General features: G+C 40.1%; 1 protein-coding gene across 6 annotated transcripts; it reads left to right on the plus strand.

Moving 5' to 3' along the window:
• Positions 1 to 11065: 11065 nt before the first annotated feature.
• NOX4 (NADPH oxidase 4) lies at positions 11066 to 121513 on the plus strand. 6 transcript variants are annotated; one of them, XM_040544285.1, is made up of 18 exons: positions 11066 to 11107; positions 11968 to 12063; positions 25838 to 25948; positions 26966 to 27050; positions 27711 to 27808; positions 29837 to 29864; positions 33066 to 33138; positions 37608 to 37688; positions 42152 to 42380; positions 44382 to 44546; positions 44696 to 44758; positions 61852 to 61912; positions 84396 to 84477; positions 108602 to 108721; positions 112225 to 112333; positions 112871 to 112939; positions 115023 to 115123; positions 120166 to 121513. In XM_040544285.1, exons 2-18 carry the CDS (start codon positions 12055 to 12057, stop codon positions 120284 to 120286), a joined length of 1605 nt encoding a protein of 534 aa, XP_040400219.1. In that variant the 5' UTR covers positions 11066 to 11107; positions 11968 to 12054; the 3' UTR covers positions 120287 to 121513. The 6 variants fall into 6 exon arrangements, with proteins under 6 accessions (XP_040400219.1, XP_040400220.1, XP_040400218.1 ...); XM_040544286.1 differs by having other exon boundaries at positions 25842 to 25948; XM_040544282.1 differs by lacking the exon at positions 11066 to 11107 and adding an exon at positions 11309 to 11367.
• Positions 121514 to 121896: the final 383 nt, after the last annotated feature.

Here is a 121896-nt window from a genome sequence, read left to right on the forward strand (position 1 = left end):
ACATGGTGAACTAATTTAAGGAGCAGCTGTTTTCAGCAAGTTGTGTTAGCTTGTTAATGTGCGACTCAGCAGCAGTGCAAGGAGATGGGACTGCAACTGGAAATTTATACTTTCTATTTATGCTCCTCCACTTGTGGCAGACTCAAGATATGACTTGTGCTCTTCTTCCTTCTCACAGCCTGAATTTTGAACCATTTATTGCATTGGATGAGAGATTCAATGGCATATCCTTACTCCAGCCAACTACAAAACCTGGTGGTAGGGAAATACAGCTTCAAATCTCCTTGGACTGAGGACAAAATGTCTAGGTTCAACATCATATGCCACCCAGGATAAGCAACAGACCCTCAGTGATCTTAGATACATTTATTTGTTTTCCTACTCGCTCCCAGCAGCTCCTGCCACCACGTTTTGTCTTCTTGGAGTAAATTGACCATGCTTGCAGAAAGCTCCTCATGAAGGACCTGCTTCCAACAAAGAGCTGAACTTTTCACAGAAATCAACTGCTATCAACAGGTCCAGTTGCTCTGTCCCTGGAAGTTTTAAGTGAGTAGCTAAAGTCCCCAGGTTCCCTCAAACACTGTGTCTTCACAGAAGATTCATCCAGGACAGTCTGGATGACAGGTAGATCTACTTGCAGAGAAACCTGATGAGACTATGTCTGTGATTTCCTTTACCAATGTGTAGTAAGTAAGGAAAGGAGAGACACATTGGGTAGAAAATTAAAGCGAGCACCAACCAGCTAATACAAACAATTTTCTGCTGAACAAGCTCTTTCCTATTCTAAGTATTAATTCTGGTCAAATAACATCTTATAAATTTACATATTTAAACATGCCCTTACTGCAGTGTTCCTGCACTCTTGTTGTAGGCGATGGATAATGTTATCAGATGAAAAACTCTGGCACTGCACTGAAGAATGTATTTCCTTTGGGGAGCAATTTAATTAAAGAAAAAATGTTTTGTTTTGCTTTGTTTTGTTTTGTTTCCACAAGGGATTGACCCTGTCTTGTTTGTTTATTTCCTTTTGCCTCTGATGTCAGTCAGTTACCTTTAACTGGCAGGAAAATGTGAACGCGTTTCGTTCCTGGCAAGCATATTTCACCTTCCCCTAGTCTCTCTTAATCAACCAGCAAACTTTTCTTTCTACTAAATTATTGAAAAATGTTGCTGTTTACTGACCTTTGGATTTTAAACATCTTTATAAAATTTTCCACTCCAAATTCTTGAAAATTAATTAATATTAACTATTTACTTGATACCGCAGTTCACATTTTTGGCTTCCAAAGTAGATGATGATAACTGAAATTCCACTGAGGGTACAAGGCAATAAAAAGACAATCCAAAAATCTGCTCAAGAATACTCAGCGTATCATTCATCATTTAAATGATGTGATATGCTTCAAATTGTGTATGTGAGAGAAAACCTTTTGCTTTTTAATAACAGTTACAGAGTGAAACTGCTTTTAGGCAATGAATTATCATGCAAGGAGAAATTGCTGCTCTAAGTCCAAAACCCTGGTATAATTGAAAATAGATGTTATTCATCTATTCCAGTTTATAAAGTGTTCATAATACTTTACACACACACACAAAATAAAAGGATGAATAATGATAGAAGAATTCTTACTTGGGGGAACAAAAGCATTTTTTTCAAGCTAGTTATATTTTATATATTTTCCCTGAGATGAAAATTTGAATTACTGGACAATTTTGAATGTACATGACTGAGGAAACAATGACATTATTATCTACACTATTCCTTAATTTTTTTTAATCACCGGAGCTAGACTTGCAGAAAGAAAAATATGTTTAAAGAAAATATGCATGAAGAAACCAAGCACTTACTGATAAAAACAGTCATTGTAAAAGCTGTTTGTTCATGAAGAATGTACAGCTGTATTTTCCTAGAAAGGGCTCCAGTAACAGAAAAGATTGTCTTTGTATGTACTTTGTGTTTTTTTTCAAGCAATTCTCCAGCTACAAATCTTGACACTCTTACTCAAGATGTCCCAGCTTTTCAGTTTCTTTGATTTGTTTCTTCTGTTTTCAGCTTGCAATACTCTTACATGCAAATGTAAGCTTAGCTCATCTTTATCACTCGCAGGTCAAGAGGTGATCCTGCCATTCTACGCTGAGGCTGTACCTGGAGTGCTGGGTCCAGTGCTAGGCTACCTGGTACAAGAGAGATCTGGCCTGCAGAGAGTCCAACAAAGGGCCATCAAGATGATGAAGGGACTGGAGCACCTCTCCTATGAGGAGAGGCTGAGAGAGCTGGGGCTGTTCATCCTGGAAAAGAGGAGGCTCAGGGGGGTCTTATCCATGTCTATAAACACCTTAAACGGAGGGTGCAAAGAGGACGGAGCCAGGCTCTGTTCAGTGGTGCCCAGTGCCAGGACAAGAGGCAATAGGCACAAACTGGCACACAGGAGGTTCCCTCTGACCACCAGGCAGCAATTCTGTGCTGGGCGGGTGTTGGAGCCCTGGCACAGGCTGCCCAGAGAGGCTGTGGAGTCTCCTCCTTGGAGATCTCCAAAAGCCGCCTGGACATGGTCCTGGGCAGCCTGTTCTGGGTTTCCCTGCTTGAGCAGGGGTTGGACCAGGTGGACACAGAGGTCCCTTCCCACCTTAACCATTCAGTGATTCTGTGAAATCAGTATCTAGCAAAATCTGCCCTGTAATAAATTCAGCTTTGGCTCACTTGCCTTTTGGCACAGTTATGTTCCCCTTTGCTGGGGATTTCTCTTTTCTACAACCTTTTTTGATGGACCTCAGTGGCTTCTTATACTTCTCATAAGTGAAGGAATGGAGGGAAGTGAGTCTGGTTGCAGTCCTTAGATTCAGTGAGGCTTAACATAATCCACAATGGCACTGTTCTCAGAGGGAAGCCTTTGGCAAACATATTTTGGACTTACAATACAGAAAGGTGACTGCAGCAAGTTTTTCAGAGGCAGCATGTAAATAAGGAAAATGAGACCACTGCAGCCATAAAGCATGGTTGGGGAGTACTAAATGGTTGTGGAAATAGCTCACTTTCTGAGTAGGTGTGACTGCCATGCAAAAGCATTTCTCAGCTATGGAACTGGTCTCACATAAACTCAGCCCCCACCTTTCATGATGCTGCTGGGTTGTTTGGTTCAAGAACCCTCAGCAGAAGCAGTATTTCATTAATTTGCAGGGGTTTGTATAATACTTGTGGCTTGAGAGGAATTAAGAATTAACTGCAATGTAAGTCCTTATTATACAATGAGACCTTCATCTTCTCCCAGAGGAGGGCCTAGTAGGAAAGCCCAAAATAGTTTCAGATAACAAAGACTTGTCCTAACTTTTGATCTAGATACATTGCAAAAGAATGAAATAGTCTGGAAAAAAAAAAAAAGTTATAGCGTCAGTTACATGCTTGTCTATATATGTGAGTAATTCATAAACCTCTAGATTTTCAATAACACTTAAATGTCTTATTAATCTTTAAACACTTTTAAAATGAAAACTCCCAAGCCAGCAGCATTTTGTGTTAGGGTCTGTCATGTATTGGCCATCTCAGAAATCTGGCTCTGCCTGTTCAGAGTACGGAGGGAAGGACAAGGAGAAATGCTGGCCATGTTTTGTTCCCACTTAAACTGGCACAATTCCATGAACTTCAGTAATGTTGCTTCTCATTTACTCCTGTGCAAGATTTTGATTCAACAAAGCACTTACATATGTGCTGAAAGCCCTCACTGAGCAACAAAATGCCTTTACTTTACTTACGGTAAGCAAAGTTACACTGGACCTCAGTGGATCCGCTTTTTTTTTTTTTTTTTTTTTTTTTTAAGTTAAATGTGCACTTAAAACCTTTACTGAATGAGAGCCTAATTTAATAAAAGATGGGATTCTGTTCTATCCCTTATAATCTTCTCCATACCATTCAGAGTCTTTTTTCCATAAACTATCCGGCCTGATGCTGTTTATCTTGTCTTATCGCTAAATGCAACGTAATCCGCACAAGGCTCCAAGTGGCGTTGGGCTTCATCAAACCGAACAGAGGTTGGAGATGCTCTTACGTGGTGAGATTGGCTCTTTATGTTGTATGAAGCATGGAATATGAGTTACTCTCTTTTGTGAACCAACGTTTAATTTATAGTGCTGTTAATTGGCAAGTAAGAATATTAAGTACTTTCGCAAAAATAGTTGAATTCTGGAATACAGCTCCAAAACTGTGACAATAATAGGATTATTCTCAAGAAAGTTCAAAAGGATTTTAATTAAAAGAGAGAGAAATGTTATGTTCAACATTACATTGAAAATAAAACTGAAGATATTTTATTGAAAATAAAGCAATAGCAGTTCTGACCCAGGGAACTGATAACTGAAAATGGAACAAGTGGTCAAGTGGGACAGTGTCTGACACTTTGAGTGCTGGGTGGCAGGTCCCTGGACGCTGTCATATGACTGTGAAATTTCTGTGTTTGGACGGGAAGATATTTTCTGAAACTGGATCATTTAACAACCTTCCACTTATTTTGGAAGACATTATGCAGACCTTTTCATAAAACAAAAGAACACTAATATTTAACAAGTTCTTTTTTCCCCCTCTCCTCTTGTTGGAAATCTGTTCCAGCACTTAGCTGCACCTCTTCTGGTTTCCAGGCTAAATTTAATCATCAGGGGATAAATATTTACTCATGTATTGGTATTTCCCTTTATTTAAAGAGTGGTAGAGTGCTTTCCCTCATTAGTGTTTACTCTTTCACTGCCAGCTGTAGCAGTGCACTGCTGCTTTGGCTGGCTGAATCCCATACCACCTTTTTTCTCCAGGCTAAGCAGACCTTACCCTTTCACCATGTTTGCATTACTCAACTCCTTGGCAAGTGCAGATGTAAGTGTGGCAACCTGCCTTAAATCTGTACTGGCTTGGCACATCCCAAATATTATGTTGGATTTTTTTTTTCCCTTTTTTTCTAAACTTTCAGCTGCATGTGGGCATTTGGAGATGCTTGTGTCTCCAGCAATAGCATGTATCACACTTCAGATTCCCTATCTGTACAGGCAGCAAGACTCATCTTGAAGGCAGCCTAAAGGCATCTTTCAGAAGGCAAACCTTAGGAGTCTTTTAAGATAATTAGGGGAGAAACATCCGAATTGCCCTTTTCTGCATTCCCATGTGAATTTCTTTCTCCAACACGGAGACAGCTGTGAACTTCCATTGAAGCAGTCTACACTAGTGATTCAAGCAAGTTTTACAGACACAAACGTAATCCTAGATTAAATAAAAGCAATAAAACTGGGCTAGACAATTTTGCAAGAGGATTCTGAGGTGTGACAATGTGAACAAAGAATGAGCTCTTGTTTTGGTGGGAACTTCAAGTGTCTGGGATATCTGACCAAAATTTGGTCCCTTTTTATTTTGCTATTTTAAAGTGTTTTTCTGATTTTACTTTTTGGATCACGGATAAAAGTCAGCTTTAGTCCTCAGAGCTCCTTTGTTAGTTCCATGCCCTCCTTTGCCCTTGCCATTCCAATCTTTTTCCTGCCCCGCTAACTTTGTAGTAAGAGGGCAGACACCAGTTTGGCAGAGTTAATGGAGAAGAACACGCCCATCTCTCAGATCTGCAGTTCTGGTGCTTTTAACTTCATACTATTACAAGGAAAAAGTTTTTCCAAGAATTGGGCAATTATGAATGTTTAGTCCACATTGATATTTATGATGCTTGCATAAGTATGTTGTTGCATTTTGTACTGTAGTCTTTAGGAGTTTCTGTAAACTTTGTTCTGTAAACTGTAAGAGGTGTAGCTTGTACTGTAATTGTTTAAAATTTTTCAGTTAACTGGGACTGACGTGTTCTCGATGAGCCCCCTGGGAAACTTGGATAGTGCAGATTATTTGGCACTGATCTTTCTGTCTTGGCACTGGATCAGGATGCCCTGGCACAATGTAAGCGTGCACTATGCCACCTTGGATGCAGACATGTAAAAGAATGTTTGATGTTTTGTCTTGAGTATTGCTGTGCACTCTCAACCAGCTTTCCCCTTCCACTTGAGAAGTGGCTGTGCTGATATGACTTCTTGCCCAGATTTTACTTATTTCTTGGATTGTTCCAAGACTCAGTTATTAATAATTCCATTAAATCTTTGGCTTCTCTTCAAAGAACATCATTTTTTTATTAAGTGCATATCACAAGGGATTGTTATTCAGTGGTGGTGTGTTAGTATGATTGTTCAATAACTTTTTTTTTTTTTTTTTTCCACACCAGCTCTGTTCAATAGCTTTTATTAATGGTTTGGAAGCATTAGTAATCTTCAGTGCAGTGCTGTAACTAAATTGGCAAATGCAGTAACTTGGCATATAAGCACAGAAATATCCTGTGAAGTATTAAGATACTAGTACTCCTACATATAATATTAGTGAGGCTGATTTTGGACTGTTATATAAAAAGTTGGGTTTCCCCCTTCAGAAAGGAAGATGAAATGTCTTCTGAAATACCTTCAACTCTGGAAACCTTGTCTCAGAGGGAAGAATTAAGAACTGAATGCTCGGTCTATTTAGTTTGGGAGGAAACATAAAAAGGCGACATGATAATGTTATATGAAACTGAAGAGAAAAGGGATTTCTGAGGGTGGACTTGTTTTGGTGTAACATCAAAATACACAATACCGCCTGTGCTCCCATAATGGTTTTAGTCTTGTTAGGTCTAAAATATAGAAACATAGACTCACAGAATCCTAGAATCATTAAGGTTGGAAAAGACCTCCAAGATCATCTGGTCCAACCACCCCCCTACCACCACTATCACCCACCAAACCATGTCCCTAAAAGAAAGAGAGAGAAAAAAAAAAAAAAAAGAAGAAGAATTAATAAAGAGATCATTTAGCGTGGTAGGTTGTATTTATTTCACTCCTTAAGAGTTTTAAAATAAGGCTAGCTATTTTTCTAAAAAGAACTGCTCAACTCAAACTGAGTTGGTTGGTCAAATACAGAAATAATCTCTAGAATGCCTGTTTGGGGGAATACAATAATTCCTTTAACCTCTAAAATCAATGCAAGATATGTTTTTAACCTCAGCACTGTTCTCAGGCCTGGTTCCCACTCCTACTGAAATCAAGGAAAGTCTCAATATTTGGTGTAAGGTGAATCGAACCTAAAGCCTTTCAAAAAGGTATAAGATGCTGTGTATTCATTATCCCTAGATACGGGGTTCAGTTCTGAAGCAAGTGTTTGAGAAGGTCTTCCAAACAGTTGGAAAAATAAATGTAACTGACATTTCTCTCAAACTGTTGCGGAATGCACTCCAGCTGTATTTATTATACACATTTTCCTTGTGTGCTATGTGCTTGCATTCTTTCATGATGAACGATGTTGCCGTGTGTTGGAGTTGTCATGCTATCTTTCTTGTTTGAATCAGGAATGTGTAGGAGGTTATTTGAGGACAAAATACTGTAGGACCTCCCGTCGTATTTTGAACTTAATGCTTGTAGCGGGGAGCTGAGCGGTGTCTGAGTGGCTTGGTCGAGGGGAGACTTTCAACTGAAGCAAAGCATGGCCTGCTAATGCTACCAGTACACTCGTGCCTTGCTGCTGCTTTTGCTGTGTCTATGGGAATTGAGGATCACGCCTCCATCTACCGTTGTCTGATTCCTTGTTTCAAGTCTTTGTACATAGGTTTTGCTTTCTGACAGGTAAGGCAAAGTGCGGGCCTGGGCCATACCTAACGCTCCCAGACACCGTGGCAGCTGTAAATAATGTATTGCCGTGAATCACTGTAGCTTCAATGAAATTAATAAACTTGGCTGTCATCCAAACCTGGAGAAGCATTTCACCCTAGGGAGGCCTCCGAGTCAGTCAGGGAACATACAAGAAAGTTGATCTTGTGGTATGCAGCAAATGTAAAGATCCAGTTTCAAAAAAGGAAAGAAATGACACAACATGTAATGCCATAAAAAACACATGCTGTTGCACAGGATATTACTCAGATGGCACAGACCTTAATAGTGACATGCATTTTGATCGCTATTTTACACTTTTGTTGTGCCTACACATTAGAGTAACAGGAAACAGATAAACACAAACAGCATGTAGCCTAAATTTAATAAGAAAGTTCTACAAAATACAAGTTGTTTATGGGGTAACCTGTCCATTTGTCTTCTCACGTGATTTCAGTTTTCTCCTGAACATTTTTAATTTGCTCAGTATTTTGTCTTCCAGTGGAAAATAGAACCAGTGTCCCAAATCTCCTCTTCCTCAATGATCATCTCCCTTCCTTAGATGCATGCTGTTACCACTTGGCCAGCCTCCCTTTCTGATTTTCCTTCTGCTCCCCCCCATGCTTTCCTGGCTGCACAGTGGCTCACCTGGAGGTTGCTCCCTTCCTTGACCCTGGTGAAGTGCAGTGGTTAGGAAACCTTCCTGGAATGGGAATGCAATGGCTTCAGTTCTTTGTGCTCCAGTTCTCCCACAGCTGAGCAAGTTCTTTAGCTGTTAGGCTGAAACCACTTTTCCTGTGCTCTGTGGTGAAACCAGTAAAACATTTCCCTCTCTTCCCGTGAGCCCAGTATTAAGGATAAATACTGGGCAGAGTGGGTCAGTCCCCTTTGGCAGAATTCAGGGCTTGCGTGCCTTAATCTAGATTGCAACAGAGCCAGTGTGGTCCCCAGATCTCTCTGCAGACTTGATGGACACAGAGTTGTCCTTGCAATGCGGGCAGTCACTGCAGGAGCTTGCAGGATGATCATGATATGCTGAAAGATGGAGATAACTGGAAGTTTAGGTGATTAGATTCTGGATCACTCTCAGGTACTTGAGGAAAATTCAGGCACCAAAAGCCTTTTAAGTCATATCTGTGATATGCAATACATCTCTAATACAACACATCTCTAATCCTACAACACTTCAGCAAACCAGTGTAAAGTAGCTGGATAAGCTCTGGGAGTGTAGATTTGAGTGTTGCAGATGTTGATGGGATGTAGACTTGAAGGTGAATGTGGAGTCAGGGTGACTGCTGATGCAGGAGAAACAACCTCGAAAGAAAAGTAGGTGCTCAGTCCTTAAGAGGGACTGCCTGCTTTGACAGCGGTGTGTCCAGCTGGTAGGACAAAGCAAAAGATTGTTCTAACTGGAGAATGGATGTTAAGGAAGACAAGAAGAGATGAGCTGGTGCTCAAATGACCTTTAAGAGTCATATAACTTTTGCAGTTACTCAAGTTATATCTACAGCCATTTCTGAGTACTCCTTCCAAAAAGTTTAAAACACATGCTCAGATATCTCTGGGGTTGTTTAAAACAAAGAAAGAAGACAGAAACTTCCAGAAACACCTGAGAAGGCATGTTGATTCAGCCACTTGCAAACAGTCTTTTCTGTGGAGGAAGAACAAAGTTGTCCTAAGGTCAGCCCTGCTCTCTGTCAGACTGTTCTTAGGACACCAGTTCAAAACCTTTGGCTGTTCCTAGGGAGAAAGAGAGGCAGACATTTTCTGCAAAAGCACATTCCTCGCTGTGTACCTAGAAATGCTGTAGGATCCAATGCCGACAGGAGCATGAGTCATGTACTCCACGTGCGGTGTGGTGCTCGTAAGTGGGCAGTGAAGTACAGTTGCTGGAGTGTGAGTCATCAGCTTCATGCGAGTGGGCAGTCAAATCCTGCATGAGCTGATTTTCCAGAGACATTTCTAACGGTATTTTGAAGTATAGCATATGGCATAGGCATATTATTTTGGTTTTGTTTGTGCTTGCTCAGGCTTGAGCTTTAGCCAAGGCCCCATGTTATTAGGCATGACATATCCTACAAGTTTTATTTTCTGTCATTCTGGCTTTGACATGCTTGCCTAGGGAAGTTTCATCATCTGGTTCTCTGTAAGCAGCTTCCATTTGTCTTTATGTTCCAAGAGAAATGAGGAACTGAGTGGAAATAGCAAACAAGATACATAAACTATGGTATTTCATTTGCAGTTAGCGCTGCTTTGGCATCAAACTATGGTTCTGGTGAGCTTTAAATTTCCAGATACGTATTTTCTCTTTCACCAACTCTCCTTTTAGGGTCATTTGATGATGCAAAATAACTGCTCTCCTCTGTCCTGCTTTTCCAAAACTTCACCTTCTGCAGCTGCAGAAATCCTGCCACTTTCTGAGACTGGGCTTCTACCACAGCCAAAATACCCCCAGCTGATTTTCACAGGAACCACATCCTATTCATACTCCTTAGGGGCACACATAGGTCAGGCACTCTCTCCGTCTTTATAGGGACTGGAAAAGGATGGTGCTTTGCTTCCTCCCAGTTTTAGCTGGACCCTTGTTATCTGGATCATAAGGAACAGACAACATGGCAACTTTCCCAGTTGTTAGAGGAAGACGGCCAGCTCAAGTTGGACTGCACGAGACTTCTGTGGGCTGCTCCTTGGACTTGGCATCTCCTGAAGAAACAGGCTTGCCCTGCTGTCAGCTGTCACCACCGCCATCTCAAGGAGCAGCCCTGTGCACCACAATGCCTGCTGCGGAGTGGAAGGTCCCCTGGTGACTCACAAGGGGTGTTGTGTTTGAAAGCTGCTGGTAGCAACGCCTTTTTAAAGCTTTCATGTTAAAATCAGTATCCAGTGTGACCTCCATTCAAAGAAACCTTAGCCAAACCAAAATCTGATGACCACCACAGAAAGCACACCGGTAGCAAGGTGGAGGAGTGAGAACCTGGGCACCCGTCCTTGGGCCTGGGGTGTGATTGTGCCCCAGCCTTGGAGGTGTTCAAGGCCACGTTGGATGGGGCTTTGGGCACCCTGGTGTGGTGGGAAGTGTCCCTGCACATGGCAGGGGGGTGGAACTGGATGGTGTTTTTAGGGTCCCTCCGGACCCAAGCCCTTCTGTGCTCCACACAGCCGGGACGAAGCAAGCTGAGGGGGCTCGGTGCCGGGACCTGTATCCCACCTCTTCCCCGGCCACCTGAGGGAGCAGGATGGAAATGACACCAGCAGGATCTGCCCAGGGACCCCAAGGGCGGCCCTAAGAGCGGCTCCTCGGGCGGCCTCTTTGTTTTCCCCCTGAACCCTCCCAGGGGGGCGGCCGCCGCCGAGCTCCCCTGAGGGACCCGGGGCTGACCGCGGACAAAGGGGCGGCGGGACCGTGTAGGGGCCGTGTAAGGGCCGTGTAAGATCGCAGCGCACGCCCCGGCGGCCGGAAGACAGGGCGGGTGGTGAGGGGTGGGGAGAGGGGAGGACCGGCTGAGCCCGGCTGAAAAGGAGGGCTCACCCTCCCGTCGCACCCCTAAACCTCGTTCCCGGGTCGTGCCGGTGCTTTTTGTGGTGGGCAGATCCCCTGCACCCCGCCCCCCCACACACACTTGAGGCACCATGGCGGTGTCCTGGAGGAGCTGGCTGGCCAACGAGGGGAGCAAGCACCTCTTTTTGGTAGGGCTGCCGGGCGCCTCTGGGGAGAAGGGGTGAAACGAAGAGAAAAGGGGTGAAAAAGGGGTGAGCCGAGGAGAAAGGGGGGGTGCCTGGAGCCGTCCCGGTGCCGGGGGTGCTTTGGGGGATGGCGGCGGGAGGCGTGCGGCTGCCGCTGGGCTGCACACGTGGGGACGTTTGTATTTGGGACAATGCCACTGCTGGCCGCCTTCGGGGGGAGAATTTGGGGAAGAAGGGGGGTCGGGGGGTGTGGGGTGGCACTCTTCCTCCCTTTGTCTCGCTTTGTTGCCGGTTTGTGTTCCCAGGGTCCCGAACGGCGGTGGCCGGCTGGAGGCAGGGGGTAGTGGTGCTGCAGGGGCTGTGCCGGCGGTGGCTGGTGCTCACTCACCGAGCTGCACCTCTGTGGCTTCTAGGGGCAGTGAAACTTCCCACCTATCACTTCAAGGGTGCTGCTTTTAAAATATTTCTGTTAAATGTGAATTTTGTTGTCTCATTCCACTTAAAACTCTTTATGAAACTATGTGCATATAACTTGCAAATGAAATGAAAACTGGAAAGTTTGTATGTATAACTTCCACTGACAATCTCTTGTTTCTCTTTTAGTTTTTCTGGCTCTCTCTCAATGTGTGGCTCTTCTGGAAAACCTTCCTGCTCTATTATCGAGGGCTCCAGTACTATTATTTGCATCAGATGTTAGGGGTGAGTGACCTGGCCGTTCCATTTTGCTCTGGAAGTTGGGATGCTGGGAGAAGGGAAAGGGGACAGAATGCATTTGCTAATCAAGGATGACGCAAACTGCCTGCAAAAGTGGGGAAAGATCAGGTAGGAAATTACTGGGAGGCTGCTGACAGTTATTTAGGAGTAGAAGGTTGACAGTGTTGAAAAAGAGTCACTGAAGTGTGGGACTTTCCCCTCCTTTCCTCCCTTCCCACGTCCCCAGCTGCAGGCGGTCTCACAGGACACAAACGTGCTCTGCAGACCGGAGCTCAACTTTTGTCATCAAAACATTAGCCAGGCTTATGGGCTTATGCTCCTTTTAGTCTTAATTTGCTGAAGGAACTCATGATAAGTTTTAGTTCTTTTCAATCTCAAGTTGTCATCCTCCTGAATTCTATGTTCTGTGTAAATCTTCGTCGTTATATGTAATTTTAGTTTTATTTTCTGAAAACAGTCTTGGAATCTGAATGATTTAATGAAGACTTGGCTATTTTGATCTGGCAAGGGTAACATCCACAACTACCAGAACAACCCAAAAAGATAACTTTGGGAAGTGAGATATGGGCCTGTACCATATCCAGTTACATGGTCACAGTTGCTTGAAATGACTTCTGATCAAAGGGACAGATTAAGTGATAACAATTTTATGAAAAATTCTATAAGGTTGCTCAGAATTTTAGAATCCAAGTACAAATGAAGGAATAAGGTGATGCTTTGTGACACTATGCCGTGCTTGGGAATGGATTTAAATGGGCAAATTGACATGGGGCTGAAGCACAGATGATGCACATCCTAACCTGCCGTAGAACTTCCAGGTTTTATCTTTGGTAGATCCAGGGTATATTTTTTCATATGCTGGATAGCAATGCCATAGCTAACCAGTTCCATAAGTTTTTGTGAAACTTGCTTGAAAGTGAGTTGACTAGATTGTACTTGTCTCTCTCTCTTTTTTTTTCTCCTTCTGGCTGACTCAGTTGTGTTCCAAGAAGTGAATCTTAGCAAAGTGCAAAAACACAGGAATTAAAATACTTAAATAGTTCATGATTATGATGTTTCATGGGGAAAAAACATGAAAACATGTTTAATTTTATGATAATGTCCAATGGCTTTGCAGCCCACTGCATCCATTTGAGAAGAGATTTTGTTCCTGGCAGGGCAAGTCAGTTGTTTATAAAGTGAATGTTCTTGGGTCAACATGTTGGGCCAGATTGTCAGCTGATATCAATCAGCAAAGTTCCTTTCAATTCAGAAGACTCGTCTGCCTTGTACCAGCTCATCGTCTGGCCATTTTTTGGTTTTCTTCCGCTTCAAAATGAAAAACACACAAAGTAGTGTAATGCAGTTGGATCTGGGTATTCAGAACCTGTGAGATGATTCAAGCGACAGATTCATTGTCTTGGTTAGGAATTGAGGACCAGAAGGCCATGTGTTTGAGTTAGTCTAACACAACATCTTTAACTGTGGAAATTTAGACATTTTTTAAAATAAGGAGGAAAGTGAAGTCTAAAAGATACTTTTAGTCAAAGCTTCGAAAGTAATTTTAAAACTTTGAAAACAGTAAAGACTAAAACATTTTCAAAACTCACTTACTTACAGTTTGTCTAAGTACAAGTTTTGGATGCCAAAGTTAGGTTTCTCCTTTCTTTTTAATATATTTATTTGTGTGCATAAATCATACAGATTGCGCTCAATTTTTACAAGCCTTGCAAAACAATTTTAGCCTCTTCAGGAAACAGAGAGTAAGCACAGCCATACTACAGCTGCTTTTAAAAATCCATGTGGATTTTTGCACCTCTACATTGGTTTGCATAGCCACTGGCCATTTTCTGGCCTGTCTCCATAACTAGCCTGAGTTCTGTTCCATACATTGGTGAGTGGCTTGCAGTGTCTCTGTGAGCTATTTCTTGATATTTAAAATTTCTGACATCTAGATGAAAATTCATCAATTGTAATTCAACAGTTGTTGTGTTTTCTGTTTGTTTGTTTTAGTCTTAACAGGTTGAACTTGTTTAACAAATACTTTCCTGAAAATTAGTTTCTTTTTCCAACCAGGCAACAACTAATGGCAGAAAGGAATGGCTTTTTTTTTTTTTTTAATTAAAAAAAAGTCTCGTGTTTCTCAGTGAGGTCTATTAAAGACTTTTTTTTTCTCTTTTTGTATTCTGTGTTAATGTAAAATCTTAAGAATTTCCTCACTTGCAGCAATAAAAGATTTACAACCACTAATTTATTGTTTAGCAAGTAACAGGACAGAGAAAAAGAAGAGTTGACATAGGAAACGAGATTGTGATAATAAAATGAAATCTTGGACTGAATATCCAGAATATATTCGACTCTGCTATGTTTTCATGTCATTTCTTTTCATTCATATGTGAAGAAGAATGAGGTTATTCTTTCCTCAGTGGTCACTGAAATGGTTCACTTTCCATCAGCCTTCTACAGACGGAAGCTTGTTTTTGTTCCTTGCCAATTGTATCCTCTGCAAACTTAAACAAGATACTTAGCACGGGATTTTAAAATTATTTTACAATTATTTTAACAATTTAAAAAATATTGTTATCTAAACTCAGATACATCTCTGAATCTTTCTGATGCTTAATTCTATATCTGCAAAAAGGCAACAATAACACAGTGGTGTCCAGGGAGCATGAAGAGAATAAATAAGTCAGAGACAGTGAAGTGGTTAGGAAGAGCACATCATTCTACACCACAAAATTTAGTGGGTAAATTTATGTTGTCAAACATTACCGCTTTGCTCAGTTTGAATCTTGCTGAGGAGGCCATGAACTCTTCGTTGTGGAATTTCCATCCCTGAAGGTTTTCAAAGGATCATAGAATTATTTAGGATGGAAAAGACCTTCAGGATCATCAGGTCCAACCATCAATCCTACGTACTGAGTCCCATCACTAAAGCATGTCCCTTCATGCTGCAAAATTGACTGGGCAAAAGCACTGGGCAAACTTAGTCTGAGTTTGGTGTTGAACGTACTTGAAGCCGGAGGTTGGAAAAGAGACTTCCCAAGGCCCCATCCAACCTGAACAATTCTGTGAGTATATGATTCTTGCAGAATAAGTTAAACAAGAACCTGGTAGATGTAAAACCCTTCCAAGTACTTCTGCCTTGATGAGCTGTCTTTTCCGATACTTAATTACTTGTAGCACTGCAGATCATAGTTTTACTCCATGAATATATTCGTTGCTGCTGGTTCAGGAACATGATACAGATAAAGAAACTCAAATTTTCATAATTTAGGAAGTGTAAACTTTTGGCATTAAGTAGCCTAAAGAAGAGGAGGATGGGTAGGAACACAACAGGCTCTGATTACTTAAGAGTATGGGAAAGTGGAAAGGCATATTCTCATCCCTGTGTTTATGATAGATACAACAAGACATAGTAGATGTGAATTACAGAAAGGAAAATCCATAGATAACCTGATTTGAGTCCAGAATTTTCATTGTTGGAGGTTCTGTTTGCTCAGTCAGGTAAATTGTCCAGATGATTTATTTCCCTGCAGACTTCCAGATTTATCCCTTCACATAATCTTGGCTTTTTTCTCTTTCTTCTTTTTTTTTTTCTTTTTTTTTCCCAACAAGCTTGCTTGCATCTGACCAACAAATTTAGTCCCGTGTTCAGTATTGGCCTTAGTGTAGAACTCAAACCTTGCTTTTAACAGCATTAAACAAAGTATCTTTTTCTTGGTGCTTGACTTCAGCATTGGACTCATTTTGTCATAGCATAAAAGGTCTTTCTTTCCCTTTTCACTCACTAGTCCTTGATCAAGTAAATCTAATGTAGTTAAATGGACATTAATACATGAGATAAGCTTCTGGGTTTCACACCGAAGTGGAGAAAATGCATTCTCAGAAAGGGTCTTCTTGGGAAAGGATTGAATAACTGAAAATGGGACTGAAAAGGAAAGTGCTTTCTCACTTTATCTATACAGTTGCTACCTTCTTACTGTGCTGGCTGTACTGTGCATTACATTTATGTCATCTTTATTTACTACCTGGAATACATTCTGGATGTTCTAGCATCAAATGGAAATTTGTCTCTGCTAATTTATTATGACAGTAAAGATTTTGGTAATTTTGCCAAATTCTGCTTTCGTTGATCCTTATGCATTGGCCGTGCAGCGTGTTTCCCCTACACATGTAAACGTTGAAGGGAACTGTGTATCTTGACCCTTTATATTCTTTAATATTAGTGTGTTTCTGCTATTTGTTTTGTAACTAGTCTATTTGGGATTTGTTCTTCAAGGTGCTACATGTAGCAAAAATGTTTACTAATAGAGTTAGGTTACTATGGAAGCTATATAGGTGTGTATGTAAACAGGATTTCCTTGTGAAGACCGAGGCCATTAATCCACAAGACCTTCTCTTGATAGTCCCCTTGAACTATAAACAGATATTTTCTCATGTTCTCTTTGCCTCATTCATGATTTTTTGTTTGCTAAAACATTTTTCTTTCATCCCTCTGTCCTTCCTGGACATTCCACAGATCAGCATTATTGCTAAGATTAGTTTCAGTTATAAACCAATGTGTTTATAATTTTTTTTTTTTTTTTTTTTTTCGACGTACAGTTCTTGTATTTACTTGGTTTTTGTGGTCATTGTTTGTGTTGTTTTTTTTAAGGTCAAGTGGCAGTTGTCCTGTGAAGGACATCTAAATTGTTACCATTTATGAAAGAACTTCCACCTTTGAAGAACTTCTTGCGAAACTTTTAATAATGGGAGTATAGTAGAGGTACCTCTTAAAGGAGTGCTGAAATTTTTACCACTGTATATGTTAAAAATACCATGTCCTGTTGACATCACTGCTCCTACTTCCAAGATGATCATGGTGCAATACTCTGTAGAACAGAGCGTAATTATGACCAAAATGTTTATTTGGTTGAACGTAGGTTTCCTGTAGTAGGCCAACAGTGGCAGGTCTTAAAATAGCTTCATTACATTCCAGAAGACTGTTTTTACAGACCATATTATCCACTGTGTTATGGTAGGGGGAAATCATTCAGCGTAAAGGGAGCCTTAGTAGCAGGTATAAGATCACTTCTGTGTGACTGTGACTCAGATATGGCAATAAGTAACTTACTGCTATGGCCCTGTGTTGCAGTGTGTTGTGGCCCTCCTGGGGGGCTCGAGTATTCTTAATCTCTTGATTTCATGACTGACCTTCAGTAGTTGAGATCTTGCTGCATCTCACACGATCAACTGTTCAAGCTGTTGTTGCTAATTAACACACAAAATGCTGTCACACTTTGATATTGCTGCAGAAGGGTGAGTCAAACACTCAGTCTGGAAGATAACTTGTAATCTCTTCCAGGCCTTGTGTGTGTCATTCTGCCTGGCACAAAAAGAAACCTGTAATTTAGCAACACTGACAAAAAGTATTTTTTATTAGATTTCCTGGGGTCAGGATTATAACAGATTAAATTAACTGATTAATAAATACGAACATTTGGTCTGAAATCTAAGTGAATGCACTATTTTTGGAGATTATCAGAGAAGTTGGAAGCTAATACAAAATTCCAGTTTAAGACAGTTACTTTCTTCAGATTGTGTGACTGATTTAAGCATAATGAGGAGTACATCTAGCACAAAGGGACTGTATATGAAATGAGAACATGACCTAAATATGTGAACAGAAAGAGAAGGAAAGTCATTAAGGAATACCTGATAGGTGAGGTTCAAGTGAAGGGTGGTAATACTGATTCTCATTAGTGCAGGGAAAATAAACCGTATTACATAAAAGAATTAAAAATATTGTTGCCATCCACTCCTGATGTTTCTCCCTTTCTACAATGTCAGATCCAAGTTCTGATTCATAAATACATGGGAAAAGACTGAACTTGAGACTTGAGTTGACATAGAGAATTGTGTTTTTTTTTTTTAAAGAACTGCTAGTTTTTTGTTTATTTGTAATATATTTTTCTTTACGGGTGTGATTCAGATACGTTACAGTACTTAATCTTAAAGTAATTTTAAAGGATTGCAGTACAACAGGATGTGATTTAACATAGTCCTGCCTTGAAACCTTCCATCTCATGAAGAAGACCAAGTCAACCTTTTTTAGAAGTTTTCACATGTTCCAGTAGATTTCTGCTACTCTTACATTTTCCTTTCATTCAGCTGCTTTTTTTTTCTTTCCTTTTTTTTTTTTTTTTTCTAAATCTCCAGCTAGATTTGGCATGCCTAGGGGGTAATATAGCTATCCTGTAGAATTCAGATCTGTCCTTCATCTTAGATTATCTGTGCTCTGTTTTTCAAAACAAGGAGTACTCTGTGAAGAAAAGGAAGTCAGGTGAAATGGGGGCACATTGTGCAGCACAGTTTATCCCACCTATGAAAATAAATATTTTTAGCAGCTCTGGTACTGATTTGGGGAGGTGGTCTTCAGAATCTGTCTTTAGAACAGCATGTTGCTTATGGGTCTTCCCACAGTCATTGAAGTTGTTCTGAATCCTAGAATCATAGAATATTCCGAATTTGAAAGGACTCACAGGCATCATCAAGTTCAACTCATAGAAGATTGAGGAAGTTCAAAGAAGGGCCTAGAGAAAGAGAGAGAGACAGTATCAGGTATGATGTCCCTTCTCCATCATGACTTGGTTAGGATTGTTGCATGTAAACAGTGAAGGTATGAGAATGAGAGAAATGTCACGTTTAGGTATGGAAGGATTTGTGATGGTCTGCCTTTTTTTTTTTCTCACAAGGTAGTCTTAAAAGGTGAGACAGGGTAATATATGCTGAAGTCTTCCTGAATTCTCCTCTCCAATGCATTTTGCAACCACGTATTGAATACTGGATTTTTCTGCACAGCAGTTGCAGCTTATGTTCACTGTTTTTATAGCTAACAAACTGGGGCAATTCTGAGGTATGCAGCAAATTATTTTAGCCCTCAACCAAATACTCAAAGTTTTTGCCTAGCTATGGAGAAGCACATTTTCATAACTTTGCTACTGGCAACGCTCAGAACATGTGATGAGAATTGACTCTTTGCTTCTCTGTTCTACTTAGCATGTTGTGTTAGCATGCAGTGATATCTGGAGTACATGCACTATATATCTCTGGAGCCCTTTGCTGCTGTGTAGGAGGAAAAGTCTGTGATTGCTTTATACTTGTCTGCAGAATAAACCTTGCCTAGTTTTTGGGGTACCAGCTTCACGTTTATAGTGAGTCCAGTTCTGTACTATGGGTGCCGCAGGTTTCCTCTGTGAATTTGATCAATCCTCTACTTTTTCTATGCTTCTTCACCCCTCCATGAAATGGGATAACAGTATGTGTTGTACTGGGTATGCAGAGTACAGAAGGAGGTTGTCAACTGCTTAGATTTGGTATCAGTGAAATTAGATGAAGGAGAGTGTCCAGTAGAGTTTTTGGGAATGTGTTTTATTTCTCTTTTTGATCCTAAAGCAATTTCATATGCTACTAATATGAAATAACACTTTTTTTTTCCTTGACACAACGATAATCTTAGGAAGAAGAGAGGATTATATTTCTCTTACTTCTGAGCTAGTTAACGAGGCTATATATTCCCTTCTAGAAGCAATGAGTTGCCTGGGAGCAAAATACCTTCTTTTATTCTATTGTTGATTAACAATTCAGCAATGCACTATGTTAATTTGTTTCTATGCCACCCAGGTAATGCAAAGGAAATCAAGAAAGAGACCACTTGGAAACCATTTGGAAATAATTAGTTTCATGGGGATATTTTAAGCCTTTGGATATATATTAAGAGTAAACTTAGTACTCTGTTATTCTTCTGGGTCTTGCATGAATTGTGATTCTAAGAATTTCTAACTGTATTTCTTTACCATTGTTTTCAAATTGTTCATGAGCTTGCTTCAGCAAACATTGGTTCATTTAAGCTTTACTCTGAAGAAATAAAATTGGACATTCATGAAACTATTCCAATCACACTTTCCTAGAAGTGCACTGCATTACTGGGAAAATTCGTTTCCTGCTTTTTTCTTTTCTCCCACTGTGCGTATGTTGATAGCATTTAATTAGAATTAATGTTAGGGCATTGTTCCATAGGAATGGCGTTATGAATATGTGCTATTTGTTAAATAGTGGCATGGAAAAACACAAAAGGAGGTTAGTAGGGTGTCTTCTTTGACAGCCTCACTACAGCATATTGTATTTCAGTAGAGGGTGGGTAATATTCCTTCTCCCTTTGCTGCACCCTCCATTGTCTGTCTGTATACTTATAAGATGCATGTCGTGAGTTGTTCATACAAAATATGAGTTTTATATTACTGGTGAAATCAAAGTGTGACTCCAGTAACTTGAAACAATAGCTTTTTCTTCAAAAACTGGATTTATATGGCAAGTAATGCAAAACTAATGATGGACAAGCCAGGCTAGATTTAAAAACAAACAAACAAACAAACAAACAAAAATGTATCTTCTCAGAAAACTTAGTTTTAAGAAGTTCTCTAGCCACATTTCATGCTGTAGTCTCCTTGTATTTGTGGAAGGACTTGAAAAGCTGGAACCAAGTTTTTCCTTAATCTTTTTCTACTTACAGCTGCTTCAACATTTTTGTACCAGTTAGATCATGTCATTTTCCTTATTTCTTACAAGAAGTCATTTTATTCATTTAATATTATATGCTTTAAAAGTAACTCTACTTCAGAATATTCCAAATTAGACTATTTGGTTGAAGTTTTCCAAATAGAATAGTTGTGCCTGATAAAGGAAGTCTTGGATAACTGATACCTTGCCTGGTTTATGTTTAAACTTGAAGACAACATAAATTTTTGAGAAGCTCTTGATGTATCATGTAGGTCACAGAATCATAGAATATCCTGAGTTGGAAGGGACCCATAATGATCATGGAGTACAACTCCTGGCTATACACAGCACCATCCAAAAATCAGGCCTTATGTCTGAGAGCATTGTTCAAAACCTTGAACTCCAGCAGCCTCAGTGCTGTGACCACTGCCCTGAGGAGCCTGTCCCAGTGCCTGAACACCCTCTTGGTGAAGAACCTTTCCCTAACACCCAGCCTGACCCTCCCCTGTCCCAGCTCCATGCCGTTCCCTCGGGTCCTGTCGCTGTCCCCAGAGAGCAGAGCTCAGCGCCTGCCCCTCCGCTCCCCTCGTGAGGGAGCTGCAGGCCGCCATGAGGCCTCCCCTCAGCCTGCTCTGCTCTGGGCTGAACAAACCAAGGGGCCTCAGCTGATCCTCATATGTCTTCACCTCCGGACCCATCAGCATCTTTGTAGCCCTTTGCACACTCTACTAGATTTATGTCCTTTTCATACTGTGGCACCCAGAACTGCACACAGTATTCAAGGTGAGGCTGCACCAGCACTGAGCAGAGCAAGACAATCCCTCCCTTGCCCACCTAGCAATGCTGTGCTGGATGTACTCCAGGGTTGGCCCTTTTGGCTGCCAGGGCACACCGCTAGCTCATGTTCAACTTGCTGGCAACCAGAACCATCACATACCTTTCTGCGGGGCTCCTCTCCAGCCTCTTGTCCCCCAGACTGTATATACAGCCAGGGTTGCCCCTTCCCTGGTGCAGAATCCAGCACTTGCTCTTGTTAAACTTCATACAATTGGTGATTGCCCAGCACTATCATTTGTCTAGATCTCTCTGCAAGGCTTCTCCACCCTCAATGGAGTTAACAGCTCTTCCATATTTAGTGTGGTCTGCAAGCTTATAAGTATACTTTCAAGTCCTGTGTCCAAGTTATTTCATAGAATCATAGAATCACAGAACAGTTTCAGTTGGAAGCAACCTTAAAGATCATCTAGTTCCAAGCCGACCCCTGCCATGGGCAGGGACACCTCCCACTAAATTAGGTTTATGAAAATACTAAAAAGAAATGGCCCTAAAATGGAGCCTTGCAGAACCCCACTATAGTGACTGGATCATATAATACATGACCATATGAAATAGTAGTGATTAGGTTGTGTAATAGAAATTACTATCAATTTCTAATTGCTTTACTTTAGAGTATCACTTTTTTTTTTTTTTGGGCTTTTGGGCATTTATCAAGAGCTACAAGAATTTTTAAGTTTACTTCTGAGTTTTGTATAAATGTTCTATATTCTTGTTTTTCAAACCATGCTCATTTAATCACTGAAATTCTGCAGCACATCAGCAAGCTTTAATAAAGCTGCTTATATGCTTCTAATGACCATGCTTTGAATTTATTGCTTTTATGAGGTGTATAGCTCATTTTTCATTTCCCTTTAGAGGAAGAATAATTAATGGAAATAGAGATAGTTTTGTATATGCAAGTGGCACGTTATAGAGACATTTTACTTGTTATTAAGTTTAATGATTTCAAGGGTACTGCAATTTTCTCTAATAGTCCAAAAATATTTATTGGTGTTCTAAAGTCACTTTAAGCTAATGTATGCAAAGATAGAGGAATATTTATTGTGGTTGTTCGTACCATTTTTTTAAAATCATACTTTGAAGTGGAAAGTGAGATTCAGCATTGAGTAAAACCTCAGTTGCTGAGGTTGTAGTCATTGTAGCTGGTGCTCAGTTCTAGTCACTTGGGCTCTGGACCAGCCTGGGGAGTCCAGAGGAGGAAAGAGAGGATGACCTGAAGTCTAAAGAACATGGTGTATGGGGGAAGAATAACTGGGAAGAAGATTGTTTAGCCTGTAGCAGCGCGCATTTGCAGCCCAGAAGGCAGGCTGCCTCAAATGAGAAGTGGCCAGCAGGTCAAGGGAGGTGATTGTCCCCCTCAGCTCTGCCCTTGTGAGGCCCCACTTGGAGTACTGCGTCCAGGTCTGGGGCCCTCAGCACAAGAAGGATCTGGTGCTGTTGCAGAGGGTCCAGAGGAGGGCCACGAAGATGATCAGATGGCTGGAGCACCTCTCCTAGGAAGACAGGATGACAGAGCTGGGGATGTTCAGCCCGGAGAAGAAAAAGCTCTGGGGGAACCTCATTGTGGCCTTTCAGTACTTAAAGGGGAATTTTGGAGAGCGACTCTTTGCTCAATCAGATATTGTCAGGACAAGAGGGTTTTAAACTAAAAGAGGGGAGATTTAGATTAGAGATTAGGAGGAAATTCTTCACTCAGAGGGTGGTGAAGCACTGCAACAGGCTGCCCAGAGAAGCTGTGGATGCCCCATCCGTGGAGGTGTTCAAGGCCAGGCTGGACAGGGCTTTGAGCAACCTGGTGTGGTGGGAGGTGTCCCTGCTCATGGCAGGGGGTTGGAGCTGGGTGGGCTTTAAGGTCCCTTCCACCCAAACCATTCTGTGATTCTAGGAGGGAAAACCGAAGAGTCGATTAGAAGCCCTCAGATATTTGAAGAGTTGCTGCTGGAGGGTAGAACACAGACTTTTATCATAGAAACGGAGTGAAGTTACAGATGAAATAGAAGCAAGGGAGGTTTTATGCAAAGGAAAAAAAAAAAGGACTAACAATTTATTGGAAGAAATAGTAGAGGAGGGGTAGAGTGTAGGAATGGACTAGATGACATGGTCCATTCTAGTCTTATTTTCTTTAACTCAGCAGGTTGGAGATGCCTATGTTATAAACGTCTCAGTGTAATTTCTGTAGGATTTACTCACTGGGTATTTGCCAGAGATCACGCTCTATGTGGCAGACGGCAAGGTAGAACACGTTTTCTAGGGTAACTGCTTCTATTCCTCACGACCAGCTTTAAGAGGAGTGCCCTTATGACTACTTTGTTTTGTGGAAGCTGGTAATGTCTGGTGAGACAGTCCCTAGCACTCAGTTTCAATTAAATAACATAAAGCAGCCAGAAGAGGAAAGGGATTTAGGTGGAGAGCTTGATTCTTCAGTTAGGTTGAACATCTTTTACCTTCTGTTTACCTAGTGATCTTGTGCCCTACAAAGAAGACACTACAGAAGATACTACACTGTAGAAGATACTACAAAGAAGAGAGGGTACAGGGGTTACTAATTGTGAGAGCAGGCACAAAGCTGCTTTCCCTTCCTATGGAATAACCAACAATTTATATACAACATAGTCCTTCACGGTGTGGTGTTTTTTTATATTTTATTATACTGAGAAGCTCCTGTCATGCCCTTGTGCTTGTGATCTTGCTAGACATGTTGAATGCCTGTTACTTTTCTTTGTTTTACTAGTTTGTGTTTTATCCATTTCTGTAACACATAGATAAGTCTGTAAAAAAAGCATGTAATAAGCACTAGGAATTTTCAAATAAAAAGGCTTTTCTAATAATTTTGTAAAAAATTATATTTCCAAGTAAATTTTTAAAAATTGTTTCTCTGATTTTTTTCTTCTTGATAAGATGCAAATGCAATCTGATTATTTTTTTTTACTGAGAAATAATAGGTGCCCTCTTTTTGACATGAAGTTCCATAATAGAAAATTGATAAATCTTTAATAACTATTGATTATATGATGTGTATATGTTCAAAACACCTTTTCAGGATTTGAGTTATCTTACGGAATTATGCTGTTTTCTTATTAATTTCTTCAGGAATTGAAAAAGTTGTGTTTTAGAGAACATCGTAAGACATACCATTCTAGAAATCTGTTGACATTCTAAAAGCATCTTTTATAAAAGCTAATAAAGTGGTAATTCAGCCTAATAGCTGGGAGAACAATGGCATCTTGCTAACTTCTTTAAAATTCATAAATGAATGAGGGACTATAATAAGCTGAAAAAATACAGGGTTATGACACTAATGCATGCTTTGTTCATTTATTTGACAAGTGTTTTTGTTCTAATTATGTAAGTTCCAAATATACCAGTAAAAGCATTAGTGAAATTAGATTTCAATAATTTTCCCAGATAGTGAGAATCTTAACTAGAGAACCTGCTTTCTTTGGGTCCAAATATCACGTTGAATAGTGTGAATGGATGAGGAGTTCAGTGATGATACCTAACGGTCCTTGAAATAATATTACCATTTCAGTTTAAACAAATCAATATTTTTTTTACATGCTTTTCTGGCTTGCTAACCGGAAAATCATTACACTTCTCTTGTATGGCTCTCTAGGTTCTTTATAGTATTTATCCCTCTTTCCTACTCTAATGATATCTTTTGAAGCTTTTGGGTGATTTCTCAGTGGACATTTCTGTTGTCTCAGATATCCTAGAATCATAGAATGTTCCGAGTTGGAAGGGACCCATAAGGATCATTGCTGCATGCGGTTGTGAGCACCGATGAGGGTATTAGCTCTTTCAAAAGAAAGCTGTCAGTTGCTGACATTATGGCTGTTACTTCTGAGCTGGTGCAGTTCAACTGAACTTGGATTTTATATCAGTTTCAGTTCTTTATGAATTGACCTAATGATGAAATTCTGTCTGTTTTATTCTCCTTTTATGCAGCTAAGAAAAAGGTGTTATGAATGGTAGGTAGGTGCTATAGAGCACTCATGGCACTGCATCAAAATGCAAACACTGAAAACCAGGGAACAAAACCTTCTCCTTCGTTTCTTTCCAGAAATGATAGCCACACACCTCTTTGTTCCTTTTAGGGTCTGGTTTTAGTAATTCTTTTAGGGTCTTCAAGGCCAATCCTTTCCCCCAAACAAAATTATTTTTTTAAAATTATCATTATTATTTTTTGATGCAGAGGCGGGAGCTGTTTCCCCTCAGAGAACAGGGTAGCATGCCAGGCATACAGTTGTATATGTAAAAACATTGCGAAACTCCACTATTCTGATCATTCAAGAGAACATGGGAGCTGTTTAAGCAGGAATAGAAAGCAGTTTTAATACTGATGCCTGAACTGTTACGAGCATTTTTTTCTCCTTATTATCTAACTCTTGCTGTATTTGTTCAGCTAGGATTGTGTGTTAGCAGAGCTTCAGCATCTGTCCTCAATCTCAACTGCTGCCTGGTCCTTCTACCAATGTGCCGTGTTCTCTTGGCCTTCCTCCGAGGGTCTCAGAAGGTAAGCACTGTCCTCAGAATGCAGCAGGTAAGAAGAAAAAGGCCCTGGTTTATGTTGAATCTAATAATAATAGACAAAAACTGTTACATCGCTGTTTATTATACAGTATATGCTGTCATGGTGCAGGTAATACAAAAATTCATGACAGTTTTAAAGACATTTATTTGGCTGGCATTGTCTGGTTTGATTGGACTTTTAATGTAGGTTTCTTGAGGTCATTTTTGAGGGGCTTACTGGGCTTACTGAGAACTTTGACCAGATGAGGTCTGCTCCTTCTTTCCCAACTCTAATGTTAAAGCCATCTGTGTCCCCTCTACTGTTTCACTGTAGTATTCAAGAGTGAAATGAGCTTCACCTCTGCATGACCTGAAGTGTCCCACTGGAGATGATGAAACTCTAAATAAAAATACCCAAGCTGATATATAAGTTATCATGGGAGAAAAATAAAAGTTCAGGCAAATCCAGGAGGGCTTGTTTTCTATATCCGTATTCAGTAAACAGTAGTTGAGCTTGTTTGTGATTCACCAGTTACTCTGACAGAAATATAAGTAATGCTTTTTGGGAAATAAGTGTTTTCTAGATGGTTGCAAACCCACCAGTTCTATTTATTGTGTGACAATAACAATAAGATTGGGTGCCTGTAGATGCAAATATATATGCAATTATACATAGATCATAGGTGTACATAGATCTCTTTTCCTCTGTTCTGCTCACTTAAGAAGTCAGTGACTCCTAGAACAATTAGTGCAAGAATTTGTGAATTTTAAGGCCAGAATAGACATTATTTTATGGGCTCTTAAAATCTTTGTAATAGGTAGTAACTGCAATTTCATCATGAAGATCTCAAAATTGCCTTGTGCTTATAGTCCTGTATTTTTTAGATTGGAGTACTGTTCTTACAAGGTTATTAAACCTAGTAAAAGCTGAATTTGCTGTTAAATTGCCGCATTTGCTGGTAGCATTTTTTTTCTTTGCTTTGTTTTAGAAGAGAGATTGCTTGAATTCTTCTCTTATTAGGTTGCCAGCAGGAAAACCAGAAGGCTGATAGACAAAAGTAAAACTTTCCATGTGACATGTGGTGTAACAATATGCATCTTTTCAGGTAAGATTTTATCGTGCTGAGCAGCACCTTGTTTGGGAAACACATTAAACAAAGCAGTATTTTGTGGTTTTTCTTTTACAGTACGTTTGGGGGTAGTCTTGCTCTGTGCTTCCCTGCCTCAAATTGTGAATGCTTTCTCAGCTGTGTGTGGGTTTTGTCTTATTTTTCCTTTAAACACATAAGCTTACATTCTGGGGCTGAGGCTTTCCTTAAAATTCCAGTTTCTGAAAGGAAGAGGCAGGTATATGAAATCAGGTCAAAATCTGCCAAGTGATTCTAGTTGTGCCTCAGGAATTTGAGTGAAGAGGCAGGGTGCTACAGATTTTATTGCAATGGAGGCAAATACCCTGTTCAATGAAGAAGAAACGTTCTTTGGTGGACACCTTTGAATGTTGTCTCCCAGCTGAAGCATGACGGTACAGAAATGATTGCTTGTAGTGTAAAAAAAAAAAAAAAAATCGTAAAATGCATGCAATTTTCTGCTAGGAATATCTATTATCTGATTTACTTTAGTAAAAATATTCCATAGGCCATGATGCATCCCATGCAGGTGATGGGATTATTACTTGGCATTTGAGTAGCCACTTTTCTTTTGTTCAGGGCAACATATGCCTCTTTTTTATGGATCTCAGTTTTTCTATTTTTTTTTTTTTTTTTTAGTCTTACATGTTGCTGCTCATCTGGTGAATGCTCTTAACTTCTCTGAGAACTACAATGAAGACTTTCTGGCAATAAATGCAGCACACTATCGTGGTGAGGTGAGCCAACCATCCTTTTATATTCTGATTTTCATTATAGAATTTAAATATTTGAGTATTTGTATATCCAATTCTACTGTATGATCCAACCTGTGATCTACACAGCACTGTGGGTTTTCTATGGTGAAAATACACTGTCATATAGATTACTGTGGATTTTATTCCCTCCTTGGACAAAGCATGTATTAAGGATCTTGCTAAACCAGCAGGATTCACACCTATTTGACTATGAGGTAGAAAATACCGCCATCAAGTCCTTTCACGTTGCTCTTTTTTCTCCTCATTGTCTCCTGCTTCTCTCTGTTCCTTGAGTGGACCTAGTTGAGAGGCTTCTGCTGTTGGGGAGAACCCATTCTGCATTTCCAGCATAGCATTGCGGATATAATGCTGTGTGATATATATATATATATATATATATATATATATATATATATGCTGGGAATTGGAGGACAGTGAGACTTGAGACTAATTTGCACTTTTAAACTGCAATGGGAACTGTAGTATATATGCTAAGAGTGGAATTAGTTGTCTACATCAACTGGGCAGCAAGCTGATTTCTACTTACGAAATACTTTGTTTGTGTGACTTGTCTGCCTGTGATACAGAACTTTTGAAGGAATACCAGGGCCCTAGTTCTTCCTGCAGGTGCTTGCTTCTGCATTTGGCACTGGAGAGATATTTGCAGATTTCAGGATTGAGACCAGATTCCAGAACTTTCTTCCTTGGGCTACGATCAGGTTCTGTCTTGTTTATATTCATTCTAGTCTCAAGTCCACATTTCTTTTCTACCAGCTTCATTGGGAAAGATTTAGAATGATCCCATCCCAGCTGCATCCTTTCCTGGAAAAGGAGGGCTTGAGTCAGCCCTGGCCTGGAAGGACCAACAACCAAGGTCTTCTACTCCCTGGTGAATGACCTAATCACAGAGCTATTCTATGGGAGACAGACATACCAACACCAACTATTGTGCTGAAGTTCTGGATTGAACTCAAGTGTCTGCATGTGTTAGGAGTGGTCTAGTTAGACGTATTCTCATCAGGAAGGTTGCAGGGGTTTCCTCAGGCAAGAACATGCCAGGGAGTGCATGGCAGCCTGTACTATGCAGACCTAAGAATTTTTCAACAGCAAATGGACATAGCAAGTTTTTAGTACCTCTGCGATGAAAACCTCCTGGATTTTAGGTACTCTAATAGCTCTTTAATCTCTCAGATTGAATTCTGCTTAAACCTGTTTTGGTAACTGTTGTGAGCAGTCTGGATGCTACTGTCATCTTCCGTTCATGGCTGGAAGAGTGTTTACATTTGGATGCAAAGAGGTCAGGGAGAAAACGCTTAGTTTTTCCTGATCTGTGTGAAAATCTCTCATCTCCCCTCCCTGTCCCTGGGTTTTACTGCAAGTTTTTTGTTTTTGTTTTTGTTTTTAAAAAAAAAGCTTTTCTCCACAGTGAAGACAAAAATCTCATGAGGCTTAGGACTTGGAGTGAAGCACTTTTCTATGACGACGACAAATCTCCTCTTCCCCTCCTCAAAGATGTTCTCTACTTCCATCTTTTCAATTGCAGTGAAGGACGCAGGAACATCTGGCCCTATATTGTCAGCTTCTTTGAGTTCAGTCCTGCTTCACTGGAGTCCACTGCAAATCTCTTAGTGATGTAATTGGCAGTAAAATGCTCTTTCATTTAACTTTCAAATCTCTCACTCTTCTGCTCTCTGTCTTCCCAAAGGTATGAGGTAACTGAGTAAAGTTAGGCTTTCAACAAATAATTATCTGTAAAATCATCCAAATCCCAGTTTTTCATAAAAGATCAGAATTGTCTTCACTGAAGGAATGCAAGGGCAAAAGGTTTAGTTTATGTTGAATTGCGGTCAGTGTAAACTTCTATCAAATCCATTCCTGCATCCCGAATTAGAGACTACTTATGCTATCAAGTGTGTGAGCTTTATGAGCTACTTATTATTATTATTATTACATTATTCATATGGATGTAAATCATTTATGTTGACTCTTTTTCCTCTGATTGCTTTTCAGGACCCAAGGAAACTGCTTTTTGCTACTGGTAAGTCTGTTGCAAAACTGACTGAGAAAGTTTGCTGCTTCTTGTCATCACTCTCCAGACAAAACATTTTGATCCTTTGTTTGCATGCCATTTGTTATATCTCAGCTAGGTTGAGATGTGTTATTTGTGTTAATATAACCTGGGTTTGCTTATCCAATAGTCAGGAGGGAGGAGTTACATAAGCCCCTGTAGTAGGATGAGCAACATCTTCAAAGCTGTTGTTGTACAGATGAGTCAGTGGAAAATCGTTAGTTTCAAACAGAGATTCTGCATAATATTAAAAGCAAATTCCTAAATGATTCAATTTCTAGAAAAAGGAACATAACTAAAGAGCTGTCTTCTTGCTTCAGCTGGATTATTGAAGGGTTGTTTTGACTTCAGAGAAATCTAAACTGTTACCCAGGAATCAAGCGCTTATAAAGAGTAAATAAGCAAAGACATTTTTGGTGCAGGAATTTAGAAGGGAGCAGTGTTTGGGTGTGGATGGGTTGCTGTACTGAGCTGTGGTGCTTTACAAGCAGATAAAGGTCTTTCCTTCGTGATGTCATCTCTTTCACTCTTATTTAGACCAAATGCAGAACTACTGACTTGGTAACATTTAGAGCAAGACCCAAAGGAATCTGTCTGAACAGCAATGAATTTGGGTTGCTGAATTGGGTTGTAGATCTGTCAATCCAAATCAGTTTACTAGAATTAGCCATCTCTGGGAAGGTGCTTTCCAAAACCCCTAGGTGAGGTTTAGAACGGTTAAGAGCAGAGGAAGTGAGAAAGTGAAATACTAGAAATTAGTGTATGAGTGAACTGCGAACTGGAAATAGATTGAATACTTGGTGTCTTTAGTGAATCGGTGTCTTGAAAGAGGGTCACTCGTGGAGGAGGGACTACAAGATGGAGAGGGAGTATCAGAACAAGCAGCCAGCATTATATTTAGTATCTTAGATGAAGGAGAAAGACTTAGGGTGAAAGAAAAACCAGTGCAGAGGCTCCGTTAAATATTGTCCTAGCTTCTGGGTACACCTTGAGACTTAGGCAGTTGAGCAGAGGACCTGCAAGGTAGAACTCTTTATCCACTGACTGTTAAGAAAATACTGCATTTTCAAGAGTTTGAGCACAGTGTTGCAAAAAGCAGTGGTTCCAAGTTATCTTCAATTTAAAATGACCAGATCACTCCCCATCCTTACAACTGGTAATTGATATTGATTATTTGTACTGTGAGAGTGCCCAGAAAGGGACCAAAATTTTGCTACACTGGGAGTTGTACAAAAAGCAAAAATAGGATCTCACTTCCCAAACAATTCAGAACTAGATTTATTGACTTTTTTTTTTTTTTTTTTTTCACCGTGAAGAGAAGGAATAAGGAGGAGTTGGGAGGATTTACGGTGTGCTGGGTTTTCAGATCAGTCCAGGAAAGAAACCTCCTTGCCTGAGGGTGTGAGGGTAACTGTGGGAGGAACAAGTATTCAAGATTATAGTTAGTGGAGGAAAATACTTTTTGCTCTCCTCCCTGTCCCTTTCTCTAAAAATGCATTGATGAATTGGGGCAAGGTTGTAAGTGATTTAATGTGTTCAGTTTGATGGAGAAGAGAGCTGAAGAACTGTATGTAAAAGGTAACCTTCTGTGGCTTGAGTGACAAAGTAGGAGTCTGGAACAAGCCCCGTGTTACAAGTGGATTAGAAGTATTTGTCAGAGGGGAGATTGATTGCACGCTGCACATCCAACTAGATTAAAACAGAAGAAATGAAGGAGGCATCAGAAATAATGCACATTTTTAATTGCAACTGCTTTTAATTTTAACTTTTCCACGAAGGGATGAAATTATGTAGTCCATGAAAAAAACTTCCACTGATGTAGGACCAGGATTTTTTCCTACAGTTTGTAAAACTGAGGAGTGATTTGGGCTGCGTCAGATTTTGGGTAACAAACTTCCCAGCAAGTGGGTGATGAGAAGTTATGAAAAGATAAGATTGAAAAATGTCTCTTTATCACTAAAAAGTCTAAAATCACAAGTAATTATTTTTAGAAAATTAACTTGTTCTTATCTATGGTATATGATCATGAAAAAGATAATGAACCCTTAAAATCTGTGGTTTCACTGTTTCCTTCTAGGAAAGCAGGTTGAGACATTTATATTCTAACACTAAAATGGCACTTACTTACCTTTGTGTTTAGTGATTGGAATAGTTGACTTTGCTTAAACCTGAACACATGGTTTTTAGGGTGACCCAGGGGCTATGCTTAAAAACTTTTAAGAGCTTACATTCTTCAAGAAGTAAAATGTTCTGATGTAATGCTTCATGGCTCTTAGGTTCTTAGATTTTAATTCAGATTCTTGCTTCCTGGGATGGCAGTTTTGAAGATAAGGTGCTTATCATTAAAGTGGTAACTCTGGTCAGGATTTGTCCGATCTATCTTCAGGTTGATGGTTTACTCTACTTTTGGGGTAGGATTCTGCTTTAGGATGAGATGAATCATGCCCTAGAAATACTTGTTTTTCTTCTCTGACTTAAAAAGGAGCCCGGGAGAGACTAGTTCTGATATGGCAGTCCATGTTTGAGCAGATGAGTCCAATCCTTAATGTTTTTAACCTTCTCAAATGCTGGCTGTAGATCATTCTCACAGACCTTGCTCTGCAGGCAACAATTTCAAGCATGATACAATGCCATAGAGAGTAATTTCAGGCTCTTTCTCATTCCAGGATGAAATGGGTTGGCAAACAATTGCAGTGACAGCTTGCATAGAAATTGATTTGCTTGAAATTCTGTCCCTGACCAGGTTTATAATTGTAGTGTTCAACAGAGTTTAGGGTTTGGAATAAAAAAGAAATATAGAAACTTGTACAGTCAGTCTTACAAATGAAGAGACAGGATTAATACTTAGTTACCTGCTTGGAGACAAATATTATGAGCAAAGGATTACAGGAGCAAAGACTAATGGGAAATTTGTGATGCGTGGTGAAATGCAAGGAAAAGGGCATTTTTCCCTTTGCAAGATGGAAAATAAGACAACAACTCTTCTTTGCTCTTCTTTTGTACTGTGCTCAACAGTAGCTTGCTACATGAATTGTCTGCAAGAAATAAGTACACGTAAAATTTGACTGAATCTTGATTTGTATTTCAGATAATTTCTACTTTCTTAAAAGGTTATGGGAGACAAGTATGCCTCCCCACAGTTCAAATGTAAGTTATCTCATGTTTTTTTAGTTCCAGGTCTGACTGGAGTCTTTATGGTGCTAGTATTATTCCTAATGTGTACAGCTTCTACGTATGCCATCAGGTAAGATATAAACTGATCATTATGCTGAAAAATGTCATTTAAGTAATCATATTCTCGTACTGATTAGAGGGAATGAAGTGCAAGTGCAATATGAGGCAAGAAGTATTTAAATGAATGTTAAAATAAGTTTTCTTGCCTTTTTTTTAACTAGTTTGCAGGTAAATTAGCACAGTGATTTTTCTATTCCCAAAATTATTCTGATTCAATTGCCTTCAGAGAAAAGCATTTTTTTTAAGGGACATTCTGAGTTAAAACTGTAGACCTTTAAAAATTTGAATAGTTCCTTTTTCTTGTTTAGCTGGTACAAGGAAGCAATAACTAAGCATATGGAAAGTTCTGTCCAATGTATAAATTAGGTCCGCTGGAAGAAAAACAAGATGATATTTTTATCTTGATTATTTTCACCAATTATTTGTAACAACAAATTAAAAAAACAGCAACAACAAAACCAAACAAAAAGAAAAGTAAAAACAATTAAAAACAAAACAAAACAAAAAAAACACGAGCAAATCTAACCAAAACAGAACTGTGCTGCTTAACTTGAATGTTGCTTTTTTAAAGCTCTGCTTCTGGTTATCAAATATGTTCTTTTTAATGTAAATGATGCTTTTGAAGCTGCAGTGTGTTATTGGCTCAGAGTAACTGCTGGGATTTCTAGAGGCTTGGTCCTCCGGTGGGTTCACATTCTGCACCAACATTGCTGAACATACATTGTAGTACATTTAAGTGACCAGTACCTTGCAGGATCTAGCCCAATGTGGTAGCCTTTTATAGGCTTCTGGCACTGAAGCAGTCTTTGGTGAATTCAAAGACTGATTGTATGAATATATCATCTTAATTCAGCAAACACTGCATGATATTTTAATTCAGTATCGTAAAATTTAAAAGATGCTCCACTGCTGTGAGCTAGATGTGTTAATTTGAACTTTGTTGAACTAATCTGTCTTCTCTGAGAAGCGGTGTTATAAGGTGTTGGTCAAAGAAAGCAGTTCAGCAAATACTTGTGCAGCTTCCCAGACAAGGGGACTTCCAGAACTGAGATTTCTGTGAGGAACTGGAGGCTACAGAAATACAGGATAAGACTGCTACGCAAGATGTCAGGCTTGGTCGCACATCACATAGTTCACACAGATGCCTCTACTTGCAAAAGAAAGCCAATTTTGGGAAGATGGAAAAATGAAACAATTACTTCACACTGCAGCAGTGAGCCAGAACAAAGTCCTATTTTCTCCAAGGCCATGATAAATTAGAGAAAAAAAAAAAAAAAAAGAACAGCATTTATTAATGATTGGGAAACTTAGGAAAAAATATATGTAGTTGTAAACATATTCTTGGAAATAATAATTTTATGGTTCACGCAAAAAAGCTTTCCATCTGTCCAAGTTACATGCTTGTTATTTCCTTCTTCAATTACTGTAACTGCTTTCTTGTCTTTCTGCCACCTAGCCAGCAGAATCAAAACCCTGAACAGATCATCTGCATCTCCTATTACTATAGCAGTAATTCTTACTTAGAAATTTTATCCTGGCTTCTCCCTCAGGCATATGGCTCAAGCTTGTCTTTGTAGTCTGTTTTACAAAGAAAACAAGCTTCCATGTGCATCTGTCTGTCTCTTCTCAGTCTCCTCAGTTACCTAGTAATGGCTAAACTCATGCTATGGTTTTAGGAAAATTAACTGTAAACATTCATTGCTTATCCAAAACTTTTCTTTTTTTTTTAAGTATTTCTGAGTGTATTATACTATCTTGGATTTCAGCCCTAGTCCACTCTTGCGCACTAAACTGCTTAATCATTTCGTCCTTCACATGTACGTTCTGAAATTTTTCTGTGCATGATTTTCATTCCATTTTCATGTATTTACCTGTTCAGTAAACTGTATGAATAATATTAGGAGGATTGAATTAGCTGCTAATGGTTTAAAGGGGGAAAGCGAGTGTCATTTGAAAAAAAAATCCAAAGTTTTTACCATGTCATACCTGAGAATCAGACCACCATTTTTTTTCAGTATTTGTTGGAAACGTTATGAAGTTACCAGAAAATTGAATAAATCATGTGCATAAATGTTGACATTTCAGGTAACTTTCAAATAAATATTGCTCAAGAGCATTTCCATTTAATATAATTGCTGGTAATTTTGGAAATCATGTATTTAAAGAAGCATTGAAATATAAGTGGCTCCAATGCAGTCTCTTTTTATAATCAAATATGCCAGTATTCAGTTCCATCTTCTAAACTACCACATATATCTTCTTTTTCAAAACTATATGTAACAGGATTAAAAACACTTTTCCAGAACTGTGTGGTTTACTGTATCCCTTTAAAAGCATGGCAGACTTCTTCTACATTTCAAGTTAACTCTTGCAGACCTTCACCTGCCAAATTCTAAAGTAGGTTAACTAAAATTAAAATTAAATATTCAATTTGATCTCCAATTTTCAGGAAGTTGGGTTGCTAGGAAAAACATCCCTTCTTTAATTAGTATCTATTTTAAGCCCTAAGAAGAATGTATGTAAAATGATCAATGTTCTGACGAGTTACAAAAATATAATAGTTTTACAACGTAGATTTATTGAACGTGTTAGAATACTGTGTATATCTGTAGGACACATTTTAAAAAGGATACAATTAAGAAAAATATAAAGATTAAAATGTGCCTCCCAGTAAGAGATTCAAGGATCTTGATACCTTTAGTTTAAGGAGGTGAGGCTGAGAGGACTTGATTACATTTGGGGAACTTGACACATGTAAAGAACCAGCATGTTATTATGGAGGTATCTGCAAGAAAGCTGAAGAAAGGGTGAAATGCCCATGTCTGGAAGCTGACATTTAGACGTATTCAGACAGAATATGTATATTTTAATCAGTGATAACAATAAGTTAATGACAAGTGTTGAAAACTTGTCAGAAGTTGGAATAGACTGTCCAACTGTCCATCTCTGAAATTTTGAAAACTTGGTCCATTCTGAAAACAGTGCTCAAGATTCAATGAAAATGAGTTTGGTGTGTAGCTTCTGATATTGTAGCAAGATGCCAAATTAAACAAGAGCCCTAAGACCTGTTTGCGGTCTGGGCATAAAGGATATTCTCCCTGCTTTCATCTTACTGATGCTCACTCTCACAGCTCCTTCGAGATACTGATGAAAAACTACATGGAAATGCCTACCAGGGTGCGGATAGTTAGAAATAGTTTGAGAAGTCTCAAGGAAGAAAAAGTTAGTATGATGCTCAATGGCGGAAGAATGTTGGGATGAAGGAAGGTTTTTTTTCTAAGCACTTTGCAGCTGCTGGGTTGCTTAGAACTGCCCTTATTTGGGTTTTCTTCTTGGTTTCCCTCAGACAGATTATCAAATTGTTTTTTTTCTGCCTTGAAAAAGGACACAAATCCTGTATTGATAGAAACAAATCAAGTGTACGTTTCAGATGTATCAAAACAAGTGTAGCTAACTGTTTATGTAAAAGACTGTAGGAGGGAAAAAAATCTGAAAAAAGAAAGTTATGTCTGAAGAGTAGCTTCTTAAACAATATTCTCAGAGTTAAGGTTGCTTTTTATTAAATAGTTATTTTGGCTTGAGTGGGGGTAGGTTTTTTTTTTGTTGTTTTGGAAGGGACTCCTACCATGCTGTGTAGTGGGAGAGATGTTTGTGTGCTATGAAGTAGAGTATTTTCTTAACCATTTGGTTGTGGGTTTTTTTGGTGACTATTTTTCTTAAGAAAAAGTGAACAGGCTTAACACAGAACAATTCCAGATGGATATTTTCTTTGGTCTTGGTTCTTTTTAAATTTCCTAACAAATTACCAATGAAGGGAAGTCCTCTTTCCCCTTCACCTGTCCTGATCCTCATAGTGGTAATGTTCTTGTTCGTCCCAAGGCCATCAGTCCCAGAGCCTCACCATATGCAGCCCTCCAGCCCCCCAAAATCCCTTTGCCTGTCCTCTTTTTGCCTTTTTGCTCTAGTTTCCTTTTCTCCTGTACCTCCTTCCACTCCATACCCTCAGAAGTTTCCTTTCCCACCAGCCTTTCTGCTGCTACCTCTTAGTATTCAGTTGGGGCACATTAAACACTGCAGCCCTGTGTTAGAGCAAGGAGAACACAAGGAGGCACTCACTGTGAAGAGGTTGACTTCTGAGCCCAGAGGCTGAAGAACTGTTCTGGCTGTAAGGATCTGGTCGAGACTTTGTAGGGCCTAGGAAAGCAGGGAAGTTTCCTAATTTGGGAAGAGGTCTTCAGCTGGTTCTGAATTTCCGTGTCCTGCGCTTTCTTAGCTTTTTACTTCTGTGCCAGTCACCTGTTCTTCTCAACATTTAGCTGTTTGCAAATACAGTGTCTCTGTAGGAGTACAAACTGGGCTTTGACTATTCTGTATGACTCCGTGCTGAATAATGATGTCCTGTGTGCACAGATCTGCTTTTAATTAGCAGTGATTCTGTCTTGAGTGCAATAGCATTGAACCATGGTTTATTCTTTTCAGGGTTTCAAACTATGACATCTTCTGGTATACACACAACCTTTTCTTTGTCTTCTATATGCTGCTGATGCTGCATGTTTCGGGGTAAGTACATGAAAAACACTGTCCCTTTTACTGAAGCACAGCATAAAGACCTGTTCCCTTGACTGTTGCCTTTCCTGAGATTGCTTGTGCACAAAGGGCCAACCTCTTGTCCAGATGCTATGTCATCTTCAGTTCTTCAGCAGGTTATTATTTAAATAAAGTTCAGACTGTAGCTTGAAGAATCATGTGTTACTACAGCCAGGTAGCACAAATTTCTTCACTTTCAAGTTTATTTATTGTCCATTTTACCATTTTCTTGTGGGAAATCAGGATAACATTATTGCTTCTTTCTGCCCTCTCTCACCTGGCTGCTGAGAGGAGGATGTGAAGTTACACATCCCTTTCTCTTTCCTCTCTGCCTTCCACCTTCCATTTTGACTCCTAAGGAGGCAGAAGGAACGGCCTCTCAGTAATTATTTCTCATTCCTATATTACAAAATTTACTAGTTTTTCATCTTATTTTCACAAACATCAGATGTTGATGTGCCATCAAGCTGATTCCTTTTGTTCAGGTCTGTGTCTGGCACAAACAAGCCCAGCTCTACTGCAAGGCAAAGCAGGTTCCACAAGTTACACTGTGTGAAAATCTGGTCCATTAACATCGACAGAGCTTCCTCTGTGGATATAAGCACAGAGATCGGTATAGGGAAGGGGTGTTGGAACAAGGTTAATTTCATGTCATCAAGTATCTACTGCAGCATGGAGTGCTGGAATGTCTGCACAGCGCTGAGTACTGCTGTTTAAACAGTGAAAGGTAATTAGGCCTAGCCAGATCACAGTAGGACTGTGTTGTTGAACAAAATAAATGCAGCTTGAGATCTGGTGAACTGAAATAATGAGTTGAAAACGCTGAAACTCCTGGATGCAATTCCAGTTTTCTGTTTTTTTTTTGTTTTTGTTTTTGTTTTTCCCCTTTTTCATTTTTTACTGTGCTATAGCTCTTGTTCATAGCTGAAGAAAATGGATTTAACCTCTTCTTCCCTTCCTGGGGCAGGATGAACTTTCACTACATTATTCCTGACAGGTGTTTGTCTTATTTCTTCTTGAAAACATCTGGTGATTGAGATCTTCTAACCTCCCTAGGCAATGTTTCAGTGATTAACTTCTGAGCATTTTTGTGTCCGTTTTAAATCATCTTTACTGTCTTATCCTTTGCCCATTGTCTTCTCAACCATGCTGCTACTTCATGAAGGAAGAAGTCTAGTTGGAGAAATCTGCAAACCAAGGCTGCAGGAATATAGCAGATACTAAACAGGCATCTCCTTGTACATATCCTCCTTAATATTGAAATGGAAAACCTTTCAGTACGCATCGAAAAGAACTGAGTGGCAGATAAAAGTGAGAGAAAGATGAGTCATGAAAAGTGGGAGTCAGTTCAAGTTTAACTTGCCTAAATTTAGGTCTCTGCATGTTCTCTAAATGTCTGTCTCCCATTATAGTCAAATGAGTTCTAAGAAATATAGTCAATGGAGCCTGAAGAATGCTTCAGCTAACCTGCTGCTACAAAGATCTACATTCAGGTGAGCTGGATTGATTTTTTTGGGCTCCATTGGTTATATTGATTGGAAGATCTCTTCTGATAATACGGAAATTTAAGCTCCCACGTGTAGGTGCCCAGCTGACTCCTACATGGCAAGTCTAAGAGATTTGCAGGTGCATAGTCAGTTACTCTATGCAGCAAGTCATTTCCTGTGACTGGATGGTGTAGACAGGTTGGATGAGGATTTACCTGTGTTGTAGTCTCTCCTTTTGAGTATTTTCACAGTATTCTTGTATTCTTGCTTTGTTTCAAAGTACTATGGGTATATTCTTGCAGTATCCTCTTTTTCTGGGTAGCGAAGCACTTCGCAGCCATATATAAAGTGACATGATTCATCTGTCATGTGTTATTGGTTTGTTCTTTCATCCTTACCCTAAGAGAGAGGGGAATCTTTCAGAGAATTATCCTTAAAGACTTTCCTTCCTCTTGTACTCCTTCCAACATGACTTTCAAGTATTTTAGTGGCTTAAGGCTTGCTGCATATCTACATTAACTTAACTCTATTTTAAGCCTGTAATAGCAACAACAAAAAATAGTTTATGTAAAATAAAAGCTTGATGTTTCTATTACCAGTGCAAGGAGCTATAAAACATACAAAGCATTTCGAGTCAAACCCTTGATGGTTTTACTTGGGTATTACTGTGATGTTTAATGGGTTATTCTGGTTAATCGGAGCTGAGAATAAGGTCTGTGTGCTGTCACCAGAGTTATCCAAGGATTGATCTTTGGAAGGGAGAAAATTCTGAAGATTCCACCCAGACATTGACCTTTAGCAGAGTGAGGACCCCTTAAGCAACTCACCTTGATTTGAGCAGCACAAGTTGGATGAGAGAATAGGAGCAGTGTAATTACCTATAAAAACCTCTAGAGCCATTGACATCTAGCTTGTCATCATAAAAATCTAAAGCAATAGTAATATAAGGTTTTGAACTGTAGCCAGAAGTGAACGTTGTCTCTGTTTTAAGGGTGGAAAATCGGGGCAGAGTTTGATGTATGCCCATGTGAATAGCCTACATGCTGTGTAGCTCAGCCTGTCAGCTGCTTCCACGTCTCATCCTTCCTTTCTCTCCCCTTTTTATTTGCTAAAGATGTCTTTCTCCTACATAGTGACATCCACACTGAGTTTTTATAGATTCAAATATTGTACCAAATAAATATATGAGGATATATCTTAGGCTCCTAAGAGTTGTGTAGAACTTGACCTTTCTGGGTACTGACCTTGGGTGTGTGGGACCACTTGCATTTCCTTGACATCTTCAGAAATGGAAATCGTTGCAGCTGCTGTTAACAGGCAGCTTTGTTATCCCAGTTTGCCACTCAGCTAGCGTGTTTGTAATAGTTTAAACAAGCTAGAGATCATTAGAGGAGATGCACATGTTTGCAGTTCAGTTATTTGTGTCACAAGAAAAACTTTGAATCCTCTTTTGGGGATGTTCAGAGGCCACATAAGCCGTGCGAGTAGCTGGCAGGCATGTGCATGAGGTTGATTGGAAAAATATCGCATGTGCTGTGATTTCCAGCTAAATCCATGAGGCACCATAATGTTTATGGAGCAGGGAGCTAGCATAATGCTTGGGTTATCTGTCACTTTGCAAGTATGCAATGACCAACAGCGATGGCAGATGCAAGCGATAGGCATGATTGGGCAATAAATACAGGCAGAAGCATGGGTGTAAGCATGCGAATGCTTCCCAAGTGATTCTCCCAGGGTTGGACGTGAAGTTGAGAGTGAGCAGGTTTAAATTCCAAGCTGTACGTTACTCACTGGACCATGCGGGAACCATGTTATAGCTGTCAGGGCTGCATTTCAGCAGGGAAGGTTGCCAGTAGCCTGTCAGAGCCCATTTAAGCTGGGAATGTTGCAAATATCCTACTTCCTTTTGTTCTTGTGAATTAGACTGTTACCATTGCTGCTGTGTGTGTATGTTGGGGAGAGGAGAGGGAAACGTGTTCTTACGTTTGATTGTGTGCTTGAGATAATCCTTCACCACGTGTCCTGTTGCTCATCAGACATTGTGCCAATGGGCCTTATTTCCCACCGAGCACCATCCTATCTGGCTGTCATTTAGTTCCTGTGTTATTTTTTTTTAAATAATCTTTCTTGTGGTTTACCTGTTAACAAATCTATATTTGGAGGCAAATAGTACTTGGGAAGAATTCCATTACTATTATTATCGGTTCTTGCCCTCTTTCAATGACTCATGCATGTGTTGAAATATCGCAGAGTGTCACAGGTTTCCATTTCTTTCTTGATAGTTTCTAGCTGCTGCTGCAAAATTTCCACTTCATTTTAGTATACGTTTAATTTCATCTTAAAAAACAAGCATGGAGCTCACAAAATAATTTGCAGCATAAGGTAGGTTCCTTGGTTATTGTGCAGGACTTTCTTTTTTCCTTCTTTCCTTTTGACAAGATAGTATTCAAAGGAGCAGCAGTGCTTGCAAATTAGACTGTTGTATGCAAACCTGATAAACAGCAAGTAGTGGGAACATTCCTGTAGTTTATGATTTGGCAACTTAATCAACTTAAGATTCTTCTGCTACTGATTACCTTAAAAATCAGGGCTTCCTGACTGTAAGGAGAATGAGTGAAAACAGCCTGGGTGTGAATGAACTGGAAATGTGATTATTTATTTTTTCTTCAAGGCTCCCACAATATCTCCCTCTTTCCAGCAATATTAAGCTTGAGGCTGTTCAGTGGGGAAGGGGCAAGTGAGCTGGAAAAGTTGAACCTTGCCTTTAGTGACAGAAGGCTCTGCAGTTGCAAAGCCTCAATCTGACTGAAAGTCCTGAAAGCAAACTGAATAAAAATCCTTACAGAAGTTGAGCCTTAAGACTGCTTTCTAAAATCCTCTCCAGATGAAAAGAAGTGGCTTGGTTTCAGCCGTTACTTCAGCGTCTTTGTTATTTTTCTTTTCCTGCAGCGGAGTGCTCAAGTACCAAACCAACTTAGAGGAACACCCTCCTGGTTGCTTTAATCCTAACAAAACACTCCGAGAGAATATGACAGTGCCAAAGGCTTTTGAAGAGCCGTTTCCTAACCATACTACTGAACCTTTCCCAGAGGACTTATCAGTACCAGAAACCTTTATACAAAATAACTTTATGAGAATTTGTTCCGAGGAACCCAAGTTCCAGTCACACTTCCCAGAGGTCTGTATGATTCGACGTTTCAGGTATTACAAGCTATGCCAAGACTTTCAGTCAGCCATAACCACTAATTATTGCTTTCCCTGACCAGATGTTTTAATAATGGAAAATATTATTAAAACCTTTTCAGGCATTCAGAGATTTGGTGGGGAAAAACAATCTCTATTAAACGTTGTATTGCATTATAATGTGCCTAGAATAGGGTGGAAAAATATCAAGAGATTGGCTGTAATGTTCTTTTTTTGTACAACATGGTAAGAGATGTATTGGTCTTCCTATAAATGTGACTTCAAATTACAATGTAGTACTTCAGAGCAAACATTTATATAGCATAGTCATTAGGCCCTTTTGTATGCATTGTATGGCATTAATAAATTGAAATAATCAAACTCCATTTGTTCTCTTTTTCGCCGTGCGGATTCAAGTCCTAATGTGCATTTCTGGGATGCAGTTGGTTGTGGTCTGGCTTTGTGTAGCTTGTTGTTTGCAGAGAATAATACTACATGCAGTATGGGTAAATGAATATGATGACAGTGGGGATAGAAAATCCTTTTTGTTTTCCTTTTTTTTTCCTTTTGTTTCTATATGTTTTGTGCAAAACAGCTTTTTCTTCATCCAAATTTGCTCATTTCTTTCAAGAAAAGATGAGCAGGGCTGTACTGGCAAGTAGGCTGAGGAGGTTTGGGAATGCTGCGTTCACAAAGCCCACCATTCAAGGTGGCCTCGTAACAGACCTCACAGGAGTTTCTCTTTATTATTATCATTATTTTCTGTGAAGCACATATGTTCCTTACTAGCTGCAGGGGGAACCCATTTTACTATTGATCATGTATTCATAATAAGAAGCAGTCAAGGCTACGCTAAAGTCTTCCAACAAAGTCCTTTGGATTTGTATTTCGTTGTGGTAATACTCCTGAATTACGTGGAAATGTGTATCTGGCTCCATATGGCCCAGGTGGTGTTTTCCCTGGGGCTTAAGATGCCTATTCTAGAGTGATCTTTGGGAAAAAAAAAAAAAAGAGCCATGGAAAGAAATGGCCACTCTGTTTTCCTGGCAGCTTGTAACTTCATCTGAGAACTTTGATGTATTTGACAGGCTTTTTAATCACTTAGAAATACCAGGTCTGAAAAACCAGCTCCTCAGTGTTCTTAGGTCCTGTGAGCTACTCAAGTTCTCAAGGCCAGAGGTGCTTGTGGAAATTAAATACTAATTGCAAGAGATGCTGATGGGTAGCTTCTTGATTTGAGAACGGTTGAATGACTGAGCAGATGTGGAATTGATAGTTAGCCCTGCCATAAGCTCTTGATAATTGACTCTGGGGATGGGATCTTGGCGAACAGCCGCAAATGTCTCCATCTGAGCTGGTCACCCCGGGCTCCCTATATAGTCTGTGCAGAGACATAGGCACTTGCAAGGCCCCATTTGCCTACTATACACATCTTCCACAGGGCCGAATGAACTGTGCTTCAAAAGTGCCCTTTTCTCTCTCTTGTCTTGTTTAATACAAGCATAAATCCTATAGCACAAGGATTGCTTCTTCATTAATGTTTTTGCCTATACTCGAGATGATAAAAAGAAGGTAATAGTCAGATAATACTGCAAATCAGACGGTGTTCTTCCTCAAAGGTTAATCAGTTTTATAGTACTCTGGTCTGCTAGATTTTGAAACAGGGTATGTACTGTGTCACTCCCTGCTGAAACCAGTTGCAATCCAACTACATAAAACCAGAGTAACATGGTCGCAAATGAGGTCATTAGCATTTCGTTCCTGATTAGTTTTATGATTGAAATCATTTGTGCCTGTGGAAGATGCTGCCAGTTAGACTGACTAAGCCCCTATAACACGCTTGGATTTCTGCATGTGGAAGGGTGTGGAGATTACTTGTGATCAAATGCTGTTCCGCAGTAGATGAGAAACGAGGTTCTGCAGGCATTCATGTAGTCTTGAAATTAGAAAACACAAAATGAAAAGCCCTTGAGGTAACTTTGCTGTTCTCCCGTAGACCTGGTTTTGGATTTCTGGACCTCTCTGCTTGTACTGCGTAGAACGGCTGTACCGCTACATCCGCAGCAATAAGCCGGTCACAATAACTTCAGTGATAAGCCATCCCTCCAATGTCCTTGAAGTAAGGATGATCAAAGATGACTTTCAAGCAAGGCCTGGCCAGGTGAGTTAATGTGCATCTGATAAAAAATCACTGTTGCTCACATAGCATTGTCTTCAGGGATGAATTTCATGTTCTATGTGGTAACCCATCGCTGAATGTTTTGGATGTCTTTTCTATCTCTTACTCTTTTCTGGTCCATTTTATTTCAGTATGTTATTCTACACTGTCCAAGAGTGTCTGGACTGGAAAGCCATCCATTCACCCTTACAATGGTAAGAAATAAGAGTTTTTTCTGTACTTTCACATTTATTTATATTTGGTAAGCAAATGGTATTTATTGCTTTCAAGGTGAAAATTCCCTTCAGAGGAGTTTTTATGTTTCATTTATGAGGGTACCAATGAATATGAAATGGCATGGTTATTATGTATGACAGTACTGAATACATATTTAATTTTCTCCACTATTGAGAAAATGATAATGGGAACTTTTTTCAAAGTCTTCCATAAGTGGAAAACAATAAAAAATAAATAAATAAAATCCATGTGATTTTGATCATTCAGTTTCATAAATGAGGTTTTAACCATCTGTTTGTAGACCTTAGTATGTAATGAGCACAAACTCTAATGAATTTTCTGTTTTTTTTTCCTATGAAGTGAAATGAAAAGAGATTCTTGCAACTGCCTTTTCCAGAGCTAGAAAAACATCAAGTTTTTCTCTTAAAAAAAAAAAGTTTTAAAGATAGTCTTTATTTTTATATTAAGAGATATATCAGTGACTTAAAATGATATATGAGTGAAGTCGTATAATGGGATTATTACTTTTACAGCTCAATTTATCTAGAATGGGAAGTGGACCCTATGGAGATATACTGGAATAAGTTGAAATTGTAAATAAATAAATAAATAAATACACCTGAAGTTCTCCAGGAGTGAACAGTGCAGAGGCCTAGGAAATTCTATGGCCATATTACAATACTGCACTGGCTATGTTGTTATAAAAAGCAATCTAAGTCTGAATATTAGTGACAGCGTTGTCCTTTCATTGGCAATAAACAACTAGGTCCTGTCCACTTTCAATTCTTTGGTTTTGTTTATTTTTGTTCTGTTTTGATTTGATATATCTGAATGCCAAGCAGGCAGGCAAGTACTGTCACAGGTGAACCCACACTGATTTCCAAAAAAATAGATTTTGTGCTGTAAATCTGGCAGTGAATCTCACTTAGGGAAAGCAGCTTCTGTATAGATTGGCCAAGCAATAGTGACACTTACATAGCCTGATATTTGCAGAGTTTTTCTGGCTATTCACATAAGTAGTAGAAAGCAGAGGTGTGTGCTATTTATCTGTTGTTAACTCCAGTAGGCAATTTTTAAGGCACTCTACAGAGTCCCTAAAGATAACTAAATATGCAATGCTGGAAAATGATGTGCATTGCAGTACTGATGGAACGGTAGCTGGATTTTTGTGCAGAATGAGTCAATTGGTATTTATTTATATTTATGATTTGTTTAGCAATCAGAAGATAAATTTAAAGCACTCAGCATAAACCTCAGATTGCTCTTTACACTCATTTGGCGCTAGCATAGCTATGTTTAATAAAGCTGCGCCTGTTCTATACCACTGGACACATCTCATTTAAATGCTAATGTCAAAACATCTTGTTCCTATTTTCTGACTGTCCAACTCAGTGGAAATTTAAATAATTGTTATAATTTGATTATTAGTAATAATTGCACAGTTTGGAAAATACGGGGCTCTTACGAAGACTAATTCTTCTTACATTAGGACACTGCTAAAGCAATGGATGGTATGATATTGACTTACAGAAATAATGTCATCAAAGTATTGGGCCTGGTTCAGTAGTCTTTTTTTCTGGCAAAACTTCTTGGTTTTGATTTTTTTTTTTTTTTTTTTGTCATAAAAAAATACTGCTGACATGGAGCTACTGGCTTAGATCACAGGATTAAGTTAAATAGGGTGTTGTATTAAAGTTGGACTCTTTGCACGAGTTGGGGATTTCATCTGCTATTTAAAATGGCATAGTATAATATTGCATGTTATAAAAAATGATTTTTGAACAAAAAATGTAGATCTTGGAGCTATGGAAAACATCTCTTGTTCTGAGTTTTCTGAGTGAATATAAATAACTCATTTATATTCAGATATGACGCAGTTTCTTCCAGTTAGATATACAACTAGTTGATAAATTATAGTTGGTGTAATTTTTACACTTATATTAAATAAGTAACATTAGAATTGGCAATTTTCACTCCATTTCCACAGTGCATTATAATTTAAATATATAATACTGTACCTGGCACTTTCTGTTCATGCTCAATGCTTTATACTTTAAAGTGCAGCAATATCTGTCAGCATCACAGTATATTGTTCAAGATTGCGTACATGTTTTAACTATTATAAGATATGAAATTACTGCTAGGTTAGTGAGTCTCACTTTTATTGCCACAAACATATTTCAGTGGAACGTCAACTGTGCTGGAGAAAACGCTATTATTGGGTAAATGGCTGTTTTATAGCATCATAAGGATTTGAAATGCCTGGGTTTATGGCAGTCTTCTTGCCCAGCTTAAGGAAGGGACAGTCGTTTCCATATGTCTTTCTAGGTCACAGAATATGCCTTGGGCTGCTGTCCTGCTTAGAAAGCTATTTTTTTCTTGGTGTAATACCATGCCAGACATGGGACTGTGCTTGCAGAGTGTGTAGGCAATATCTTAAATATGGTATATTTTCCCCTGATCCCATCTGACCTACTTGTCGTTACCAAGCAAGTTGGAAAACTACTACTGCTTCTTTTATTCAGTGAAGGTAGTCCTAGGATTATTTTCTCAGCTGGGGCTGGAGCATGGGGCTCGGAGATGTAGCGACTGCAGTGTGAGGGAGCGTGGGGCTTCAGGTCCTGGAGCACAGTGCAGCGATGGCTGCAGCAGACCTATGGGAAGGCTGAAGCTTTCTTCCCTGGCACCATTGTCCTGCTTAGGTTTTATGTGATGTCCTATATAAGCTGCTAAAACATCTCATCGTGCCCGGAGCGTGCTTAAAAGAGAAATGACCAGTTCAAGCATATCACTATACTCTAAGCGCGGACTGTAAGCAAAGTGGAAAGGAAGGGGTGAGGCGGCACAAAGGAGTCGTGCAGATGTTTTACTAGTCCCTTCCCTTCTCGGGGTTATGTAATATTTACAGTTTAGCTCAGTTTCTTACATAACGCTGGGGTGGAGGAAAACACAGGGAGGCTGTGTAAAGGGCCTGAACCTACTCCCATCGTACTCTGGCAAAGCTCCCATGGATTTCAGTCAGAGCCAGAGGGAGCTCTGAATCTCAACCAAGTGAATGTAAAGAGGTAGGCATTGTTCAGAAATGTGTGCAGTGGCATTTGTTTTCTTTTCCTTTTTGTCAATTGAAAGCGTTTCTCACCCTGCAGATGGAAGGAATGAGGAGAAGCAATTGGTGCAAAATGCATACAGGAATTTGGAGGAACAAAACTCGTGTTCCTCTGAACTCAGAGCTGCCAGTCAGGCCTCCTTGCTAACCTGTGACCTGACTCTGCTGTTCAAAGGCTTCGTGTGATGGAATCATAGAGTGGTTTGGAGGCCATCTGGTCCAAACCCTCTTCTCAGGCAGGGACACCCAGAGCAAGTTGCCCAGAACCATGTCCAGGGGGCCTTTGAAGCTTCTCTGGGCAACCTGTTCCTGCGCTCTTCAACCTGCGTAGTAAAGAAGTGGCCCCTGATATCCAGATGGAACCTCTTATGTTTCATTTTGTGCCACTGCCTCTTGTTCTGGCACTGGGCACCACCGAAAAGAGCCCGGCTCCATCCTCTGTACTCTCCCTTCAGATATTTAGAGAGGTTGATGTGATTCCCCCCCGAGCCTCCTCTTCTCCAGGCTGAACAGCCCCAGCTCTCTCAGCCTCTCCTCACAGAAGAGGTGCTCCAGGTCCTTCATCATCTTGGTGGCCCTACGTTGGACTCTCTCCAGTAGCTCCTTGGCCATCTTGTACTGGGGAGCCCAGAACTGGACCCAGTACTCCAGGGGTGGCCTCACCAGTGCTGAGCAGAGGGGAAAGCTCACCTCCCTCAACCTGCTGGCAATGTCACTCATCCACTCTAAAGTTCAGCACTCAGAGATCCCATTTTTCTCATGATCATTGTGGAAGCTGGTATGTTTGAGCTCTATTTTTGAAGCATGCTTCCACCTGTTTTTATTCACCTGTGTTTATTCCTTGACTTTGTTATCCATTGAAAAAGCTTTGAATGGTAACAATAGGATGACCCAACTCCTTGCAGGTGAACTGCTGGCCAATTCTAGGTATCACTGTGAGCTGCTCTTCTCATATTGTCTTCATTGCTCCATCTAATTTGATTTCACTTTAACAAAACACTTTCTTTTAAACATTTACTTTTTCCATCAGTTTCCTTGTTACTACACACAACTGTTACTGTTCTCTGTATAACTGTGTGTAAAATTTGTATGCCCTTGTGTCTTTACTTATTTTAGTTCGGATATTATTGCATCTTACAATTGAATCTGAACAGAATATAGTCAGCCCCAAGATATTTCAGTCCATAATGGAGAGAAATATTTTCAGTAAATCAATCTTTTACCTACTCAGGGGTTTTCAAAGGAACAAATTATTTTTACGTGCTTCTATTTGATGAACTCTTTTGAGGAGATTTGGTTTTCAGACCAAGTGTAGAATATGGTCTGAAGGTCAGACCACTTAAGAGATTGGATCTATCCCCTAGATAAGAGGAATCTAAAGAAACATCTTCTCTTTAGTGCTTTGCTTCCAGACTGACATTTCTTGACATTATTTCTGTGGAAAAGTGCAGAACTCATCTGCTGTTGAATACAGTTTAAATATTATCATCTGTGGCATTCTTTAAAGCCCATGGAAAAGAAAACATGCGTCAGTAATGGTACCAACATCTAGTAGTCAGATGGTCCTTCACTGCAGTTCAAGTATCCAAAACATTACTTCCACTTTCTCTAGTATACCAGGGTCAGAAATAATCCACACTTCTTTCCAAAGCTAAATCAAATTGAGTTTCTGGAGTTTCTCCTTTTTTGCTGTTGTTGATGTTTTACATCTCAGATAGCATTCGGTTCCTCCGACTTCATTATGGTTTCTCTTCATTTTAATCTGTATTAATAAGAAGAGACTAAGGCTTGTAGTTTATGGTACCAACTGATTTTCTTTCCACTCCCGTCTTACATTTTCCACTTAGTATTGAGTTCCCTCTCTTTCCAGACACTTAACCACACTCCTGATTATTTGCAGCAGCAAGAAACCGTTTATGGCTGCATGCTTCCTTTTCTTTTTTGCTAATGAATGACTTCAGAAGTAGGTTCCCACTTAGAATATATATTAGTGTCTTAGCAGAAAAGGTGACTTCTCTTGTACGTTTTTGGAATAGCTTCTTGCATTGGCATGTAGTAATTGGCAGTAAGCCCCATGGAAATAGCCTTGTGTTTTGCAGATGTTCAGTGCTTCAGAAGATGTGCTAGGTCCTTTCATGTGGTCTCTACGACAGAGTCGGTGCAAGCCCCAAACTCTCACAAGCTGCAATTCTGACATCTTGTCTGCTAAGACTCATGTCTATTCCCAGCACCTCATAAAGCTCAGGAACCATAGCAATGTTGATTTGCTTGTGGCAAAAGAAGGTAGGAAACAATTACATCACTTCAGATGGAACTCAGATTGTGACCAACCATGAAATAATGACAACACCAAGAGCTGAATTCTTCTAAATCTGGAGGTGGCTGACATCTGAGGTTTGGTGAAAGTTGCTCTGTGACAAACATCTTCAAATGCAGGATCAAATAATCCTGTGTTCCAAATTTGTGATGGTTTTAATAGCCACAATCTACTGCCATGCTTCCATTTCTTCTTGGAACTGCAATCTATGTTGCACAAAGGTGGGAGATACTTTATTGCTATAGTGGTGTGAATTCAGAGCCCCTTTCAAGAATAGCTTAAAGGTTAAAATCCTTCCTTACGGTGCATGCAGAGAACGGTGCTAACATTTCAAAACTGTTCTTTCAGTGGATACTATCTCTAAACCAGAAGTACCGCCTCTGAGGAGGAAAGAAAACTTAGTCCAGATGGTACATTGAGTAGTGAACCGAGTCTTTCATCAAAGCTTCTTTACTGCTGCTTTTTATGGTGGCAGCTATGCAAGAAAGCCTAGCAAGAGCTGCAGTGATTGAATGACTCAGTTTGCAGTGTGCTCTTTGTTGAACTGCTATAAAAAGACTTCATTAAATTTTGTTTTATGGCAACAACATAGATCTACTATTTGGAATACTGTTGTGTTGTGGGTGTTTTTTGTTTTTTTCAGCTAAAATGATTGTCTCATTTCTGACAATTGCATGTGTGTATACTAAATTAAAATATACAAATACTAAAATTTAAAAGTCTTTTCAGGTGTTTTGACACCTCACCATAACAAGAGTGAAGTATTACCTTAGCACCCAAGAAACAAGAAGTCAGTTTTATGCATTGCATGTAGACATTGAGACAACACCTCCTCTAGAATGGCACTGTCAGTGTACAGGACAGACAAAGGGGAGTGCTTTTGGCTTGTCCATTCTTCTGTGGTGTGAGGGAGAGAGACCCTTTCAAGAGACATTCAGGACAGAAGCCAAAGTTAAGTCCTCTGAATCAATTGCATTGACTAGAGAAGGTGCTAGAGTGCATGCTGGAGATGCTGTGCATGCTGGAGGGGAGGGAGACTTTAGGAGTTTCTGGGAACTCAATTCTGCACTGTGAGATTTTCTAGTGATCACTTTCTAGTGATTTCAGTGACCTGACCACAATTTCTTTCTTCACTGAAGTCACTCAGGCAACTAATCCATATTGAATTTCTCTGAAATTCAGGACATCATTTTGTTGGAAGCAATAAAACAGTAAATCTTAGTCCACTAAGTTCAGGCAGAGAAAAGGATCACCTGGTCTATGTAGGTCAACCTTGACTGCCTGACTTCACGTAGAGATTTCATTCCTTTCACCATTGTTTCTCCTGACAAGCACCATTGATAGGATGCCTCTTCCCCTCCTGCAGTTCCCCTTTACGCATCCAGAATCCCTTTTGGAAACAGCTGAAAAGCCACCCATTATTAAGAAAACAGTTAACTTAAAGATGTTCATCTGCATTGTAAGAAGTTAACCCTCTCTGTAGAGGAAAAGTATGACCTCTTTTGTCCTGAGAGCAGTGGAACCTTACATAAGTTAGGTGAATGCCTCTGTACTTCACTTGCCTCTAGAAAGCTGTCCAGGACCTCATTTGTCATTGAAAGAGATATATATCCTGAGCTTGATGTCTTTTCAAATGGTACTGTTTTAGCATTGGATAAATAAAAACAAATAAAAACATACGTCTATCCCAAGTTAATCTTGGTGATACTCAGAAACTTGCCTAAACTTTTGCAGAGCTTTCTTTGCATCTGTGTTCAAAATGTACTCTGCGTATCCTCTCCGATGAGTAGTTCACAAGACAGAATTAACAGAAGAAGATGGCATGGAAGTGGCACGTACAAAACAAAAAATCAAACCAGAGCACTCAACACAAAGATCCCACACTCCAGGTCTTTATGAAATATCTGCTCTATATTAACGTGAGCGGCTGCTGCTTCAGATCCTGCAGAGAGGATCACCTACCAGCAGCAGGTAGATTTCTATTTCAAACAAGAAGTTTGAAATAGAACAGAGCCCTGTTATAATGTGCTCTGATCTCTCCCACGTCAGTGCTGCATAACAAATCTGCTTTTAAATCCAACTGAAGTAGAATCTGGTAGAGTGGTAATGAAAAGATTCAAGAAGTTCTGTCCTTTTGCTGGTTCTCTGTCTTTCTGCAGGGATGGTTAATTGGAAGCAGATCGCATGAGGAGGGTATGTAATGCAACATCTTTCTTCCTTTGCTTCCACCATACAGTTCAGTATGAGTAAGAAACGAAAAACTACTCAGGGTTTGAATTCTTCGCTCATGTGCATGGATGGCCAAGTCCTTGCTATGACGTTTACTACACCAGACAAGACTGGGGGAGGGAGACAGTTTGTGTGTGTGTTTTTAGTCAGTCACAGCTGAATTCAGAGGAAGGGAGAGGGTAAGTTTGCATATGCAGATTTACAGAAAAAAAATCCAAATATATATTACTGAGGAAGAGAACACTGTTTGATTCATATCCAAATTAAAACTGTAATAATTACTGAACGCCAGGCAGAGAAACTCCTAAGTCCATTAATCATCTCAGAATAATTAGGAGAATTAGCTGAAAGAGGTTTCTGTATGTACATGACAAATTATAGTATTGAACCTATAAGTCTTTAAGCTATTGCTTATTTGTACATTTTCTACCTGTAAGTTTTATTTATTTATTTATTTATCTTTTCCCGGTGAATGACTTGTCCTTATTCCCTCCCTATCTCTGTTTAAATCCAGGTACCAAATGAATTTGGTCATGATGGAATTACAAGCTAATAGCTGTGATGTGTGCATTTACAGTTGAGGGCTGTTAGAAGGTCTCAGCAAATAGTACATGAATATAAACAACACTGTTACAACAAGTAACATAGTTGATTTTTATAAGAGAAAACCAGTGTTTTGTAGAGCCAAGATTGTCTTTATCCCTGGGTAATCTAGAATTCATCAGTGAGGGTACTAGCAGCTTATGGAGTTGATGAAGACACACATGCGTTGTACCATAAACTGTTCACCGCAGGAAAAGCCTAGGAGCAAGATTCTGAATAGCTCCATCAAAAAAACTGGGAAGTTATTGGAAGTTTGCCTGAGTAAAAAGTATGTAAGGACATCAAGAGCTAAGTTCATACTGACAGATAAATACAATAAAAACAGTCTAACATGATGACATTCTAGTAAGCTTTGTTAAATATCTTATGCAAATGGTTATGAAACTTGGCTTTATAAGATGATTTACGGTGTGTTTAGGGGGATGCAGATATTGTGAAGTATCTTGCTGGCAAACTGAAGAAATCCCTAGAGCATGTCTGCTCTTCTTAGAAGTAGAAAATCTAGCAGCTGTTTGACAAAGAATTTAAGTAAAACAAAAATAGAATAGATTAATCTTTCAGATGCCTTTAAGTACTTCCTTAGACTTGTTTGTTTGGTTTGTTTGGCTTTAGGCTTAATAGTTTTGGGGTCTGTATAAAAACCCTAAGTAAACCTCCATTTTCATTTAAATCTGATTCTTTTGGATTGAGGGAACAAAGAAATTGTTACATCCAAGTTCACTAAATCCTATGCCTTCCTTCTGCAGATGCATTAAACAGAAGGTGTCAGATCCCTCTCAGGAGCAGTTTTATTTTTTGATATTGTAAAAGTAAATTTACAAGGTATAACAAGTCTCTACTGACTTTAGCAGAGAAGTTTTTCTCCCATCAGAGGCAGTGCTTCTAGGTTAGTTTCTAGGCTAGGTTATAGAGAGGTCTAGGAAGTGAAGGAGAAACCTCAAGATGAAAAAGAGAAACAGAACTTTTAAGCATTAGTACAGTTAATACATGGACAAAGTATTAAAGGAAATGGAACACCCTCTCTCTTAAAATCAAGATCCAGCTCACAGTATCTGCTTAGGGATGATGGAAGGAGCCTGTGGTGCCATTCCATTTCCCTGCTCGTGCATTTGTCAACTCAGGGCACTGTTGCTTGGCACTAGGTCCGGATGCCCTTGGAGGACTCAAAGAGGCAATCATGGGCAGAAACACTGCTCTGCTGCCTTTTGCTCTGTCAGGGACAAATGCCTGCAGTAAAGTTGTGGTTTGTTTTACCCACTAGCTAGCAACTTGAAATGCTTAAATTATATGGGCTGAATGTTGCTAGGATTGATATATTTTTACTATATTATAGGAAGTGTAATGCATCTGTTGGGGATGAAGGGGTAGTCTGCAAGATTTTTACCTTGGTTAAGCTGCAGAGTGTAAGTGTTGCTTAGTAGTGCATCTATAGCAGCAACAATTTATGGGGTGAGGCTGTTGCAAGCTTACAGTAAAACAAAGTCTTTGCCTATTATTTAATTATTATGAACATCAATTTCTGAAATGCAATACGAAATATGTTAGGTATCTCAGACCTCTGACAAGTCTTTTCCAGAGTCTCTGTTTGAATCTCCACTTCCTCTTTGGACATTTCACAGCCACAGGGGCTGATCACCTCTGAAATCTGGCATTGGCTATGCAAAAATAGAGCTATTTAAAAGTAACGTATTTTATTTACAATTACTGGTCTATTTACAGTCTTAAGGCATTTACTGCAGTAAAAAGTCATGTTTTTCCTTGGCCCAAGGGTGAAATCAAGGAACAAATGCTCATAGATTGAGATTTAAAAAAATGTTTTGAATACTGAGAGTAATTTAACAACTGAAGACTGCCGGGAGTGAAGTAGCAAATGCTCAACTCTGGACTCGCAGGAATTAGAGGGTGTGGGTTTGTGGTTTACATTACAGAAGAAGTTAGACCCCAGATGACCAGAATGATTCTTCTTGGCACTGCAGCTGGCCACTGATGCATCCTGAGCATCCCACAGTGTTGCGGTGTGTTTTTTCCACTAGCCAGCCTGCAGGTGTCTGGGGTTGGACAGCAAGGAGTATAAGGGAATGGAAAGCAAAAGGGAAAAGTGCTTGGGATATGTTTCTGCAGCTGGGCTGCTTGCAAGGAGTCGGCTCCGCAATGGGAGGGCTCTGGCTGAAGCAGGGAGTATTCATTGGTGGTCTTGCCTCGATCACCCAGACACTCTTGATACTTAAATCACGTTCCATAGTTAGGATTTCACCACGTTTGGAGATGTTATGATGTCTGCTGATGTCTGCCAGTAAGGTTAGTTGCAGGGCCAAGTCTCTAACAGCGAGAGCTGTTAGACAGAATCTGATCTGTAAAGTAACCCTAAGCAGAAAAATAAACAGAGCCATTTTAGACAATCTCCTAGCCTCTGAGACAGAGATGTGTTTAAAAGAGAAACGCTGCACGTGAACTTGATTTCCCTTGAAATTTGCTTTGTATGGGATTCATTAGTTAAAAGAGGGGTAGCCCAGTGTAGCAGAGTTCACCTCCTATGAGTCAGACTGAAGTCTAGCTACTATTTTTTGGCTACCTTTATATAGTATGCCTGTGTTTGTCATCACTCCTCTTCATTTTGTAATGTCAGGATGAATCATTCCAGGAATGTTTATATCAGTTCTGTATGAATCCAGACAAGCTACAGCTTACTGAGCTCCTGAGGTTCACGTTTTCTTGTAAGTTGACAAGTTCTGCCTCTTTCATGTCTTTTATGTGCTTTCCTTGATCTGTGCAAGGGCTTGTCTGAGTCAGGAGCAAGGATGGGCTGAAGGAGCAGGGGGCTGCAGCACAGCTGGTTTTCCCTGACAGGCAGGCAGAGATGTGGAAGCAGAGCAGGGGCTCAGCAGTGTTTGCAGTGCCTGCCAGGATATCTGCAAACTCCATATTAGAATCATAACACTTTTTTCCTGCAAAGTGAAAGCCTCCTTTGAAGGGCTTTCCCTTTATTTGAACAAATTCTGCAGTGATCTTCATAGTTCCTGACACTGGAGAAGATGAGGTTTTTCTTTGCTCTTCTAGCTGTGGCACAGATTTTAAAATTTTTGGGCAAAATTCAGGCCACCAGTGCTACAGCACTGAAGAAGGAAGTTGATGTTTGCTGTGGTGCATCAGTTTGAGAGTAGTATCTCCAGCATTGCCCAGCCTGTAGATAAATGTGCAGCTGTGCAGGAACTTGTAAGGAACTTTATTCACACGGCTGCATGGAAGTACATAGCTTGGATCTCTCCTCTTCTTCCTTCCCTTCCCCTCCTCTCCTCTCCCCTTCCCTCTTCTCCTTTTTCCTGATCATAGATATTCTGCAGTGTTATTCTGGTGTGTCCATGACAGCACTGTAATAAAAAAATAAATCTCTTCACAATTCATATGGACAAAGGTAGAAAAGAGCTAGAAAGTTTCAGGAATTATTGTTTCTTTTTTGTTCGTAGCTTGCTGTTGACTCTCCTATGCCCCAAGGTCTAAAAAAGTGTTTTAAAATACTCTAGTCTTTTTTAATATCATAAATATTCAATAAGATGTGTTCTGTTTATTGTTGTGGACAGGATTCTTGACTGAGAATGGATACCAGTGGTGGTGAATATTTGGGGTGTTCTAAGCTGGAAACATAGATGCCGACAACATAGTTTTCATTTGCTATATGTCGTGCTCTCATATGCACAGATTTCTCCATTGCTCATCACCTCCAGGAGATTTTTATACCAATATAAAGTGGGTGTAAAGTATTGCCACTATGATCTCATAGTAATTAGTTCGCTCACTTTATATTCACATAAAAGCAAGGCACAGAGGACAGCAGAGAATTGTGTTCAGTCTGTAAAGCTGATAAAATACATTTCAAGTATGTATTAATCTAGTACTGAGTTAAACATTCATTACTTAAATTATTAAGATTATTAATTAAAATTATCATCTATATTTTATCTCAGTATAGACATAAATAGTAGAGTTACAACCACTGGTAAGTGTAATTCATTTGCTGATTTATAAGCATAAAGTTCTCCAGGGACTGTTGCTAATTCCCTATGTGATAATTTGCATTTGTATTACAGTTAGCTTGGGAGAAAAAAAGGAAGAAAATATATTTAAAGGTGTTTTTTGGTCAAGATAAAAAATAATCTGTATTCCATATGTGACTTTCATACGTACAAAATACTATTTTCACTGCTCTGAATGTGAAAATACATGCAAAAAAAATACAATAAAAATATATATTATAAACTTTCTCTCTTGTGATTAACAGCTCTGCGAAAATCTACCAACTTCCTTATGCTAAAAGCATAGCTTGTTTTCTCCAGGGGTGTAAATCTGCACAGCTCTATTAAATTTAACAGAATTCCTTTGGTCTTCATTATTTTTGGAGGCTGGCCAAATGCTGGTGTAGATAACCTGATTAGCATAGACGTTCCTACCTGTAAAATCTTTCACTTTTTGAAGATACAGATAGCTTGAGGTTAGAATAAAATTAACAAAGCTTCACATAATTATACCTATCTGCTACAGTTAATTTGTGTATTGTGTCATTTTAATCAAATGAGTGCATCAAATGAGGTTGATTACAGTGCAGAAAGTGCGCCATGCAGTGCTCTCCAAAGTGCAGAAAGAACTACTGAAAAACTTGTGACATTTTGTTTAATAGTGTCCAGTGTTCATTCTTACTACAGACTATTTTCCTGTTTGGAAAACATTGTTTATTTAAGGAAAATAAACTATGAGACAGGTGTTTTTTAATTTTGATTGTTTATTTTTTATTTATTATTTCAGTATTGGCTAATCTTAACAACCTTCTCTTGGTGAGCTGGGAAATAAGGAGAAAATAAGGGGCTGCATGCAACTCTTGCCACAATATCGTTAGTAGTCACTGGCTTGTTTTTAGGACTCTTCAGACTAAAAGGAGCTGGGGGAAATCCAAGCACTATTTGCCAAAACACATTTTAAGAACAATTTCACTGTTTTTGTTGACAGCTGCAGAGAGGACGTCATGCATTTTGCTGAGGCCACCTTGATAGCCTTTATTTGACCAGGGCTTGTGTACTTATTCTCTTGATTTCAAATTCAAGGGGGTACTTCAGCTTGTGCCTGGCTTTTACTTTATTAAACATAAATAGATGTCAGTTTAAATGCATGTATGAGCTGAAAGTAATAAGGATCTTGAAGCAGTGTTTAGCTGTGCAATGTTTTTAAGATGAAATATTGCAAATCAAATGGAAGAGGTGATCAGAGACTTAGGTATGTGAAATGGGCATAATAATTCTCAAGGTTTTTGACGCTGATCCTTACAGAGAGATTGGTGAAACGTGGACTAAATGAATAGATGGGGAGTTAAGCTGAAAACAAGTCCTGCTCCTGGCACCCCAGGGAATATACCCAGGTACATGGTAGGAGCTGACAGCTGGAAAGCAGGAGAGAAGAACCCGGGGGTACTGGTGGATGCCGAGTTGAACGTGAGCCAGCAATGTGCCCTTGCACCAAACAAGGCCTGCCTGAGTTAGGCAGAGCATTGCCAGCAGGACAAGGGAGTTGATCCTTGCCCTCTGCTCAGCACTGCTGAGGCACAGCTGGAGCTCTGTGTCCACTTCTGGGCTCCCCAGTACAAGAGAGACATGGACATACTGGAGCACAAACATGAAGATGATCAAGGGACTGGAGCATCTCTCCTATAAGGAGAGGCTGAAAGAGCTGGGGCTCCCTGACTGGGGGGTAAAGAAAGCAGAGACAGACTCAGTGTACAGAGACAGAATGAGACAGTGGGCACAAACCGAAATACAGGAGGTTCCATCTGGACATAAGAATACTTTTAATGTGAGGGAGGTTGAACACCGGCACATGGGGCCCAGAAGGGCTGTGGAGGCTCCTTCCTTGGAGATAATCAGCACACGACTGAACATTGCCCTGGACAATTGTCTCTCACTGACCATGCTTGAGGAGGGGGATTGAACTAGCCAGTCTCCAGAGGTGCTTCTAGTCTCAGCTATTCTATGATTCTGTGATTCCATGAAGAAAATTAAATATATAAGACAATGTTTTCCTTGCACTTCATTTCACATTCTCAATGGCCTGTCAATAACACATGAAAGTTAACTTGATCTTATCATTCAACTTCTGAAAAGCTGCCTGAATATTTTTCTTAATCTTCTTTAACAGTCTGGAAAAAGCTACAGTTGGGAGACTTACTGTGTTTATGAAGATGAGAGACATAAAATAAGTGTTCTGTGCATAAAATTGTAGATAAAAACTTAAAAGTTCAAATTACAGGTTTGTAGCAAAGTCTTAAGCTGTATGGGGCCTCTGCAGATCATCAGGCCTAACCTTCTGGTGCAAGGGCCTTAGGTTAGGTTATCCAGGGATCTGTGAGACTGAATTAGCAAGAGAAATTCTTCCATTTCTCTGGGCTACCTATTCCAATGCTTAATTGTTCTCACAATATTTTAATTATATACAGAATGAGTTTCTCCTGAAAGAGTTTTGTCCCTTGTCCTGTCATCACACATGGTGGTGAAGAGAGCATCTCCATCTTTATAGCTTTATTTTAGGTGTTGGAAGGCAGCGATCGCTCTGAGGATTGCTCTGAGCCTTCATTTTTTGGGCTAGACACACATATTCTTGGACCTCTGTGTATGTCAGGTTCTCCAACCTAATCATCGTGGTGGCCCTCTGCTGGACCATCTCCAATTTTTCTTTCTCTTGGACATGGGGAATTTCACACTGTGTTGCCTTGGTGATGGGTGTTTCCTCTGGTAAGATTTAGTAGCACAATAAGATTTTTCCAGAACTCTCTGAGGAACTCTCATAACCAGTTATAAGTATCAAAATAGGCTTCCTAGAGGCTAAAGGGAAATAAATCTCTCTTTTTTTATTGGATAATTTTTCAAAGTAGTGCAGAAAAGAGTTAGTCCTAAGGGTAGTGTAAAGGATAATAGGTTTGAACCTATTTCGGCTCGAGTCAAGGGGTATCATGCCATTAACTGTAATGGCAGGAGGGAATGACAGGCAGTTTTATAGAAGATGTGCTGACCTGGGATTTTTCATGGTTGGACTAAGAAAATCACTTAGTCTCCTGTGAAACTCAGGGAACCATAGGACAACCGAGTCTGAAAAATAAACTGCTAAAGGCTGTTACAGAGATCCCCAAGAGAACAGATGTTTTTGCAGCTAGAATACTTCTTTCTAGCAGAGAGGCAGCATATCTACTTTCACGTTGAGAATTGCTCTATATATTTTTGTTCTGGAGGACAGTGTAACCAGCCACAAAGAACATAGGCCTTGTTATATGGAGTCTTCCTGAATCCCTCCCGTAATGCCTTATTTTTGAAGGCTAAGACTGGCTGAAATAAGTATCTGTACCAACATTTTGTAGGAAACTTGAAACATGACAAGGAATTACACGAGTCTGTGTAGTAATCAGTACTCTTAACATGAATGCTCTTCTCCTTCATAAAAATGGAGTGACTAGCTGGGACATTGTAATCCTAGGTTTGCCAAGATGTAGTGAATACTAAACTTTTATCTGTTTCTTTACGGCTAAATAAGGAGGGATAGGAATAGATCCTCAGCCCTGAGGCCAGTGGTTTCACACTCTGCAAGAGATTATCTTGAGAAAGCTCGTGGGAATGGTCCAGACCAGAGCCAAGAAATGTTCTCTCAAGCATGGTGGATGATTGAGGCTTCGGTTCGCTCCTGGAGCCTCCTTTATTTAAAATGTAGTTGTGTTCCTAGAATCTCAGCCCTCTCTTCAGCATTTGTATTTGTCTGTAGGAGAAAAATAGAAACAGAAATGTAATTGGTTGGTTGTTGGATTCCTGATGGACTTTAGATCAGTCATTAAAAGGTTCTAAGAAAGGCGTCAAAATGCAGCACTAATATTTTTTTGTCAAAGGGAAACCAATTTGCGTTGGTTTATAGAAGGAAAGTGACGAGTCTTTGTTCAAGGAGTAGCTGCTTGTCCTGTTTATGTGTGAAACCATTCAGTGTACCTGCAAAAGTTGTCTAGCCAGTGAGGTAGAAGTCTCCTGGGGTCTAATAAGGAATGAAGCTGAGAAGGCTCTTCAGACCTTTGACATGGCTTGACTGGAGGGTTTTAGGTATCATGGTGTGGATAAGACTGTAAATAACAATTCATTTGTTGATAGTCATAAATAAGTAGCACCAAGGTGAGGGCATAGGTGCAGAGTGAGAGAAAAGTGGCAGCAAAGAGGTTTCATGGTATGCCATGCAATCTGGTGTTTTGCCTTTGTGAACTCTAAGCTCTTGGGAAGGGCAGCAAAATCTCGGTATTTAGAAGAAAACAACAGTTGTGTGAGAATGATCACATAACTTGGAATTATGAGCCCTGACACTCAAGAAGCAGAAGTGTCTTAAAGGAAAGATGTTTCTTTAAATGGTTTAGGGATGATGGGGCAGTTCCTGATTTTGAATGATTTTTGAATGAATTTTAAATGAAGGGTTGGTAGGAGGGGGAAGTACCTCTGTACTGCTGCATCCTCCGTTGATACCATTGTTGAGTAATGCTTGGTGAAGTGGTCCTTCCAAATCGCACCCCCAGATGAACCCATCCCAAACTCCCTTTACCAGAAGAAAGAGTTAAAAGCAAGTGGAGACTAGCCATGCTTGGCTTCATGAACAGAACTGATGCTAGACTTGCTTTCTAAAGGGTATAGCTGCTGGTATGGCTCCTCAGGATTGACCTGTTTACACCAGGTTCTGTCTTAACAACTGTATTTTGAATGCATTTTGTTACTTTCTTGTTACTCAGAAGTGGTCCTTAATATATTTAATATTTTTAGTGCCCTACAGATACCAAAGCAACGTTTGGGGTCCACCTTAAAGTAGTAGGAGACTGGACAGGTATGTAGAAAAACAATTCCTTTTCAGAGACAAGTATCTTTACTTGATCTTACTGGCTTCAGCACGATTTTACCTTGATTGCAACATACTCTCACTAGAGATCATTTATGCTTGTTTTCTCAAAGTTGTTCTTATTAGATTCTTGATGCAACCTCTTTTTTACTTAGTTGTGCATTTCTTGAGATAGCATGTTTCTCCAACTACTAACAGATGTTCTGATCACAACTAAATACTTTGCAGTGTTCCTCGGTTTCTGCCTGTTTTTCTTGTTTCTTGGTAGCCCGCTGCTGCTGTACAATGCCTCAGTGCACAGTAGAGACTGCAGAAATGCTGAAATGTGCAGCTCTCAGATAAGAGGATTTTAATGCCAGCAGTTTGGATGGCTGCCAGGTTAATTAACGCCCACGGTACAGTGAGATTATAGGTTGCTTTCATGTTCTTCCATGTTCTTCCATTGGTCTCTGAATGTCCTCCAGACCACGGGTGTAAACCAGGACTCCCTGCAGAGCAAAATGGTAATTTCCTGCTCCCTGTCACAGTTCTATGCTCAAGTGATAGTTGTCATCATTGCTTGGCAGCTGACTTTCTTCTTGCTTAGCATAGCATTTCCTTGTAAGGAAAATAAATACACAACACCATCTTGTTCGTTTCTTAGGAAGAAATGTTTTCCATGTTAATTTGTGTCAGCTCATGTTTTTGTGGAACAGAGTCAAGCAAGCTTGTCACGCTAAAAGGAATTAGAGCAATTTCAAGGAGAGTAAGTCCATGAACGTCCAAGTTCAACTTGCTGGTCCAAGTCCATACTTGGTTGTGGAAGTCTCTGAAACTTTAATAGGCAAGGGTTGAGAGGGTAATGCCATGTGCAAGTATAATCCATAATTACCCCGATTTTCTGTTCTTCCATAAAATGTAGGATGTTGGTGAGAAAGAGGCAGGATATGGGCCTAATTAGCCCATGTTCTGCCCCAGTATGCTGTTATTACACACCATTCCTACCGGGGAGATTACAGTAGGCTACTGGAACAAGTAGGGTGGAGAAATGCTAAATGGGTTTTCCAAATGAAGTGGCATCTTTGAATGTTTTTTGCCTCTATGGTGTGAATTGCTCTTTAACAGTATTTAAATGTCTTTCTTCTAACTCAGTATCTATATTCTCTGTTGTGAAGTAGGTCTGCCTAGGTAGGATTGTATAAGGTTGAGGACACTGTTATGTTACAGGGACCATTCGCTATAGTTTAGCTACACAAGGACATCTCTTCCTGGGTCAAACACACTTGGAAAACAGGCTGTTTACCCAGCCATTTACCCTGCGTATGTATCATGGAGCCCTCTTCTCACTCATTCCCTTAAGCTCTGTGACAGTTAATGGTCTCTAATCCTCTGACTGTTTGAGGAGGATACTGAGGAAGGATTATTATATTTGCCACATTCCTTATAATCTTTCTTAAGCATGCTCTAATGGCCTCTCCTGGAGACATGATATTGGTCTGGGGGAGTTTTTATGCAGCATGCTGTCATTTAAGCTCCTCTCACAACCTATTCTCTCAGCCTTTATCCTATTTATTCAGATTCTCTTTTGTATCACATTTTCACATTCCTGACAGTTTATGCCTGACACCAAAGAGAGTTAGCAATTTATTTCAGAGAACTCAATTACAAGCCTAAATTAAAGGGACGCAAGAACGTGCAGACACGCTGTGAAATGCAGAGAACTGGTTTGCTTGAGATGTTGCTCCTCTCGCTGGTTTTAGCTTCTGCTGCCTGCACCTGGGAGATGTCGAGGAGGAACAATTTCCTGCCATTAGCTGTAAGGACTTGAGCTGAGGATACAAACTGCTGGCAAACCAATTCTGCAAGTTATGTTTCAGGTCAAGTCTCTGACACTGAATCTCATGTTTTGAAAATTGAATAGAATACCTTGTGGCCTTAGTGACTTTGTTTTATAGGTTGGGAAAGCAACTGCACGTCAAGAAGAAAGATAAGAGGTAATCGAATTGTCAACTACTGATAAGAAGTTGCTGTTAAGGGAAAATCATTTATTGTCCATATCCCAATGCATAAAATTGTAGATATCCAATAGCTTGCAAGAAGTGGCTTCTGAAAGAAAGCAGCCACTTTAGAATTATTCTTTTTTTCACAGGAACAGATATTTAGTAGATTTTCAGGTAGTATAACTATTTGCTTTTAAAAGCAATAATTTGAATATTCCAAAATGTGGGACAGAAGTAGGGAAGAGAGGAAGAAACCTCAGAAATGACAGCTCTGAGACTTTTGCAAAACTAAGAGTAATCCAGACCCCTAAGTGATGTATTTCTTGCTTCATCGAAATCAAATGGTGCTCTCTGAGCTTAGAAGAGCTGAGAACCTGCCCTTCTCAAGAGCAGATTTCGATAAAGGCACAATATTTCATCCCACTATGTAGGCAGCAGCATTCTTGAGATAAATTTCCAATACAGATCTGAGCTGTTTCATTTCTCATCTGTGTTATGGTGGTATTAGTAACTGAATTGTGCTTAGCTTTCATGTTCATTACAGAAAACAGAGACACACAGGCACTGGTATTCCTGTAACATGCATTTAGATGCCTATGTAGGTACTTTCACCTGAACTCCTTCCCTTTGTAGACTTCTGACCTATTGCTGTGTCTTTTTTAGGATAAGACAGGCCAGGCCCCAAGCATGCCTTTTTCTCTTCTTTGATTGTAAAGAGAGCCTAGATATGCATCTCTACTTTAGAGGTAATTAGTTAATCGAAGGTTAGTTGTGATTTTTTCCCACCTACAGGTTCCTGACATGATTTTTACAACTTTTACCATGTGCAACAGGTATTGTACGTAGCGGTACAGCTCCTACAAACCCACTAAAGAATGTTTCATAATAATGTAATTATTACTGTTACAGATCCATGATTACTTAAGTCAGCGCCTGTTGTATTAACAAAACATGTTATGACATTGTGGTGGCTTATGCTATTAACAAAATTATCTAGTACTGCAGAGGTAAAACCTGTGGCTGTGGACGGCTCAGGTAGCCCATTAGGACTTAGGCACTCAATTTACAGTGGGTTTCCAGTGGCTGATCTCCAGTAATTGCAAACCTGAAGCCGTGCAGCTTGGGCTAGCTCTCCCTCTGAGCTACGCCAGCGTGTCTTACTGTGCAGCTGCCTGGCAGTTACTGCTGCTGAGCTGGTGGATGGAAGCCTAAACTCCAAAGGATCATTGATGGCCCTGCAGGGGCTTGTGTGTGGATCAGACCTGTGAGGTCCACAGATGAGATAAACAGCTGATTTTGCTATTAAACTGCCCTTAAAAACCTTTTTTGTTCTTCTTCTCTCACGTCTCTGCTGTCACCTTTTTCTCCTTTAGCTTTGAAAAATTAGCTGGCTTGATATTTACAGAAGGATTTCTTGAAAGTTGTTTTTTCCCCGCTTACTGTCTTGTTTGTCCTCGGTGTTGTCACCTATCAGGCTTGTGATTTCTCCATCCTTGCTGCTGCCTCAAGTACCAGTGCTTGTTTAGTTTGAAATTGACATTCCATCTGGCATCTCCGGAGGGAAAAAGAGAAACCATGGACCATGCCTGATGTGTCCAGCCGCTCAGTGGCAGTGGAAAAAACAAAGCCGTGTATCAAGACAATGTGTCTCATTCACTAGACAAACTTCAGGGTGCTAGACAGAAAGTAATATTGATGATGTTGAAACAACAGACTTCTGAAGCCATGCAGCATGTTTTTGTGGAAAACAAGTAGACAGCACTCAGAGGTGTTGAGGTGAACTGCGTGCTTTAAGGCCATAAAACACTGCTGTTATGCTGCAGGGTGTTGCTGGTACAAATTGATGGGGGATTGTGTTTAAAACACTGCTGCTGCTCTGTGCTCTACAGTATTTTTTATCTTGTAGTGACATCAGCCTGCTCTTCAGTTGTGTATGATTTTTTGCAAGGCTTGTCTACCACTCTGAGCAGCATGATATTTACTATGAGGGTACCATACTTGCACTTTAATACCACCCATTAAATCTGAGACTTTTGTCCCGTAGGTTGCTAAATATTGTGGCAACCAGAGGTGCTGAACTAGAACCAGAACAGGCATATTTTAGCATACTGATGCGTTTCTATAGAAAACACTCGGTCACATCAGAAAATACATCTTTGCTTGGTTCTTCGTGCTGGAGATGAGGATATGTGTGGTCAGGAGGTCCTTGGGGTACTGACTGTCTTATTTTGAATGTGATGTGGTTTGATAGGAATTTTTGCCAGATATTGTCATAGCCTTTTTTCTGGAAGGTTCAGATCTGGAGCAGGAAGTTTCAGGAAAAAAACATTTTTCAGTTAAAAACAACAAAACTATTTTAACAGAACATGGCAAATGTATGAAAACATGGCTCTTGTTTAACTCCCTGTGGACTAAAACCTGAGACAGCAGAGTACACAACACAAACTTTTTGCTTTTAAACAGACATAATTTTTAATGCAGTTGTTTGACGTTCTGGAGATGGAGTAAGGATTTTTTGAATGCTCTCCAGAAGAAAATAAACAGGCCTTTTAAGTGGCCGAAGGAGGCATGACCTAAACTGTCTGGCCAAAGAGGGTTTGTCAAATCTTTCAGGCCTATCTTCATGACCCTGTCAAGTTTTTGCCGCTCCTAATATAGAGAAGATCTGAAGCTTCCCAAGGCTCACTGTGCATTGCTGCACTTAGCTGGGATTTAGCAGCAGGTATAGGAGCTAGCAAAGAAACAATATTTTATTTTCAGTAACCCAGGGGATGGTTTTAGAGATATTGAAGTAGTGGATCATTCAGTGGGTATCAACTGTATTCTCAGTGGATCTTGATTCAGACTGGAGGAGTGTGAAGCAGAAGATGACAAGGAGTAATATGACTACAAAGTATGCCTGCAGGATGTGACAGGGCTGTCCCAGGATCACGATAATTACCACCAAGTTTCTCTAAAGCTATCTAGTCACTTACAATGAGCTGTTGCTCAACTCTTTCTATTACCTCAAACTCTGTCTGATTTGGGCCTCTTTCATTCCATAGTAACATGGATTTTGTTGTGTTTAGTTATTCCATGAAAATTCCTGGCAGTAAAGGTGTTAATGATGTGGTGCTGGTGGTTGTTCCAGCAAAATCCAAATGTGGTTTTGGAAGCCGATGGCAGGGACTGAATAGATGTTATTTTTCTGCTGCTAAACTTCACGACTACTGATTCTTATCTTCTCAGTAAATCTTACTTATGCTTCTGAGGAAGGTATCAGAATTGAGTGCTAAAAAGGTTTAATTGTGTTTCTTTTTATATAATTTGACATTAGTAATAAAAACAATACTGTTACATTACTGCAAGATTAAAATACCTTAATATAATTAGTCAGAGCATGCCATAAGGAATACTAACTTTGTTCTTCATCACTATTAACATTGTTTCTTTTTTTTTTTTTTTTTAATTTATGACTGCAAACAAGCACATTAAAGGCAGGATTAAGAGAATGGAGAAAAAGGAGGATAACAGAGTTAGTTCACTGGCTTGACGCTGAAAACCCCTTTCCTCTGAGTAAAGAATTAATGCTGAGGGTGAACACGTCTGAATTTTTGACTTCAGACCTGGATTGTTTGACATTAGTTGAACTCCAGCTGACTTAGTACCAAAAGCAGTATAACTTGAGTCAACTCTGAGTTGAGCAGTTCATGAGTTTTACCTCTGCAGGGGAAAAAATCAAAATTGTTAGGCCAGAAGTTTCCCTTGAAGGAAAACTTCTCCTGCTTTATTCAAGCATCCTGTTATGTGTAGTCTGCCTTTTTGTATATCTTAGCCTGTAATGTAATGATTATACAGAATGACTTGTCTGAATGATATAAGTTATTTTTATGTTTTGACATAATATACACAGGATGCCTGGATATTGCTGTAGTTAGGAGCTGATCCAAAAATACAAAGTTTGAATGTTTCCTTGCCATGCTTCAGATGTTTTAAGTACCCTTACGCACTACAGGAATGAAGGCTGGGAAGCATGCTAGTGTGTAGCAGCTGCTGGCATCTAAATGAATGTAGTGAAAACAGATAAAAACCTACTCTCTACCTAAAAATAGAGTCACAAAATAGAAAGGCTCCAGGACGTGTGGAGCCCATTTGAGTGGGCTTCCAGGCAAATTTCTGTTTTTGTAATCACTATTTATATGTTGTCTTTGACTAGTTAAGAAGACAAAGTTGCCGTTCTGGAGTTGCCCGTTCCCTGTTTTTCTGCTAATCTTTGTCCTGATGCCTAGGGAAGTCCCTTTCTTGTGGCAATTTCTGTGCAGAGGAACATGGCTGCTTCATGCAGTTAATAAGCAAAGTCTAGCTGGACTTTCTGGTTCCTTTGTATGAGCACATTTAACAAGTGTGTAATGGTTTCCAGAGAGATGGGAAGAGTTCACAACAAAATGCCAGCTCTACATCCATGCCTGCACTTCCCTGGGGGCAGTAATCTGCTCACTTGGACACCACTCAAGTTTTGCTGAGGAATCCCTTCCAAAACAACTTGTTTTGTTCCCAGTTCAGTGAAACTTCTCCCTCGGACAGAAGAAAAATGCAGACACAATTCAGGCTTGAAATTGTGAGTTATCACAATTGTTAGTAACAAGTGTTATTTAAAATATCTTAAAGGTAGATTTGAAGGGTTCCTTCTTGGGATCCTTTCTTAACAGATTATGAAAGTGCTGTAGTGAAATAGGAAAAAAGTATTTCAGATTGGGAGCATAAAAAGAATAGGAATGACTGCTGTAGGAACTGTTGATGTTTATAGACTTTGTGATCAGAAGGGACGGTTACTTATATGTGCTCCCAACTCCTGCATGATGTTTTAGAATTTTATAGAGTAATTTCTGTGCAGAAGCTCATATAAGCCAGAAATAAAACTTGGCATTGAATTAGTCAACAGATTTTTTTCAGCTTCAACCTTTGGATATCCATAGGACCTTCCTGTGCACAAAGTTCAGCTCTGTGATGGTTCCCGAAATTGAGTGTTCTGTCTTTTTTTAAAAATTATTTTATTTATTTCCGTCCTTCATTCCAGGGCAAGAACCACCACGACTGGAAAATATGTCTTTGTTGTTGCCCCTTTTGGTGCAAATACAGAAAATGAGCATTGTACCTTTGAGCTGTCCATTTAGTCAATCTGTTGTGCAAGGTTCAAGTTTTGAGACCTTGGATTCATTTGGCTCTTTTCTTTCTACACCCTCCCCACTTTTAACAGTTCTTTTAAATACAGAATTAGTCTCACCGTTCAGTAGCATTGTCGTTATTCATGTGGGCTGTGGTATGATTTGAAGTGTAGCACTCCACTGCCATAAAGACTGACAGCAGTGGTGGTTATTCAGATGACTTCCTTCAGGCTATTGAGATGACTTCCTATCACGCTGCCCTGTATTCCTTGGCCTCTCTTACCTGTCTGCTTATTTCTGCTGGTGCCTTGGCTAACACTTGGATGAGAAGAGAGAGGGAACATCATTTGTTCTGAATTTGTTCTATGCTTAGTACAGGACAGTTGTGGTGCCCAATAAAAAACTCTGATACTCCGATACGCTTTTGGCCAGCTGTGTGTCCTCACCCAAAACTTCAGACCACACTGAAACAGCAAATACCAGTTCCAAAATCTTCTGTTCCAAACTGCATTAAAATCAGTGCTGGTCTTCAGATGAGGCAAATTCTGCATCAGTTCCCTACAGCCCCTGGCAACCCAGCTTTCCATTCACAGGCTGCACACACTTTCCTGTTGCTCCATCCAGACCTTTGACTTTGTATATTAATTTTCTCTAATGCATCAAGCACTAGCCGGAGAATTTGTGTTTTGTTTTGTTTCTTTTTCCTTTCTTTCTATGAGGCAATGCAGCCAGTCTGCAAACCAACACTTTTTGAGGAGCATCTTGCAAGCACAGCTCTTCTCTGTTCCAGCCCTCCCCAGGAGATTTGTCATAAAGATTATTAAAAAAACAGTCACCAACCAACTATATAATTATCAGCTGCAGAAATCAGATTCTTGTGGAAACAAGTGAGTGTGTGACAGCCTCAGAAATGTTACTTACCCCTCTTCCTTTAAGGAAAGAGCAACCACACCTCAGAATATGATCTGAAAGCATCATGTCATGACGCTGGGCCAACAGCAGGTTTCCATGCTTGTCACAATAGATATTTTGGCTTCTGCTATAAACAGAGTAGAAAAGTTGACTTTACAAGGTTTATGGCTACACATTTTATATGAGCTTAAACCACACACAAAAACACGTGCTCAGCAGAGCTCTGTACTGGGCTGTGAACCTCAAGTTGTGTGAATCTCTGTGTGCCTCAAGTGGGTACCTCTGTGGGGACACATTCGTAATGGGAATGGAGTAAGACTGCTAGTGCAATCCATTTGTTAACAAAAGGGCATCCTTTTGTGAGTGTCAGTCCACTAAATTCATTTGTAACTAAAACCTGACTTTTATCAGGCTTTGAAATCCCGAAGGAAGGCAAGGCAGAAATGTTGTAAATACTCTATTATAGAGTATGAGAAGCTGCAAGGTAAATTTCTAGTGCTTCTGAATCATGAATGAAATTTGAAATGGCACATTACATGCTGAACGTGGCATTTCGTAATGAGACAAACGACTCAATTATCTAATTAGTAACTAATGTGCTTCAAGGAGAACCTGTAGGAGGGAATTCACTTAGCCAAAATGTGAATGGGATTGCAATGTTGTGCATTGGGATGTGCAGCACAGAGTATGTCGTGACAGTAATAAATGGTGTGTTGGTATGAAGTGCAGCAGCTGATAGGCAGGGTGCAGCTTGTATTTTGTTTCACTGACATTATAACCCACATTTCTGCAGCTCAGCTGAGGTCTTGTTCTTCCTCTTTTTCTTTATTTAAACTACATCTTGCTAAGAATGGAGATAAAGTGTCAGAGCTTGCTTAAAAAAGATATCATGATGCTTTTTATTTATATAGTTTGTGACATTTGTACCAGATTAGTCCAACGTACACGATAACAGAATAATATTGCATGAGAGGCAAGTTTTGTAGGGAGAGGTAATATCTTTTATTAGATAATGAGAAACAGCCAGAAAAAAAAAAAAAAAAAAAAAAAAAAAAAAAACAGGCAGGCTTTCAGGCATGCAGAGCCTTCAGCAGGTTTTACAAACGGGCAGCAAATTCAAAGCAATGAGCAGGGAATGAAATAATATTCCCCGTTACTTCTTAAAGCTATTTTTTTTCTTGAGAAATACACACATTAGAATGGCTTGGTAAATTAATAGATGTCCTCCTTCCCCCTGCAGTTTTTTAAAAGTTGATTTACCTTTTCCATGCGAAGCACTATTTGTTTTTCCAAGAATTCATCTTGCCAAAAATACTGTCTGAAAGCCAAAAATATCACTTGTAAATGCTGTCCCCATTGCCTGTTAGGATTTGTATGTCTCCAGCTTTCTTTATCTTCTTCTGGCAGGGTTCCAGATGTAGAGTGTATTTGCAGTAAGATGCTATGGTCTCTCCCCTGGAGAGGGAAAGCACTTCCGTCATGGCAGATACAATCCTGGGCAACTCTAACTGGAAAAAGAGATGAACACATGAGAAAACTACACTGGTTGCTGTGACTTGCATGAAGTACTAAATTTTATTTGTATAGACATGCACACATACTTCCTTCTACTTTCAGCATTTGGATTTTTACTACATTTTAATGTTTGTTTTTCTCTTAAAATCTCAATATGCTATCTTTAATAAGTTTGGATTTAAAATCCTTGACCATCTCTAGAGAGTAAAATTTGGACAGTGCTTTGTGCAAAGCATCGTTGTGTTTGTAGCAATTTGAGGGGAGCCTTTCTGTATGTAGAAGCTGATAAACAATGGATGGCTGCTTGGATCTGTGACTTGCCAGAAACCAGAAAAAATTAAGTTGTGCTGTATTAATGAGTATGAGAGAAAGCTTCTCTGCTGGGGGAGAGAGTCCGGGACTGTGAATCCAAATAGGCATGGTTTTGTTCTATGGGTGTTGGACAAGGGGATCTCACTCCGGAGGAGAGTTTCCAGAGGGCTGTTGACAGATTTTTTAGTGTTGAAAAGGAGATTGTGGGAGAGGAGGAGTTTTGGTGATTATTAGCAGGTGGAGTTTTGCTGAAGTGGCTGCTGTGGTGATTTTAATGGGCCGTTGCTGATAGCTAGCACACCTAGAGCCTCTGAGAAGCCTCCTCGTGTACCAGGAAATGCCGATACATCAGTGGCAATTTGTGCTCGTCATTGCAAGAAGCAAGTTGTAGGACCATTCCTTCCCATCAGTTTAACATTCCCTTATTCACTGTGGGCTTTGTAAGTGCTGTTTCCTCAAGGAAAATGCCAGGGACACCCACACATGGTTTCAAAGCGGAAGTTGAGATGCTTTACTGTGCTCTGCCAAGTGGCTGGTGCCAGCCTGACAGCACAGGGCTTTGCCTCCAGGATTTCACTTGCACTGTGTTAGCTGACTGTCTCCTGAGCTTAGCTGTGATGGGTTTAAAAAGAGAAAAATATATCACTAGAGGTAGAAGTTTTTATAACTTCTGTTATTTGATGTTTGCATTTTTTTGTAATGGGTTGAAGAGATTATGCTAATTGTGCCCCATTATTAATGAGCATGGCAAATGAAATTTTCTCAGTGTAGTTTCTAAATAAAGTAGCATTTCATTAATCCAAAAACTAGTTTAACAATAATACTTCTTTAAAAGCCTCCCATACCTCTCAAGACGTGCCACCATGTGCCATTTCTGCATGCAGAGGGCTTTATTGCTTCCGTGCCATTTTGTATTGCTGGAGTTGTGATGGTGCATCCATGCATTGCCATGTGCAGGTCGTGGCTGGTAACTAAAGGAATCAAACGCTCAGATATCTAAGGACATCTCATAGCTAGAAGAATTGGCAAAATCACTTTTTCAGGAAAGTACAAGTAAAAAAGTTTCCTTACAGTGATAAGAGAAACTGTGTGATCTAAATCATATTAAACCTCTGGTTCTTTGTTCTGGAAAATATTTATCAATGTAGTATTTATTACACAGTAACATTTTCAAGATTTTCTTTTCCATTCTGTTGACCTGAAATACTAAAATATTTAGTAATAGACTTTTTTGCCATGTAAAAACATGTTTATTTAGTATTTCATGACATTCATAACATGATATTTGAAAGGTGGAGACAACAAAGCAATAGAAAATCCTGCAGCAGATTTTAAGAATCTGCACTATAGCTAGTACTGCAAATATATGTATTTTTAAGAACTTATTAAGAGTAAAATAAAAGTACTCAGACTAGGTTATATGCAGCAGTTTATCTTCAAGGAGTGGGCTGGCTTAAGTGCTCAAGAATGGCTTCTCTAATTCAGATATAAGAAGAAATAACAGAATTGCTCACCACAGGGTGAAATTAAACTAAACTTTTGGTACATTTCTTGATATCCTGTGTGCATTAGGTTTTATCACCTATCCAAAAGAAAAGAGAAAAACAGTATCTAATGGCTCATTTCATTTGCCAGTCATTCAAATGACTTCCTGCTAAGGTTTTGATATTGCCCTTTGAGAGATGTTATAAGATTGAAGCCTCCAATGTGATTAGATCTTTGGAAGAATTCTGCATTTCTTCCCAGTGGATCATCCCCAGTTGACTAGCAAAATTTATATAGAAAATAGGATCCAGCTGAGCTCTGATCACTTTATCCTGTGTTATGCTTCAGTGCAAGAAAAGAACTTGCATGTCTTGTCTGAGAGAGACAGGCAGCTGAAAACACAGGAGAAATGATTTTTGTATATAAATGGAGTCCCTCAGTACCTCGTTTCATCTTTTCTTGGACGAAGAGCCTTGTTACTGTTATTTGCAGCATTTTGGTTTAACTAAGTGGTCAGCTAGACAGGGATTGAAGGTATTTCCACCCCAAGGAAGTGCATCAGTGCCGGTGTGTCCAAGCACGTATCTGGATATTCTGCGAATTTCAGCTTGGCTGGCCCTCGGCACAGGCTGCGAGAACAAGGTGGCACCTTTAGGGTAGGTATTCCCACAGTTTAGCTGTGAAGAAGTGGAAGTTGGTGTCTGTATTTCACAGATGCTGGGCTGAGGTCAAAGCAGTTCGATATGCTTAATGACCTTACTAAAAGGGGTTAAGCCTCAGCGATTGGCAACATCATTCTCAGCTGTGTTTTGAGGGAAGAGGGTACAGGACAAGGGCTGGGCAATCTCAGGGTTACCTCACATTACAATGCAGGGAGTGAGCAAGCATTAACAAGGAAACTATTTTTGCAAACTCTTTCTTCTTCATCATTTTCCCTTCCCTACCCCAACTAAGAGAAACCAATGTTTAGCCAGCACAGCTGGCACAAAGCCTATGGCAGGGGTCTGGGGGTGTCTTGGTTCTGGGAACAGTTGCTTCCTAACCTGCTGTGTCCCTTCCTTATGAAGACAGACATGGCTTAGCAGTTTTATCCAAAGGTGTCAATTAATGGCAACAGCACAAAATATTGATATTCAGGGTAAAAACGCATCTTTTCCACACCCCCCCCCCCAATACCCAGACTTGCTGATGCAACAGTAAGTGAACTTCAGTGTGATTTTTAAGAAGATTTTTTAAGAGACAGCAAAAAGAACTGGAAGGTACTTAGCAGTGATGTCTGTATAGGGGCACCTTCAGCTAGGCCAAAATCTTCTAGGGCTTCCCTCCTGTTCTAGTGTAATGGAGTAGAAGTGCTTTGTACAAGACTGGCCTGCTTTGTGCTTTGGGTATGCAAAGCATTTTGTGCATCAGTCCCACCCCCCCCACTCCCCCCCCCAAAAAAAAAACAGTAGCTGAAGATAAAATATAATCTTACCTACCTTAAATCGCCCCTTATGTTGCACAGGGAATGGCTTCATTAGGTCTTGAATCTAAGTCTCGTAGTATCCACTTGTTCCCTCCAAAATCTTGTGTCCTATCTCCTTCTATTTGGGAGGGAGTAAAGAAGATGGAGCCAGACTCCTCTCATTGAAAGGCCAAGAATCAATGGAAGCGAACTGAAATACAGGAAATTCTTTTTAAATGTAAGAAAAAAAAAATCCACTGTGAGGGTGCTCAAACACAGGAAAAGGTTCCTCGGAGAGGGTGTGGAGTCTCCATCCTTGGAGATACTCAATTCCCAACGGAACAGGACCGTGAGCAACCTGCTCTCATTCCCCCTGAGCAGCAGGTTGGACTAGGCGATCTCCAGAGGTGCCTCCCATCCTCTATCATTCTGTGATGCTGCAAAGTTATTATACACTGATATATCTGCATATTTGAGTGTAATAATGAAGCTGTCTGTAGTAGTAAGTGGGTAAAATTATCCCATACTTATGGTCTAAACTGAGACCAAATATATAGAGACAGAATCCGAAGAAGTTCCCAGTGACTGGTGGTGTTTCTGTTACAGTGGTTGCAAAATTTTAGCCTTGGAAGGGATTAATTCCATTATTTTGTGGCTGACATTTAAATAAGTTTAATTAAGAGTGCTTGTAGTTTGTTCAAATGAATACATATAAAATATATTACTCTTACAGAACTGGCTAAAAATACCAGTACACATATGCGTGTGGTGCATACTGATGTTTGATAGATTTGGTGATGCACACAGTGGATGGAGATGGTGTGACTGTAACCAGCCCAAGAATGATGCTCTGGAGTCATGACAGTTATTTGCATGAAGACATCAGCTCAGTGCTCAGCAGCAGTAAAGAAAAGAAAATCATGAGGAGAAAAGTAGAGAATAAAGCAGAGCAGATCACTGTGCAGCTGTGTACCTCTGTGGTGCTCCCAAGCCTTGAATCCCGTATGCAGGTCTTGGCCCTCTTGCTGCAAACAGGATACATTAGAACTGGACAAGGTTCACGAAGATGTTCAAAACATGAAAAGGCTTCTAAATGGGGATCAACTCAGTATGAGAGGACTTTTTAGTCTGGAAAAGAATTTGGGAAAATGTAACAGTGAAGTACCAAATCATGCTGGAAGTGGGTAGGGGCTGACCACAGTTTCTGCCAGTAGCAGAACTTTTGGCCATCAAATGCAGACACTGGTTCAGAGCAAACATAAGATGAAGGCTCTTTATTCAGGAGGTGAGAAGCACCTTGGGATTCCTTGACAGAGGATGGGGGAGAGACAAGGAGGTTTACATGGAGAACTGAACAAGTACTTCAGGGAGAAGTCAAAGAAGACAAAGAGAAGAGAAGACAAGCCATGTAAAGCTCAGGGGATGACCTGTGGTAGAAACGGTTGGAGGCTGGGAAAGTGAAAGCAGAATGGACTTAACCCCATGCTGATTCTTCCATAGGTGTAGCATGTGAAGCAAGGTATCAGGGTAGGGGGCCCTTGATCTGAACCAATACAGCTGTTCTGATGAACCATGCCTTTCCTCAGCTTTTTACCTGCTGCAGTGGTATTGCTGTGATTGCACAGCTGGGTGGTAGCTCCATTTCAGTGTTAAAATCCTGCGTAGCTTTTTAAAGCTTGGGCTTTTGCTAGTTTCTGTATCAGATTGCAAAGTACAAAGAGAGAACCAGTTGAGTCCCCCCTGCCCATACATAATTTTGCGAGTCTTTTTTGTGAAGGTAAGGGTATTTTAGATCAAGTGTCATGACTACATTTAAGCCAAGAAGGGGTAGACCTGGTGCCTTACCAGTTCTCGTGGCACGTTGTGAAAGAGGAAAGTGCATCCCTAGTGAAAAGAAAGGTAGTTGAGCTTCCCTGTATTGACTCCTGTGGAGTCCAAAGAGCAAAGTACAGCACTTTGTGGCTAAAGGAAGCAATTGGAGAACTCAGTGCTTACAAAATTCAGTGTAAATAACATTTCTTTCGTAGCATGTATTTATAAAGATATTTTAAGGTTACCTTTATTATTATTAATAAGCCCTGTTTTATGATGAAAGAAACAGTCTTCAAATATAATACATCCATGAAAAAAGAAGTCTCTTGATCGAGATACTGGTTTTTAACCTTGGAGGTCTAGCTAATTCCCAGCTGTGACAGGGAGCTGCTGTGTAACCTCCAGAAGGATTTCTGACAGCACTGAGCACTGAGACTGCTTAAGGTTGGTGTCGTGTCCACTTCTCTTCACGGGCTGGCAGTTCAGGTTAGGCATACACAGCATAGGCTAAATATGCTCCTGAGCATCTCCTCTGCTGTTGAAACAAAGCAAGTGATGCTTTTTTCTTCCCATCATTCACCTTTCAACCTTTTGAGGTTCCTTGAACAAGAGCTGCCTTTTACTCTGTTGGCTGATACATGGGGATGCACGCACAGTAATTGTGCAGTATGTGCGATTGTAATGGAAATGAAGAAGGTCTCATGAGAAATAAATCTGTCCAAGCTAATTTTGGCATATTAGGTGAGGCATTTTGAAGACATAAGAAAGCACCTGCAGGGAAAGGATGAGCAGATAAGCTGGAATCAGAGAGGGAGAATGATTTCCAGCTGGTAAGCACACAGCTGGAGAAAGGAGGAGCCGACTGCTTTTTTAGGAAGTAAATGCAGATTAGGAAGGAAAGCTGAGTGTGCAGAGACTTTATTTTTCAAATAAAGGAGGGCTATTCTGCAGGGCCAGAGTGACTAGAAGGTTTGCTGCTGCCCTGTGATGATTAGTTGATTTCCTTATTTTATTCCCTCAATTTAAATAAACTAAAATCTTGCTAAAGGTAATGCTGAATAGAGGGAGGATGTCTGTTTATTCACCTAGCTTAAAAAATAAAGAGACCACTCTCCTTTCTGTGAAAGCTTCTCTATTTGCCTTAAATAAATATAATCTGCAAGCTTTTTTTATATAATATTCAACTTTCTGGGTTTTCACTAGCATTTAATTTTTTGAGTAGCTCTGTAAATGGTGGGCTCTAATCAGTCTTCCAGATGACTAATCAGGAGGGCAGGAAATGGTAGTGCAGAAACAGGAGAAATAAACTGCGGGCTTAATGGAATGAGAATCACAGAAGTTTGTTGGTCAAAAAGACAGGCCTTTTGTATCAGCAAAATCTGTATGTTTTAGGGAAATTCTGAGGTTTATGATGAAACCTTTTGGAACCTTTAACATTACCTCATCATTTTAATCTGATGGAAGATATCTGTAGCACAGGCTTTTGACAAGAGGAGAGAAGTGACACTTCCTTTACTTGAGAAACTTTGGCCATTAGTAAGTCACAGGTCCAAGTAAAATATTGGACATTTCAGTTTTATGCCATCTTGTTGCTCAGCATGTTTTTTATAGCCCATCACTGGCAAAGGCATCTTCCTAAATAATTTTTCTTTTTTTTTTTTCAACGCACTGAGGAAGTACTTATGACAGCGTTTCCAAATTTACAGAGCTTGGGAACAAAGCAGATTAGTGGGTCTCAAATCCTTTATAATGCTGCTGACAGTTTTCAAAAAGCTGGCTTTTTTTTTTTTTATTATTATTGCAAGGTGCTGAGGAGCTATTGATAACACAGCGGGTCCTCCAGACCAATCTGCATTTTGCATAAAACCAGGCAGATGTTTTTAGGCAGAAATTATGGGGCTTGCAAATGCACATCTAGTGAAGGATGAAACTGAGGTTTGTGTCTCCAATGAAAGCAGAAGTGCTAAGGTTAATTACTGAAACATGATTGCAAAATATTCAAAGGCATATGTATAGCAATATGGATAGACCTTTTAGTAGACAAATAGGCTTCTGGATCACAATGTTCTGTTCTCTATAATTGATGAGGCTATTTTGTTCTTCCATTCCCATATTGCTTTCTAATCACATTTCTGTTTATTCTTATTAACTTTGATTTTAAAGAATAATCCATAAAACCAATATTAAAAATCCTTATCCCATAAAAAGCAATTACTGTCAGTTTTTCAGTGTTCCTAATTGAGTTAATTGTATGGAATTCAACATGTTTTTTATTAGAGTTTCAGAGTGGTCTAAAGCTGCTGGGTAAAAGGTGTTTGGGATAAACAGACAGTAATATCTCAGACTTCATTTATGTACTGCTATGGCCCCATACTTAAAGACCCATCAAACTCCAAAAGAGCAGGAATTTGATTTTTCAAGACCATTGGCACTCAGTAGAGTGACTTTGCTATTTTTTTTCTGTGAAGTATTTTTTAATAAGAAAAGGAGCAAGGAAACAAGATGTGCAAGACCTGACTTTTAAAGTCAAACCTGATAAAATTGCAGTGAGTATTACTTGGGAAGTTATTTTGGCATCATCTTGTAAGTGTGAAAGGAGTTAGAGCTTCAGAGGCATGACATCTTGGAAAAACAAGGCCACTGCTCCCTGTGAGATAGTATCTACGACTACAGAATGTAATGTCTGATATCTATGTCTACAATAGTAATGCATTTTAATTCACAGAGACCTTCCATACAAATTATTTTTCTTTGCTTTGAGAGTCTCAAATGCTAAAATATCATAACATTTCCCTTCATCTCTCTTTCCACCTCTCTAACAGGGTATGCTAGAAAAAAAGGAAACTTGATTTCGTAACCAGTTTGAGTGGATTTCAGACCACGCACCCATTATTGCTCACATTTGTCTGACGTTATTGTTTGCTCTCCGTATTAAACATAACACCCATTCTTACTTAACAATGGCATACATCTAAATATTTAAAAGGGAAAATTTCACTTGAAATGCATTCTTCTGTCCTTGAAAGTTGGTAAACTGTTATGTCAAAACATACTTTATAAAGATATATTTCCCGTCTGCACGCCTACCTGGGCAACCTGCTCTAGGGAACCTGCTTTGCCGGGGGTTTGGACCCAATGATCTCAAGGTCCCTTCCAACCCCTACAATTCTGTAATTCTGTAGTATTATTACTTATATTATTATTAGTGTGCATTTATACTGAGATTCAAGAGTTGACTTGTGAATATTTTGAGCTCAGATGGGAAAGGAGGAACAAAGAGTGAAAAAGTGAAGAAGAATTATATGAGAGAGGAAGAAGAGATGTATATCAGAGGACAGATTAAATTTCTTAAGCTCTTCATGACAAACTTTCTCTCCTCCTTTATAGTCCACAACCTTCATAGGGCATAGGATTGTGTCACAGCATCCAGTCCTACTCATCACAGTTAACTATGCTACACATTTAGCTAAACATATATGATCCCAGTGAGGTGGCGTAAACTTAACTGAGGACTTCTTGCTAAGCAAAGATCTAGAAGAAACTGTAGACCTAAAATGAAAGCTAGAAAGAAGTGGAGACACTCAGCATATTGACAAGATAAGTCTGAGCATAAGACGGGACTATGAAACCATTCTTGATGTTCAACATTCTTGATGAGAATATTGACCCGTGGGTAGACATATGGAGGACTTGGTGAGAATGACATGTACAGTGTCACACTGAGCAGAGTGGCAAAAAAATCAATGGCATAATTGATCCCAGAACACTGTAAAAAATCATTAGAACAATAGCTATTACAGACAAACTAATGCAAAATACATCCATCGAATGAGAGAGAAGGTGGTTGCAGATTTTCAGAAGTTTTTACAACACAGTGAAGTAAATCTTAATGTTTTCTTAACAAATGAGACCAGCACCTAGCCAAAAAAAAAACACACCACATTTTGGGTACTAAACTGTAGGGAGTGAAGGAAAAGACTCGATTTTGGGAGACGTTCCAACATCCCAAATTATGGAAAGGAAAAATAAGAACAGGAAGTACAGCATGTCTCTCTAAAGTGATCTGAGTAACGATAAGACTGTCTGAAACTTGGTTTATTTCTCTTGATCAAATAGTGATTGGAAATAAAAGTAGTCTAAAAATGCTTTTCTTAGATTGTTCATCTGTTGTAGTATGGATTAGAAGAAAAGATCATCTTTAAAGTTACTTGAAAGCCTCCAGAGGAGGGCAACAAAGCTGGTAGAAGGGCAGGAAGGCATGTGCTGTGAGGAGAAGGCCGAGGAGCCTTGGGGTGCCCAGTGTGGAGAGGAGGGGGCTGCAAGGAGGCCTCACTGCACCCGGCAGCTCCCTGAGGAGGGAAGCGCTGAGGGAGGTGCCGCTCTCTGCTCCCTGGGACCGATGGTAGAACACAAGGGAATGGCACAGAGCTGCACCAGGGGAGGGTCAGCCTGGGCATGAGGGAAAATTCCTGTGCCATGAGGGTGGTCAGACTCTAAGACAGGCTGCCTAGTGAGGTGGTTGGTGCCCCGTGCCTGTCAGTGTTCAGGAGGCATTTGGACAGTGCCCTCATTAATGTGCTTTAATTTTGGTTAGCCCTAAAGTGGTCAAGCAGTTGGACTAGATGATCTTTGAAGGTCCCTTGCAACTGAACGATTCTATCTTCATTTCCACCACCACCTCCTGTGTCTGGGAACGTATCATCGTGATTTTTTATTTTGCAAATTGAAAAGCTGACTCTTATAGAGCTTTAGGCTTCCACATATGTAGAAGCACCAGAAGTACCTATGTCTTGTCAGTAGCTACCAAAGCTCTCCTCACCTTGCTGGGTAGTCCTTAAAGGTGATACTGCCATTTGCACCAGTTTGACTTCTGTACTGTACATGTGTGCAATATGGGAATATCATAGACCTGAAGGGTGAATCACGTACATAAGGGTGCTGTGGGATAAATTAATCCTACAAGCTTCTGTTCAGCGTGCTATTTCTCTTGAGAGCATTTACAGGAGATGGAGGCTACATGTACTGGAGGAAGTTGTAGGATGTCTGTGAGATGAGGTAGAACACTACCATATAGTGTAAATGTTGCCGTGGAAAAGCGAGTAAAGTCATATGGTGGAAAGAAAACACATCTGCCTGGGAAATTTGCCACAGTGAAGGGAAAAAAAAAACACACAACAAAACAACAGTTGACTTTAACTAGAACACGATCCAGTAGGGGAGCTGTTTAGGCCAGTTTCAGATGCCTTGGCTGCTTTCACTCCAGTTCTAGCCAGCCCTGTCACATTACTATTCAAAATATTTTCAAGATCGCAGCTTGTTGAATTGAATAGTGGAATGAATCCGGCTGGCCTGGATCAAGGAGAAAGGGCAGCAGCATAGGAAAAAAAGTCAGGGAATAGACATTGGAGGTAGACTATGGCTCTCAGCCTGGGTGCTGTCTGTCTCAGGCAGGCAACGGCACGGGACACATCTGTACCCTTGGCAAAGTGTATTTTGTCTCTCCTAAAGAGTAGTAAGCCCTTTGCAACATCTGCCAAAACAGTTTCACACACTTAAATGTAATGTGGTGTCTCCCAGTGCTTTCCACTGCTATAGCACCTGGCTATGTGCCCTGAAAAATGCATAAATCAGACACCCAGAAGACATTGTATTAATCAAATCCTTAATTGTGGTGACTTGCACTATGTTCTGGAGGTCAAAACCCTTAAGTCATAGAGGGAAGTCCTGTAGTTCAGTGTTTGCCATTGAAAACTTACTCTTCCTCCTCCACCAGGTGTATTCAAAGGCTGTTCATAGGAAGCCTATTTATAAAGGGTACCTAGACTGGCACCAGTAACTTGACTTGTGTTAAGAAGCATGAAAAATACACTAAGATTCCTGAGATGGTAGTGGTGGAAGTTAATGTGCTTGCTCTGACACACACACAGTTAGATATTTTGCAGTAGTTACAGCTTCATGAAGTCTTTCAGTTCTTGTCCTGTGGCTTTTGAAGATCATAACGTGTAATCTGTAAGGGTGACAGGGCATGCCTGCATGCAGCACATTGCCATGTGCCAGACAACGGGAAAAAAACAAATCTCTGTGTCTTCCTAAAAGTTCAAAAAGAGCTAAAAAGTAGTTGTAATGGCAAGACAATAAGCAGGCCCTTCTTTGAGAAATGCCAAGTGAATTTAGTTTCCATCTTTACAGCATTGCATTTACCATTGTCCACCACATCCAGTCTCTGTCCCAGTTAGGTGCAGGGAAAGCTAACAGCTTGCATTCTGAAGATGTGGTAAGAATTTTGTAGGTACAGGTGTTTTCAAAATTGCATTTGAAGAGGTGTGGGATGAAGATACTAAGTATTAGTATCCTTGTTTCCTCACTGGTGGATCCTGGAGTTTTCTGTGGGATGTTTGCAAAACATCTTAGCCAGCTGATGAAAGACAAGATCAGACCATCAGAGATGCTTGACCTTTTGAATTTATTATGCTTTCTTCAGAGTAATGTAATTTTATGAAGTATGGGTAATTTATTTATTTTTCTTAATTTAAATGGCTACATAGCAGAATTGTATCCAAATTGACGCAGTTACGATGACACAATATTACATAAAAAACTAATGTTAGGAAAACCATCATATACTAAACTGTAAGAAGTGGGAAGGTGTTTATGATTCCTTTTTGGTGCTGAGAGATTCAGCTTCGTTAATTCTCTTTCCCTTGATTTCCTTATCTGTAAACCCTTTTTAGAGGATATTTTGAGATACCTAGTGATACAGAGGAAGGAAGGACTATATTTGTTCTAAAGTTCAGTTCCCAGAATGAGAAACATACGTGGAAGAGATGGCTAGTTTAGAGAAACCCATGGTACAGCTACTACACACACCACAGGCTACAAACAGTGGCTCAGCAAAGGAGTGAAGCTTAAACCTGCAGCTGAAGCCTTCAAGCTACAGTTACATGGTATTGCAGGGAAAATAGGAGATGCAAAGGTGGGAAGGGTATCATCAGGGTCCAAGGTTTCTCTGTGCTGCTAGATGTCTGGTTAAATACAAGTTGCAGATGATGGAAGGAAGCAGAGTGCGTCCCGTGCTATGGAGAGCTGAGGGGCATGCTGAGGGGATTTGACCTGAATAGGAAATTCCCTTCTATCCCTAAATCTAGGTATTGAGATAATTTTGAGCAGGTTCCCATATTCCAGAAATTGAGAAATTGATTCTGATAGAAACTTCTACAGATCCCAATTACACATTGCATCTTGCACAAAACAGCTGCCCCTGAACCCACTAGTCAAAGAAGCTATGTCACAAAAAAAGCTTATCTATTGCAGATGACCCTACAGTGCAGTTTTTGAAATACATAGTTTTGAACAAAAAGTGATCCAGTCTTTCAGCCTTCCTTGGAAATATCAATGAGTCAGTTACCTAAGGACTTATATTGTGATTTAATTTTAATTAATTAATTTATCTTCATTTAGACTACTATGATTCTTGAGTGCCTGCTGAATTCTTAGTTATTCCTCACTCTGTTTAGACTAAACTCTTCAAGACAGGGATGTTTTTTTTCCTCTCCCTGATACCCAGAATACCTATACACAGGCCTCAGAAATTTGTAAGCCCTACTTGAATTCGATATTAGATGAAAAAAAATGTCATTTTGAAATACTAGTAAAAGGGTTTACAAGAAAGAGTGATTTCTAGTCTTAGCAGTTTTGTGTGTATGAATATATAGTTTTTCTTTGTTGTAAATGTGGCTTGGCCCTTTGCTAACCAGTGCTGGACAAGAGAATTCACTGATACTACTGCTTACTTACTGGTGGCATAAACATGTACTGCAGAGTCACAGCCTGGGTTTGTTTTTGTTTTCTTTTTTTCTTTGTCCTGACAGAAAGATTTCGGGATTTACTGCTTCTACATTCAAATCAAGACACAGAGATTCTGCCCATCTTTCAGCAGAGGTGCTATCCCAAGTAAGTAAGATTGCCTTCTTGGGAGAAATAAAATCTTTATCTATTTGCAGCAAAGGAGAGTGAAGCATTTGTAGCTCTGTGCATGCTTTTGGTGTGAAGTCCTAAGGCAGAGCTGTCGAGGAGCCACACTACACTGAGCTCTGCAGTCTTTCAGCAGTGTCAGGAAGAAGCAGACATACTTTGCAAGCCTGCCCAGCTGTCGGGGGGAGGTGGTGGCAGAGTGCAGACATTTAGCTGCCTGGATCAGAGCCTGGTGGAGCTTTGTTTCACTTGACACTGTGTGTTGACATAGGCAGATGTTTTGTCAGGCTAATCCCCTCTCTTGTCTTGTGGGATTCCATCATTTATGGTGGCAGATTCCCTTGGATTTTAACAGTCTCTCCTCTGGAAGCCTACAAACACTTGAAAACATTTTTTTTCCTGCCATTTTTAAGGATAAACATGCAAGCAAACCAAAAGAACGGTGTTGTGTGTTTAGGAAGCCTTGGATGGTGTAATTGTAATGAGTATCATGGACTAAATTTCTTTTTCTAAATTCACATGCCTGAATGAAACAAGAGATGCTGCTTGTTGTTGTGTTGGTTAAAAGAAACAGTGACTTTCAACTAAGTCTTGGAAAGAGGCAGTGAAGGGAAATGAAGAGAGTCTCTTCACAGTAACTTTGGCCAGACTGAGTGATGGAAGGAGGATAGTGTGGGAGGAATAGAGGGAGTAAAAGAAGTGTTTGGAGTCAATCCAGCAACAACAATGAAAATCAGTGAAATTGTTTAATTTAATCATTATCGTTAACTGATTCCTGAAATGCATAAAAGACCGGTGGAGCTATTTGTTAAATATAGCTCCTAAAATCCTATAACTTCTTTTTTCTTTTAAAAGTATGCAGCAAGTAAAGGAGCTGAGTGCTGAAAACCAGTTACCTCCTCACTGTAAATATTTGAAGATAAAAGCACTCAAGGGTGAATCCTGATTCTGAAAATGGTGAAACTCTACCACTGACTTCAAGGGAGACAGGATTTTATCCCCCTGATTTTAGTGCTTGCATTATCTATCGTCATTCGTTTTCTAGAATACCATTCAGGTCTAATATATGTCACTCTCAGAGATACCTTAAGTTGATAGACTGCTCTGCTTGTTTTGCTAGGACTTCCATGTACTACCTTGGTCCTTCGCCCTTTGGAGCATGAAACAGTTATTTTTCCACAGTTGTACAATGCTTTGCTTGGCTTAGATGTTTTCACGTATGGTATGGATGCTGTCAGACTGGTCTGAGAAACTGGTTTATTCTACCTGTCTGTATAAATCATTCCTAAGGTGTCTGACTTTAAATTTTTGCATACAATTTGTTGCTAGCATTGCTGGCTAGTATGGTATATAGTAGTATTGTTAGATCTATGGGTGAATGAGTGTCTGTTGCCATCTGCTCATGGGATGTTCCGGCTCCTTCAAGATCATACAACCAATATTGTAGTATGGAGCTGTTTGAAGTTATGGTGGCTTTGTGTCACAAAGTGATGCCTGCTTTCAGCCACATTACTTGGCAAGATTGTGATTCCTTTAATATAGAAAATCAGCCATACTTTGGCACCTAACTGAAAGAAAAGTTTGCATATAAGCAATATATAAGCAATAGATTTCTGTTTATATCATCATTAATTGGTGCAGATTTGCTTGCTTGCTACAGAAATTCATCATTTATTATAGTTTATTTACAGGCTGGTTGGAGACTATTGACGTGTCCTAATTTCCCCAGGGGTTCTGTTGTAAGCGAAATCTTTGTGTTCAGCAAGGTAGAAAAACTCTTCATCTTCATAATATATTTTGTCTTACTCCCATTTTATTTTTTTCCCTCTGTATGCTCATTTTCATTAAAAGGTCAGTCAACAGAAATCAAGATAATGAGCAGACTGATGTCATAAATCAGTGTTCCTTCATTGACTTCAGCTGAGCAATAGTCGTTTGTACTACATAAAGAGCAAGGTCATTTTAACAAGACCTTGTTGTAGGGCACAAGCTGGAGCTAGTAATGCTTAAGGACTTCCTAAGAATATGGAAAGTTAAAAATAAAAGGGAAATTGTAATAATGACCTAACTGAATAGCTTAGCAGGGCTTAGTAGGTAGAAAGGGCAAAAGTTTGTACATATTTGGGAAACATATTCCTAAAGAAAGGACATGGGAAAGAAAGATAGATATTCAGCATCTCTCAAGATACTCAGAGTTTTATTAATAAATGTTACAGGCAAAATGAGCAAACTGTAATCCGTCAGTTTTTGAAAGAAATAGAAACCTTGACGTTCTGGGCTGAATTATGTTCTTGTACATTTGTTATATTAAGATCTGATCGCCTTCCCATAGAACAGCAGCATAATTTAGGGTACATGTTTTTTCTCAGAGAAAATGTCTGTGCACTGAAATGGCTGGAAGTAGTTTCACAGAATATGCATGCATATTGTTCTGGATTTGCTGGGTAAATGTGTCAAAGAAATACACTTTGCAATCCTTGTTGATGTGGGAAGAAATGCCAGATCTTTTGATGGTCCTTGCGTTTGCCTGAGTTTATTTTCCTGTTCATGGCTTAACTAAAGAGCAGATACACGCTTTGACACATGGGACAGGTTGTAGAGAAGCCTGAGCTTACAGAGGTTCGAGCTTGTAAAGCCACTGGGAACATCACAGTGCTTCCTTGACTTATCAGTGTATGTCTCAAGTAGTGTGTCATCATGAGCACCAGCTGTCAGCGCAGCCTATGGGCTTAGATGCAGCACTACACAAGCACATCTGTATAGCACCAAAGAATCATAGAGGGTTGGAAAAGACCTCTAAGATCACCTCTTCCACCCATGCAGTCACCCTGGCCAGGAGTATGCTTCCTCTCACTTTTCATTATGAGCTTGCAGAGCAGAAGGAGCTCGGCATCACCTTGTGCTTCATTCACATGACAATGGAACTGTGTTACTGTGTTGGGGGAAATTACAATTATTGGGGAAGGGATGTGGAAGTATATTCTCTCATAAATGCCTACAGTAGAGATCCTTACTGCAACATTCTGCACTGCACATAGTCACAGCTTACTGAACTAGGGGGACCAGTCTAATCCAGGCAAGTCTTTTCCATACCTCAAGTGACTGTCAGAGGACAAAATCGGACATCACTTGACCCCTCACCCACCTCATCAGGAAACTGCCCTATTCACAGAGGGAAATGTTTGGAGGGCAAAATCTATCTCCTAACTAAAGTGCAACCATCACCACATCCATGAGGATTCGCATTCCTGAAACTAAGAATAAACCTGCAGCTGTGGGCAGCCAAGCAGGCAGGGGCTCATAGCAGCCTCCAAATAGTACCTGCCTGGGAAGAGCCTCGGCCCTCAAACCAAATTGCAGACATGCTTGTAGCTTGTTCCTTCGTTCCCTCACCTCCATGAGCCTGCTGAAGCCCCTGAGGTGGGCTACACCAACACGATCAGGCCTGTCAGCAAATTCAGCTTGTTGCAATGAGTCTTCATTCCTGACCAGTCACTTTGACACTGAGCATTAGGGCTCCTAAATCTCTTAAAAACATTTTAAAAATAGTGCTTAGGGCATTTCTAGAGGAGTTTTCCTCAAGTTATCAAGCTTATCAAGCTTTCTTGGTTGCCTTCTTAGGCCATGAGGTTCATACCGTTTGTCACATGAATCTACTCATAAAATGCCAGAACTGTTGAAGTGCTGACACATGCTACAGAGTGTTGATCCTGACAAAGACGATGTTGTTATGGTCATTAATAGGGCTCTAGGGTCCTGCATGTGCCAGTGAGTTTAGTGCCATCAGCATGGGCCTAAGTTGCTGACTGGAACCAGTGTGATTTCCTCTCTGAGCTCCAGGGGAGATCGCATGGTGGCCTTGAACACTACCCTGTAGAAGGGCCTGGTATGTCAGAAGGGACAAAAAAGAACAGAGTGGTAAGGGAAATGTTAAGTGTGAGAGTGAGGAATTAGTTTGGTAGGTTGAAAAAGCAGGAGAAAGGCTGACACTACACGAAACTCTGCTTGTTGCCCAGAGAAGCTGTGGATGCCCCATCCCTGGAGGTGTTCAAGGCCAGGTTGGATGGGGCCCTGGGCAACCTAATCTAGTGGCTGGCATCCCTGCCCATAGCAGGGGTTTGGAAGTGGATGATCTTCAAGGTCCCTTCCAACCCAAACCATTCTGTGATTCTGAGGTTCTATGATTCTATGATTGTGAGGAATGGGCCAGAAATGCTGTTGGTGTTACAGCTTTTTAGCAAATTTCTCAGTATGCAAGGAAGTTGAGAGTGCAGCTGCACTTTATACTTTCAAGATACTACTGAAATCCTCAAGTATGTGTGTGTTTTTTTAGAGTGATTATTTGCCTTTTTTTTTTTCCCCTTCAGAAATATTTGCAGTCTTCATTCTTATCTTCTGTGGGCTTGGTGGAAAAGTTCTTGGATGATTCACAGATTTTAAGAACAGATGGAACTGTTATATTCTAGCTAATTTGAGTTCCCTTCTTAACATAAACCATAGAGCATTACCCTATAATCCCTGCAGCAAGCTTCTGGTTCAACCAGAGCATAAATTTAGAAAGACATCCAATCTTTAAATTGAGACATTAAAAACTAGAAAATTTGCAAACCTTTAGATCTGCTTGCTTCAATTGTTAATTATTTGATGTGTTTATAGAATGAATTTCCTTAGCTTCAGTTTCCAATCTCTGTTATTTCATTCTACCATTTTCTGCTAAACAAGGGAGTTCTATACCATCTGAAATGACACCTCCATTAAAATGGTTAGAGGTTATTTAAAAACATACCTTTCTGTCAGACATATTAAATAGATAAAACTTTATTACAGGGCAGGATTTACTTAAAAGGTCTCTAATAATTTGTGTTCTTTTTTAAAGCTTGTAGATTCTCTCTCTCAACATGGAGAGGAATTAAGAAAGTATTTTGGTAACAGTTTCCTTAATGTTTGTATACAGAAATAGCAGCACTTCTTTGTAGTCAGAGAGACTACGTAAGTTTAATATTATCTTATTATTTATATTTAAAAGGAATGACAAGGTGTTGAACTTTGGTGAAAAAAATGAACTTAGAATGTAGCAGGTGTAATAGAGTCTTCCAAATACATTTGCTTTCCATCTGGCATAAGCTTACAAACCTTTCTTTGGCATATATTCTTGGTAAATTAAAGTAGGCTTTGTGTGTGTGTAGCAAACTGCTGGTCATTTTCATGTCACAAAGCCCAGAAAATCCAGGATCCTTGTTTCTATATATGTGTCTGCTTAAATATATATTTTGAAGGTCATCTTTGAAAAGCTGCTGAAATTTTTAGCTCAAACAGAGCCAAATCATGTTATTCAATTCTCGTCATGGAGTAGTCTAGACAAATAGGCGGCAGAAAGTTAGTGCCCTAAACTGTTGTGCCATCTGGTCCCCAATTGCTACTCATTTAATGATAATGGATCTATGATGGATCCACGCCAATTTACTACAGCTTGAGAGCCAAGCCAAGAAGCTTATGATATTTCATAAATAATACCCCAGGAATAAATCTTGTATCTTATTTGTAACTGTCTTAAGAGTGGTTTTCCTTTTAGAGAGAAAAGTAATTTGTGTCTAACCAGAAAAAGCAGTGGGTTCTGGCATGCAACTCCTGGAAGTTACGATGCACAGGCGTATCACATCCATGGAGATTCCCTCTGCAGCCCAGATTTAAGCACGCACAGGAGTAGCTAGCAGGATCATGGCATAGAAACCCAGTTTAGTTCACAGTAGTAGCAAAGGCAGAGTCTTCCTTGACATTCAGCAAGGGGAAGAATCATGACCTATACATTTGTCACTCGGTCTTCATTGTAAAGGCAGGCAAAGAGGTTTATAATTTTAAAAAGAGGGGAAGAACTTTAACGGAGTCTTTTTCTATAAAAGTCTTTCTTTGAAGCGCTTTACAAAAGATGCTCTGTATTGTTACAGAAGGGAAACTGAGGCAAAGTAACAACTGATGTGTGTTACCAGTGTCACCCAGGACCAACTCTCCTGGGGATGAGGCCAGAATTAGAAATCAGGTCTTCTACAGTCTTTTCAGTTTTGTGCAATTGGTTCTTTCATCTAAAATAACATCCATCCTGTTTTCCACTGCAAAAACATGTGGCCTGCCCACATTGCTGAAATCAAATGGGAAGGTGCCAAGCAAAGGAGCCGTTTGCCCACACAAGCACTTCAGTGCTTTGTGTACTACTGTACATTAAGCATGAAAATTACTGTTTTTGAAGTGCTCCAAGATTCGCTTCAAAATGCAGCTATCTCGCTAGCAGCACAGACCTCAGAAAAGGTGATTCTTGGGGAACTCAGAGCATTTTCATTACTAGCTAAAAAAAGAGATTCTTGATTCAGGAATCTTCAGTGGCGTTTAAAAGAAACTCAAGTTGTTTGTAGAGAGAAATGTTTTGGGATGATTTTAATGTTTTGTGTTTTTTTTTTTCTTTTATTTTACTTTTCATCGATTTTTTTTTTTTTAAATATGACTTGCAGTGGTAAGTTATCCTGTAGAGTTTGCAATCTAGTGCAGGGTTGAGCTGCATGACACTAAAGCATTCAGTATAGGAAAAGGGCATTTTCCTGTCATTTGGAATTTTTACCAAATGGCAAGAACAACAATGGCAGTAGAGTAAAGGCTGGTAGCTTTTTATAAAAACAACAATCATGTGATAGGGCTAATCATGTCAATAAAAATACAAGTATTGGCTCTGGATTTTGGTTAAACCATAAAGAAGATAGAAAGAAAGAGTACAGTAATTCATTCTGTACACTGCATTTTTGGGTTCTGATCCTACAAAGACTTGTGTGGATATATCCACATAATATCAAGCAAGGCCAACTCAGTATCTTGAAATATTTAGAACGGCACATTAAACTCAAATGTGGGTCATAAATTCCTTGAGACAGAGGCTGTATTTGTTTATAGTACCCGTACAATGCCCCAGTAACTTCTAGTGCAAAATAAAGACACTTTTGTTCTGTTTCCAAAGGCCTTGAGTTCAAGTACTGGCAATGTGGAGTGAACGGGTCCCCTTAAAGTCGAGGGGAATTTTGCTGCTAGCTTCAGCAGAGCTCAGACTTCACCTGAAATTGAAGAAACTTTGAAGAAACAAGTACAAATCTTTCAGATGTAGAGAGATGTGGGCAAAACCCCATGTCTTCTGGGAGTTTTCTGCAGGAACATACATGCAAAATTGAAGCTCTGTGTGCATACATATTCTCTTTTAAGCACCAAGCAATCTACAATTCAAGTTCAACTTAGCTCTGTTTATCATAGCATAGCTGTGGCTCATTAGCAGTCATGAACTGTTTTATGCAAAACATTGCGGTGCTCCCAATTGAGAAGGGGAAAGGGCTGGCTGAAAATAAAAGATTCCTAAACCTTTCAAAATATTTAGGAGGTGAAATCATTACTTTGTTCAAAGTGAATGGTATAAGACAGAAGAACATTGCAGCTGGTTTTCATTTTGCTATTTGGGAGCCTGAGCATGGTTCTTGATAAAGCCTGTTGATTTAATTAATATATACCTGCCTACTACTGAGCAGCAATGTGAGACTGTGGGGAATTATCTGTCACCAGATGTCTCAAAGGATGTTTTTTTTAAACAGTTCGAACAGAAGTTATAGTAATTTGATGCAGAAATTATTAGAGATGTTCTTTGATTCATTATGCAAGAGAGAGTTACAATGATCCCTTCTGGCCTTATATCTAGTTTTATCATAGTTTTAAAAATAATGGCTTATAATAGTTGAAAAAATAGTTTCACAATTACCATAGTTACAGAAATCTAAGCACCAGGCTCTTCAGAGCGAAAATAAAGTGCTAACAAATCATGGTTGTTGACAATAGTGACTTCCTCCTTAAGTCTATGAACAAAAGGGAACTGCTTCATTCATTCAATCCTATACACCTACCTGCATATTAGCAATTTAATTTTTGGCCCCAGGCTTTCATTGGGAGACCCCTGAAACTGTTTTTTGTCACAGAACCTGTCAATGGAGCCAGCATCTTTTGTTGGTGTTTTGTTAGTAAGTCCTGCTGAAAAAGAGAAAAAAAAAGATGTGAATTGCAGTTATAACAAAGGGGACAATGGACAATATTGTGCTCCTAAACATGTGGAAGAAATTGGGAGGGAAAAAGGAGTTGCCTAGCATGTCTTCCTTTATATTTCATATAAGACATAAACAAAAACTGTATTTCTTGGTCTCTAAGGAGGGCAGAAATCTAGCAACACTCATTGCTGTTCTGGCTCTCGCCCAAACAAGGTTTGAAGAAGGAGGAAAGCTGTTAGATCAGCATCTCAGCTGTACCTCCTCAAGATATTAATACCTCAGAAAGCAGCATACACTAGGGTTGCCCCTGGGGTATCAGAGCAAGTATAAGCTCTGTGTAAGAGGAGAGAGGAGCACAAACCTTCAAGCCAAAGGAGGCAGTTAAGCTGGTCTAGTTTTGCATAAAACAGGCAATGATGATCTCTTCTTTTTAGGTTAGAATTGAGGAGACATTTCTTCTCAGAAAGAGCAGTCAGGCATGGGAACAGGTTCCCCAGGGAAGTGGTGGCGTAACCGTCCCTGGGGGTGTTCAAGGAAATGTTAGACATGGTGCTTAGGGACATGGTTTAGTGGGTGACATTGGTGGTAGGGTGATGGTTGGACCAGATGATCTTGATGGTCTTTTCCAACCTTAATGATTCTATGATTCTTATCAGGACATGAGCCTAGATTTCAGTTCTAGCAACCTTTTGTCAGGCAGCACTGATGGAGTGGCTCAATTCCGAGTGCCAGGCTCTTTTATGTATGAGACACGCTTCACGTTTCTTTTTCATGCAGTAAATCAGGCTTTAAGCTGTTGGTATTAATCAAGAACAGAGAGAGGCCCATGTTGATCTCACAGCCATCCCTTATCTCCTCTGAGAAATGGATAGGAGCTCTGGACTGTGGGATGCCAACTGGACCACCCTAGACTGAATATCCCCAAGTAAACACATAGGGTTCATGAAGGAACATGTCTCAGCATCCAGGCTATAACTTAGCTCAGAAGTTGCTTTCAAGTCTTAAAAACTGGCAGTAGTAGAGAATCCATCTTGTCCAATAATAAGTTATTGCAGCAGTTAGTTACCCTCAATCACAGGGACAGGTGTTGGCTCCTGGGAGATGGTGCCCCGTAGGCCTGTCTTGCCTCGAGGAAAAATCTTCTACATCCACAGTTTGTAAGAACCACAAGTCCTTTAGCACAGCCAGACAGCCAGCAGCTGGAAAACATTGTTAGCGGCTGCAGAGCAGCAATGGCCAGTGATATTAGCTGCCAAATCCATTCTGAGTGTTGCCTAATCAGCTAGCTGAGGCTGCTCACGAGCAGAATTGGAGACGAAAGTAGGTAAGTCCTAACGCAAAGGATGCTTGAATAGAAGATTTGTACAGAGTTATTGCATGGGGAGGATAAATTGGGTGATATTCAGAGTTTCTGGTGGTTGTTTTTTAATGGAAAAAATTTTGCGGGTTATAGATTTGACAGAAAATTACTAGTGTAAGTATCTGCACTTGAAGTGAGACATTACATGTACAGAGTGAGGTGCCTAGCAATGCTTTTCCCTTAGTATCATGAATGTAATGACATTTTTGCTCCCCTCAAAGCAATAGCAGAAGCTGTAATATAGTCACCGACTGGAAGGAGAAGATACCCCATTTGCTTTAGAGCCTAATGGCTTTCATGTAGCACTTTGCTTTATGACTTAATTATCCATTGCTGTCAAGGTATCCGTAGTACAAGGTTTAAATTAAGTGTGTGCATGGTAAAAACTCATTTAGAACCAAACTCTGCAAGGAGCTTTCTTCGCTCCTCTGGGATCCTGTGGCAGGCAAAATTGCTGCATGCTCAAAAAAAAAAAAAAGAAAAAAAAAAAAGAACAATACGAGTAGGGTCAGTGCTCCTACCCCAACTCCAGTTTATCAGTTTGAGATTGTAAGCTGTCCTACAACCTGTACAGCATAAGTGTTCTATGTGTCCTGTGTGGTTCAGAAAATACTCAAGTTTCTAAAGCCAACTGTCTCAGCACTCACCGGACTGGGCTCTTGCTTACCTCTGTATGGTGCCTCACGATGTTACCTAGTGATATTATACCTTTGTATTTCCCTTCACTGTTACTGTATCTTTAAGGCATAAGATACCCTTAAAATGTATTAATGTTGGTGATTTCTAAGATGGGAATGTTTAAGATAAAATTACTTCCTCTTTTAGATAAATCACCATAAAAGACTGAATCTCTTAACCATACTGCTATCCCATTGCTAAACCAATTCTGAAATCCTTTAAAAATAGTAAATTGTCCTTTTTGCCTGTATAACTGAATCTTCTTGAACAGTATTTGAAATGCGTCCATTTATTTCTAGGGTTTTCTGCAAAATAAGTATTTGCATCCCTACAAAAACCTCAACAGACTTTGAAAGCTATTTGTAGTTTATTTTTTTGTGCCATAGTATGCCATTTTAACTGGGATGAGGCAAATCGTGAAACTTGTGAAAGCATCATAAACCTTCGATTCTGGGTATTTGGACACTGTGAAGATGAAACTTTGTGACCTTAATATACCAAGAGTATCTCCTGCCATTGCAAAGTTTTCAAAAGAAGCAGTTCTAGGATTTCAGCTTATCACTGCATCAGCAAGAGTTTGAAGTGTGTTGGAGAGATACCCCTCACTTTGCTCAAATCTACAAAACTGGCATTTCATTCAAGCTGGTATAACATAAAATATGGGATAGTTGTGAACCGAACTCGAGCTTTCCATAAAATTTGAGTATAATCTGCAAGAAAGACTACAAAGTATCCCAGTCTGTTAGGTAAGGTGTTTCAGTAGGAAACTGAGTGGCTGTGCCAGCGTTTCTGAGTGGAAAGGGCAGGCACTGCTGTCCAGAAGGATCTCAGAAGATCTGTAGTGTAAAAGTCACTGGTTACATATTTTGGTTATGTTCAAGTGAAATGCTATACAGCTTTCCCTTCAGAAAGAGCAAACTTTCTCTGAAGGACAATCACTACACGCCAGCTTCTCTGTCAGCCCTGTTTTGTTTCAAGGAGAGGACATGAAATTTTGCTTCAGCTCACATAAGTCAAACCTGCTGGTGAACCTAAGAAAAAGAAAAAAAGCTCTGTAATTAGAGTTTGATGTCTGAGCGGCTTGGAAGGGAGCAGAGTGATGTTGAATATCTTGGATGTTGTGTCTGAGCGAGAGGAGGGTGGGAGGGGAGGAGAGCAGGGAGGAGGGAAAGGCAGATGCAGCTTTCTGTTTTGCACACAGTCCACACGTTACATGGAGAAAGACACCTTAATTCAAATGAACAGGTTTACCTTATGGGATCAGCAGAGCAGAATTTAATGAGCTTGTTCAGCTTTATAACACTCTAATTGTAATGAGAGCCTCTGGGCACTTCGGTGACAGGCAAGTGATGCTGGTATTGACTGACAACTTGAGCTCCTTCTGTCCTTTGTTGGGGAGGAGGGTTTAAGGAATGTCTGGCTAATTTATTTGCTGATCGCTGTGTTCCCAGGAGAAAACAGGCTTAGTTTGGTGTCTTCAAGGCTTCTTTGGCCCATGGTGCCATTAGCATGCACTTGAGCATCTCATTCCAAGCTGTAACTGCAGCAGAAGGGCTGTCCCCTGGGGCTCAGTCCCTGCTTCCCTCTTTCAGAGTCAGCAGAAGCAGCGCTCCTGAGGTGGGGAACTCTCCTAGCTTTCACTGCCCCATCCTCAGCAGCACTTTGCTGCCTGAATGCTTTTTTTTTTTTAACTCTATGCATTTCACATTCGTATTACTAGGTGAAAGGATCTAGCTTTGAAGAGGTTTTGATGATTAACTTTTCTTTTTCTTGGTGCAGAATTGCACGATAGTTAAGGAATCCATGCTAAGGAATTGGTGCAAATGGTGTTTTTAAAAAATTGGGCTGGCTTTCTGAAGTCATTTGATAGCAAAACAGAGCAGGTTGGCTGCAAGCAACTCTAAAGAGCATCACTGGAGTTTAAGAAAACCATTTATCTCTTTGTTGCCTATGCCAGCTATACCTGGTCAGATGAACCCCCCTCCCTGTATTAACTTTGTCTGTTGTTAATTATTTGACCCTGCACTGAAATTCTGGCACCAGCGAATAACATCTGGACCACATGGAAATATTATGGCAATTAAGAGACAATTAAATTTGACTTGTTTCCCTGTTCCATCCATCTTATGATGTCCAAGGAGAAGACTCATGCTTGAAATATTCAGTGTGTGTGTAAATATTAAAAGTGTGTCTTGACTTTGCTGAGGCTGGGATCTGTTTTTCTCTGCCCTGAAATTTCCTTGGAGGATGAAAATTCAAGGGACATTGCACCATAAAACCTACTCACAGAAAAAAAAAATCAAAAATGTTTCTAAATTATGTATGGTTTCATTATCGTTAGGTCATCGGTGGTAAAAAAAGCCCTGTTCAGTCAAGTATTTGAACACTGCCATCTAAGGTTAACCAAACTGATGAAATAGAATTAACAAGGAAATTACAGGGCCAGTGCCTTTATCTGCAGTCATCTTTACCCTCTCTTGTTTGGCTTGGCAAGAGTTCTCCAATGACAGGAAGCTATCACTTAGCCTTATTTAAAACGTGTGTCTGAGAGGTCTGCAGATAAAAGCCATCAGTTAGATGACAAAATAGAACAATGAATCTCTAGAAACACTCTAGTTGTCCTTCCTTCCCTTTTGTAGACTCATTAAATGCTGCCATCTGTATATTGATGGGGTTTATGACCACCATTATGAATGTATCCATGGGCCCCACAGCCTTTTAATGAAGGGATTGTTGCTTTGCTGTGTGTGAGAAATCTAATTATTCCTGTGTGACAGGTAGATGCTGTCAAACAGTGTCAAATTGACATGCCCAACTTCTCCTGAGGAAGGCATGGCAGAGAGCAGATTTGATCGTAGGTCTTTCAATCCCAGCACAGCACCTGAGCTGCTGCATTCATCCGTCCTCTTTGTGCTGGTGGTGAAGTTCTTGCTACAGGGCGAAGGGTACCTTTCCATTAGGGACCTTTGGGCACTTCTACAAGAAATACAGATAGTCACATCAGAAATGTGGTGTTTTAGCAAATGGGTGATGAATGAAACCATTAGGAAAAACAAATGCAGTTTCAGAATTTCAGAAAGGGACAACCAGAAAGTATTCACCTCTCAGCCCACTTTTTACTTTACAGTTTGTTAAAAGTACAGTTGTTGAAGGAAACCTTCAAGTAAATGGTATGTGGAACACCTAAAACTCTGCAGCTGATGGGTATAGAACGAGCTCTTGGAAAAATGAGGTTTGGTAGATGCACAGAACCCAGAGCATTGGTATTTCATCCACTGTGTACTGCCCATGTCCTGCTGTAGTTACTTGCAAATATAAGTACCATAGCAGGAGGACTAGTAAAAAGTAGGTAGCGTGAGTATAGTATAGACTATATAGTGTATATTTGCTTGATAGTATCGCTTTCAGCCCTGCAGAACTAAATCCCAGTGTCATAGAATTCAGTGTCATTTTTTCCACTTCTTTGTCCTGTAATCAGACTTTTTTTTTTTAAGAGAGAATTTAGCAAAGTATTGTCTAAACAAGAATTCTGCACAGTATATTCAAATGAAAAAAAGAAAAAATGAAAAAGTCAGCTGCTGGCAGGTGGCAACCAGTGAATAATTCTCACGCAGACAGTTTTAAATGGAGTGAGGTATCAAATATGCAGCAATTCATCTTGGGACCTGTTGTTTTCAATATATTAAGTAATGAGTGACAAGGAGGGAAATGTAAACATCAAGTTAATTAAATCCTCAGATGATATTGAGCCAGGGAGGATAGTATATTTCAGAGCAGATGGATTGAAGCTTCTAGGTGATTTGGGAAATTTCAGGGGTGAAAGAAAAGTAAGATGAGTCGAAATAAGCAGAAATTTCAGACAGTTCACCAAGAGACAATTTATCATAATTGAAGCAGAAATGGTGGCTTAGGGGAAAAAAAACATTAGGATCATATTTAGCACTTTATAACAGCCTTCTGTCTGCATGTATCAGAGTATTTAACCTATTAAATTAAGCTTTTGGAGTGGAAGTCTGAGAAACTGTTGCTACCTTGGTTCAGCAGAAGGAAGAGCATGGCTGAGGAATTGAATGACGTTCTGGAAAGGAGAGAGGGTCAGGGAGATGGAACTAAAAGGCAGGAGGACTTTTCTTCCTCTCAGACTGATCAAAACTGGCATTTGAGGTCAGGCCTGGGGCACCGTCTTGTGATCTGCATTTCACAATGACAAAGAACATGTCAGGGATCAGTGTAGCCAGCACGGAGCTGCAGGACACTGATTTTGTGCAAGAAGTCTCAAGTCAGATTTCCCGTGTGCCCCCGGAGCGACACGACAAGGCACACACGCTGTGGTTTCTCTGTGCATTCACAGAACAACTTCACGGTGCCTTACCAGTAGGAACTGGTATCGGGCCTACAGCAAAAGCCCCAGGGTGCCTTCGTCTTGGACCCTAAATCTGTGCCGGATGTGTTCTGTGGTGACATCCAGCCTCTGTTCTCCTCGCTGCCTTCTAGTCACTGTGCCTTATAGCAATGCTTTGCACCCAGTGGGTTGCAACCCTCAGGATATTTATGAAAAGTAAGGGTGGGAAAGGTTATGAGAGGAATTTTATATTTGAAGTGCCTGGTGTGAATTTAAACACTCATCCCCTCTCCATCTCTTGCAAAGTCTTCTGCTTGTCTGTCTTGTTCAGGGTCACCTATTCTCTTTCAGCTTCTTAAAGCTCACAGAAATGCTAAAAATAAGATTCTCTCTGTTATCATGGATATTCTTACAGTACACGGAAAGGGAAGAGCATGAAGGAATTTAAAAATTGAAGGGATTAAAAATGCTTTGTTTTGAATAACCTAAGAGGCCAGAGGGCTGTACAGAGTCATCTTTGTATGTCTAGAAAGGTAATAATAATGACACTACCACCTATGAATAATGATGCCATTATATAGAGCCTTGGCAGGACTGAAATTGGAGCACTGCAGACAATAATGGGCCATTCACTTTAAATACAGAACTCGAAGTAAGAAGTTGGAGCATATTCAGAGGAAAACAATGAAGAGGTCAAGATGTTCAGGGCTGGCTTGAGCTCATCTATGATGTAATGCAGTATATTCTCCGGTAGCTTGATAAGCTTCTGCTTGGGAATTTCTATGGACAATCATCTTTAGGCTTATTTTGACTTCAGAAATTCTTTCTCCAAACTGAGTGATCTCATCCTTAATCTGACATTTTACTGCAACTGTGTGTGGTTCCATCTAGCTTTCAGCAGGTGTTCTTTAGTTTACATTTTGGCTTTGCCAGTTTTCTCCAGCCCTTTCCAGATAAGAGGCTGTCCGTCTAAGGAAATGAACTTCTCTGACCATCACTGAACATCTGGAAGCCACCTGGAGTTGCCTTCCTATTACCTTGCAGACTTCAGTTCTCAACCGTCAGGGCAATATTTGGAGAATTTCTTTGTGGGCTTCCTGACAGCTAAGTTCAAGCAGAGATGTTTTACAGACCCCCAAACCAGTGATTATTTGCTTCATATAGCTGCACTGAAGGAGACCTACTCCTATAGACACATTAACAGTCCTGTATAGGATGTGAGGCTCATGGAAAGCATTGTTCCTTAAAGAGTGTAGTTATGAGAGACATATCCTTGCAAAGAGAGTTTTCCGGAGAAAGTATGGGCTTGTGACTTGACTAAATTACTTTGCTTACCCAATGTACATGCAATGACAGAAAAGAGTCAGCAGTGGGACATGGCAGTTTTTTCTTGGGGTCTGTACATTCTAAGTAGCGTATTTCTGCTCATGTTTACTATATATTGAGGATCCCATTTTATTCCAGGATTGACTATTTCATTTAAATTGCAGGATTTGTTGTGTGATTTATCCTTTTTCTTCCCTTCTTGCCTTCTTCCCTTCTTCCTTTCTTCCTTTCTTCCTTTCTTCCTTTCTGCTTATTCCCACTTTTAATTCTTCATCTCTACTTAATGTAGTCCATGGCCAGAACAAGCTGCGTTTGGAATGGATTGTGCTGTTCCTGGTCTTTGTCTTCAGACAGATCTGCTACCAACTGTATCTGCCGGCACACCAGTCAGCTTCTTCTCTCCTCCCATTTTGTTTCTCCAGCTACCTAGCTAGGCTTTTAATTTCTGCACTTGTCGTCTTTGAAATTTGTCAGCAGGTGCCGACTTTTCTTTCCCCAGCCCCTAGGATGTATTGGAGCTTTTTGGGAAAAGCCTACTTGCAATGTGGATGTCTTGTTAGAGTGGTCTGCTGTTTCCCCCAGCCTACTACCAATAATGTATTTTGACCTTTGATACAATATGCTCCCCTCATATATATCTGTAAGTAAGCACAAAGCAGCTTCCATGGGGGGCTACTATGTCTTGTGTATATACTCTCAGGCCTTCTTGAAACTCCCATGTAAATATTTCAGTCTTTTCCTTTCTTTTTTTTTCTTTTGTAACTTAGCTTGAAAATACTTGAACAATGGCTGAGGGAACTGTGCTAGACCTCCAGTGCTGGCTAAAAGCCTCAAAAAGCATATGTAATATTTAGAGGTGTGAAAAACTTGAATCAGCATCTGACTCTGGCAGTACAGCTCCTTCAGTTGCTTTAGGTATTCCACAGTACCCTTGAGACACTGAGGCTGAAGACATTTCCACTGACACAGGGAAACGGGAAATCCCATCTTAGCAAGTATAATTTACTAAGGGAGGAAAAGGGCTCAGTGCTAATATCAGCACTTCGTGTGAGAAGGACGCATGCTGTCTGCTAGATGGCAACGCTGAGATGGCCACCAACGGCACCAGTACAGGCAAGAAAAAGCTTCCTCTAACTATTAAAAGACACAAAAGAGCAAATATGGAAGTTGACTACTTCAAAACAAAAATACCATGAAATGGGCAGATAACTCCTGTGGTGGCATTGAATAAGTTGGGAAGAAACCTGGCCACCACCATGTTCAACCTAGTTGTGGCTGTTGGTCCGAAGCAGCATCTATCACTTAATGATAAACTAAATTTTCAAAAGGCAAGTTTAAAACAGGTGGTACAGTCATTACAATTACTCTTCTTTTTATTTTACTTCATTAGCTGAGGCAGAATCGGTAGGAGACAAGTTTACAGAGGCGAGGCACCTCATAAAAGTTACCGTAATTGTTAACGAAGTAAGTAGAAAATTGGATTTCTTCTTATAATAAAATTAAATCGTGTGATCTTTAATCAAAGGAATACATTTTGGAAACATTTTATAAAAATGACAGTAAAAAGGCTGCCATGGAGAAGAATTAATGTAACATTAATTAAGAATATTGAACCAAGAATTTGGTACAGAAAGTACGTGTACTTCTTTGAGAGAACAAAGTTGTCTGAATACATAATTATACTTGATTGTAGTTCTCATAATGGTTTTACATACCTTTTTAATGAAGTAGGCGAATGGTCTAAACTGATGCTTCTCTCCTGTGATAGTCAGCAATGAGAAATACAGCCTGTCCATAAATATTTTTGGGAAATATTTAGACAATTTTATTCAGTTCTGAGGAAAAATAACTTGGTCTGAGAGAAGGCAGTATTAAATTGCAGTCTTAGAGTGCTATAGAAGTTCTGAAGAAGGAAGAGCCATACTTGCAAGGGTGTCCATCAGGAGTGTCTGTTTTCTGTTGTCTTCAGTGGAAGTGCCATCTCAGATGGAAATTCTTCTTCAATCATCCCTGGGCTCTTGAGGATATAATAAGCTGAAGAACAGGTGATTTCATTTTGTTTTACCTAACCAAGGAGAAATCAATGGTACTGAAATATTTAAATGCAATGGCTTAACTAGAACTTAAATAAAATAATGATAAATTGCCATGTTACTGTGAGAAGAAAATGTGGTGATTCAGTACTTTTTTAAGCCATCTACTTTGTTACAATTGGTTGTTACACCAACAGATAAAGGAAGCAACTGCTATGGAAGAGAGAAGGAAATTTCTACAAGCTCTAGTACATACTGTAATGTATGTAGTACGTACTGTAATGTATGTAGTACATGTTTGAAGTTGAAAAAAAAATGTGCAATCATAAATTAAACTCAAGATGTTTAAAAAAAGGAGATAAGGCCTAATGAAATCTGAATTAGAATGATAACACTGTGCAATCTCGTGCAAAATAGTATGTAAAGTTAATTGGACCCACTGGGTTTTACAAGCTTACTTGTCTGAGGGAGTGCTGTTTTCTGTAACGAAAACATCATCCTTCACAATGTCAGAAGAACACATGGGAACCTCTGATCTCACATGCCAGATGTCACATTTTGTTACACTTACAAGCCCTGAAAAGCCATAGTAGTTTTGGAAATCCATCCAAACCAAGGATGTCATACTTTGTTCAAGTGTTGGTTCTTCAGCTGTAAAAGGATGTTGGTACTAAAATGCTGTCAACAAGCACAAGCATTCGGGAAAAATAATGTCGGAGTATATGCTTATTAATTGAAGTTTAAATAATGACATGACTTCAAAAGATGAAGCAGCTGTCTGGATTTTTGCTGTAGAAAATGGTTGAAATTTTTGCATAGTAGTAAGTACAGTGTCTTTGAAAAGTAAAATTTGTTGTAACTAGGTTTTTACTAAAAACTGTGAACTGAGCCCTGGGTCCAAATTATGTTGGAACACTTCTGCAGTCCGTTTTGCTTTCTGCAAGCCTAGCATATGAAACATTTCCTCACATATAAGTTTCAGAATTGGATGGTTTCCAGTATTATTTATCAGTATTATTATTAGTGCCCTGAAGAACCGTGCGTCAGGAAGCCCTCCTGATAACGCCCAGCCACACAGCAGAGACTGCCCTGACCAAATCAACGCCAACTTGAAGAACAGGAGACAACAGATGGGTACCATCAGACAACAAAATTCAGGGAAACAATGAAACAGTACTGGGCCAGAACATAATTGAGCTGTGGCAAGCAAGTCAGCAGCCTGACTGCTGTAAACTTCTGGTTTATTGGTTTTTTAGATATTAGAGAAACCAGGAGAGGAACCGTAAGAAGGATTTTGAAGGGAGATAATGAAATAGCTCTGCAGATGTTTACAGAAATTTCCTCCCAGGCATGAAGGGCAGTGTGGGAGGAACATGAAGGCACTTGGAATATTTATTGCATGGGGGTGGGAGCTGGTGTTGTGGGCTATCAGAGGGAGGTGGTGGCATCCCTCTGGTGCATAAGACGGGAGAGGAGTTACAGCAGCAAGAGAGCACAAGGGGAGTTGAAGTGAGCAGAGAGTCAGTTCCTTGGAGGTCTGAGGCTGTATCCATCGTGGTGGTACTGAGCTGAGGTTTTGGTAGAGCAAGTTAAAGAGAAAAAATGTGAGAGGAGGGTTGTTTACTTGGTTTTATTTTGATTTTGGGGAACTTTATCCAAAATCTGTTGAATCCAAGGACATGGGCTCTTCATAGGGAATCACAGACGGGATTCAGCTCCAGCTGAAGATATGTAAATGCAGGTGTTTGTGTGCGAACTGGGTATCTGATGTCCAGTTATCTCCGTGGAGATTTTATGCCTGGCTTCAGGTGCCTCCAGCTAGGTGTCTGATGCCAGTTTAGTTCTGCCAGGCCTTCAGCAGCCATTCAGAGGGACACCGATCTCCAAGAACCTGTTGAATTGAGTCAGTACAATCAGTAGACATAGAGCAGCTCGTCGCACCCTGAATACATTAATCATCTGGGCTGCATCTCTTTTGACTGTATTGGGGACTTAGTATATCTTTATACAAAGATATCTACACTTGGGTCTTAGCAACAAACTGAATACTGCTCCATGGATATCAAATACACTGCTCAGTGAAATCTGTGCTCTGTGGACATTAGCAAGAGTTTTGCCACAGACTTCAGTCAGATGAGGACTTCCTTTCTGTGCTTTGTGCAGTACTTAGTATCCAGTCATTCTGTTCAGTTTGCAAATGCCGATGCTTCTTTAATTAAAATTTCCTACAAACTCTTGAATTAACTGCCCTATCCATCTGTTATTCCAGTAATATCCATGATAATGTCTTGCGGTAGCTCCCAAAGCTACAACGTAATACCAGCATTTACAGCTGAGCAGTGAAGTAGGAGGCAGGCACTAAGCTTTTCTAAGTCCAGCAGAGGTGTGGGCAGGTGTCTCCACACATCACTGTGCAGTTCCTGATGGAAGGTGACAAGTTGGGTCTCAAAAGCAGTGCAGCTGCCCCTGTCCCCAGAACAGTGTCCATTGATTTAGGGACAGCCACGTGTTACTGCAGTTGTATTGCCCAGTGCTGGAAAAATCCATCTTGGTGCTTTTTGGGGTACTTCTGTACTACTGTACTGTAGAATATGTGGGCTTTAAATAGGAAATACGTTCACCAGCCATCTATAAGATGCTTTTTAATACTGTGCTCTGCTGGTTTTTGTGATGCATTCTGTTTTGAAGGGCTTTTTTCTGTTTGTGAGCTGAGAAATTGTGCCAGAATAACTGGAAGCAGTCTAAAGACAAGAAATGAATACTTGCGAAAAGAACAACTCGCTATTTGAATAAGTTTGCCTGAAGGGGGAATTTCTAAACTTTTACTAAAATTCTATTCCCTTCCTTCATGTTAATTAAATTAAAGCTTGGGGGGAGACCATAATATAGTAGTGTGATATATCTGGGACATAACTCAAGAAACAAAACGACATCCTACTCCCCTTGGCTCATCTGTCTTTTTATTGAACGCTGTGCGATTTCATTTGCAATAATGAGCCACTTCTGTACAGAACTTTTCCTTTCTACCAGACGAAAGGAAGAGCGTGTTGACAGGAAGTGAAAGTTGCATAATCCCTGCAGAAGTCAATGGCTGAATCAGTGCTCTGTTCTTCACCGCGCTGCTTTATATGGCATCCGATTTTTTTCTTCCTCTGACTTGAAGAAGGATCAGTTCCTAACAGACCACCTCCATCAGGGCATCAGAGACACATTTCTTTTTGTTATAAATTATTCCCATAGCACGCTGGGGTTAAATAGCGTGTTTATGACATCCATTCAACAAAATCATCCAGGGAGATTATGTTATCCTTGGAATCAGTCTTTCCAAGTCTTGTAGAGTGGGCTAACGCAGTAGCAATATTTCTCCAGCTTTTTCCCTGTTTTTCTTTCTTGCGATTGGAAGTGGTGACTTCTGGCTGTTCTGTGCTGGGCCACATGCAGGCACAGCAGGAGGCCCTTGGCTCCTCTGACTGCATTTGCTGTCCAAACAACTGCGCCTCACTCCCTCAGAGGAAGAACCAGTGGGCAGATAAAAATATTTTGCAGGCCAGATTTGGCTAATGGGCCATGAACTGAAGCAGCCTAATCAAAATACATGTTTAATTGAAGCTTGTTTCTTGATTTCTGGCATGGAATAGGACACGTGCTTGTCTGGTTTGGAGGTTTTGCATGTTTCAACTTATGATCAAATCAGTGGTATTCAATGGCACTCAGACTTTCCAGGAATTGCTTAGTCCCATGTGAGAGCAGGCATACATACTTGAGATAGTCCTCAAGCAGGCTCAAGTGCAAGCCTGCTAAGTGGCACCCATACAAAGTATGACTATAGTCACATCAGCTGTGGACATTTCTGGGAAAATCTGCTTTGCTGGTTTGCTTTTGTTTTGTTTGCTTGTTCTCCCCCGAAATGTTGGCTTTGTCTGTATATCCTAATGAAAGTTAGTGCTTCATATGCAGAGTACAAGAGATTTCCCTCAGGCCTGTGCTTATGCCCTTAATACCATCGGGAGCAATTCTCCAGATTTCACCAGCTAGGCAGGATCTGGTTAGGGTAACATATGCATAGGAGGTATGCCAGGATTGGCAGTGGATTTCAGTTGCTGGTTTTGGTAATCCTGTACAGATTTTTCACCTTCTTGCCCATACAGATATCCCCAAATTAGATCTCTGTTGAGACACACATCTGAGACCCGTAACATTTGTGGACTTCTCTCAAAATGTCCCTGGACCACACACCTTTCTACGTTGGGTTTCTCTACATTGCCCCTGCTGCTTATTTAAATAAGAGATGCTCCTTTACCCCCTCAGTCAAATGACAATGCAGTGCTGAGGATATTTCTTAAAGCAGCTGCTGCTGCACTCTGCTCCAACAGTGGTCTCATATCATTAATGGAAAGTAAACCCTTTTTAAGCAAATGGGGAATAAAGTGTTATGTAACAGGAAGCATTTCATGAGAAGACACTTAAAATTCTGTTTATATTGTATGCACACATCCAGTTGAGTTTTTCCTGGTCCCATTATGCAAAAGAATTTATCTGTCCTAAGTAAGAGTGAATTTGTTTTTCATGTATTCTCACCATGGCGGTACTAACATACCTGATGTTGTAAAGGTTTGAGATTCCCCAAGATAACACAGTAGTGACTTCGGAATATAAAGACATAAATAAGTATAAGCGTATTTAGGTTGCAGATTGATTAGTTACGAATTTCAGTGATGCATTTTAACTATATACTATTGCCAAGAGTTCTGGTGCCTTCTGATGATAGGTATGGCTGGCCCTGTGTCTCTCCTTGTCTCTCCAGGTAGGACACCAAGACCCAAGAAAGGAGTTTGTAAGACAGAGCATAGATAGGGATAAGCCATTTATCTCCAGATCCATCAGAAAATAGGTAGTTAGCTATCTTAGGACAAGAAACTTTAGAAGAAGGAGCCTAACATAAAAGGCATTGAGATGTCAGTAATAGCAAAGGTCTGGAAGAAATTTCCCAGAGAGGACTATATTGGCTGAAGATAACCCAGACAAGATGTTGTCGTGACTGGTAAGATGCCAAGGGTCAGACCACAAAGCTAAAAGAAAGGGGATCAGGCTGTAAAATGTTAAATTATAGCTAAAAGCCATCCCTCAGTAGGAAAGAATCAGAGGTTGGAAGACATTGTCTGGGAAAAGAGACGCCTCTTCAGTGGTTAAGTCTCTGGCTGATGATATAAAGGAGAAGCCTATGTCCATTTATTAGGTGTACACTGTGCCTAGCTTAGTTGCATAATTGCACAAGTATGTATAAAAATGTATATGTTGGAGCTTTTTTCTGGAGTCATGCCAAAGGTTGATCTCAGACAGCCTTGCTGTGAGCAAATACTTTGTCACTGAGCTGCTGAACACAGCGCTGGTCCCACTGGTTACCTAAAATGTGATGATCCAGTAATTCACTCATACGCAGAATGAACCTTAATCGAATGTATTGTTCAATTTTTCTTCGTAATTATTTGTAAAGATTAATCTATTACTGTAGCCAGGAGATGCACTTGCTGTTACGTAGGTAGAATGGGGGTTATGGGAGTCTTAGTAGAAAAATTGCTGTCCATAAACTTTGTGTCTGTGGGTGGCCTTGGTCAGACTTTCAGCAGAGTAGTGAAGATTTGGAGGTCAAACCTGTGAAGATGTCTAAAGTCCCATTTTTAGGTTACAGTAAGCTGACCTTTCATCAGTCTCTGAAATACCCAAAATGGGTTCGAAATGGAACTCAGTCTCCTAAGAGATCTTTACAAACACGTAGACAAAACTGTTTTAAGAATGAGAGGCATGAGGCAAAGGGATACATCTCAGTGATTTTTTTTCCCCTCTTCAGATATATGTTTGGGATACATCACATTCCTGATATTCAAGAGATAAACCTTCTAGGCAGGGCTAGCCAAACTCTGTCTTCCTGCATATATATAATAACACTGAGTTGTTATTGTTTCCAGTGCAGCACTTTCTTTGTCCTCTAATACCAGACACAAAGGACAGTAATAATTTAGTCATTTACACTTCTTTGATTTAAAAAGGCTTGTCTAATCATGGAATGTGCCAGGAGATTTTATCTGACACAATTTTTTCATGCCACCTGTACATTGGTTTCTCTCCACAGTCATCCACATCAAGCTTTCAAGGACAAAGGTTTTCATATTTTGCATCCCAGGAGTAATAAAATATTGAAACAAATTCTTTGTAGAGTTTTAATTCCAATCCTCTTTGCCTTCCCTCTCTCCTTTGATTTTTGCAGCTTTCTCTAAAAGTGTTCTTTTTGCTTTTCTTGCAGACTGTATGTGGATGGACCTTTTGGAAGTCCCTTTGAGGAATCCCTGAACTATGAGGTCAGCCTCTGCGTGGCTGGTGGTATTGGAGTTACGCCATTCGCATCGGTACTCAACACACTGCTGTAAGTGAGCTCAAGCTTTTTAAAGCCATTTCTTCCCTACACCCTCCAATTTACCATAGTAGTGCATGTCAGAAGGGGTTTGAGAGTATTTCAAAACTTCTACTAGCATAACATAAGTGAATTTCCTTCAAGAGAGGTAAAGAACTGGGTTGTCCCCTGGAGAGCATAAATAATCTCATATAGGCTGTGTAACGCAGAGTTCTGGCAGAGTTGTGCCACTAATGTACATGAGCTGGGACATTTGCACTAGTGTTTATATCCTACCACTAGCCTCACCTGTGACTAATGTTTGCTGTAGTCACAGACCCTTCAGCTAGATTTGTCCTCCGGTCTCTGCTTAGAGGAGGCGGTGCACCACAGTGGTGTGTTTTTGAGATTCAGGAGGTCGTGACAGTCCTTCTGCTGGAAATGCAGGGCAACTGTACAGTTCTGTTTGAATTTTGTAGAAGTGTAAGCTTAGGGTTTTAAAGGAATGGGCTTGACTTGGATTCAGATAGTGTTTGGATGTTTGACTCTATTTGAAGTTTTAAAATTTTAAGTATGCCCTTTTCTGTACTTTTTTCTGCCCTTATTTTAAATTTAAACCTTTGAAATTCTGTTCAGACCGAAAGTTTCATCTATTTCTCTGTCACACTGGCAACATGCTTCCGCCAAATCTTACACTGTATGATGTAGGCTTGCTTTTATGATTGCTGCTGATTTTTATTGCTGGAGCATTGGCTAAGAGCTCCAGTCACAATTTAAGCACCCCTGTTTCATAGGCACTGTATAAACAGCCAACCAAAGCAGCAATCTTTCCCTGAAGTGTAGAAAGGCTAGCTGGCTTTGGGAAGGTTTTACAATGCACAGCTGAAGCATTTGTTCTAAGATGTAAATGCCAATGGCCAGCTCTAACTCCAAAGTGAAATTAAAACTTGGATTTTAAATGCCATCCACATTCTTCTGTCCTTGATCTGGGCTGGACCTGGCAATGCTGAGCACTTCAGAAAATTATCAGCCCCACCCGTCTCATAGTGCAGCCCTCAAAGACCATCTTGGGCTCTCTCATTTTCTTTTCCTATTAGCGTATTGATCATCTTCTCAAAGATACGAAGAATGTGAAACATGGGTACAATTTTTCTGAAAGCCTGTAGTCCAGATGGGTAAGCTGACCATTTTTCTTGGGATGGTTTGTCCCTGACAGCATTTAGCTAAAATGTCACAGATCATAATGACTGACCAACAGCAGTTAATGAGATGGCTGCCCCAGCCAGTGTGTTATTGCCATAAGAACTTGCACAGACATTGCCATAGAAGCTTAACATCCAAAAACTTTAGTAATCCACACTTTTGGTTAAAGCCATAAATTACTTCCAAGTAGCCAATCTCGTAAACGGGCTTTGTAGCCAATCTTCCTGTTGTGCACTGTAGCATTATGCAGGGGAATAATTCTGTGACTCAGGAAAAAAAGTCTCAGCCTGCTTTCATTCTCAGTATTTAAATATCTACAACGAATCACGAGTGTACTGGATGAGCTGCCTGTTGTGTTTGCCCTGGCTGAGAAGCAGAAATTGGCAGGTGTGAAAATGCAAACTTCTTACGATGCCAGCGCTGCAGAGCAGTGGGGCCAGTCCTGTTGTGTCAAGGACAGGCAGTTCTGGGGGAGATCAGAACCCTGTCGAGATGGAGAGGCATTTTGTTTCCGGCTCAATTATGTTCCTGTTGTATGAGCACAATTTAATTCCTGCCCCTGCCCTTGACTGCACTTAACTGTTGAACCCTGTGCCCTATTTTTAAGAAATCATGACTTACATTAACAAAAGCTAGTGGCTTGCAAGCTAGTGGCTTGCAACAGGAGGATCCTTAAATAGCAGCTTTTATTACGGGCAGTGGTAATATTTGGAAGCATGAAAAAAGTATTATGTGCATGTAGATTTGGTTATAATGGGAGACTGCACCTGGGAGATTGCACCTTTAGTGCAGAATATATCCTGCTGGAGGTAGATCCATGCATGTGTATCTGAGGTGAGATTTTAAATCTATGCTTGACTTGTTTCTTGAAATCTTGCCATCCAGCCTCTTTGTCCAGCTGCAGTGTTTCATCACCAGGAGTGGTGTTTTGTTACTGAGCTACAGCAATTCCATACAAAATTCCTTGCATTTTTCTCTTCTTCTTTTGTCCATTTTTATGGTGAAAGGCACTTATTTTCCTTGCTACTGCTTGTAGTTATCTTGTCACATCTGACCAGATTGTGACCCTTCCTAAGGGTTTGTCTTAGAGGCAGACAGAAGATGGAGGAAATCCTACTCTACAGGTCAACAGCTTACAAGTACAAAAGCTGGTCAGGACTTGAAAGACACTCTCCTCCCCAGTCTTAGTGCATTTTTTTTCTCTCTGTAAGGGAGGGATCACATAAAAGGTGAGTTCTCAGCCGCTACATGCGGCTGAAAATGTCTCTGCTCCTCATTCTTACGGTGGAAGTTAGTAGCATGGGGAGGTGAGACAGTGGTTGGAGCCATCCTTTATGTGTATTTGTTAGTGCAATACCCTGGCTGAGTATGCTGGCAACCTTATGGTTCGAATAATGCACAGTGAGTGTGGTGAGGTGTGTTATGAAGCTTTTCTGCTGGGGTTGGCTCCTGGGACTGGTATTTGAAGTTGCCATTCTATGGTCCTCTCCATCTGAACATTAATTTAGGAGGAGAAGGAGGAAACAATTTGTTCACTGGCCATTTCAGTGAGCAACACAAACAGCATTGGCTAACTAAGAAAAGACTTCCTGGATATTTTTGTTTGGTTTGAACTCATTAATCATCAGGATTTTTTTTTCACTTCTATTTTCTATTGCAGTTCGTTCCAATACTTCCTTTGTGCTATATTTGCATTTTGTTTGCATAAGAAATCTGACATAAGAGTCATGTTTTTCTAAACGAAATGTCAGAATCTGTCCATGACTGCATTTTACCCACCACCATTTTCAGAGGACTGTATTATATCTCACAGTTGCCTAACACAATGGAGCTCTGATTTGATTTGGTCTTTGTGACTCTGCTGCAGTATTAATTATAATCAACTAGAGCCTTTCACATATACTGGCAGAATTTAGTCCTGACATTATTGCATTTGTCAATATTTTCCTCTCATGGGTTGCTTTATAAACCTAATAAAGAATTGACATAATATGCTTAAACTTAGAATGTCTGCTTTGCTTTGAAATAAAAGTCTGATGATGATACATGAATCTATATTTGCAGCCCAGATCATCTATATAGTTGACAACTTCCTAATGCAGAAACAGGAGCTGTGAGGGGCGTTGGCTCTGCACTAGAGATTTAGTATTCCCAGGATCATCCTAATAGACCATGTTGGTCATTTCAGTGTCTGATCTATCATAGGATGAAGAACAACTTAGCAGTTGGCTTCTAATGGAAATTCACGTTTCCACTAATGAATACGAAGCAACTTAGTTAATGTAGCCTTTTTAAATGATAATTTTTAATTCCCCAAACATTTCATTTTCAAGTGACGGCTGGAAACGCTACAAGCTGAGAAGACTCTACTTCATTTGGGTGTGCAGGGATGTTGAATCTTTCCGCTGGTTTGCAGATTTGCTCTGTATGCTGCATGACAAGGTAACGGGTGTTGCGTGGAGGGATGCCAATAATGTAATAAATGCAGGCTATGTCCACACAACATAAGTGGCATGCAATAAGGACTACCAGCGAACTTCAGCTCTGCCTAGGCTACCTGGTCCAGCATCCATTTGTGCTTGGAGCTGCATAAGCCAGTTTATGTCTCACTGGTATTTCATTGCACAGTGTTGCTGGACAGTTATCTGTGAAATTTATGAGATGGAAAAGGAACATGCAGGTTGGGGAGTCTGAGTGGCCTTTTGCCTTTTGGCTCGTAGACAGATTAAGAAGGGAGGGGGTGTACAATTTCAGGTGGATTTTAAAAGGAATGTGGCCTTCTAAAATAATATTTTGCACACAGCATGATGTGCAACATTCCGTAGTGCACAAAGGGGTGCTATGTAAGCACATCTTCATTAAAAAACTTACTTCACTGATGCTGAAACCTGAGTCCATCAGGATAGTAGGCACAAGTGACTTTATACTTCCTTTAAAGAAGGGATATTATTTCACTAGGTGTTTTTATCATCCTCCCAGCTTTGGCAAGAGAATCGACCAGACTATATAAATATCCAGCTGTACCTCAGTCAAACAGATGGAATACAGGTATGTGGCTAAATGCTGTTTGTAAACCAAACTAGACCTTGGGGTAGCAGACAATGCAAACTGTCAGTCATATGCAAAAGAGAATTATTGCAGATGGTAAAAACAGGAAATGAGGCCGTAAACTCAAGGGATTGATTCATTGCTAGGGCAAGAGAGCAAGTCCATCCCCACCGCATAAAGGAATCTGGTCTAGTAGCCTTAACTTGATTATATGTGGGCAGAAATCCATATCTTCCTTTTCTAGGAAAGAGGTCCTTCCAGGCCAGGCCACAGACCAGACAGTTGGCAGGGTTTGATGGGAAATCTGCATCATTGCTGGGCTAAGAATCAAAAAAGAATAGTTGTAGCAGCGTGCAAGCTCAAATCTTCTTTTAAAACAAATATTTTGAGAGAAGCTAGCTATTTTTAAAAGCTCAGATTTTTTTTGTTTGCCTGAAATATCAAAAAAAGTTACAAAGTGCTTGATAGATGAGACTGTAAGTTAACTGTCAGTTGTCATACATTGTCAACCCCAAAACTGTGCTCATTCTTCAGCTCCTGGAATCTCCCATAGCTATTTATGCTTATGATCTTCATTTTACATTATTTAGCACATAAACCTGGGCCTGATTCTTTACCCAGCTGCATCTGGAAGCTTTACCATTCACTGCAGTGGGCCCGGGACCAAGCCTAACAACTACTACAAAATGTGAAATGCAGTGAGAAACCATGCCCAAAGGATTTTGATCTGCCTGGTATCAGGTAGAGAAGCGTAACATTCACAGCTCTGGTAGGAATGCTGTCCAGTAGTCTAGATGATGTGATAGCTACAGCAGTTATGAACAGTGCTCCACAGCTGTAATGCCTGGATGACATATGTCATTTTGAATGGTGTGCTTGAAAATATGTAATTGTGAACCTGCTGTGGTTAAAATTTTAATCTGGTTAGGTTAAAAATGAAACCTGAAGCAGGATCGCATTGCAATGACACAGCAAGATTGTAATGACAGCCAATTCAAAGCAAGTTTTCTGGTGCTGTGTATCAAGCAGCTACTGAATTTATTATTTAAGTCAACTTTAAGTCTTTTTTTAAAGTTACTTTTCTTTTGTGGCTGTTAAACAAAGCTGGCATGAACTACAAGGCTGATGATGATTTCTCAAAGGGGGTGTTAAACTCAACTCTCCATTGCCTTACAGCTTATGCGTTCACTGATGTCAGTCCAAGTGCTGATTGCTACCAAAATTAGGGCAGTTTCACTTTGTGCTCCCTTTGCTTGGGAGCAGTATGCTTTTGTGACAACAGGGAGTCAATCCCATCCTTCAGCAAATGCCTCTTGAATATAAAAGGCCAGAGGAAGATGAATTGGCCAAGGCTCTGTGTTTGCAGTGGTGTGAGCCATGTTTCAGATCGCTCCACAGCGGAAGGAATGTGGGATGCTAGAGAAGATGTGATTCCTCTCTGCCTTCCTGTTGTGTTAGGACACAAAAAACAAGGAAAGGTAATGCCCCTGCAGTGGAAGGGCATTTGACCTTATAAAATTGCTGGTGCATTAGCATTGCTGCAGTGGGTTGGGTTCCATCTGGGGACCAGTTTTGGCTGCTTTCTGCTGTTGAGGCAGCACAAAGCAGCTGGCAAACTACTCTCAGGGAGAAATGTAAGATTTCCCTTGTTACTTTTTCAGGCCTAGTCATCTTAGTAACTTGTACGAAGTCAAAAAAAAAAATTCTTCAGACAGAAATATGATTTTTGCATCAGCAGTGTTTCTTCCAGCTAAGCATTAAAGGCCAATGAGGGAATGAATAATAGGAGCGTAGTTATTGTTTTATGGCTTAAATAAATTGGTTTAAAAGTAATGGGGAGATTAATGAGCAGCTGCAAGAGGAACAATGTATAACGAACACCAAGGAGAGCCATTGAAAAAGGCAGTGAGCAGAGGTATTGATGTATGAAATGGCTGCAGTTTTAATCGCAACTGTCTTGATACTTGTGCTCGGGTTTTACACCTCAGCGATATGGTAAGTCAGGCAATGTCAGAAATGGGAGCCCTGGGTGATGTGAGGCAATCTGCAAATCAGGCAGCTTGCAGTTTTTTGTTTCTTGCAGAAAATAATTGGTGAAAAATATCAAGCCCTAAACTCGAGGCTTTTGATTGGACGACCCCGGTGGAAGCTTCTCTTCGATGAAATAGCAAAGTGTAACAGGCGGTGAGTACCGGTCTGCTGGAGGGTTGCCCCAGTTTGAAGGATGGAGATATTAGGTCTTTGCAGCTCTGTTTGTGTGAAAATGTTTTTTGAGTTCTGTCTTGGAGTCTAATGTTCAAGCTACTGATGTTGAAATTAGCTGGTATTTTGCTCTGAGAGATAGCCTGCACAAACTGAAACTTTTTTTAAAAAAAACTCAGCATAGTTCATCTTTTCATGCAGCTTAGGATGTTCAGTGACCCAGAAAATAAAAGTAATAGATTTTCATCTCACTGCACAGGGATTGCATATGTTTTTATCCATTGCAATATCTTGCTTGCAACATAGGCTGTTTCTATATATAAAGCTGCAGGTTTTTAAAATCACCGACTTTTCCTATAATTTTCCTATATATAATTCTCCTATATGATTTATAGTACTGAATTACAACAAATAAATTGCACAAGGAAGAATCTGGCTGTCCTATATTGTTTTTATTCAGAGGATATGTTGTCTTCGGAGATTCCTGGCACTTTTTTATTCTTTGTTAAGACCTGGCAGTGCCTTTTTACTGTGCTAGGCGAACATACTATGGTCTAAAACAAGAATGTTGTAAAACAGAAGACATGCAATTAGACTATGGAATGTCTTTTTCCAGATCCAGCTTTGTTGGTTGATTATGTTACACCCTACTGGCAGTTTCCTGACTCAAAAGCTGATCTGGTAGACAGGATTGTGTGAGTCTTCCCTAATCTGCTTCTGGCAAAGTCAGTAGGGTGGGAGCTGCAAGCCACCTGCAGTAGCTGTTGAAGGTATTCTGGCTGCACCAGACTGAGAGGTACTCTCATGATCCCTTTCACCTACAGACCTTTCCCTCAAAATGTTTTTGTCTTCTGTTTCACTTGTGAACTGTGGCCCGTAGCTTATTGAGTCTTCTGGAGCTGAATATGACTAGGGGATTTGGAGCCCTGGATCTTAAGAACTATTGAGCACCACTGTGTATCACTGTTGGCAGTGTAAGCTGCTGCTGCCATGTATCCTGTGTTCAGGTCCTAGAGGGTGTTGTGGAAAGGATGCCCCAAAGGCTGCTACAGAGCAAACGAATATTACTTCAAGTAGGGCAGTAGTAAAGGGCCATGGGAAAGATGGGGAAATAGGGAGGGCAGAGAAGCAAGTTGACTCTGGGTCAGGCTCCTGCATAGAGGACTGCTAACCTCTTTTTGCTTCATTCTAATGTCTTTTTTTGCTTAACTGTGTGAATCCAGTTTTAAAAGATGAAAATCATGAGGCTTCTGCCACTTCCTTGCAAGGCTGCAAGTGCACATAATACAGATGAAGCTATTAGTGGTAGTCATACTTGCTTTTTCTTTTGTGCTTTCCATTGCATTATGCCTAATTAGACCTTCAAGTGAAATTTCCTCTGCATTTTCACGTCAGGTCTTTAAATTATACCACCATTTCCAAGCAAGGTGTCTCTTATTACCTAAATAATGTCCTGCCTCTTTTCATCGTCCTGCAGCTTGCTGAGGTGTAGGCTTTCTCACCACTTGTCACTCCCTTATCACAATTTATAGACATAGGTCTGTTTCTATAGTTGTAGTTATGTGTGACATGATAGACAGTGCAACCTGTAACTCAGCAATACTACAGAAACATTGATATTACAGATGAATATTCTGTTTCCCTGGACAAGACAGAAGCTTCCATTTTTCTCTGTAGTCTAATTCCTGGTCTCCTGCTAACTTTATTTCAGTTCTTATTTCTGAGTAACTTTCCGCCTAAACAACCCTACTGCAATATGGAGACCAAAAAAAGAGCTGGGTAACCAAGTTTTTTTCCAGCATCTGGTGCCAGCGTTCAGATGTTCACATGTATTTGCAATCATCCCCTTGGGCTTGTTTATGGGCAGCCAAGAAGCCTAGATATTTTCCATTTTTTATCTTGTGACTTCAGTCAAAGCTGTGCATAAGTAAACACACAGCTGGCAAACCTCTCATCAGTTTAGCCATCTGATTGGTTTGTGGTTTGTGAATTGTTGCTGTTGTTGCTGTTTGGGTCCCAAATAGCCAAAGTGCATTTGTAAGTGTCTGAGCTTTGCCAGAGCTTCAGAGCATGACATGGGACAACCCGGCCTCAGGCTCCTAACTCTTCCCTCCAAACTAAGTGGAGCAGACGCATGCCATCTACTGTTGATATTTTATATGACACCTGCAGTCACAAGGATGTGCACTGGGATAGTTTATGTAATAAATTATCGGTCTTGTTTTTCGTGCTTTTTGGGGACAGAGCAGCAGCCTTGTTTCTGTTCAGCTGTGTCCTGAGTGAAAAGCTTACACTCGCTTTGCTGTTGCTGAAATGCTTTCTCAGTTTTGCTTTGTTCAAATAGCTGCATTTTTCCAGATGGGAGACTGACCTAGAAAAAGACATGAATATCTGTAGGAGAGGAAGGCGTGGAGCACCATGACACATTTCCCATGCTTTGTAAAGGAGATACCTCTCTCTAGGAATGAATGTGGGATTTAAAACTGGAACATTTCAAGTCTTGAGTCTGTCCTCTCTAGGTTGCAAAGTATTTCAGCTCTCCCTCAGCTCCCACTGTTCATAAAACAGATGTAAGAATACGTGCTGACCTACTCATCCAATAGGAACATTAAGAAGTCTTGACAGGATAGTTATTTACGTAGTGCTTTGAGTGAATAAAATCCTTTATTAATATTTATAATTATTCTAAAAAAGGGCCTATAGCATAGCTTTCTTGATTGTAAACAAGCCAGTGGTATTTAAAAGATTTTCAGACATTATGTCCCAGCAACACCTCGCTGTTTTCCTCTGGGCAACAAGGTGAGCCATTAACCCAAACAAGTGACAGGCAATTAAATCCCATCAGCTCAGGGCAGTAGCGTGCTGCTCCATGCAGGAGCTGCTTTCAGCTCCATGCCTGGTGGTGTCGTAGCCTGTGCTGCAGCAAACCAGGCAGGAACCAAGTGAGGCAGGGAGGAAAGTATCTGCAAGCAGGGAAGTGGTGGGTGTAGGTGGGGGAGGACATGTGGGGTGAATTGTGGGAGGTAAGTAGTACGCAGCATAATATTCAGCTGCTGATGCTGGGTATCTGTAGGAAGAACACTTGAGAGCTTCTGGCTCGCTGTATGGGGCAATGCCAGGAGCTCTTCCGAGTCAGTCACAAACCTCTTGTGACACCTTAGGTAAATCACTTTACCTTTCTCTGATTTTGTTTACTGCCCAAAAATTCTGTGTACCTTGGAAGGTTGTTGCTGGGATGGGGGGTACATTTGCAGTATGTGCAGCTTAGATATGTCTGTGCTTAAGAGGTGTGTATATATATATATATATATACACACATATATAAAACAAGAGGGAGAGAGACAGATGATCTGTTTTTTATTTAGCAGTAGTCTATACTAGTTAGACTGATGAAAACAATAACATTAATTCTCAATTAAATGTGTGGTAGAAAACATTCTTGCTGCCAGCTTACGCACCCTTTTTTCCCTCTGTGCACAGAACAGAGGATGTTCAGATTCTGCAAGTGCTGAGAAATCTTGTTTGAGAGCAACGAGCAATAGTGTTCTCATTATTTCTGCCAATCCAGCCACCAACGCAACACCCTTTGCCATTAAGAGGAGTTCTGCCAGGGCATGAAAGTTTAATAGATATACATAAAATTTAGAAAAGTATGAGTTATGAATATTTGACGTGGATTGATATAAGAGATGATGTAATATATGTCAGTTAAAATGTCAGCATTGTGAGGTACCTGCACAAGGACATAGTTGCACTTACCTCTGTAACCTTGTGATGCCTTCTGATGTTTGAGTCCTCAGGTGTGCCATGCCAGTGTTTGTGTCCAGTGGTATAAAATGGGCTGCCATGCTATTTGCACTGCTGTTTAACATCAGTGACATACACTTGGCAGTATGCATCAAAGATTTCTTTTTATATGCATTAGTTCCTTTTTTTCACCAAACATATACACAGGCAGCTTTAAACTGTGTATTTGAGTATCCTCGTGTGCTAAGATATTTTGTGTTAAATAGTCACTGGATAAAATAGTGAAACAGTCCTGGAGGCAAGGACCAAAACTCAAAGTCCCCAGCCTCCTGGTGAGTGCTGTAAATCATAATAGTTAGAGCCATGTTCCCCCTTACATTCTCTCTCCATCTCAGTAAATCTTTTAAGATTTTTTCTGTGCAGTGGCACAATTTCAGCAGGAAGATGAAGAATTTTTTTTTAAATAATATATAAGAGACAGTACCACATCCTCTTTCCTTGCTCCTTCCTTGCTCTTCTCCTCATCTTTCAAGGAAAGGGAGATGATGAATATCATGAGTGGCTCAGTCCTGCTGTTGTGTATTTGCCCTGTTCTACTGCTGGCTATTGCCTGGCGCCCTTAGATGCTGTGTGACCATGAGTCTGACTTAAAGCTTGTGTTTAAGGTGATCAGAGTGCAAAGTGGTGCTGTCAGTGGACTTGTTGTAATGGACCTGGCCTGATAGCTGTGGATGATGAACAAGGATCTTATTCTGTGTTTGGCTTTTCACAAGGCTTTCCAGTACAGCTACTAGAGGAAGGATTGCATGCTAATGTGAAACTAATGTGGTAAAGTTGTTCTGCTGCTGCCAGAAATAATCATGGGTTAGTAGTGCTCTGTTTTCATTAGTGTAACGAATCCCTGTTAGTGACTAGATCTCCTACCAGGTGTAAATCAAAAGTTACACTAATAAAGTTGTTAGAGTAAGACATGTTTTTTAACAACAAAAAAGTTAATTAGCAGTTTTTCATTGCTTTGTATCTTGAGACTAAGTTGAGGTTCTTTTTTGCAAGAGTCATCTTAGTCAAGTAAGTAAGAGGATGTGATGCGGGGATACTTGGGAGAGATCTAGTGGCTTCTGCAATACCAGCTACATGACCTAGTGAGTTGTTCTCACCCTAAAATCTATACATAGCTGGCATTTCTATAATACTGTGAAACCAGAACCCAATTCTGTCAATTGTTACTAGTTACTGCTTATTTGCAATGTCGTAACTTTTTTTATTTTCTCTTTCAGGAAGACCATTGGAGTTTTCTGTTGTGGACCAAACAAAATCTCTAAGATACTTCATAAACTGAGCAACAGCAGCAACTCTTATGGGACAAGGTTTGAGTATAATAAAGAATCCTTCAGCTGAAATCTGTTGGACTAGCAAGAGTCTCTAGAAGATAAAAGTGCAATTTTTTGTTTGTACAACTTAAAAGTTCAGCTGTGGTTTAAACAGACAGAAATGTACCAAAGAATAGCACAGTTTTTCTTATTTATGATTATTTAAGAGTCTGGAAAATGATGGACATGGCAGTATACCAACAAATAATAAGTGCTTATGCTCAAAGCCAAATGTGCTCACACAGTATTTGTGGCAGCAGTGATTCTTTGGAGTTGTTTCTGTTAAATGAAAAGTACAAACACTGGAGAGGGACACAGTTGCTTTAAAGCCAATGGAAGGACAATCTGTGGAATGTTCTTCCACTTCAGCCCTCTGAAGTTGGATCAGTAAATTAAACCCCAGGTTAATCCAAATGGCAAAACATAGTGCATTTCAAAGACCTATTGCTTTTGTTGGTATACAAACCTTATGGCTTTGGGGTGGAGACACTCCATATTAAAGGTTTTATGCATTGCGGAATTGAGATTCTGTATTTCAAATATACAGTGTTACTCTAGTCTGCTTCTGTCATGGGTGTCAGTATTCCCACCTTGAATGAAAGAAAGGGAGGAATTTAGGCAAAGACGGAAATTAACCTATGGAAAAGCAAGCACAACGATGTAGCACCTGTGGGCGGACTCAGCCATATGTATCACAGCCTTTTGGCAAGCAAACAGCTGTACATGGAGAACTCTGTATCTTGCATCAATTCAGCGTTCAGTGAGTTTGCAAAAGAAGTGTGATTTGTGCAGCCAGAAAGATGGAGCAAAAAAAAGTAATTAATGGGAGGAGACAGGACATGACGTTTTAGTATACCACACACCCAACATGGAAGTTGCACTCACTTTGCACTCACATGCCCTGAATGTCAAATACTTATTAAAGCATTCAGATGTTCTTACTGATTGTTCTTACAATGAAGCAGGTTGAAAATCCAGTTTTAGAAATTGCAGATTGTCTTTGGTTGATTGTGATCCTTGGACTACCTTCACTGGAGTCAGGCTTGTTTATTCAGTCACACTGGTGTCCCTGCAACCAGGATCCGGCCAGATCTACAGCAGAGTAGGAGTGAGGCCTTCGTTTCTGTGGCTCTTGACATCTTGTGTGCAGATCAAAACTTTGCAGAATCATAGAATGGCTCAGTTTGGAAGGGACCTTAAAGATCATCTAACTCCACCCCCCCTGCCACAGGGAGGGACACCACCCACTAGATCAGGTTGCTCAGGGCCTCATCTAACCTGGCCTTGAACACCTCCAGGGATGGGGCATCCACAGCTTCTCTGGGCAACCTGTGCCAGGGCCTCACCACCCTCTGAGTGAAAAATTTCCTCCTAACGTCTTAGCTAAATCTCCCCTCTTTTCATTTAAAACCATTCCCCCTTGTCTTGTCATTATTTGATTGAGCAGAGTCACTCCATCTTTTTTATAAGCCCCCTTTAAGTACTGAAAGGCCACAGTGAGGTCAGCCTGGAGCTTTCTCTTCTTAGGCTGAACAGCCCCTGCTCTGTTTTATATTTTCAGTGTGTTCCATAGGGGAGGATCTGAAACATTCAAACTTAAGTTCTTCTTCCCTGTCCTTATTACAGCTGTTTTTCTGA

This window comes from Cygnus olor, chromosome 1 (genome assembly GCF_009769625.2).
Source record: "Cygnus olor isolate bCygOlo1 chromosome 1, bCygOlo1.pri.v2, whole genome shotgun sequence".
Classification (NCBI taxonomy): domain Eukaryota; kingdom Metazoa; phylum Chordata; class Aves; order Anseriformes; family Anatidae; genus Cygnus; species Cygnus olor.

What these genes read in the sequence shown, in the direction of transcription:
- NOX4 (XM_040544282.1), top strand. Translation starts at nt 11,311, where the DNA reads ATGGCGGTGTCCTGGAGGAGCTGGCTGGCCAACGAGGGGAGCAAGCAC. An exon ending in GGAGCAAGCACCTCTTTTTG is followed by an intron (nt 11,368 to 11,967) that starts GTAGGGCTGCCG and finishes TTTCTCTTTTAG; the next exon opens with TTTTTCTGGCTCTCTCTCAA. An exon ending in TCCAGTCACACTTCCCAGAG is followed by an intron (nt 42,381 to 44,381) that starts GTCTGTATGATT and finishes GTTCTCCCGTAG; the next exon opens with ACCTGGTTTTGGATTTCTGG.